This window comes from Tachysurus vachellii, chromosome 24, assembly GCF_030014155.1.
Source record: "Tachysurus vachellii isolate PV-2020 chromosome 24, HZAU_Pvac_v1, whole genome shotgun sequence".
In the NCBI taxonomy this organism is placed as follows: Eukaryota; Metazoa; Chordata; class Actinopteri; order Siluriformes; family Bagridae; genus Tachysurus; species Tachysurus vachellii.
This window is the reverse complement of record NC_083483.1, coordinates 2,110,456-2,220,455: the sequence shown is the minus strand read 5'-3', so window position 1 is coordinate 2,220,455 and position 110,000 is coordinate 2,110,456. Positions and strand designations below refer to the sequence as shown.

General features: G+C 38.1%; 2 protein-coding genes across 4 annotated transcripts in view; both read right to left on the bottom strand.

Annotated features, from left to right (window-relative positions):
• Nucleotides 1-8,962: 8,962 nt before the first annotated feature.
• On the bottom strand, nt 8,963-97,910 carry LOC132839188 (receptor tyrosine-protein kinase erbB-4-like). Its single transcript, XM_060860022.1, has 27 exons — nt 97,778-97,910; nt 41,142-41,293; nt 37,393-37,579; nt 34,326-34,460; nt 31,041-31,106; nt 29,202-29,320; nt 28,051-28,192; nt 27,119-27,232; nt 26,361-26,472; nt 24,987-25,060; nt 22,487-22,577; nt 21,434-21,633; nt 19,753-19,885; nt 19,276-19,369; nt 18,537-18,691; nt 18,377-18,421; nt 18,074-18,206; nt 17,802-17,924; nt 17,609-17,707; nt 16,682-16,867; nt 13,764-13,919; nt 13,576-13,639; nt 13,340-13,486; nt 12,115-12,212; nt 11,876-12,010; nt 10,640-10,916; nt 8,963-10,157 (listed from the first exon to the last, which is right to left on the bottom strand). The coding sequence occupies exons 1-27, from the start codon at nt 97,863-97,865 to the stop codon at nt 9,322-9,324; spliced, it is 4,161 nt and encodes a 1,386-aa protein (XP_060716005.1). The 5' UTR covers nt 97,866-97,910; the 3' UTR covers nt 8,963-9,321.
• Nucleotides 97,911-103,449: 5,539 nt separating this feature from the next.
• ube2f (ubiquitin-conjugating enzyme E2F (putative)) overlaps nt 103,450-110,000 on the bottom strand; it is a 7,567-nt gene continuing 1,016 nt past the window's right edge. Inside the window, exons 2-10 of one of the 3 annotated variants that reach the window (XM_060860651.1) lie at nt 109,845-109,991; nt 108,815-108,844; nt 106,581-106,646; nt 106,100-106,167; nt 105,945-106,015; nt 105,781-105,838; nt 104,587-104,619; nt 104,259-104,321; nt 103,450-104,080 (exon numbers count right to left, since the gene is read on the bottom strand). In XM_060860651.1, the coding sequence (XP_060716634.1) occupies nt 104,030-104,080; nt 104,259-104,321; nt 104,587-104,619; nt 105,781-105,838; nt 105,945-106,015; nt 106,100-106,167; nt 106,581-106,646; nt 108,815-108,844; nt 109,845-109,962 (558 nt within the window). In that variant the 5' untranslated portion in view covers nt 109,963-109,991 and the 3' untranslated portion in view covers nt 103,450-104,029. Of the gene's footprint in view, nt 104,081-104,258; nt 104,322-104,586; nt 104,620-105,780; nt 105,839-105,944; nt 106,016-106,099; nt 106,168-106,580; nt 106,647-108,814; nt 108,845-109,844; nt 110,000 lie in introns of all 3 variants that reach the window. The other 2 variants (XM_060860652.1, XM_060860649.1) reach the window with 2 other exon arrangements.

Here is a 110,000-nt window from a genome sequence, read left to right as displayed (position 1 = left end):
AATGTGCTTTGCTCCTATAATTGTTGTACCAATGATCACTATTAATAGATCAGACATAAAAAATAGTCAGATGTTCATCAAGAAATGTCATATTTTTCCTGTTGAACATGAACATTCTTGAAAATTCCAAATATTTTCATTTCATTTAGGACTAAATTTGTCAATCAGGTGGACATTTATGAGCTGTAATGGTTATTAATGGTTATTACTGTAAAGTAACGAATGCATGACGTACAGTATGTAATATCAGTAAAACACAAAGGTTGCTGCTCCGCATTCCCGAGACGAGGCTCTTTCAGACAATTCAGCGATATTCGAGGAGGTCTGCATAAAAGTCGCAATAACAAATCAATTTTTTACAGCGTCCCTCGTGCAGAATACTGAATCAGTGAACTCTGGATCTTTTTTGTTCCAATTGCAGCAAGAAATGTCCACGCTTTCACCACGGACAGACAGAAGGTGATTTTTTTTTCTCTCATCAAAAACAATGTCTGGAAACGTGAATAATTCATGTGGCGGAGAACGACGTGGCGTAGAAATGTGCACGGAAATCGTCCTCCAGCCAAACTGAAGAACTTTGAAAAGTGAAAGCTGCACTTTTTCCTAAATCTCAAATTTCATTGCTCATCACTATTGAACACAAATCTCACATGTTTGTGTTTACGTTTACGTTCCTAACAGCGGTACAGCTTTGACCTTCCGAATCCTTCCTGTACTATCGTGCTGATATTTTGCCCTCGACGCTCCGACGAACCAGAATTCAGGGATCTACTGGATATTAGATGAATCTGATTTCCTCTCAGAATCTTGCTGGATGTTTCTAAATGCTGTTTTCACTACGAGTCACACAGGGATTATATCCCAATACATGATTCCTAGCCTTAAAAATCAAACATGATTGAAAATATTGGCACCCCAGTGATATGATTTGTGAGCATATGGGAAATCAGGGATAAAACCGTGTGGCTGAAAACAATGGTACGGTGGTCGAGAAGTGCAAAACAAATTAACAAATCCAAAAATACATTAACAAATCCGAAAACAAATTAGCAAATCCAAAAATACATTAACAAATCCGAAAACAAATTAGCAAATCCAAAAACACCTTAACAAATCCGAAAACAAATTAACAAATCCAAAAATACATTAACAAATCCGAAAACAAATTAGCAAATCCAAAAACACCTTAACAAATCCGAAAACAAATTAACAAATCCAAAAACACATTAACAAATCCGAAAACAAATTAACAAATCCGAAAACAAATGAACAAATCCAAAAACAAATTAACAAATCCGAAAACACATTAACAAATCCGAAAACAAATTAGCAAATCCAAAAACACATTAACAAATCCGAAAACAAATTAACAAATCCAAAAACACATTAACAAATCCGAAAACAAATTAACAAATCCGAAAACAAATTAACAAATCCAAAAACAAATTAACAAATCCGAAAACGCATTAACAAATCCGAAAACGCATTAAAAAATCCGAAAACACATTAACAAATCCGAAAACAAATTAACAAATCCGAAAACAAATTAACAAATCCAAAAACAAATTAACAAATCCGAAAACACATTAAAAAATCCGAAAACAAATTAACAAATCCGAAAACACATTAACAAATCGAGAAAACATTAACAAATCCGAAAACAAATTAACAAATCCAAAAACACATTAACAAATCCGAAAACAAATTAACAAATCTGAAAACACATTAACAAATCCGAAAACACATTAACAAATCCGAAAACAAATTAACAAATCCGAAAACAAATTAACAAATCTGAAAACACATTAACAAATCCGAAAACACATTAACAAATCCGAAAACAAATTAACAAATCCAAAAACACATTAACAAATCCGAAAACAAATTAACAAATCTGAAAACAAATTAACAAATCCGAAAACACATTAACAAATCCGAAAACAAATTAACAAATCCGAAAACACAAGGACAAGTCAGACAACTCAGAAACGGTAGTGTATCGTTTGTGAATTGAAACTTACCGATCATTGGACAAGACACCTGTCACTCAAGATATACAGGTATGGAATCTTATGTGTAATGTGTAAAGTTCTCCGTTTAAATATAAGAAAATAACAGAATTAATCCACAGTAATCCATTCCATCCATCCATTCCAACTTTTCCCTGCGGCAGACTGTTGAACTTCATGTATACCTTGAGTGACAGGTGTCTTGTCCAATAATCGGTACGTGTTCCAATCACAAACTATACCAACCTCTTCCGGATTGTCTGACTTGTCGTTGTGTTTTCGGATTTGTTAATTTGTTTTGAACTTCTCGGCCACCGTACAACGGTATGTTAGCTTACACAGAACCATTAGACCATAGAGTTTGTTTAGTGAAGTTATTCTCAAGCCCAAGTCTAGTCCAGAGCAGTGATCCCTGGTCCTCTGGGAAATGGAACCTATTTGCGGTTCACTTCAGGTGTACATGGAAGCTACATGCTGAGCAGTGTCTCTGGATTCAACTTCCTGTTTCATGCTTGGTGATTGTTCAGGAAGGTTTGTTATGGTGAAAGCAATCCTCCTAAAATGAAGTCTAAAATCGGTCCTGGGAAGAGTTTTAAATATGCAGGACAACCTTCACACCACATACTGTACTAACACCACTGAAGTGGAACGCAGATCCTTGTATTTTAGCTGGTGTCTAAGTTTAAAATCTAATAAAGTTTAAGACGCCACTGCTCAGAAAATGCTTCATAAAAAAGCCGTGAAGGCACAAGGTCACAAATCGTCTCCTCCATTTTATCCCTTGGAGCTTTATGTTCCTTTCAATGTATTCCTTTAAATTCAAGGATAAAGCGATGATATTTCTACAACCTTTCCAAGGCACCACACACACACACAAACACACACACACACGCACACAATTTTTATTCGCTACAGAACAATAAAAAAAGTAAAGCACAAAAAAGGAAAATACACTAAAAAACGAAACAAAAATCAGAAATTATTTTCATCCTTTGAAATAAGGATACTGTAGGTTCCTAAATGTAAAGGGAAGTTATCAGCGAGTGGTGTAATGAAGTCTTTGTTTTTGTGAGCTGCATATTGAATTGTGTTTAAAAAAAAATCAGGCCTTTGCATAGCTCCTGAGGACAGCAGTGCTGAGGCGGCATTTTGCAAGAATGTGACATTAAAGCTATTGATACAGTTAGACGAGAGAGAGAAGAGTGTCAGAACTCATTACTGCTCCGAATGAGTTTTCCTTGCTTTGGGATTTCTGCCAGCATGACCTCCATTTCCACCGGTTTGACCCCAAGAATAACACAAAGTCACATATCTATAGTGCTCTAAACACGCATCGGTCCGTAAACAGACGCTAAAATAAACACACGCTCAGCATCTTCGAAATTGCCTGAGATCCCTGAGATGTGCGACATGACTTCACTTCCCTGAGTTAGCATTTCAACAATGTGTGGGCTGATTTAATTTAAAGAAAAAAAAAATGGAATAAAAAAAACTCAAAAAAAAATATACATATAAATATTATTTTAAAAGAATAATTTAATTTGACAGGGGGGGCACGGTGGCTTAGTGGTTAGTACGTTCGCCTCACACCTCCAGGGTTGAGGGTTCGATTCCCGCCTCCGCCTTGTGTGTGTGGAGTTTGCATGTTCTCCCCGTGCCTCGGTTTCCTCCGGGTACTCCGGTTTCCTCCCCCGGTCCAAAGACATGCATGGTAGGTTGATTGGCATCTCTGGAAAAACTGTCCGTAGTGTGTGATTGCGTGAGTGAATGAGAGTGTGTGTGTGCCCTGCGATGGGTTGGCACTCTGTTCATGGTGTATCCTGCCTTGATGCCCGATGACGCCTGAGATAGGCACAGGCTCCCCGTGACCCGAGGTAGTTCGGATAAGCGATAGAAGATGAGTGAGTGAATGAGGAATTTAATTTGATTTAATTTAATTGCATGCACAGGATTCATTCATTCATTCATTTTCTGCTGCTTAACCACTAAGCCACCACTATTGCCCCCCTGCACAGGATTCCAGAAAAAGATATTTAATGAAGAAAAAAAAACATTTTTTAACCTGTTTATTGGGCTTACATTAATGTATATAATGAAAAATGCTATAGTTTTGTTAACTTTATGCAATTCAGTACTATGTCTTATTGACCATACGGTGAAGTGTATAAACAAAGTCAAACTAAGTTCATAGCAAAGGTCAAAGAGCAGGCAGGTAGCAAATATCAAGAAGTATTCATAAACTGGAAACATGGTGCAGGGTCCAAACCAGGAAACAGGAAATTATTACATGGTACATGGACAAAGACAAAAGGAAATAAATAGACAAGTCACTGGCAACAACATGGAACAGGAGGCCACAATCAGGTAACGTCACTGCACTCATGTCACTAGCCCTAAAAAAATACATTACTGAAAGAATTTTAGTAGAGAGAATCTATCCTTCTTTACGAACAAGCTCTAAATGTATGTGTTTATGTATTAAATCTGTAACAATTGCTTACGTTATTTAAACGTTACTCAGCTACCTCAATTTTACCAATGACAGTGTAGTAAAAGTAAATAAAAAGACAAACGGTCCACTTTTGAAAGGATTTGACGATTGAAGCATCGGATCCAATTTTTTTGTGCTGTTTACTTAACATTTTCAGATAGACAGCCTGCCTTTCACCTTCAGAATCGAACAATTTCCTCTCAGGATTTTTTGGGGTCTCTATAAACAATAATTGTCCAAACTCATTCAGGCCTGAAAAGAAAAGAATGTCTTTTTATATTTTTTTAAGAAGCTTGTCTCCAAATCTTTGTGCACGCCTGCTTGAATCCATAGAAATCTTTTTTGGACAATTTCTTTTTTATTTGATTTTCAGACCTGCTATATCTATCGAAACCTTTGACAAAGCCTATAAAATGTGGGGCAGGTTGTGAAGGGTCCGGTTTACTTCCGAATTTATAAGAGTTTGTTTTTTTTGCTCTCAAATGAACACCAAAACATTGCCAGGATTTTCACCAGACAAATATTTTTCATCCACATTAAGAAATGGCAATAAAATACCAATAACCTGTTTAAACAATGGCCGTATAAACATAGTCACGTAGTATTTATAGACGGTTTTCTGGGCTCCTCGTTAAAATTCATAAAATTGCCTGTGTGCAGTTCTCACCTCTGGGGTTTCCAAATTTCCCTAAAGTATGTGTCCAAGAGTTTTGTGTATCTTCTACACCAGGGGTCGGCAACCTTAAACACTCACAGAGCCATTTGGACCCGTTTCCCACAGAAAAAAAAACACAAGGAGCCACAAAACCCTTTTGACATCTAAAATGAAGGTAACACTGCGTTTATCGTTTTTTTACCTTTATGGAAAGTGTAGAAAAAACTGTAGTGTGTTCATTTATGAAATCAATGACCTGCTAACGAGTAAACGAAATTTTATTTCTGCAAGCAAACAAAAATATTTTGAACAGTTTGAACTAACCTTAACAAAAAAGACGTTGGGTTGAAGGTTACTTTCAAATAAAATGTTCGATGTCTAATCGAGTCCTCTTCGTATTCACGACATCAAAATTTTAACTTGCCGGATGCAGAAAACCAAAAATGCGTCTGATTTTCCTGTGTGTCGGATTTTGCAAGTCGGCGGTTATGACGCGTATTTTGAGCGACAAAAAAATGAAACACTGTTTATTTTAATGTTACAAAAGCATCAAAATCTTAGAATTTAGAATTACTTTTTTTTAAAAAACTCTCTAACTAAAATAAAATAAATTTAAATTAAATATTTATTTTCCAAATCTACATGGAGCCGCAGCAGAGGGATGAAAGAGCCACTTGCGGCCCCGGAGTCGACCCCTGGTCTACACCATCACTGTTAAGCACTAGTAGTCACCTTTAAGCATCAAAACAGAATCAGGGGATAGAAAATGCGGACTGACATTTACATATGATATGCAATAAAGAAATAAAAAATAAAAATAAAGACAAATCGAATGCTGTACAAATGAGAAGAGTTTAGTTTATTGCCAATTTATTGCTGTATGAATAGTAAAATAGGACTTGATCCAGTTCATCCCAATATCTTGCATTTTATTGTTATGTATATATATATATATGTATATATATATATATATATACATATATATACAGGTACACCTGTCCAACTGCTCATTAACGCAAATTTCTAATCAGCCAATCACATGGCAACAACTCAATGCATTTAGGCATGTAGACATGGTCAAGACGATCTGCTGCAGTTCAAACCAAGCGTCAGAATGGGGAAGAAAGGTGATTTAAGTGGCTTTGAACATGGCATGGTTGTTGGTGCCAGACGGGCTGGTCTGAGTATTTCAGAAACTGCTGATCTACTGGGATTTTCACGCAAAACCATCTCTAGGGTTTACAGAGAATTGTCCGAAAAAGAGAAAATATCCAGTGAGGGCAGTTCTGTGGGCGCAAATGCCTTGTTGATGCCAGAGGTCAGAGGAGATTGGCCAGACTGGTTCGAGCTGATAGAAAGGCAACAGGAACTCAAATAACCACTCGTTACAACCGAGGTATGCAGAAGAGCATCTCTGAACACACAACACATCGAACCTTGAGGTGGATGGGCTACAGCAGCAGAAGACCACACCGGTACTAGTAAGGTGTACATAATAAAGTGGCCGGTGAGTGTTTATATATATATATATATATATATATATATATATATATATATATATATATATATATATATATATATATATATATATATAATGCTTTGATAGTTGTGGATACAAGTTATAATAAATCTATTAAAAACATGTAAACATACCTTACCGTTAGTAAGCACTATTCGGTCTGTCACTGAGTTATACTGTAACTCCAATTAAAATTTCTTTGTTCTTTAAAGTGAAGATATGAATCTGGCCGTGTATTTGGCAAAAAACAAATAAACCGCTAAATATCTAACCAACAGTAGTTTGGTTTGGTGGTGGTAACAGTAAAATGTTATTTTTATCCTAACACTATGATCCATTTGATGTTTGCTTTATTATTTTGTTTAGTTTTTTTAATCTTAGGTATTAGCTACTGTATTTTCGAATGCTAGTATGTTTTTAGATCTTCATTGTAAGCCCAAATACCGGTAAGCTATCTCTTCTATCTAATCTAATCGATTCTAAATGCATCACAGAGTTATTTCCCTATTCACATGATGGCATTTCGCTGTATGATATAGAGTCGTGGACCTGCAGGTCTTATTCTTTGGATTTCATTATGGCATCCTCAGTGTGCAAATAGCAGGAGTTCCACTAAGACAATAACAGTGATTGCTCAGAGACAATGATGCATGCTGCTTATTTTCTCGAAAATTTGTTTGCCTTTTGCTTTTAAATGTCACACTCTACAGCAGTCAATTTTTAAGTGTCATGAATCTTGGTAGAATTGTGAATATCTAAAAACCCCTAGTGGCCAATTTTTGACAAATACTAAGCTAATTAACGTGTTTAATATTAATGATTCGAACAACCCATACTAGTAAGGAAACAGATCAAATTCGATTGTTCAGAAGGTGTTAATTAATGTTTTAATACATGATCATTTCTCTATTTATAACTTGTATGATAAAACACTTTTAAAAAAAGTGTTTTAATTTGAAGATTTTAACGTTTTCTGCCACAGGAGAGTTGTGTAGAGTTTATGTTTATGTTCTCTGTAACACAACTTACTGTACTTATTTTTGTGTGTAATTTCAATTGAGAGAATAAACAAGAGCACGGTGGCTTAGTGATTAGCACGTTCGCCTCACACACCTCCAGGGTTGGGGGTTCGATTCCCGCCTCCGCCTTGTGTGTGCGGAGTTAGCATGTTCTCCCCGTGCATCGGGGGTTTCCTCCGGGTACTCCGGTTTCCTCCCCCGGTCCAAAGACATGTATGGTAGGTTGATTGGCATCTCTGGAAAATTGTCCGTAGTGTGTGATTGCGTGAGTGAATGAGTGTGTGTGTGTGTGTGTGTGTGTGTGCCCTGCGATGGGTTGGCACTCCGTCCAGGGTGTATCCTGCCTTGATGCCCGATGACGCCTGAGATAGGCACAGGTAGAAAGTGAGTGAGTGAATAAACAAGAAGTTTGTGAGGGAATCTATAGACATTTATATACTAACAGAAATTAATTGGTAGTCATTTTGCTTTGCTAGCAAAATACTTTGGACTTTATTGGTTTGGTTTGTAAGAAGGTCCAAAGTCTTGCAAATAGTCAACACACAGCCCTAATGCTACAAATGCACAGTGAGCATTAACACAAAACACGTGAACACGTTAAGACAACAAATGATTGTACGGTAGTTTGGACGGCACCAAAACAAAGCCATGTGGCAAAAACAGAATTTGCACAAAATAATTACCCTTCTAACATCTCCTCATATATTTTTTCCTCAAAGATTGACTTGATTGTATTGATCATGGTGTAAATGTCATGCAAATCTCAAACAGCATGGCAGGGTTTTACATTAAATAAGACATTTATTTATTATTTTTATCAAAAAGAAGATACAACTGTACATGAGCAGAAGAAAAACAGACAGAAGAAAACACCAAGGCTAGTTAAATAACGTGTGTATGTACTGTATTTATAGAGGTGTAAAAGAAGACGTAAAAATGTTAATATACTGTATTATCAAACACGACCATGTTTATTATGCCTTTTTCTCCCCTCGTAGCCAACATGGCATCCACTCCACGTTTGAAAGATGTCTTGGCAGAATAAAATCCAGCAACATACAAATCATTTGATAAGGGTAATAGCAAATGTAGTAGAACATGCAAGAAGAGCATTATATATGGAGAGAAAAAAAAAACATACTATCCATAAATCAGTCAGTATGGCACTTCGGACACACTCTCACAGAGAGTAAATGAAAAATTATCACATTGGGCTAATATTTAGGTTTGTTCATAAACATGCTAATTTTGCCAATGATGTGTGCAACTTTAAAAAAACAAACAAAAAAAAAACAGTATGTTTCTTGGCAAAAGAGGTCCCGGTTCAATGGTCTATTTTTGCCTTTTTATTAGCAGTACTATGTCATAACCAACATCACAAATGAAGAGTCATTAACCTAGACAAGACTACTAACTTATAAAGGATGCCTGGGGGGGAAGGCAGTATTCTTGGAATAATACCTGACTGAAATTGTGTTCACACTGACAGTATGGATATTTGTGTTTGGATATATTATATAGGAATAAATCAGTTTGTAAATCAGGAACAGTATCATTCAGAAAATAGTGGAAAAGAATGGCCTGCTGGTCATGGAATCAGGCTCTGGAGAACATGGATGATTATCACGTTACACTACCGTGTTTCTCTGGCGGTATGGCGGAGGAGGCAAACTTGTTCCTGGCCTCATGGCTTCAGACTCTGAAGTGAACTCTGGGTTCTTGGTAACAGTAGACCGGACACAACCATTCTGCTTGTTTAGACTTTGTCTGTAGAGGCTTGAATGGCAGCTCTGGGAGGAGCTATGAAGGTTCCCTTGGGATACTTTAAGCGGAAGACTATGTTGCCAGTAATCTGGGTTGTCAAAGGTCTTCCAGTACTTCTTGTCCACCAGGATCATTCCAGGATGAACTTGTTGGGTAATGCTGCCTGAGTGGATTGGATGGCCTGAGAGCCCACTTTTACTAGCAGCTACGGACTTTGCCATATGGACAAGTGGCTCTACAGGACCAGGCTGGACTTGGTGGTTTACAAGGCAAGTCTGATTTGAGGATACAGCTTTGCTGGGATTTACATGAAAACCATGTGCAGAATGAGTATGATGAACATTGTGGTTTATTGGTTCACTTTGAGGATGATGAACTGGTGGAATTGAAAAATGAACATGTGCTCCTTGGCTGCTGTAATGAGATCTTCCTTCTTTTGCCTGTGCGGTTAGCGGTACATGACTGATAGATGTGCTGGCTGCTGTTGTGAACTGAGAAACTTCATTTTTCTTCAGAATCGCTTTGTTTATAATTCCTTTGTTATGGAAAGTATTGAGATAAACAGGTTCATTACTATATTTTTCATCAACCTTTGGTGGTCCGTCAAATGTGCAGTGGTATGCTGGGTTGTCCAGTGCCTGAATTTCCACACTTTTCCTTAGTGTCACAAATGGGTTCTCTTCAACAACATTCTGTTTGTCTAAAAAGATGTAAAAGGCAAAGCATCACAATAGTGCCCTAAATCACAAAACGCTATGCTGGTTATTCTTGGTACAAAAAATATATTCAATGTATGAAATGTTCATAACCTATTGATGCCCTTAAACAACTTTTCAGAACTCCAATATGTATATAAATGAATATTGGTTAATTGAGCCATCCATTGTCGTAGTCACTGACACCTGACCGTTATACTCATATGTGGTTCTTCCCCAAACAACGCTGGAAGCACAATATTGCCTAGAAATTTCTAGATGCTGAAGTATTACAGTATCCCTTTACTGGAACTAAAAGGTTCCACTCTGACAGTGCCACGGGTTCAGATATTGTTTGTAGTCTCGTCAATTAGGTTTCCAAGCAACCAAAACTTGGACCTAGACATCTCAGTGGAGCTTCCACATGCCTGGTGGGCTAGATAATAAATTTCACTACTCTGAGACCACAAAAAAAAATTCTCTCTACCTGATGAGCTGTTGTCCTTTCTGAGGGCCACATATCCGTCCTCATCAGTTTTCCCCCGCTGTGTCTTCTCTGGCAGGAAGTTTGTAGAATCTGCAGTGTAGCACTGGCTACTGATCCCCTCCACAAATCCAGCACTGGGCTGCTTTTTCACATTTTTGTCACCATCCTGTGAGCTGGGAGCCACCTGTTGGTTTCCACTTGGGCTGAGAGATACCTGGAAACATTCCCCTGCTTCTTCCTTTGGACTGCAAGGTACATCATGATTCCGAAAATGGTTCTGTTCAATGGAAAAAAGACAAAGGAATTAAACTCTTATTGTAGTTTTGTGTTGCTTTGAGACACATTTGCTTTATAACGGCAATCTCACAAAATTTACGATTTCTAATAATAAATTCATCGCACCTATACAGTATGAAAAAAAATGTATGATTGGTCTGAATTCTTTTGCCGATGGATGACACAATAAACATTTATTCAGTGCCAAAGCACCAGATATTTTTTCAATAAAACATCTTCTTAACGATAATTTATTCACTAGCTTCTTTTTTTAAATCAGTTTATGTCGAATGCCACACAACGAGATTCCATACAATGAATGAGCCGTCGCTATGGAAATGACGTATTGGAATGAGCATATCAATAATGTATAACCCTGTACTCTCCCAACCAGAACCACTGATCCTGCCGTTACGACATTTGGCTAATCGGAATTAAGTGTTCAGCATGTCGTCGCTGTCGGGCGGAAACCTCGTATGTCCAAATTTGGTCAATTTCATATTTTTTCACATATCGATGCTATTAGTCAGTCCCCACGTGGGTCTGTTATTTTTACAAGTTATTAACCAATCTAAAGTCTTGAAAATAGCTTGAGCGCAAATCTCATAACTCCATTGGACACTTCAACTGTCCACCTCTTCCTCACTCCGTGGGAGAGCTTCGCGCCATATTTCTCCTCAAGAAGAGTCGCAATGAATCAACACGTCTTCTGAGGTAAATGTCTTCAAAACACTGGGCTCAAAGAAAAAAAAATCTTGACCCCCGCTAGTTCTGGTGCTCGTCTGAGGACAGGAATTGAGCGCAAGACAATCCACTGCAACGTGGACTAAACCCTGTGCACTGCAGATAAGGTACAGCGTTTTTTTAATTTCCTGAAAAATAACGGTTTTGGAGATACGAGGATTCCGCCTGACAGCGACAATGTATTAGTGGGATAGTACTCGTCATCAGAGTGCGCACTTTCGTTCTCGATGAACAGGCTTGTGGTCCCAAAAATTCCTCAGCATCTAAGAATTCTCCCCATTCATCTTCTTCTAGAAGACTTTGAAAGAATTTACTGTGGTTGGGACTGGGCAGCTTCATGCAGTCATCCCCCTGAGACAAAAAAAAAATAAAGATCGACAATTACTTTATGTCCCAGAAAGCGTCTTCAGGTAGTGAAGAGGACAAAACTGTTCATGTTCCAGCAGCTTGCTCACCTGGATGACTAGGTATCTCTGAGGGTCTCTCGCCATCCGGCAGAATTCTGCAGCGAGCTCTTTAAACCTGGGCCGACTGTCAGCATCGATCATCCAGCCTTGAGGTGGTGACACAACGTGACAACATAAGCCGAGAAGTGAAGCGACTCAGTGACAGCTTTGACACATGCAGCTGCATTGGTTTATTTGAATGCCATAACAACACTGCGGACAAAAGGTCCCGTCGGCCTCGAGATTAGATGTCACTGTTTTGCTGACATCCTGACTCGGGAATCAAGTCAAATTACAGGGCTGTTGAGAATAAGAACGATTTGCTCCTTAAAACTCATTTGCATGCACCACTGATCTCTATTTCCCCACAATAATTTTCCATGTCTAAATAACCAGCAATTACACAAGCCATCTTAGTAACAGAAATGCACTGTTAATTAAAAAGCTCATTAAAAATCTTTGATTAGAACTAAAGACGTGTCAATTCATTCATCTTCAATGTCCTTATGGTGAAGCAATTACAACTAGATCTAGTTTACCATTTTTTTTTTTACCAAAGGATTGTTCCACATTCTGTAGAGTTACAACCTGGAACTAAAATGGACTTAATTAGGATTATATGCCACAAATTAGCTGAGGCATTACTTAGAAATACAACCATAGAACTGCTGACCCACAGCTCAGACATTGTTCACAAAAGCTTGTGAGAAATAAACAATTTGTTAGAAAAATGGCTTATTCGGAAAAAAAAGGTTTTATGTTTTGGTGCGAACGAAATTGAACTAGGATCAGCAGCCCCGCTGTGGCGGTAGCATCGTTTTGTGGGTACGGTTTTCATCAGCAGGGACTCAAAAAGTGGTCAGAGTTGGGAACAAAATAGATAAATCCAAATACTGAGTAATCCTAGAACAAAACCTGTTCAAGTCTGCAAGAGACTTAAGGGAGGATGTTCAGCAAGAGGTTGAACCTAAGCATAATATTCATAGCTATGCTGTAGTGCTTCAAAACCAAGAAACTGAATGTGTCAGAATGGTCCAGTCAAAAGCCACACACCAATCTTATTGAGAATCTGTCGCAAGATTGAAAATTACTGTTCACACTGACATAGTTTGAGTCATTTTGGCATGAAGTATGGACAAAAATATCAAGACGCCAATGGGCAAGAAGGTGTATTCAGTCTGATTTCAATTACAGGCTATAACGTTACAAACATTTCAAGGAGGTTCTGACTCACATTTAACCATGACAATATAGACATCTATGGTGCATATAGGGGGTTGAGGCAGACGTTCTCCTTTCTCCAGGATATCTGGGATCTCATGAGAGAGAATCCCATCATATGGCTTTCCTCCAAATGTCATCAGCTCCCAGATCGTCACTCCTGGAAAAAGGAAATCGGTTACATGTCTTTTAAATAACGGACAGAGAGTCCAGTGACATTATTTGCATGTCTGAATGTTATTTTCTTACCATAGCTCCAGACATCACTCTGATGTGTAAATTTTCTATACTGTATGCACTCAAGGGCCATCCACTTGATGAGCATTTGACATTGACAGGGAAGGAAAAGATTACCATACAAGTATAGTAACATGTTATATCAATGTATCTACAGTATGCAAGTGTGATCTAGAACGTCCATTTTTTTTGTGTCTGACCTTCTTGTCTTCTGCATTATATTGCTTCTCATCACCATCCAGCAGGTTAGCAAGCCCGAAGTCAGCAATCGTGATGTGGTTTGGAGATTTCACCAAAATATTACGAGCAGCCAGGTTTCTGTGGACCAGCTTTCTCTCCTCGAGGTACATCATACCCTGTTAATATTTTAAGCAATTTTGCAAATATTAACCGGTCCCCCATAACAACTTTTCAAACTTTCTCTTTAGTGAGAAGTGGCTACATTTACAGCATCTGGCAGACGCTCTTATCCAGAGCGACGTACAGTTGTGCTTAAGTCTCTATCATTGGATATACGTTAACTCTGGGTCACTAGGTTACATACTAAAGATACCATGAGTCTAAAACATTGGTCTTCACTATTTTTTTCATGTGAGCCACACTGATAGGACAAAGTCAATAGGAGAGCCACTTTCACCGCAAAGTATGCCAAGTTATTCAGTCTTCGAGTTGCGGATGATGCATGCTCCCCATCAGTTACCTCTTTTGTCACTGTCACATTGCTTTGTTGCTGTTCATTTTGTGCGCGGGATTGTTTGATAAGAAATCGATCCATTTAGTCCGTGTGTGTACAGTAAACACAAGTTGTTAACTAGCATGAAACACAAACTAGCTTCAGGCAGGCCGCCAAAAACTGCCTATTGCGCAGAACGCAGTGAGTCAGTGACGAGTCAAATAATATATATAAATATATATTATTATTTGTAATTCTATGCTTCCCTGATTGTTTTTAATGTTATTTAAACACAAAAAATAAATTTTAACCATATGATCATATCATCGTATTATTTACTTCCATGCGAGCCGCATATTAAAGCTTGGCGAGACGCAGGATGCTCGCGAGCCGCGCAATGAGTAACACTGGTTTAAAACATTGTTCAAGTTTTTTTTTTGTAGAAACATATATACAACAAACAAGGAAGGAAGTGCTAGTTGAAGTGATAGTGTTTCATGAATAAGTAGGACTTCAACCGTCATTTGAAAATATTCAGTGATTCATCTGTCCAGACCCGTAAGGGAAGTTCATTCCACCACCTTGGTGCCAAAGCGTCTTGTTGAATACTTGCCTATACTGTAGTATAGTACACGAGTACCCGAGCGTTCCTGCTTTTGAACCAATATAAAACAGCAGTAAATATATTCCTGTCAAAAACTAATCACCAGCCCATCAAATAATGAGGCTTGGGCATCAATGAAAGAGGTTCACTTAAAGCTGGCATTCAGAGTCAGTGGTCCCAAATCCAGAATTTGTTCAACAGAGAGCTTTGGAGTGGGAATACCTACTGTAGCAATCAAGTAGGAAGCCATGACGCTCTGTTATTCACCAACACCATACAGCAGTTCACAATAATCTGTGATCAACCAACTATCTATAACAAAGTATGTCACTGATTATCCTAATGCTTATAGGCATCGTAAACATTTGCAGACCGAAAGGCAATTTGGTCAATTTAGTGAAGTACGGAGGAAAAAAATGATTGGTGAGGAAGGTGATTTCAGGCAAACATGTGTGGCTTGGCTTAGGCTTAACAGGTGAACCCAGCATATCGTCGCTGTCGGGCGGAATCCTCGTATCTCCAAAACCGTTATTTTTCAGGAAATAAAAAAAAAAGCCGTACCTTATCTGCAGTGCACAGGGTTTAGTCCGCGTTGCAGTGGATTGTCTTGCGCTAAATTCCTGTCCTCAGACGAGCACCAGAACTAGCGGGGGTCAAGATTTTTTTTTCTTTGAGCCCAGTGTTTTGAAGACATTTACCTCAGAAGACGTGTTGATTCATTGCGACTCTTCTTGAGGAGAAATATGCCGTGAAGCTCTCCCGCGGAGTGAGGAAGAGGTGGACAGTTGAAGTGTCCAATGGAGTTATGAGATTTGTGCTCAAGCTATTTTCAAGACTTTAGATTGGTTAATAACTTGTAAAAATAACAGACCCATGTGGGGACTGACCAATAGCATCGATATGTGAAAAAATATGAAACTGACCAAATTTGGACATACGAGGTTTCTGCCCGACAGCGACGATATATAATTCTGTGTTTTTGGTTCAATCAATCTGCTACCAGGACTGGGCCATGGGGTACGGAACATGGGAGGGAAACTGAAGCCATGACAATAAAAGCTGGCCTACCAGCTGCCTGTGTTTTGACAGCTGGTGGCTATTCATTCCCAGCTGGATGTTTCAGTAAGGACAGGATCAGCATCAAGGCCAATAACGACAAAGACAGTAATCAAAAAGATCTGCAGCCAAGGAAAAGGATGAAGACAGCAAATACACTGGTCACAATTGCTCACAGCCTTATCCAAGCCTTCCGTCCAGCTGAGGATGCACACCATCTGGACCTAAGCACATTTCCCTTTGGACTACCATATTACAAGTTACACCATCCTACCATCCCGTCCTTTTTTCTTATCTATCAATTTTCTTTCTGCTTTTCCCCATAGGGAATGCAGTGGCACCAAGCTGCAAAGATCAATCCAGATTTTTCTCCTCTGAAACAGATTCCAGCTTCTCCTGGGGAATCCCATCTCCTGATACAGAGGTTCTGATACTACTGATTCTACTCCGAGGTTCTTCTGGATTGGCAAAGTTATCACTCTATCACATGACAGTAACCTAAGCTACCCTGTGGATGAAGCTCATTTCCACATCCTTATTCTTATCCGGCTTGCACTCCAAGATAGAACGAGTAACTCAGCACCTGTAAAAGTGCTGAGCTCCTCATCATTAAAAGGAGAGTAAGCACCGCAAACCTACGAAACCTGATTTCTGCCACCTGGAGGTCTAAACATTATTCTTTTGGAAAACTCCCATTCCATTTACTTTGTTAACTGATCAGCCACATAATGTTAACAAATCAAATGTAAATGATGGAGGCAATAATGGGGACACTCTTACTGTACCTTGGCAATCTGCACACACCAGTTGAGAAGTAGCTGAGATCCAAGGTTGTCTTTGTGCTCGTAAACATAATCCAATAGGCAGCCATGGGGCATGAGCTGGGTCACTAGTTGCACGCTGGGGCTCATACACACCCCAAGTAATCTCACTACATGGGGATGATCCATACTGGACATCAGTAGCACTGTCTGTTGAAACAGAGATCAATGAACAGTTCATTCATCTTTAGTACCCACCTGATCTCGGTCATGGTTGTGATTGAACCCGAACTAATCCCTGTAACAATTCTCATAACATTCTAAATAATGGTGGATTAAATAGGATCCTAATTTTCAGTACACCAGAAACAGGCAGAAACAGTATGAAGCCGTGAAGGTAGATGACGCACGTGTGTGTGTGTGTGTGTGTGTGTGTGTGTGTCTGTGTGTGAATCCCCTGAACTGTTCACACTTATATCAGCTGACAGTGTGTGGTTAATCGTGATGGTGATGACTTTATTCTTACATTTTCACATACACATGCACAGACTGCCATGCACTAGATTATCCATATGTATTAAATGAGCATTTTGTAATTTTTAGCACCCTCTGCTGTCTGCAAATTAGAACTGCAATGAAAAACAATGACGAACCCCTAGTGAAATGCACGAGTTGCCTAATTTTCCCTCCAGATGATTACATATATAATATATAAAGAATATGTTTACATTATATTTTATATATTAATATATATTTAGATTATTTCACACATATATGTTGTATTTAACATATTTTCAAATCCCAGCTAAGTTCATTAATGAAGGCTGAGATATATAAAAGCTTTTTTATTACAGATCTTGTTACAGTATATAGTCTCCTCAAATTTCCAGCTCCAAATCAAATAAAAATCACTAAAGGATTAAGAAGTGGGATTAAATGTGATGCACTTACATCCATAAACTTTGCATTGGCTTTCGGTCCTGTAGTTTCACTGAGCACTTTTACAGCCACTGGGATTTTCACACTCTCACCTTCTGGTATCCAGATGCCCTGTTAGAGAAAAACATAGAGGTGACATCATGGGCCATAAAAATATACCCTAAACGTGTATAATGTGTACACGCACATACAGAAGCATATTTACCTTGTAGACCTTGCCGAAGGTTCCAGATCCCAGAATTTTAACCCTCTTGAGCTCAGTTTCCTTCAGTAAGCGCAGCTGAGCCTGATTTGGTGCAATTCCACTGGCTGTAAGAGGCTCAAGGAGCTGATCGACACACAGATCCCAGATCAGTTATTACATTTACACATGCACAGGAGCTATACAGCTTTATACACACACACACACACACACACACACACACACGCACACACAGCAGATCCGGTCTCAGTTATTACAATAAGAAAATGTCTCACCTCAGTGTCCAGGAAGCGACGCAGAGCTCTTTTCTTCTTGATTCTACTGCGTCTGACAAAAATGGCCAAACCGAGAGCAATGATGATGACCACAAACAGTCCACCGATCGTTCCAGCTACAATCAGTGGAGTACTGAAAAATACATTTGAAAAAGAAATAAATAAAAAGGTGTTGCTGTGCTAAAACTCATGCAAGGAAACGAGCAAACAGGAAGTCTCGACTGGACGTCCAGATTGACCGTTATCACGAAGCAGCGAACAGAACGGTTTGAACGGTACAATAATGTCTGAGACGCATCGCACCTGTCCAGGAATCCAGTGCAGTCCTGGATGTGGGAACCAGTGCACCTGGAAGTCAATCAATCAATCAATCAATCAATCATAAATACTCTCTCAAAGTGTTTTATGTATTAGATTTTTAATATGTTCACAAGAAAGCCTAAATGATGGACATAGCATTTACCCCTGGGTGCAGTTGGGGTGGCAGGGTCGGCACTCGTTGTTGGCTTCGGCGTATTTGAAGATGAATCTGTCGGCTCCCTGCAGGCCATTAGGACATTTCTCCACGCAGTTAGGTCCGTCTTTAAGATGAACACACTTTGTACAGTGATCCGGCCCCTAAAGAGAAAACAACAGAGAAGACATAACTATAAACGGATAAACAGCGTCTTTGTCTTTGTTTAAAAAATATTTAACTGCATAATTCTATCACACAACAGCGCCACCTAGAACAACGTACGCTGAGTGTTTTACTGCTTCACTGCTCAAATACTCAAACAGATCAAAATCTGAGTCATAAAGCCACATCGTTGGTTAGTTTGCTGCAGTTGACATGCGCCTTGATGTTAATGATACATTTTACACAAATAAATGGACAAGCGTTAAGTCAAATCCTGAGCTAAAACGATGGTTGTTGCTTCAGCGACCCGGGAAAAAAAACACTACCATTACTTTACGGTAATTATTCATAAGCCTGTCTGAAACAGTGTAAAAAAAAAAAATTGCATCAGTGTTTCTTTTACCAAAGTTTATTTACTGGAGCAGAAGTGTTTTGGAGATAAATTCGAACATTTTTCAGAATTAAAACAAATAAAACAAACAAATAATGCTTTGATCCCAGATTCATTACGCAGCCTCGTAAATAAGTAATGCTAACTTCTATCTTTTGCAGCTGTGACTTAGCACAACTTGTTGTTTCTTACTGGTCCATGGCAAGTTAGCGTTTTATCTCCGGTTTTCTCGCACTGGCTGTCACACTCCATGCACGTCGACCCGTTGATGAACTCGCGAACGTCTCTGTAACACAAATAAATCAGGTGTGATCATAAAATGTTTGATTTAAGCTCTGTTCAGGAGCGCTCCTGGTTTAAAAAGCACTTCATAACGTTAGGTTATTAGATGCATCAGAATCAGTCATCCCTCAGAATTCACTCATGTCCAGGTTCGTTGTAATGGAGCGTTTTTATAGGAATGAACTGACGTTAGCGTTAACGTGTTCAGTGCTCGGTGCTCAGTGCTGAACTAAAGTTCTCACTTAGCTTGTGTTTGTTGTTGAGTAGGTAACTATAATGTTGTTCTAAAAATACACCTGGATCCAGGATTTGAACCCTGAAACGATTAACTAGAAACAGTTTACCTCTGCCAGGGTGGTTACACAGGTTCAAGAAACACACACTGACCCGTGGTAGAGGTTACAGGACTTCACACATGTCCTCCCACGACTGTAGAACCTACAGGAAACACACTGGTCAGGACCGGGACCCCAGCAGCCTGCTTCGGAACACAGCGTGTCACACACACGCTGCTCTTTAACTGTAAAGCACACACACACACACACACACACACACACACACACACACACACAAAATGGTTAGGACCAGGAACCCCAACATATCTTGCACATGCTGCTCTGCATACAAAAAAATAAAAATATAAATAAATAAATATATATATATTGTGGGGAATTTGTTTAACATCTAAATGCACTTCTGTTATCTATTTTAAATGAGTTATTTTTTTTTTCTTTTGAAGTTAATATATTAAAAATTCATCTGAATGAAAAATTAATGTCCATTTTGTTCAGTCAGCTTCCCCGAGCTGAGAGACATAATAATTACACTACAACTGGTTTAAATAGACCAACTACACATTAGACTGTCATCTGTGTATGAGTGCACAAGCATGCAAAGCAAGTGACGTGCTAATACACACTAATACACACTAATACACTAATAAGACGGTGCCGAGCTTAACGCTGTCGCTGAAGTCAATAACATCTATCTCACACTCGTCACACTGACAGCCAACTGTGAGCTGCACGTCTTCAGTCTCAGGGGGTTTAGTGCTCTGTGTGTGTGTGTGTGTGTGTGTGTGTGTGCATGCGTTAAGTGCAAATTCACCTTTTCTACAATAAAAGATTAAACAGAAACAAATATTGATTTTATTTTTAATGAATTATTGATGTTAATGCAAATTTACATGAAACACTTAAGCGTCTCTGTAGCAGAGAGACTCCGAGTTTGGTGTCAAAAACTGTGATTGATAACGTAATTAATAAAAAAAAAAAGAGAATTTACGTAATTTGATCATGTAAATTACTACTTAAATACAAAATGCATAGCAGCTGCTTAATGAATCTAAAATAAATATCTAATATAAATAAAAGTGAATCAAATAATAATAAATCAAAAGAAAATAAGCCGGACACGTGCGAAAAGATCAAAACCAAATTATATGAGGAATGAATGTAAAAACAAATTATAATAAATGCTAAAAAATCTGTCCCAGGATCACTGTGGGAAAGGAGCAGTGAGAAAACCCCCTGGATGCATCACAATCCATTACAGTGACCATTTCTCACTTCAGTCTTATGGATCCTTATTACTTCTGACTAGTAAGTTTCAACAGAGCCCCCTAGTGGAGAAGTGTGTTGTTGCACTTAAACCATTCTATTCTAAAAGATTTTACTTTTTTTTTTTTTTTAATTGTTGTTTTTTCCTCTCGTCTTTAACTTTCTGTTATTATTCCTTGAAATCACTTTCATGTAAGTCTGTATATTATAACAATATATAATAATGTCATATTTGCTTATTAATAATAATATATTTGCCAGGTAGCCAAATAAAAAATTACTTTTTTTATTCACTTCTTTAATTTTTTTTTTAGCTTTTTATTTCAGCATAAAAAGCTGTACTTGCCACCCTATTACAGTATATTATATTTATTATATTATATCTTATGTATAGTAATGCTCTTTAAAAAAAAAAAAAAAAAAAATTCATCATGAAATGAATACTAAAAGGATGCCGTTGACGTTCCTGCTTCTGCTGAAAGTACAAAGTGAAACTGGGCTCGACTCACCGCACTGTTGCGTCTCCTTGTTGTTGTTCAGCAGCGCTCTCTGACCGCTCGAGCGAAAAAACCTGGTCCAGTTCAGCGTGTGGTAGAAACACAGCTGGCTGTTGTTGCTGATGTACACGTTCCCGGCGCTGATCTCCTGCAGAGACTGGAAGCTGAGGGACGTGATCCAGCGCTGCTTCAGGATCAGCAAAGAGATACCACTGTGGGGAAGAAAGGAAAAAAAGACGTATCTCATGTGTGTGTCGTGTGTGTGTGTGTGTGTGTGTGTGTGTGTGTTCAGCAGCTGTAAATAAAACTACCTTAATGTAATTACCTTAACACAGATCAAACATATATATACATTGTAGTTAGAGGAGGACTAAAATAACACTTTTATTGAAATGTAAAATGAAATGGATAAAAAGTACAGTGCAATGTTGTTTAAGGGATAAAACATGGAGAGAAAAAAGTGAGAAACTTTGGGGGGGGGGGGATCAAATTGAATTGTTAACAAGAGTTGCAGTGTAATGATGAGCATGGATTCAGTCTATAAGATAATATAAAGATCTTTACAATAAGGGCTGTATGAGGGTATGAACAAGGGTTCAGAATGCGTTCTAGGGGTCCAAGCACCAAGAGCCTTCTATTACCCAACAACGGACCCTAGCACATACATCATAGTGCTCACACAATAAGACTCATCAATTGTCCTTTTTAACGATCCCTAAGTGTGGAAACTCAAAATGTTCTCGTCTTTTACGTAAACATGTTAGTTCCTTAACCACTTATGTTACAGCATAATTGACCTTTAAACGTAACAAGAAACGCTGACGTGTAAATTGGTGACACTGGAGACACCCTCCATGTGACGTTAAATTACAACGTTAAAGTTCATGTCGGTTCATCCAGGGTGTATCATCTGAGGTAGGCACAGGCTCCCCATGACCCGAGGTAGTTCGGATAAGCGGTAGATGAATGAAAGTTCATGTCTTTTTCTTTTCTTTTAATTCTGTGTGTGGTAGGTTGGGGGTACAAACTTATGCCCATATGAAGCATGTATTACAAGTGTCTTACCTGTAGAGCGTCCTTCCTCCGACAGTAACAAGGTTAGAAAAGACACCAAAATCCGTCATGTTTTCTGGCCACGACTGGATATTCAAGTAGCCTGGAACAGGAAATCATCAAAACTCAAAAGTCTTTCCCTAAACACAGTTTAGCGAGTCATACAGTATCATCAAATGCTTAGCACTGTATTCTTTTCATGCTAGCAGAAAAGCAGAATGAAATGAAGAATGTAGGATTGTTAAGATTGTTGGAAACTTAACAAAACCAGTATTTGTGAATGAAATAATATACATTATTATTTACATCAAACTGCACAGGGTTTAAAAGTTAAAAGGGATAAATGAGTCCATTGCTGTGAGGTTGTAGTAAAATAATCCATGATGCAGTCACTGTTATGTTTTCTTCGTTACTGTGTTGGTACCTGGGATGTTGTATTCCAGCCGTATTCTCACGAATATAAATCTAAAAACTTTTAAAAAGTTCTTTTTTTTTATGTTTTGGTTTTTAATGAAAAAAATGGAGCTGACCAATCAGAGATGAGAATTCAACAATGCTAAGGCATGTTAACGTTAGCTACAAAGAAAAAAAAGCACAAATTAGTTTAACTGTTTACAGATTATTCAAACAAATCTCAAATACAGTCATTTGTTTACCGGTTAGAATTACGTATATTTGATTTCCGTCTCATTTCATCAATCTAAAGTTGCATCTTTAAGCTGGTTGAGAAACTAGGGTGTACTTTATTTATAGGAACTTTAATGGAACTTTTAATAGACTGAAAACGACAGTTTTCTACGAAGGGGGGCACGGTGGCTTAGTGGTTAGCACGTTTGCCTCACACCTCCAGGGTTAGGGGTTCGAGTCCCGCCTCCGCCTTGTGTGTGTGGAGTTTGCATGTTCTCCCCGTGCCTCGGGGGTTTCCTCCAGGTACTCCGGTTTCCTCCCCCGGTCCAAAGACATGCATGGTAGGTTGATTGGCATCTCTGGAAAATTGTCCGTAGTGTGTGATTGTGTGAGTGAATGAGATTGTGTGTGTGTGTGTGTGCCCTGTGATGGGTTGGCACTCTGTCCAGGGTGTATCCTGCCTTGATGCCCGATGACGCCTGAGATAGGCACAGGCTCCCCGTGACCCGAGGTAGCTCAGATAAGCGGTAGAAGATGAATGAGAGAGTGAGTGAAAACGACAAAATATGAACGACTACAGTAAAAGTGAGATTGTAAAGAGTTTTAATATAAGCGCCTGAAATGATCAAAAGACAATGAAGGGTTTAAAAAAAAAAAAAGAAAAAAAAAAAAAAAGAAATGAAGTTTCCTATGAAGGAAGCACTTCACTTTATTAGCTGTTTGTTGTGCCTCTGTCTGGGGTTCGAAGTGACAGAAAGCTTTAATATGAGACGCACTTTATTGTTTTGAATGTTGCTACATTTAATCAAACCACGTCGCGCGACACTGTGCTCGATTTTCCGGACGCTTCCATAACCATCGATTATTACGTCGCTCTCTCTCTCTTTTCTGTTTTGTTTTTTTTCTTTCCCTCACTCTCCAGACTGCAATACATCTGAAATTCTGGCTGCTAAAGTTCTCACTGTCTCTCTTTAATGCACTCTGGTCACCCATTTCCTGTCATATTCAAAAGAAATCTCTTCTCTTCACCTATAAAACCCAGCACAGCAGCACCCAGGGTGTTCTACAGATCCAATCTGACTCTCTCTGAACTCACTCTACTCTCACAACACACAATTTGTGCGACTATTAAGTCACACAAAAGAATGTTTTCCGTTTTGGGTTGTGGTTTTCTCAACGGATTTATCTGCTGGTGACGTTTTATTGGTTTATTTTTGTTTTTTTTCCCCTAATATTTACTTTGGCTCATAAGTGCAAAAGATATTACCAAAAAAAGAAAAGAGCGAATTCAGAATCGCAACACAAAAACCAACAACACATTAAAAACGAAACAGAAGTACAACTTCATAACCAGAAAACAAGAAAAACAAACAAGGTTACATTCAGCAAATAAACAGCAAAACTAAGAAGACGACAACTAAAAAAAAACACAACAGTGAAACCAGCAACACTACAGTCAAAACAACAAAGAAAAAGCCAAAGCAACAAAACCTAAAACACAAGAAATTAAACACAACAAAACTAGAAATAAAACAAAAAAAACACAAAAGTGAAACCAACATTGCTACAGTGAATCTAAACACACAACAAAACTCTAAAAAAAAAAAAAAAAACAACCCCAAGGCAGAATAGACAACAGAAACACAAAACTGAAAACACAACGACTACAGCAACAAAACTACAACACAACTGAAAAACACAAGAAACCCCAAAAACACAACAGCAAAACAGCTAAACTAAAATCACCACAGTATATCAGAAACACAACAACAGAGAAATAAATACACAGCTACAATAAAAAAAAAAAAAATCACAATAAACACAAATTCAGAGACACATCAGCAAAACAACAAAACCTCTGAGATGAAATAGTTAACAAACTCACCTGTGATTTCTCGGACAGTGCGGAAGACGTTCAGACGCTCGGGATCCAGAGCTGCGATACCGTGGTACATGTCTCTGGAATGAACAAATGGTCATTTGTGTGAGATTTTCACACGAATTTACTGAAAACTAACGAACACAACGATGCATCGTTATAAAATCTAATTATGTCGCTTTGTAGAAGCCAACATTCTGTTTTCCTATTTAAGCTTAGACAAAAATATATCAAGAGTAACTCCTCCTAGGGCTTTCGAGCCACATGGGCCAAATTCGGATATGTTGTAGATCCTGGTCTGAAGTTTGTTGCTATTACTTTTCTAAGCGATGCGAGTACCGGTACTTCTGGTACTGGGTCTCAAAGTGGCCTTTTTTCCCATAGACTCCCATTATAAAATTTGGAGATTTATAACTCGGCTACAACAAACTCGGCCAGCTCCTTTAGGGTGATACTCTGAAGAAACTTTTAAATTGGTGTACCGACTGGCCTTCCGGTTGTGCCACAGCCCCGCCCCCAAAATATGCAAAGTCAAAAAACTTTTTACAACATGGACATGTGACATATCAAAACACTCACAACAATGAGGTGAACTTCCTCATGTGTATTCTGATGATGTCACGTGACGTCACGTGATGCCATGTGAAAATCAAAAATTTGCACAACATGGACATGTGACATATCAAGACAAGAGTATTCGGATGACGTCGCATGCTTGTCTCCACTTGCCTCCAAATGTTTTGGCACCTTAGCTGTCTGTCAACTTGCCTTCAAACGTAACACTGATCCTTATGTCCACTCGCCTCCAAAAAACACTGGCCTTTGTGAATACTTGCTTTGTCAAAGCCAACATAAAAGTTTGTCATGACGAAATGACAAATCTAGTTACAAATCTAGTTATAAATGGATTTATACAGTAATATAGAAATGTGAATGTAGAAATCTTTGATTTGAGCCATAACAGGTCTGTGTGTTTTTATTGCAAAACCAAAACCACAACAGTTAATCATAAACACAACAAATCACAAACACAACAGCAAACAAAAACACATGACAAATCAAACACAACAACAAATATCAAATACATGAGAAGTTGCCATCATTAAAACTTTGAAGATTTAATTTTAATTAAAAGATTTTATGTAGAAATCTGAACTTATTGCATCCCATAAGATTTTTTTTTCACTTCGTTGTGTCGCTCTGATAAATAAATTAATTAATTAAATTAAGCTAATAATTAAGCAATAGTGTGAATTTCGGGAATTAAACAATTGTTTCTGAAGCTGTGTGTATTAAAAAATAATAAGAAAGAAAGAAAAAGAAAAAAGAAAGACCTTTCAGAAGGTTCAGGGGGGAAAAAAGTAGAGAAAAATTTCTAACCCTTTAATTCCAGTCACGAGGAAAATCAGGTTGCCGTTGATTTTGGTGCAGTTGATGAACTTGTCGATGTTGCTGGAGTCGACGGTCTGCGCCGTGTGTAAACTTCCTGTCCCTATTCCGTCACACACTCAAATACACACACACAACACTTAAAAACACACTTCCAGGCTGATCAGCACGAGAAAATAATTAGTTAAGTAAAGAATTAAAATGGCGTATTGATCACATTGTATTTTTCTGATTTTGTTCTAGATTTTTCTTTTCCATTTTGATCACTCAATATCCAATGATGTTATCGTTTCTATAGTAACAACTTGAAAAAGGGACTTGGTGTATGGTGGATGTACAAGAAAACAGTTTGAAAAAATGAATTTGAAAACTTAATTATTTTTATTTCTAATTGTTTGAAACATTTTTAAATAAATGTATGAATAAACAAACTAACTAACAAAAGTACAAAGAACAAACAAATTAATGAATTAAAAAACTATTAAAAATAATAGCGCAAACAAGCATAGAAAGAAGAAAAAGAAATACAATTTAATTAATTTAATAAAATGAAAAAAAGAAAGAAAAAAGTAACAAATAAAATAGATCAATGAAAAAATGAACAAACAAACAAACAAACTAACTAACAACCTACAGAAGGTCTATAATCACTGGTTGTGTGTTTTATGTACTGTAGTTTTCTGTAAGGCGATTATTTACCTCTAGCGCTGTTTTATTCCTTTAACTAAAGTCGTATAAGTTCTACACACCTTTAGGACAGATGTCCGTACAGGGGACACACATCCTGACGTGGTTCTCCTCCATCTCCATCTTGTTACTTGGACAAGCTCGAACACAGGAGCTGTGATCCACCACAAAGTTATCTGAAGGACAATTAAAGCACAAATCAGGTAAAGTGTGTTCTTATTGACTAAAGCAGAACACAATTTTACAAAACAATTCAAAACAGTTAAACCACAAACACAACAAAACATCAGAATAAAAAACACAACAAATCAAAACACAAAGAATACAGAAAACCGAAAACACAACAAATGAAAACAACTAAATCATAAACACAAAAGTAAATATAAAAAAAAAAAAAAAAAAAAAAAAAAAACAATAAACCCCCACGATCCGACTAAGTAAATGGACGACTGAACAAATATACACACAAATAATACATCAATTATAAGAGTAATAAAGATAAGAACATGCAAATAAATCAATAAAGACAAACAAATTAAAAAAAAAAAAAAAAAATTTCAGTAAAATAAATAATATCAAGAGGTTTAATATAAATAAAAAAGAACATGGGCAATTAATCAACAAACAAATAAACAAACAAAAAGCTTCATTAAATACCAAACATGAACAAACAGACACAATAAAGGAATAAATAATAAAACTAGAAAATACAAAAGAAAACAAAAGAAATCTAGAAACAAAGTAATAAGAATAGCCAAACAAGTGAAAAATAAAGCTAATAAATAATACATGTAACATAATAAAAAAATAAATACATGAATAAACAATGGAGCAATATTTTATATAAAAATTCAGCAAATAAAAAAACAAAGATACAATTAAAAATGTGTGTATGTTTTAAATGAACGAACAAACAAAAGAATAAACAAACGAACGAGTGTGAATCACTCTCAAACACAGTGGGTTTATAAACGTAAAACCCGGTGACACTCACATGGACATTTCTTGACGCAGAACGCTCCGTACGTGTATTTGGCGTTCGGATTGTGTTCGAGCTGGAAAGTGGTGGAGTTGTAGATGAAAGGTTGAGGACACTGAGTCACACAAGCGCCGCTGTCGTTAAAGTTCGTACAGGCCTGCAAAATGATTGGCTCTGATTAATGCTAATTATGTAGTTTGTTGTTGTTTTGTTGAGTTTTAGCAAGACAATCGTCAGCTAACAACTTGCCTGCAGATAGCTAAAGTATTATGGGAGATCTAAAAAAAATATATAAATAGATATGTAAATAAATGCATATTTTTTATCTTAAATGTAAAACTTTGCATTATATAAGCAAGAGATTTTTTAGAAGCAAATTTCATAATTTTTAAAACAGCACAAATTTATCACAATAGTTTTACCACAATAAGAACCGAAAATATTCGTCCCTCGGAAGTGAGCGGATTATAGAATAGCACTTGATCCAGTGCATTTTTTTTTTAAATAAGGTACTTAAAAATAATGTGGAAGCCACAAGATTTCTAAAGCTTGCGTATTTGTTTTTGTTTGTTTGTTATTTGTTTTTATATTTGTTTTTAATACATATTTTATTTTTATTATACATTCTAAAAATTTTTAAAAAACAAAATCAATATTTACTCTGTAAATGCTGTTAATTAACAAACTAAATATGTTCATTAAAAATAAATGTTTGTTTGTTTTAATATGAACAAACAAAATTATTATTATTTTTTTTTTACTATTGTCTATAGAGTGCTAAAAGCAAGCACCGGTTATTTATTTGTTTGTTTCTTTGTTTGTTCCATTATTGTTAAGTATTTGTTTAATAAAAAAACAATAATATTTTTATAAGATTTGTTTTTTTTACGTATTTATTCTATATCATTCATTTATTTATTTAATTTACCATTTATAAAGAATGTAGGAAAAATGTAATATAAAATGAATGTATTTGTTTGTTAGTTTGTTTGTACAATCTGTACTGTCAAATAACATGATTACAGAAACAAAACAACCAAACTAAGAAATAAATAAATATTGTTTGCTTGCGCTTGTTTGTTTAGTTTAGTCAGCATCGTAGCTCTGGTGCAGTAACGCTGTACAGCGATGTGTTATATTATTAGTGTAAAAGAAAGAGGACTTACGAAGCAGTCGGTGTGTTTGGGTCCTAAACAGCCTCCAGCACACTCGCGGTGGCAGCAGTCACTGAGGTACGGACTGAAACAGCGACTGTCACACTGATCAGCACACACCGTCTTTGTTACTGACAAACACACACAAACACACACACAGTCTTTGTTACTAATACACACCTCTCACTGAAGATTCTGTTTATTTCTGAGACAAACGTTCCATAGCTACTCGTTTCTAGTAACATTTTGCTTTAGCTACATCACGGCTACGTAACCCGTTTGTGACAAACGTTATAAACATTAGGTGTAGTGTTTTGGTTGTTTTTAATTCCTGACTTAAGCCTTGGCCGTAGCGAAAAAGCTGTCAATCCAGAATGGCTTGTTTGTGATTGGATACGGCTCCTGTCATTCATTTTATGAAGTCCCGTACATATCCTGGGTTGAAGCTTAGTGAACATGACCAAGAATCATTCAAATATAACGAAAAAGAAAAAGACTAATTCTAGCTAAGGCACCTTTACCTCGAGATATATTTTATCTTTAGATTTACTCCACCATGTGATGTATAAAACTCCCTGCAATTACTGTAACTGTTTAAATACAGTCTGTCAGCCACATCAATATGTTTGTGGATCTGGAACCTTCTCTCGACCTGAACTTGGCAAGTCCCTCTGTAATTATCGCCCATGATGTGATCCACACCTCCAATAGAGTTATCGGTAGAACAGAGACACTGATTAGAAAAGCTGCAGGAGTCAGGAGGAGGCAACGTGTAGGAGGAGAAGGCAACGAGGGATGCGAGGAACTTGTCGTGAATTTTTTCAAAAGAGCTGCCAAGCGATCAGGCATTTTGCTCTGTGCTCTCCATTCGATGGTTATTATACAGCCCTGGGGTTCATGATGAATGTGTCTGACATAACCGGTTTATGTTTTTCCCCTTTAATGTAGATCTTTCTCACAGCTCAGAGAAAGAGTTTTACCAAATAAAATCTCTGACAAGATTTTAATAAGTCCTTTAATAGAGCATAACATGGCTGTCAAAGGCGTCCTTAGCTTTCAAAAACGTCCAAATGTTGATTACTTGAGCGAGGAAAGTTTCACACTTCTGAAGTGGCCAAAATTTTCTGCCTTTAACCTGAGTTTAAACTGCAAAAAAAATTCGCTCTTAAATATTACACAATATTACAAAATAGGCTTCCACACTCATGAGCCGCTTATAGAATAACACTTGATCCAACATAATATCATATTACAGTATACTACATTTGGCATATTTTTTTATTCTTATAGCAAATTCTCATGTAATAATTATAAATAAAATGACAAATTTAATTTATTAAAAATTATACGCACAGTTGTAGGGACATGTCGCATGTCGTATCCCATTCCTTAACCTATAACAAACACTAAATTTGAACCATAATGACTGTATATAATAAATAAATAAAAATTGATGAGTACTCAGGGGGGCACGGTGGCTTAGTGGTTAGCACGTTCGCCTCACACCTCCAGGGTTGGGGGTTCGATTCCCGCCTCCGCCTTGTGTGTGTGGAGTTTGCATGTTCTCCCCGTGCCTTGGGGGTTTCCTCCGGGTACTCCGGTTTCCTCCCCGGTCCAAAGACATGCATGGTAGGTTGATTGGCATCTCTGGAAAATTGTCCGTAGTGTGTGAGTGTGTGATTGTGTGAGTGAATGAGTGTGTGTGCCCTGCGATGGGTTGGCACTCCGTCCAGGGTGTATCCTGCCTCGATGCCCGATGATGCCTGAGATAGGCACAGGCTCCCCGTGACTTGACGTAGTTCGGATAAGCGGTAGAAAATGAGTGAGTGAGTGAGAGTGATGAGTACTCACAGATTTGGCACTGATCCTCATGAGGACCCCAGCATCGTCCGTTACAATGTCGATGGCAGCGTCTGCCTGTGGAGAAAAGTCATGGACAACAACATCATGAAAGAAATACATCACAAAAAAATGGGAGGTTAACATTTGTAGAAGGAGTCTCCAGTGTCAGAATGCTAAGGTTGCTTTATTGAGAGACCGCAAAGCATATACGGTAAAAATAACATGCTGATTGTTTTAATAGGTATTTCAAGCTCTTAGTCAGTGCTGTGTATGTGTGTGTGTGCGCGCACAACCCTTGACAAAACAGAGTCTGTTAAAAATAATTACACTTCACTAAAGACCTACTTTAAATGTGCTTCGTAATTACTAGGCAGTCGATTACATACAAATGGCAGCGTAATTAGGGGAGAAAAACCGTCGAAATTAATTTAGTGTGAAAACAGTGTCAAGTACCATTTAACACCTATACACGGGGCTTATTAAAAACTGTAACTGTAAATATTACACAGGAAGTGCTGAATATCATTTTATGTCTTAGCCTCATTAACTAATGAGAGGAGCCTTTAATACAGTTTCAGACCAACGCTAATCTCTGCTACTGCTTATGTTTCCTTCCACTTTGTTGTAAAGGGGAATTTCTGTCAAAGGGAATTTTGGTTCCAAATGGTTCTGCCAAATGGTTCCTTGGGATTCTACATAGAATGTTTCAGGTTATGGATGTTAACCGGTTACATGAGAAACCGGCGTCTAGGGATCATGTGGAAACATGCAAATTCTACAGGAAACGGGAGTTCAGGTGATGTAGAGGAGTGCATCAGCAAGACCATAAAACAGACATCTACATCACAGACTCCCCAGATTCTATTTGCCTGCAAGTTGACTTTTTGGGCATGCCCGAGGTGTGGCTAAGTGAATCAGGGTCTTACTGTACATTATTTCTCAGGGAACCGGGACATATGTTACCTGAGATGTTTCCTTTCATGGAAACTCAATGCTGCATCTTGGCATTGATGGTACGAGAACATCAATAGCAATACCACCATGCTCAAAAAGAATGCACTGGCACAGACAAATGTTGTGCGCAGACAGGACCAGTAAATCCGGAAAGACCTGGGATCTTGGGTTTGGGTCCATGTCCTAACTGTAAAAACCCGATGAATGTGTGTGGAGAGAACCAGGCTGCAACAGCAAAAACATCATGCAAGGGTTCAAGTTGACTAGAGCCATGAAGCATGCTACAATCAGAATGGAGTGGGCCTTGACTCCTAGAAGTGAAGTCATTATGCATGCCTTTTGGGACAGCATGAGAACAACCCAATGATTGACAACATTAACTTAGTTGTGACCACCAAAGCAGACCCAAAGATGAGAGGATTTAGACCACTGGCCAGAAAAGTGGAAGCAGATCTTGAACAGTGTAGTTGAAGCCTTTCTAGCTCTGGAGATTCATGAGGTGGAGGAAAGAAGGCTTGCCAGATGATAGCCTGGCCAGTCATAGAAGGCACCATCCGGTCTGGGGTACAGAATAACCTCAACCATTGCAGAAGCAAATTTTAAGCAGTAAGAGTCCTGAAGGCCTGAAGTTAAAGCTAGTCAAACAGCCGATGGTAGAGTCAGTAAGATTAAGGGCTCAAAAGAAGCCTCAGATAATTTTCCCAGGACCACTAAAAGGGGCTCCACAAGCAGCCACACTGGTCTTCTGCTTCTCTATTTGGGTGCTAGTTCCTGGCTGGAAATGGCTGGTAGAAAGCAGTGGCTCCTGGATGTGGTGAGGGATCAGCAGTTTGAACGCTGCTGAATGCCACTTAGCTATCTGATCCTGTGTTAACACCGTCAAATGAACACTAAAAAACAATCCACACTGAACAGACAAATCGCGTACAGTAGACGCCCTTTTATGGTCTTGTTGACGTGACCTGACCGCACAGTCACGTGTTTATGTATGACAAAACTGAAATGATAGAAACACTCCAGTATTTTGGGTTCCATAAGTGAACCAAGTATTAGGTTTTGTATACTGAACCATTCCTTTTAAGAGTGCAGGTAGGAACTAAAGGTTGCAAGTGGAGGGACTGAAGAAACGTTGGACATCATGCACCAGGCAGCATAAGATAATTCCTAAAGAATTTTTTTAAGAATTTGTCGCTCCCATACCTAATTTGCATATTTGGAATTTGGACATAGTTCAGTTGCTTAATCACTCACAATCACGATGGAAGACTGTATAAAGATATGATATACAAAAAATATATATCGTCGCTGTCGGGCGGAAACCTCGTATGTCCAAATTTGGTCAATTTCATATTTTTTCACATATCGATGCTATTGGTCAGTCCCCACGTGGGTCTGTTATTTTTACAAGTTATTAACCAATCTAAAGTCTTGAAAATAGCTTGAACGCAAATCTCATAACTCCATTGGACACTTCAACTGTCCACCTCTTCCTCACTCCGCAGGAGAGCTTCACGGCATATTTCTCCTCAAGAAGAGTCGCAACGAATCAACACGTCTTCTGAGGTAAATGTCTTCAAAACACTGGGCTCAAAGAAAAAAAAATCTTGACCCCCGCTAGTTCTGGTGCTCGTCTGAGGACAGGAATTTAGCGCAAGACAATCCACTGCAACGCGGACTAAACCCTGTGCACTGCAGATAAGGTACGGCGTTTTTTTAATTTCCTGAAAAATAACGGTTTTGGAGATACGAGGATTCCGCCTGACAGCGACGATTATATATATATATATATATATATATATATATATATATATATATATATATATATATATATATATGATCTGTTCCAGAGCTGCTCTGTGAAATGAAGTAACAATAAACCACCTCAATTACAGAATATGTTTTGTACTTCCAGGTATCTTGAATTTAACGAAAAGATCTAACATTGTCATGGGCCCCCAGAGGCCGTAACTAATCCTCACAGATCACCAAAAAATCTCAGCTCCATTATTACATCAATTCCAGATATACCAGATTGCCAATATTCTTTTCACACCTTACTTCTCAGAAGTTCACCATATCTTACCACCCTGGTTCAAACCTAATGCTTTTCTTCTAGTTCCTGAGATCTACACAATAGTTCCTTTTACACAAAGAACCCATGAGGTCATTGTAGTGAAGAGACTCATCACATTAATCATAGCTCCAAAAGGATTCATCTCCATTTTCATGAATAATCATTCACTGATTCACATTTCACATAATTTCTAATATTTCTCATTAATAAGAACGAATCAGTGTCTTCATACAGATACAGTATGAGGTGTGCGATATTTTACTCACATAAATAGCCACTGTTGTTGGATGGCACCACCAGAAGCTCAGCGTGAGGGTTCCTCATGATGTCCTGCCAGTGGATGGTGTCTGTGTGGCACAGGAACTTATTCTGATCCACATAAACGCCACCATTCAGGATCTCTGACGGGACATACGTGTTAAAAACAATATCGATGGATGAGAATTTGTGATTCAGTTAAATCTCCTAAATGGATAAAAAACAAGATTTGACAGTAAAGATGTTTTGTATAATGTATTGCAAACCAGTGATGAAAACTGTCCATTTTTCCGAAATCTGGCTTCAAAACTGTCCAAACATACAACTTAATGGTCAGTAGGACCCACTAGCATAGTATGTGCTAGTGCTAGCATAGTATGTGCTAGTGCTAGCATAGTATGTGCTAGTGCTAGCATAGTATGTGCTAGTGCTAGCATAGTATGTGCTAGTGCTAGCATAGTATGTGCTAGTGCTAGCATAGTATGTGCTAGTGCTAGCATAGTATGTGATAGTGCTAGCATCGTATGCAGATATAACCATAGCATTTACTACCACATTTGTTAATGTTAAGATGGCAATAAATGTACAGTAACTGAATGGATCATAATTATGGCAAATATAGCACTTTAGTTTCTAATCAGCAGTAAAGGAGTTCAAGACCCACCGATATACACATGATGAATGTGCAACCACTTCGTAAGGCCAGCGAGCTAAACTAATATTTATGCACGAAAGATTTGTTGTATCATATCAACAACTTATTAGGAGATTCAGGAAGAGTGCATCGGCTTGGCTGTTGGAGACTCATTAACATTTAAGTAGAAGTCAAGGCTGAATTATTTAAAAATGAATTAATGAACTCAACACCATGCATATGAATGAGTTTTCGCTAAATCACAGAGTCAAAAATGAGAAAAAGAGGACACTTATTTAAAAAAAAAGTGATTCTACTTAAAGGCAAGACTCTTTCTGCCATATACATGTATTTATGAGTGTAATATTACACTGTGCTGAAACTGATAAATGGATGGATGGCTCAATGGGTGGATTGATTGGAGGATAGATCAATAGGATGATTGATGGATCCATGGGAGAACGGACAATTGATTGGATCGAGCATTCAGTCAATGTAAGGATATCTGATGTGTGGCTAGATGGATAGAAGCATTGAGGGCTTGGTGAAAGGATGGACAGTTGGATCAATGGTATCTATGAAGAGATGGATGGATGATGGATGGATGGATGTACTGTATGCATCAGTGTTGGTATGTTAGTATGTATGTATGTATGTACTGTAGGAATGGAGAGATGGATGGATGGATAATTAGATGAAACTATAGATTTGTGTATGCATTATCTGGAAGAATAGATAATGAAAGTACTGTATGTTTGTGTGCATGTATGTAGAAATGAACAGGATTATGTATGGATAGACCTACAGTACATGTGGATGGATGGATGAATGGATGGATCGATGGATGGATGGATGGAAGGATGGATGGCTTGATGAATGAATGAATGGATAGTTGTATGGAACTATATATTTGTGTATGCATTGATGAATAGATGGAAGTACTGTATGTATGTGTGAATGTATGTAGGAATGGACAAGATTATTAATGGATGGATGAGTGGAAGAATGGACAGACAGATTGACATACAGATTGTAGTATGGATGGATGGATGGATGGATGGATGGATGGGTGGGTGGTTGTATGGTTGGACATGCTGCATAACAGAACTCATTTATATATTCAGATATACTGAAATGTACATTCTAAGGTGTATTGTTGAAATACTGTATTTAAAAAGAGACTTCTTACCTCATATTCCAGTATTATTTAGTAGAAGGTCATTTATTTTCAGGATAAATTAAAGTGCATATTGTAGGTGGCATAGAGGTAATGTACCAATTCATTTTCCCCTAGCTTACCTTCAAGAAAGCAGTGAAGAAGAACCGGCACACGTTTAGCCCCATATGCTTTTTGGGCCTAATGTCCCATGTGTCGGTGTGCTTTGAGGAAATAAATGGTTGTCTTTCAGTCATTCATTTGACAGCTCGTTTATGGGGATATTGCACACTTTATGGAATTTGCCCGAGCTCATCGATCACGCTGACAGCAAAAGCTGCTCTTTGGGCTTTTTTTTCTTTTTGTTGAAAAGACAACAAGTAACACGGACACCAGAAATAAGCAGGTTTAGGGTATAAGTCTCAGCTACTTGTCTAAAAAATGTGCAGGTTGAGTAAAGAGATTCTTGTGTACTTTATATAACACTGGTGTCTTCGTTGCTGGATGGATGGAAAGATGGATGGATAGGTAGGTGGATGGATAGACGGATAGGAGCATTGATGGGAGGATGGCTTTGACCGATGAATAGATACACAGGATCATGAATGGATAGGAGACTGGATAGATGGATGGATGGATGGATAAATGGATGGATTAAAATGTGTGGGTTAATGTAGGAGACTCCTGTATACTTCACTTCTCACATTCATTATATTTAATTGCCTTTCATTTTATTTTGTCTTCTTAGTGCAGTGTTGTTTGGAAATCATAGACTCAGTAGATACATCCTGGTGGGCTCCTTAAGAGTTCTTTGGAGAGTGACAGGTTCTTAACTCGGACTGTGTTGGAAACAGTGTTCTACCATGTTGAAAAATTGTGAAATTCTACCATATAATTTCCAGTAACTGAAAGACTTTGGATTGTAAATTGCAAAAGTTAGAAACAACGGCTGATTTAGATGAAAGACAAAATTCGTAACTGCATCGCTATGTTCGGGATTCTCAAGGTACTGCAGCTCACGAAACGTTCCATTAGAGCTAACAATTTATGTGGTAACAGTCTACTGCTTACTGCTCTACTGCGAAGTGTGTTCACCAAATCATTTGTTAACTGATGAATAATTGTAAGTGATTGAGAAATATATGACTTCTTGTCAGATCTTTCATGTGAAAAGTAAAATCACTGATTTAAATGATTAAATGCTAAAATACATTCTGTATTAGCCAAAGATAAACATTCCCAATTGGAATATTTTCAATATGGAATATCAAAAACTAAAGAGTACCGGTGAGGTTGTTGAAGCCGAGTTGGCGTAGACCAAAGTGTTCATCTCTTCTGTAGTTGAGGAAGATGGCCAGGGCGTAACGACCTTCGTACAGTTTGGCCCCACGGATGATGCGCAGGTTCTCCAGAGGCAGATAGTCAAACTGGTTCAGAGCCACCAGGACGTAACCCGTCACCTCGCGGATCGACTGCGTAAACACACACAGGAACAGTTAGGACTGGAAATGCCAGATGGAGTCAGTAAGTATTCACTCTCACTAACTCACTCACTCATTTTCTACCGCTTATCCAAACTACCTCGGGTCACGGGGAGCCTGTGCCTATCTCAGGTGTCATCGGGCATCAAGGCAGGATACACCCTGGACGGAGTGCCAACCCATCACAGGGCACACACACACTCTCATTCACTCACACAATCACACACTACGGACAGTTTTCCAGAGATGCCAGTCAACCTACCATGCATGTCTTTGGACCGGGGAGGAAACCGGAGTACCCGGAGGAAACCCCCGAGGCACGAGGAGAACATGCAAACTCCACACACACAAGGCGGAGGCAGGAATCGAACCCCCAACCCTGGAGGTGTGAGGCAAATGTGCTAACCACTAAGCCACCGTGCCCCCCCCAGTAAGTATTCAGTGTCAGGGATTTATACTTATACATTGTTCTATAATTAATATAAAATCCTTTAGTGTTAACCCCGCTGCATCACGGATTATTTTCAGAGAACAGGTACTAATTATATGCATTAGCTACAACTGTGTACATTTACACCTCATTTCAAATTAGAGGTCATAAAAACCAGAAGGAAAAACGTAGCTATTGTACTGTAAGTTCATGAATGTGCCCACTTTTTTTTTTTTTTGCAAAGAAAAGTTACACACACAAAAAGTTCCACGGCATAACTAGTGACGTGAAACTTCTGTCAGCGAGAATAAGCAAGGACTACAATTCCATGACACGGCGCACAATGCGTAAGAAAATTCGAACGCCGCAGGCTGTAATTAGTCAGATTATACCTTATAGCTCCTGTAATTATCAAGTAAGAGGTTGGGTCGTGTCAAATTCGAGTGGGTTCTGTATGAAAATAACCTCGTCGGATGTAGCTCGTCTGCATAACAATAAAAATAAAAATATATAATTAAATTTAAAAAGAAATGGGTCACACTCTTCACTCTTCATGTTCATAACAATCCTGAACAAAGGGGATTTGCATAAACCTCGACAGTTCTGAGATGTATTATAAAAACGGTGAGTGACGGTGAGTTTGTGCCCAGGGTTTATTCTACAAAATAATAAGAAGACTATTCTGCTGTCTAAGTCCATCCAAGTCAAAGTTATATAAATATTTTTTTTTTAGCTGAAAAATAATTGTTTTTTAAATTTTTTTTTTTTTGATAATCCATACTTTTTCCATGAAATAATTTGAAAAAAAACATTTTTTTTTTATTGCTTAGAATTGCACAAATAAAAAAAATGATAAATAATAAAACATTCATTCATTCATTCATTCATCTTCTACCGCTTATCCGAACTACCTCAGGTCACAGGGAGCCTGTGCCTATCTCAGGCGTCATCGGGCATCAAGGCAGGATACACCCTGGACGGAGTGCCAACCCATCACAGGGCACACACACACACTCTCATTCTAAATAATAAAACAGATTTATTTATTGTTTTTAAAGCAAAAACTTTTTTAGAACATCACTTGCATGACTTGAAACACAAATGACTGCAATGTACTTGAAAATATAAATTCCACTCGCGTTTATGTAAATAGTTATGACCTTTGGATAAGGGGAGGAGTTTATTCCTAAACAGTAATACAAAGTTTACCTTAAAACTGTTTTTCTTTATCATTTAATACAAAATTCAAAACAATACAATCTCATTAGCCAACCATTTTACCAGCCCAAAGAAAGCAACAGAACCTGCAACGTTAAACGTGTCTCTAATTTGAACCATGTCACTTCAGAGGATTCTCAGGCCAGCGTCAATCTCTGCATGCTCTTAAGCTAATCAACATTTTCGCTACGTATCCGAGGAAATCAGCTTGGCATTCGGATTACGTAGCTGACCGTGAGCTTGTATAAAGATGCGCTAATTACAGCTGCTTGGAGAAGCGCCTCTTACAAAATTCATCGTGTTGCGACTGGATTCAAAACGAATCTCAAATGACTCTTTAAGGAAAGCAAGATGAGAGCGTCTATTTTTTTTGCTGCGAGAGGGGAAAAAACTAGCAAAGGGACATTAGAGGGTATTTTATGATGAAAGCTACTTTGATTTTGAAACAGCCAGCGTTATCAAAAGTGTGGATATTAAAAACAGGCTCGAGGAAGTTTGTGTAAAGTCTTAGAGGGGTGAAAAGTCAGTGAGCTACTTGGAAAAAAGTGAAAACATACATGTGTTTAGTTTTTTAGCAGCATGTACTGTATCATCAAATGTTTTAGATATTCACAGCAGGGATTTCAAGTTATGAAGGTTAAAAGATGTCCTATTGAAGTTCACCGTCGTTGTTACACTAGTCATGTGGCTTATATGAAGATATACATATCCATCTATCATTACAGGGCAATTAGGAATAAAATCAAGCTTCATGAAAAATCGAGTTAAAGTATAAATCCAACTGCAGACTTCAGGTTGCCGTAAACGATCATAATCACTCCGGTTAATTTGGTTCAACAGACTCATGCTCCTGCTTTGTCATCAGTGCTTCTGTGAAGCTGTGACCATCTCTTGGGCTCATGACAGGAATATAAACATCGCTTCTCAAATAGCAGTCTGTGTTTCAGTCTCAGCGAAATCCTCAAGGGCAGCCAAAGTGGGTCATGCTCCGTTAAAGATGGCCGACCGTTTCTACAGTGCTTTGATTCAAATCCCCTTTGTACTGTTGTAAGTACTCTGCTTCAGAGACTAACATTAATTAACTGGACAACAGACTGGGTAAGATTAGGTCACTCTGATTTAATCATGTTCATCAAATATTTTGTACAATATAGACAATAAAAATCTTTATCTCTGGTTGCACAATAGCTCCAGGGTTGTGGGGTATATTCTCACCTCCACCCTGTGCCCCCTCTGGGTACTCCGGTCTCCTCTAGTCCAAAGACATGTATTGTAGGGTGACTGACATCTTTAAATTGCCTGTGGTGTACAGTATGAGATTGCCCTGAGATGGGTTGTCACCCTGTCCAAGGTGTCCCCCTCCTCGTACCCTGAGTCTCTATGATGGGGGATAGGCTCCACGATCCCCATGACCCTGTTTAGGATACGCAGTATAGAAAATGGATGGATGGATGGATGGATGGATGGATGGATGGATAGATTTGCCTATTGTCGTATTAGAGATTTCCTCATTTAGAATTTGTCTTTAGAGCTTTAGGCTTAGAAATTTCAGTGTTTACCGGTTACATTTTTCCATGAAAGGGACTGAAGTTAGAGGACAGTTAGAGTTGTTTAAAGGTTGGGATGAACCTTTAGGAGGTTTAGTGGGTTTAGATTGTAGGGTTGACGGTGCTACTGCTTATATTTAGGATGAACTATACGTAGGTTTTTCTTAAAGGGTTAAAAATCCAATTGCTTATTTGTCTTTCAGTGGCAGGGCAAAGATGGAGTGATTCACCTTTAAGTTAGTTTAAGTTTGTTTGATGAGCATTAACCCTCATGAGAATAAATTCATCTTGAGAAATTCAAGATTGTGCTTGGTTATGTTTAGTGCTCAGCATTTGGGGAAACGCTGGTCTGACTCACCTTGAGAAAGTTCAGGTTGCGGTTCCTCTCGATGCTGGTGATTTCCAGGTTTCCCATCACCACTTCACAGTTCTCATAGAACTTGCGCAAGGTGTGGTAGTGCTGGTCCAGATCTGACAGGGTGCTGAGCTTGTTATCGGTGCCCTCACATACTGCAAAAACACAGAATGATTTTGGTCAGTATGTAGAATTATTACTATACAGTACAGGCCAAGTAGACAGTGACTCTGAGCATTATTTTGCCTTTACCATGGTTTAGACCACGGGTGTTGAATCTTAACCACAAAAGGCTGAACGTTGGTCCAGAGTTTCATTGCAATCGAGCTGAAGCCACACCTGATTCCACCTGATTAATCAGCTGATCTTCATAGACTCAGATGTGATTTCTTCTTGGTTGAAATGAAAACCTGCAAATACACTGGTCCTTTCTTTCTAAGATTGGATTTTGACTACAACAGAGAGACTGGTGATGCAACTGCTTACAGATGGATGTTCTATTCCACTAAATGTAACTATAAAGGAATAAAAGTACCTGTTGTTCTCCAACAAATAGAAAAGCAACAGCTAAATTGTTATACAATAACAAGAAAAAAGGGGAATAAAACATTTCAGAACACGCTGTTTTAGGCAAATAATGTTTCACTCTTTATTTATAACACATTCCTCAGAAAAAAAGAAATTGGCCTGAGGCCTTCACTTTCTCCAAAATCAACTCTGCTTGACATGATGCTTAATTAAACACACTTCTTTCCACACACCACACATCTTTCTCCGGCTGGCCAGAACCATCTGCTTGATCAGTTGGCCTACATCAGAACACCAGAGAGTGTGTGAATATGTACGCATGTGTCAAGATCAATTCCATCCCAGCACCAATGCACTCATGTATGCTGTTACAGTATGTAGGGAGTGAGAGACAAAGCTTATCTGAACACCACATGCTTACATACAGTACAGCATTGTTTCCTACGTGCCAGTTGGCAGCCGTCCTTGCTGCATCCCATCGATGTGTCTATCTGCTACTACACCAAAGCTTTGTCTTCCCAAGAACTTCAATTCACAAGAATGGAGTGAAAAACTCAATGAGTAGGTGCCAATACTTGTATATATAGCCAAAACAACTTGTATATATAGCCAAACCAACTTGTATATATAGCCAAAACAACTTGTATATATAGCCAAAACAACTTGTATATATGGCCAAAACAACTTGTATATATGGCCAAAACAACTTGTACATATAGCCAAAACAACTTATATATAGCCAAAACAACTTATATATAGCCAAAACAACTTGTATATATAGCCAAAACAACTTGTATATATAGCCAAAACAACTTGTATATATAGCCAAAACAACTTGTATATATAGCCAAAACAACTTATATATAGCCAAAACAACTTGTATATATGGCCAAACAACTTGTATATACTGTATAGCCAAAACAACTTGTATATATAGCCAAAACAACTTATATATAGCCAAAACAACTTGTATATATAGCCAAAACAACTTATATATAGCCAAAGCAACTTGTATATATAGCCAAAACAACTTATATATAGCCAAAGCAACTTGTATATATAGCCAAAACAACTTATATATAGCCAAAACAACTTGTATATATAGCCAAAACAACTTATATATAGCCAAAGCAACTTGTATATATAGCCAAAACAACTTGTATATATAGCCAAAACAACTTGTATATATAGCCAAAACAACTTGTATATATAGCCAAAACAACTTGTATATATAGCCAAAACAACTTGTATATATAGCCAAAACAACTTGTATATATAGCCAAAACAACTTGTATATATAGCCAAAACAAGCCAATGTATAGCCAAACAAGCAGCAGCATGATAATGGGAATGAAGGGAATAAAGGAGGAAATAGAGAGTATGGTACAGCACTGGGACTTAAACCCCTGACCTTCTGGACCAAGAGCTATAACTTGAGCAATGATCATCAGTTGGATTCATGAAGCTTCTCAAAGTTCAAGGAATAAACCAGTTATTGTTATGCTGTTCTAGGAATATCTGAGGAAAATTAAAGTTGCCAAAAAATTACTTTTTAACTACAATTTAATTTGGACCTATTTCCTTCAGAAACAAGAATTTAGGAAGTACTTGGATTATATACAAACTAGTCAAAGTTTGACGATAGTTTCACACCACTGCTGAAACTAAATAAACTTTAGACTAGCTAGTTATCTATGGTAAACAGTGACAACATAAACAATCATCTTTTACTTACTTTTGGTGAGGATGTCCTAATGGTGTTTAAAGATGGAATTGTGTTAGAGAAAGCAACATATTCCAGCAATGAAGAGATTCATGTGCCAAAATATTCTGGCCACATAACCACAACCTCATGCCTGGAAACGGGAATAGTGTACAGAAAGTTTTTCACCCAAAAACACACAGAGAAGCAACGCTAACTAGCTGCTACTGCATAGAAAGGCTTGCCAGGACATTTATTTTCTACAGTCCATTTGATTGGATAATCATGCAGAGGTAAGCTTAGATCACCTAGTGGTCAACAATGGGAACTGCAAGAAAAGTTAATAGAGGCCTATTGGGGCTTAAATCCTGCTTAGTACAAAGAGACCCTCAGTACAAGACTGTCAATGACAGGTTGCCAGGTTGGTGATTTTACACCAGATTGGGGTTGTTGAAATTGTTTTGTTTGTGTAACACCCAGTGGATTCATCTCACAATACCTGTACTTTTGCTTGGAAATACAAAAGTCCAATTATTTTGTTAAAAGCAAATAACGTCATTTGGGATTTTAAAGAAAATAAAATCATACCACTTTTTATCTTCCAAAACACTTCTAGCTTACTTACACCAGCTGTAAATGTTCAACATGATACACTAAGTTTCCAGGATATTTTTGATGAAAGTTTACGTTCAAGTGTGTGTGTGTGTGTGTGTGTGTGTGTGTGTGTGTGTGCCTTGGTTCTTGAGCCTCGTGAAAGAAACCATCTTCAGAAATCAATGGCTTCCACAACCTTGATGCAAACAAATGGGCCACAGGATGGCTTTAATCATACAAATGCACCTCGGCTTATTATTGCATGAATCAATAATAATTATCTTCAATGGGCAGAAGACAGACGTAAATAAGAAGACACAGTGACATTTATGGAACATCATACAACAACCAAACCATATTCTTATTAACAGCAGAGGTCACAGGAGTAGTACGGGGATTTAAAAAAAAAAAAAATCGAAATTATTCTAGTGTTCACTTTTAATCATGCAGTCAAAGGAGCATGTGGAGGATTAAATCGAGCAAATAATCCACCACTAAGCTCTCTCGTTGCAATTATCTCAAGGTATGGAGAGATTACTTCCTTAAGAAGTAGCAGACCATCATTAATAGTATTAATTAATACAAATGCACATGTTTGAGCTGAAATAGTTCCCTGGATGGTTCTAATAACAAATATAGACGTCATTGAGAGGGAGTGTGTGTGTGCGTGTGTGTGTGTGTGTGTGTGTGTGTGTGTGTGTGTCAGTTGGCACAGATCGACTACACCATCCGATGTGACGGCCTCGGAAATGAACCCCGCCGACTGCAATGAAGTGTAGAATTCAGAGTGGAAATAAAATTTCTTTATTGACTACAATAAAACAAGAAGAAATCATGCTAAGCCATGCACGGTAAAAGCTGAAACGTTACAATTTCTTCATAAATTAATAACAACACTACCATGACATCATTCACCTTCATAACAAATGATACATACTGTATGCATAAGTATTCACCCCCTGTAAACTTTATTATATAGTGGTATGATGAGGACTTGAAATCAGCATAATCGGGATTAGTTATTCTGTGTCTACACAAAATGGAAAGAAAATCCTATATAGTCTGCAAAATAATCAGAAATAAATTTTAAATAAAACATTTATGATTGCATAAAAGTATTCACCCCTTCTGGTGAAACATCGAAATTTGCTCTGGCAATATCAGAAAACACATGTACAGCATTTACCAGACATTCTTATTCAGAGCAACTTACATTATCTCATTTTTATACAGCTGAGCAAATGTGGGTTAAGGGCCTTGCTCAAGGGCCCAACAGTGGCAGATTGATGGACCTGGGATTGAACTCACAACCTTCCGATTGGTAATCCAACACCTTAACCACTAGGCTACCATATGCCCACACATAATTTGAGGAATCAAGTCAACCTGTGGGGGCACGGTGGCTTAGTGGTTAGCACGTTCGCCTCACACCTCCAGGGTTGGGGGTTCGATTCCCACATCCACCTTGTGTGTGTGTGGAGTTTGCATGTTCTCCCCGTGCCTCGGGGTTTCCTCCGGGTACTCTGGTTTCCTCCCCCAGTCCAACGACATGCATGGTAGGTTGATTGGTATCTCTGGAAAATTGTCCGTAGTGTGTGAATGCATGAGTGAATGAGAGTGTGTGTGTGTGTGCCCTGTGATGGGTTGGCACTCCGTCCAGGGTGTATCCTGCCTTGTTGCCCGATGACGCCTGAGATAGGCACAGGTTCCCCGTGACCCGAGGTAGTTCAGATAAGCGGTAGAAGATGAATGAATGAATGAAGTCAACCTGTGTGTATTTAGTGTCATGTGATCACATTGTAAACTCACTTCTTATTAGAATTCAATGGAATTTGATTTCATTATGAAGATCAGTGAGTTATCAGCAAGTCCAGAACAAAGTACTGGAGAAAGTATTAATATCAATCGGCATTACATCCGCCATAAAAAGTGGAAAGAGCACAGCATTCTGCCTAGAGGACGCTTTCTACCATAAATCAGTGACCGTGTAAATAAGGGATAGGTCAGCAATGAAGAGGCAAAGGAGAACCGTTTACATGATGCAACAACCACCGTGCTTCATAGAGGAAATGGTATTCTCAGCGTTCTCTGTTTTTTTCTTATACATACAGTAGCACTTTGTGTAAACATGCAGTTCTGTACGTTTGCTGAGCGTCTTTCAGCTGATCGTGATGGTGTTTTGTGGGTTGGGTCTATGGTTGCCAAACTTTAGATGTTTAACAGAATATATTTTCAGGTACATGCAAAAAAAAATATGAAACATAATTCAGTTGAGGAAAACCTTTCAGAAAACAATAAAACATGTCAAAGTCTTTATGTAAACGTTTTCCGCAGGCCACGACACACAACAATATATAAATATCGAACCCCTTTGAGAAGATCTGGATCACATTCAGAGAAAAAAATTATCACCCACTGTGTGTATAAGAATGTTTTTGAACATTTTCATCTCTTTCCCAAAATGATTCCCTGCTGATAATTTATAGCACGAAATAATGTGCTCAGAATTGCTTCTTGTCTCAATTCTGGGCATTAAACAGCTCCTGAGCTATAAAACCAAGCAAACAAAAAGTCATGGCTAAGTGCTCCCGGAATATTCATCAGCCAACAGCATTAAGAAATCAAATAAGTCATGGTGACGAAGCACGCGACACGAAACGTGAACAGCGAGGTAGGTTCTGACAAGGTCATTATAAGCGCTACAATCAGGAACCTGCTTAGCATAAATCCGCAGACATAATGCTAAATTCAATTTGTTTGAGGCATGCTGTCAAATCCCAATGGTTCATTCGCTGGAAACGTTTAGCAGACGCAGAGCACAACCGAGAGCAAAGGTCAGGTTAAAGAGGGATTTTTTTTACTCTCATGGATACAGCAGCTCCTTGCCGTTTTTTGCATTGAAACGAGTTAGCATGCTGATTGAAAACGTACAAAAAATTTTACTGTATCAACAAATACAAGTTTCTTTGTTGAATAAATAGTGCTACGACATACGAAACGTGGGTAAAACATTTAAACAAAACCTGTAAGTTGTTTACAAGGCAACAAAGTAAACAAGTTGTGGCTCAAGAGGTTAAGGCTGGGGGTTGTTAATCAGAAGGTTGGGGTCCTAGCACTGCCAAGCCACCACGGTTGTGCCCCTGAGTAATTCTCTTAACCCTCTCATCTCCAGGAGCCGACCCTCTGCTTGGACCCTAACTTTTTCAAATCAACACTTTCTGACCAATCAGAATGCAGAATTTGAGATCAGTATGCTAGCATAGTTAGGCTTCATATATTATTGTCAATGTACTATGCATATTTTATGTTGACAATTCCACAATTTACAAATATTATTTACTTGCATTTCCCTTAATATACTGTAACTGCTAAATTTGTACGAAGGTTTTATCGGCGGCTTTATTGCGTGTATGTGTATTCACGTAACACACGATTTTATAGATTAGGCACTGATTCCAAAAATGTTAAACTATAAACCAAAAACAAGTCAATGTGGACAAATTCATAAGGTTTTAAACAAAAGAAGGTTAATTCCAAAAAAAAAAAAAAGTAGCTACTAAGTTAACTGACCTTCAAGCTCGTGCTATTAAATATCACAGTGTGTTCAAGGCCTGCTGCACTTCTGAGTATAAATTTGGCCCTGACTCTGAATGTATAATCACGAAATTAAATCCACGCGGACCAGTCCATGGTTTTTACAACATGTACTCCGCCATTTTATATAAATGAGCAATTTCGGCTAATAGCAGCTCATCAAAGCGGTGTGATTAGCCTGAGTTCATTCATCCCTTCAACCTTTCAAAACCGATCTAACATGAAAGTCTGAATAACCTCCGGCTAATCACGACTCTTTATTACCATTTGAATGAAATATATCGGTGTCAGAACCAACTGTGGGGGAGGGGGGAGGGGGGGGGAGAAAAGAAAAGAAAAGAAAGAAAGAATTTATAGGAGAGTGAAACATTCAGCTGTACAATCCCACCGCTCAAACATCGCTAAACACGCTGTGAATGTTTCGGGTAAACTTCAAGAAACCATCAAATATTTGTGGCTAAGGTAATCACATTCTAAGAGAAGATGTTGAGCACAGAAATATATGTAAATGTATTTTATATTTAAAAACATATTGAAGTAAACATATTGAACATATTTTAAGTAAACGTTTTTTAATCCAATTAAAATTCCATATAAAATGTTCAATTTTTTTTTTTTTTTTTTGACGAAATCAAATACACGTACCAAAAAGATAAAAATTTACAACTGAAACATTGACAGTTGGCATTTAGAAATATCAATTGTTCTTAAATTATACTAAAATTAAAAATATGATATATAATATAATCACAAGTAATGCTTTACTTAAAAATTTTAAAACAGACTGGCACTTTATCAATTTCATCCAAAATATTTAAGGATTTGCTAGAAAAACTGTTTAATTTTTATAGTATTTATTTACTCTCCGATGAAAATAAAACTTTAATAGAACTAAAAATAATAATAAAATATTATTCAAAATATACTCAAATAAAACCCTTCACATCTTAAAACTTTTATTGGTGGTGTATATCAATTTTATCTAATTTTGCTAATATTTAGGGATTGAAACATGCTAGCACAGAGTCCCTCATCTGCAATCAGGCCAGTTTAGAAAAAGAAAAAAAAAACGTTCAAAGAGACATACAATTTTTGATGTGTTGGGTTTGAAAGTTCCTAAAATCATAAAGCAATTCTAAAAAAAAAAAAAAAAAGTGCTTACAAAGCAGAATTGTTGTCACATTTTCAACAGAAAGAGAAATGTATGTTCTCTCTTTATCTTTTATTCTCCTTTTTTCTTTATTTTCATTTAATATTGATATGGACTGACGAGGCTACTTTGAGAGAATAACCCTTTTGCCTACAATTATTTAATTATATATAAATAGCTAATTATTTATTTAAAACAATAAGTAAACTATTAGAAAGTCTTTAATGTGATTAACCTGTTAGAATCGATGCTAGTTTGCTAATACTGTGTGAAATGCAGTACAGCAGAAGAAGAAGAAAAAAAAGAGATGACCTGGAGATGTGTTAAGACGTTTTGTAAATGTAGATTCAAAATTTTACAAATTATAAAAAAAGTTTCAAAACTGAAAAAAAACAGCACAGCTTATGTTCATAGTTCTACAATTATAATTAACGATGCTTATTTATTTGCAATTAAGACCATTTAATAATTTATCATTCAAATTGTCAAACACGTAGTTATGTGCAAAAGTTAGCGCCCCCTTTGCTCCTACCTCCAAAAACATTTTCCATTTTCATTTGTGCATCTTCTTACAATGAGGACTAAATATCGCAGCAGTTGGAGTGAAATTTGCCATAATTTTTAGCCCACTTTAAAGCATCCCTGCTGACCTGATCTAGTTAATTTACGTAAATTTTCCTCATTAAGGTGTCTGATTACTGAAACCACTTAACACATTTTTAAAGCGGTCAAGGAATTAGGAAAAGGCTTTCGCAAAACTATTCACCTTTCACAGAGCTAAAGAAGGGGTTAGAAGTTTTAAATAAGTTTGAGAGACCAAAATGTGGTAACGTGGACAAAATATATTTGGAAAATTTATTTGTCGGAAACAACCACACGGCTCTTGAGTCCAGCTCATTTCATGCCAAAATATCGTTCGGCTAATTTCTGTAAATTTTCTGAAATGACATAACTGCAAAGAGAACAGACAATTTAATTCGTAAACGATCACGCTACACCTCCAAGCATGTGATTGGTCACTCTGAGCTGATTCATTCTAGGAATTCATTCACCATTCAAGTCTCTATCTCTTTTTTCTCTGTAGTTGATGCCATCCATTTTTTTTTCAGCAGGATCTTCTTTCTGTTTTCATGATAAGGGTTATGAAATTTTAATAGCGCCATCTGCAGTACTGGAGCACTGAGAAGCTGGTTTTCTTTCCACAACCCTCACATGCCATGTTCTCATTAAATAAAATATGATGCAAATGGAAGCCAAGTGTGACTTCGTTTCATTTGCGTTCCCAACCCAGAAACCGTTCTCATCGTTGTGATGAACATTTTCACATTTCAAACCCTTCATTTATATTTTCTTGGTGAAGTCAGCAGGAGATGAGTGCTAAGTGTGTTGAAACTCCCTGAGCTCAAACCTAAGCAAAGCTGTCAGTCATATTGCATGAAAAAGTGGAGTGGAATTTGTGTGTGTGTGTGTGTGTGTGTGTGTGTGTGTGTGTGTGTGGATGAGCTTCCTGTCAATGGGGTTGCCAAATCTTTCTATACTAAATGAGATTTTTCAATGGTGACTTTTACAGTAAAATTGAGATATAACGGGATAGAAAATATGGACTGAAAATCAATTAATTTTTTTCCTTTGCTTAAATGCAACAAATGTCTTCTACATATTAAACAGATTATAGAATAGCACTTGATCCAGCACCTCTTATAATTTCATGCTTTATTTGATTTTTTTAATGCCACTCGTCTGCTATGTCTTCACTAGTCCTCCATTTAGCAATGTCTCTGGAATGATGCCTCTGTCTCCTTTGATGTCATCCATACAGAATAATTTATTGATTTATGTAATAAAAATTGCATTGTTTTTGGTGTATTTACAACCAAAACATAAAAGTCAGAATGACATATTTCACTATAAATATACCACGGTCTGATTATGATGTGTTGTGTGTTGAACAAATTGCGATTCGGTAAAGATTGAAATACTTCCCAAGTTCACACATAGGAGAAAAGAACTATTTATATTCCTCCTGAACTCCAAATGCTCCGTTCCTTTGAGCTTATCGCTCTTGGAGTGCCGTCACGACGCACAATGCAAGCATCATGAACCATGAAGAAACGAACCAATCCATAGCTCAATCTGTCCATTAACCGGCCAGGAAAAAAAAAAGACCTAATGGAGGATTTGTCCGAGCGTGCCTCGACGTGACATGTTTTGTGTGCCTGGACAGTTCAATGAGCCTTCGCATCTGGAGAATGGTTTCAGATACAACAAAGTCAGTCCTCTTTAAAAATGAATCAAATAACTATGCTGTCTTGGGGCCTTCCAGTTCTTTGTGGTACTTTCCTTTGTTCCTCTCCAGAATGTTCCTGCTTTGAATCGGCTCCGTGAGCTTCACTCATGACTTCTTTGTGGTGTCATGTAATATATGTGTTTATATATAAGAGAGAGAGAGAGAGAGTGTGTGAGAGAGAGAGAGAGAGAGAGAGAGAGAGAGAGTTCCTGTCACATTAATATTCATTTATGTTTACATGTCATAAATCCATATTCCTATGTCACTTATTTCCTTTTTTTAATTTTGTTTTTATATTGCATCATCAAGGAGTCAATTATGTAGTTGGAAGAATCGTTTGGGCAAGAATCAATTAGAATGTTTTTAAAGCTTGACAGAGGAATCAGCTAGATAAATGGAGAAAATGGAAGAGTTACAGATTTGAAGATAAAAGAATCAATTTGAAGAATCAATTAAATACATGAAGGAGTCAACTGCATAGCTGGAGGAATCAGTTAGGTAGATGGAGGAGATGGGGGAGACGACTAGGTAAATGGAAGAAAAAAATAGACTGACAGAAGAATAAATAGAGGAGATTTTTAAATCAGTTAGGTAGTTGGAGGAATCATTTGGTTAGATGGTGGAATCAATTAGTTGGATGAAAGAATCAATTCAGCAGAACAAAGAGTCAAATAGGATAACTAAGGAATCAATTTGGGGGATGAAGTTAGGCTAGGTAGATCAGTTAGGTAAATGAGGAAATCAGTTTGGTAGATGAAAGAATCTATGCGGTCTCTCAAAGAATCAATTAGGTAAAGTAAGGAGTCAAATATAAAGATGGTAATATCAGAGCAGTAGGTGGAGGAATCAATTAGCTAGATAAAGAAATAAGTTAGGTAGTTAGATGAATCAAGTAGCTGATAAATGAATACATGGAGGAGTTAATTTTCATGCAGTAGCTTGTTGTACAAAAACACTGGCATGTCACATTTTTGACATTATTTCATCCTACAAATTTTCATCTTCACCTACATGTATTAGGGTTTCCATCCACCTTAATGCAGGCAACAGTAATGATTTAGTAAAGCCATTATCTCCTTCTGTCACTGTCTAATGCGTGTGTCATCGGTGTGAATCCAATCCTGATGTCTGCTGACAAGTGGATGGTGAACGTCTCGCTCTCTGCCAGTGCTTCATGTGTAGCTGTCTCAATATGCATATGGTGCCTCAATTAGGCCAAATCCTCTAATATCATGTGCAAAAATACTAAGCCAAAGATCTGGAGCGTTTTGAAATCCACATGCAAGTTATAAAAGAGTGTCTCATCAGACAATGTATAGCTTCATTCAGTGACATCTGAGAGAACTTCAGGAACTGTGTTCAGAAATGGATTTATAAATAAATAAATAAATAAATAAATATGACACAAAGTTTTTAACAATTTTATGCTTGTCTTGAATATGTACGGTACCTAATTCATTTCTCCATCAATATATCTTTCACTTCTTCTATAATTGATTCCTCCACATACCTATTTTGATTCTTCCATTGACCAAATCGATTCATTCATCTACCCAACTGATTCCTCCATCTACATAGCCAACTTCTTCCATTTATCTTATCAACTCCTCCATCTAGTTAACTGTTTTATTCATGCACATCACTAAGTCTTCTATCTAAGCAATCGGTTTCATTATTTGATTCTATAATTTATCAAATCAACTCCTCCATCAACCGATTTGATTCATTCATTTAACTCTTTCGTTCTTCTATCTACACAACTGATTTCTTTTAATCGATTAGCTCCCATTATTACTTCTATAGGCATGAGTGGGTTAGTGAGTTGCCTTTGTGTGTGTGTGTGTGTGTGTGTGTGTGTGTGTGTGTGTGTGTGTGTGTGTGTGCACCAAGGGTTAGTGTTTTTATCTTAATGTTAGTAGTAATGAGGACAGTTTATTCCCAAAGCACTATTGAAACCAGTATAAAATACCTGAAACACACACACACACACTCACACACACTTAAAGAGTCCTTGACTTCCTCTTTAAAAGAAAAGTGCTATATAGTTACTACTTTGAACAGTTTCCAGATGTGTGTGTGTGTGTGTGTTAAGGGAGGGGGGGGTGCTCTATAGAGAACTGAAGTACATCTAATGTTCAATGATGAGCCTGCGAGCCAAACCGCCCTCATTCTGTCCCTACAAACACACTCAAAAAACAAGATCAAGGTCGGGAATCCCTTCCTCGCCTCCTGAAAGAACAAACATGTCCATAAAGAACAATAAACTGTTAAACTGAAAAAGAAAAAACAAAAGAGAGAGAGAAAACATGCTCCTTCATAACAAACCGTTCTGTCGACCATCGTGATATTTTAATTAAGTGCATTTTTCTCGCACGATATTGGCTCAAGCAAGGCGCGTTGTTAAGCTTTAAGCAGTTTCATGACTGTATTAAAGAACTGAAACTTTTTTTAAGAGTAGCAAGTAGATAAAATAGCGAATGAAAACAAGTTCATGACTTCGATTAAGTATCACACGGCTTCTTTAAATTGTGCGCACAATTAAGAAAACATAAGGTCGTGCTGGATCAAGTGCTATTCTATAAGCTGCTGATTAACGAGTGTGAAAGCTATGTTTATTTTCACGCCTGCCATCTTGCAATTCAGATATCATCATGAAATGAGACAGAGAACTGGCCAATGCTTTGTTACGTGTTTCATTTAATAGAAAACTGGAGAAAAAAAAACATTTCTTTAGTAATCTGTATTTTCTATTTCCTGATTTTTTTGGCTGCTACTGCTTGTGTTTAAACCCCATCCAATCAACTCCTTTAAGTGATTAATTGATTCCTTCTGCACATAATCAAGTCTTCTGTCTAGCTAATTGATTCCTTTACCTAAATAATTGATTCATCCGTTTATTTATTCAACATCTCCATGTAATTAATTGACTCCTATATCTTCCAATTTGATTCTTTCTTTGATCTACTTCTTTGGTTCTTCTACCTACCTAATCGATTCTTCTATCGACCAAATGATTCTTTTACCTATCTAATTGATTCCTAGACTTACCTTGTTTGACTCTTTTACTTATTTAATTGATTCTTCCATCCACTCTACAGAATAACAAGTCTGCTATTATTTAAACTGGCCCATGCTTTTGTTGTATCATGTTATATTCTTTTCAGCCTTTAGTATCCCAAGATTGTGTTTAAAGGCAGTTCAGCTGACGTGAAAATCAAGCTCACTTCCTGACTCGGAATACTAGAATCTTTTCCCAAGTAAATATTGAGTTCAGCTTGAATTTCTTGCTGCTGAAAGCCGTCCTTCCGTTCAGCCAAATGGAGTTTTTGAAGGCAGAGCTCCTTTAATCAATTATTCATAAATGATCCCACATGGACATGACTCCCACATAACACCCACATGGACAGGAACCTTTTCCAAATCGTCTTGGTATTGCTTCAGATATCAGTGGTGAACTTGGCTTGGTTCGGTCTCCAAGAACAAAACCACGACCAGCTCCACAGGAGAGACTGGCGCATGCAGACAAGCACCAGTCCATCTGCCCATGTGTCAGCAAAAATCAGGATTAACACGGAGATCATTCCTGGATTCGCACATACAAAGGCTTCAAGCAGAGCAGGTCACATGCTGAGACAATGGAAAAAAACAACCAGTTTAAATCCCATCCAAGACTACGATGGGTTTTGGGCTACGATTTTCTTCAGCTAGTTACGATTCCTTACGTACAATGTAAAGGATAAGAGACAGCAATGACTAAGTAGTTAGTAGGAATTAGTAGTTATTTAGTAATTAATAAGAAGTTCATTAGTTATTACAGAATAACCAGCTTCTGATAGGTGTAGAGACACCAAATACCAAAATATGTCTTACAACCCACCAGTTCATGACCCGTATGGATTCTCTGCTGAGACAACAGGAAACTACACAAAAACTCTATGTTTGGTGTTTTGATCCACTATGGAACTGATAATTTAGCCGCTTGTGTCAGGGGCTGTGGGCGGGGCTACTGTTAGTGCATTTGATAATGTACCTTAAGTATACTAATGTTTAATACACTTTTACTTTACCGCAATATGATCACTTATCAGCACACATGATAGTACGTAGCTACATGCTAAGGCTAATTTTTTTCTGCGTTAATGATAAAATAACGTTATGTACTTTCTCGATAACAACCTCCGTTTATACATATTACATGGAGCTGCACGTACATGTTGGATTCGCCGCGTTTGGGTGTTAATGTAGGTTCACAAAGCCATGAGCATTAACAGTAAAGCAACATCCACCATTGTTGATGTTGTGTTTGTGTTTGTCGCTGCTGCGCTAACGTTGCTGTGTAACGTGACACGTGTACAGTGACGTCAGACTCGGCTCTGTGACGCTCGCTAACCGAGGGAAAGGCAAACCGGTTCTTAGAAGGTTCGCCAGTGGAACCAACTTAGAACCAGCACCAGCACTAGCTCTGAACCAGCACCTGGTTCTTTTTGGTGGAAAAGGGGTATCTGATGACTAGCGTGCTAGCATCAGTCTGGAGTGTATCTGTTTTTATTGTTTTGGGGTTTATTTGTTTGTTTTGTTTTAAATAAAATATATTATAATCAATATTATAGATATTAGAATAAAAAAAATGTGAATATTTAAAATTCCAAGTTAGTGAGAAGCAAAGGACTGAAACTCTATGACTAGCAGTTTTATTATCACAGCCTTGTAGTCGTTGTCACTATTAGAGGTCTAAGAAGAATTCAGAAATGATAATGCTATTTCTTATTTCCTTAAACTTTCTACAATAGAGTTATAAAAATGTAAATGTGCTCCAGAAAGAAGAGCTTTTGTATAGTAGCTAAATTCTGAAAGAAATGCTCACATTATTAGTGTCGCCTTCTCTCTCTCTCTCTCTCTCTCTCTCTCTCTCTCTCTCTCTCTCTCTCTCTGTTTCTGTCTCTGTAGTCCTGATCATGACTCTCAAGGTGAAATGAAGGCTAAGACCCATGTGCTCTGCAAAGTGACTGCACATAAGAACTCAGCCCTAAGGGAACCGAAACCCTCAAAACAAATTATTCCAAACTGCAACAGGAAATAACCCCAAAGCATCAAGCGAGGACTGGCAGCGAAACACAAACGGACATTTCCTTTACAGAACGCCAACTGACCAACCCAACGCTAATAATGACCTTTCCCATCTGTACAGGAAAAAAAAACAGATATATCAGCTGCGAGGCTGATCATAATAAGACTATCCTTCAAAATCTTCGCCTTGTAATCCTTAAATACAGCTTTCACTGAGCCAATCTGTGGCATCTGGTGCTTCAAGGTTCGCTGTATGAGCTTGGAAGGAAAGCGATGGCTTTGTTACAGGAATGAGAAATCCCTGGCTGAAATGTCAGGAAAGAATAACAAGAGGATAAGCGTAAAAAGCTCACACTGCCAGATAGGACAGCTTTAACACTGACTAAAGCCAACTTCATTGAAACCTGCAGCACAATCGAGTCATCTATTGAGCGAACAATCATCAATACTTAATCCTTCTTTCCTCAGAAATAGATTTTTTTTAGATATCAGTATCAGAGAACGCATGCTGTACAGGACACAGGACACGTCAAATGTAGAACAAAACCAAGTCCATGATACATGCTCTTTTGAGGTCCAAGATGGGACACGGCCAGCTAAACGGCACTTGGCACTGTTATCTTCCTCATGCCTTACAGGCTCAGAGCGTTGCCAACTGGCAGTAACAAACGCCTCTTTAATTTTCCACTTTAGATTTCTCACTTGGACACTAAAACCAGACTTATTCACGGGGAGTTTATTTAGACCTGTGTTTGTAGCACGCGTCGGTACAAAAAGGTTGTTAGCACCCCATCTAGCACTGTCAGTATGAAAACTGACACGCTTTTTATTCAACAGGTGATTTTTTTACTCAACAATCAGCTTTCGGCACTTTTGAACGCAAACGTACACAAAAGCTAACAAACGATTTGTATTTGTATTCAGAACAACAATTTATGAAGGAAAGGATTATGCTAACATCTTGAGCAACATGCTAAGATTACTCAAATTACCTTTGTGGTTGCCAGGTTCAAAAATTCCCTCAATTTTCTTTACAGAAATGAAAATTAATTTAACAATCAAGCTTTATACAATTTATGATAACAGTTATCATATTAATCAATGGTTTAAATTAACAACAATTACAGCTGTATTGTGTCAGTAGTTTTGTGGAATAGCACTTGATGCAGCACAGCCTATTATTCTGTGTTTTACTGTTTTACCATGTGTGCGGTATTTAAGTGATCACATTAATTTAATTAATTTACCATGTGCACATGTTCAATCTTAATACATGTAACGAGATGTAAGATGTTTATTTAGTAATATAAAAAGCCAGGGATACACGGTACCCTGTATATTCTTTTCAGATTGTTAGCAATTTCAAAAATCCCTCAAGATAAAGACATTAGGAATGACTTAAAAGTCGTATTAATGTTGTTTTTACGTTATCCTCAAAACGCAAATTTCAGCATGCTAAACTGACTGAGACACAATTCTGTTTTCCGTGAATTCTGTGCAAACATTAAAAAGTCAAATAAAAAAAAAACATCTTCATCCAAACCTCGGTTTCCAAAGATAGAGCTGTCATTGGAACGGACAGGCGTTTCTGGATTTTGTAGCCCGTTGCCACAATTGAACTCCGTCCAACATGGCCGTCAATCTTCGTCAACACGTCAAGAATAGGAAGCTCTAACTGTCTTCCACTACCCACGAGCAGCTTGGATGCCAGCGGGGAGCGTTGTATCTGCCCTATTCCAATCACGGTCCCCGCTGGCATCTGAGCACACCCACCTGCTGGTCATTTCTCTTCGCTCACTGCGAAATTGATACACAGTCCTACGGCTCCAAATTGTCTGTTTGGATAAACAAGAGTTGGAGCGCGTGAAAGTCAGCCAGAAAAAAAATGTATTTAAATTCTGCACTCACTATTCCATGTGTAGTGTCAGGATCTTAGTGAAATGTACAGAAGTTTATGTTTATTAGATATTTATACATTTTTCCATTTGCTGTTAAAAAAAAAAAAGCTACAGTTTAAAGTATCCTTGATTCCCAGAAGAAAAGCAGAAACTTTTAGCATCGAGCTGATCACAGTGAAGATGAAGTACACGTGGAGTTGCAGCAGATAAACCAGCAGATAAACATAACTTTGCTAGAGGCAAAGGCTACATTGCTAATGCTAGCATAGCCAAACTAGCGAGAACTTTACCCGCGTTTATAGAAAGCATCGAGTGTTTAACGCTACTGTAGAATTCAGTAAAATGATATTTATTTAACAAAAAAACGTCTACTTCTCATTGGGACTAATTTATATACTGTAAGCAGAATCGAAAGACACCTAGCATAAGGCTAATGCTAATACTCTTTTCATACACAATGTTCTATTATAGACTGTTAACAAGTAAATGTCTACAGGGTTCTGAACTAAAACTCTTCATTCAAACAAAACCGTCATGTGCTTAATTTGCTAACTGGCTAATTTAGCAATGGAAAAGTTAGCAGCACAAGCATTTATTTATTATAAGATCTCACAGATTAGATTGTCTTTGGCAGTTCTCAGGTCAGTGTCTGGTCACTTAATGTTTCAGTGTTGTACAGTAAGTGTTAAATGTACAGATACAGTATTTTTTTTGCTAGATTTTTTTTTTCAAGTTTTGTTTTAACAGCATTTTCTTTTTTAAGACTTCGGTATGTAGTTTGCATCAAAAATAATATAATTTTTTTAATTTTTTTTTTTTTATATTAGTTTTATGCCTCAAGGTTGATATAATTTTGTCATTTGTTTGTTTGATACTGTAAATATGCTGTTTTTTTGTTTCTTTGTTTTTGTTTATTTTCTAATAATGTGTTTACGTGTAATGCCTTTATTTATTTATTTATTTTTCATCTTTTGTTTGCTTCACATTTTGTTTTGTACATTTTACATTTTGTACATTGTTCCTCCGATTATATTTGGGTTTTGTGTATTTGTCGTCCGCCTCAGTGTCCTTTCGTCTTTTGTTTGTTTTAATAATACATCGTTTTTATTTCTTTTTTGTCTTGTATCCAATAACACTGTTTGAATGTAATGTATTTCTTTTCCACCTCAATGTCGTCATTTGTTTGTTTGTTTCATAAATATATGTTAAGTTTACAGTGAACATTTTGGTTTCTTTCATCTTTTCTTTGTTTCATGAATACAGCAATCTTCCATTTTTTTCCTTACTTCTGATAAATTGTGATTTCCTTTTCGTGTATTTTTGTTCCACCTGAATGTTGTTGTGCTCTCGTCTTTTGTCTGCTCTGTGAATGCTCTTGTATCGCAGCCCTCTGGGACGCCGTGTCCATCTGTGCGACGGGTGACCGGAATTCCTAATAGGCCTTTTCTAATCATTTCAAACACCCTGGACAAATACCACACAGCACCTGAGAGACATTTGCAAAGGTCTTTCCATTGCACCCTGGTTTATTTCTCTCTTTTCTTCTGACTATTGTGCTCATTTTTGTGACTACAGATTTTGTTGTTATTTTTTTTATTTTTGTATTTTTTTGGACTTGTTCAAGTGAGGTTAATTCAGTCAACTTTCATCTAAAACAAAAAAAAATTGGTTCCATTTCTGTGTTAATATTAATCCTCTGTAATGTGTTGACCTTTATAATTCAATAAAATTGTTTTTATTATAAGCTATAACAAAATCTCTGAGTTAAATCAACTTAAAGCTCCATCCAATGTAATATTGAATACATTGTTTAATAGTATAGCGTCTTATTGTTAAACTTCATTCATCTGTACTAATAGAATTTCCCTAAATTGGTGCATTTTTGTCAAAAATACATAAAAATACATAAACTAATCCATATTCAAATCAAGTGCTGCCTTATTTGCATATTCTCTTAAAATAATACCTTTATATCTTCTTTAAACAGTGTAACATAAAAATTACATCGTTGTTAAATTTCAAACAGACTTTGTTGATCTTTAATACTACAATTTAAAAAAAAAAAAGAAATGAATCTATTTTCACTGATGCGTTGTCACGTTTGCGAGTTGTTTTTTTACCGTAATGCAGTTAAGACTGTATTGATGTCTGTTTTCATGAACTTAGGAATGAAACTAATATTTGTTGTAAGTGTTTTCACCAATTTAACATGGTTTATTAGTGCATGTTCAAAACACGTCGAACTCATTTGCATATTTAAATGTCATTTTTACGAAATGATATTAACTATATTCTTGTGTTGTGTTTACAACCATTTTAATAGTGGGGGCAATATTCAGGGGCAGTTCGTTATTCCGTCAGTCTGTCTAGCTAAAGATCGTGATGCAGCGGTGCTTTAATCAAGCTGTCTAGCTCTCTCAATCAGCTTTAACGGCTTAAACTTTCATCATTTGACAGATGGCCGGGACAAGATGTATAGCTAGCTACCTGCATAGCATTCTGGGACCCCGGGTTCTGTGGAATGTCCGTCAAACATCTACATTTGATGAATGTCCAATTGCGTGGTCACCTACGTCTCCTCCAGCCACTTTCTCTTAATTGGAACAAAGGTCCTGGACCGAAGCCTGTGACAACAACGCAGCGCTCTCATCCATAATTAGCTCATTCCTCTGAGACAAAGCACCAGTCCCGCTCAATCCCTCTTTAATTAGCACACAGACAGCCCTGGCAGGAGACACAGGACAACAAAAAAGCTCAGCTCTGCTAACTGCAGTCCAAAATGTATAGTCACCTCGTGTGATCTACGAAAAAAAAAAGCAGCTCAAGCCTTTTCCATCTGTTTCTAGACCGTTCCAAATGGTGTGTGTGTGTGTGTGTGTGTGTGTGTGTGTGTGTGTGTGTGTGTGTGTGTGTGTTTGCCATGCGGTGTGTCTGACCACAACAGGACATTCATTCATATATTTCATTTGAAACCAGGATTCCTCATACAGATAACATTTGACTCATCTGAGAGACTGAAATATTTTGTAGTGTAATGAACCAGACAAAAAAAAAAACAAGTTACAGCTTTAACTCTGACTACATCAAAGCACAAGTATTGGAAACTCCTTCAATAAATGTTAACTAAGCATCACACCACATCCCTGTTTTCATTGTTACCATAGAAACAATATCGTATTAGTATAAACCTGAGATTTCTCTTGCTGTTATAACAAAAATAAATCAGCAACATTGTTTGATTTGAATTCAACGTGGGTGGCAATTCCACTTGTTCGGGGCGTGAACCGCTCAGTCATCTGACCCAGCACTAAATATAGCAATACGGCCTCTCTTCAGTTTGTTTATTTGTTTGTTTCATGTGACATCAACCATCTGTCCAGAGCGTCTGGATCGTGCTTGACTTCACTCAGAGGAAAGCAGCTCTCTCTCTTTTCCCAAGATTTTGGCTAATTGTCACGTTCTAAAAAGTAACGTCAGGACTTGTACAGACATGATCAGATTACTTTTGTAGTTTGAAAGTTTTCTGATTCTTCAAAATGTCACTCGGGTGTTGCTCGATCACGCCATCGCAGGAACCATGTCCGTGACACTGTCTATTATGAAGTGCGTTGGATGTTCATTCATCAAGACAAGCAACACAACTGGTCAACTAGTCATTGTTCTATAACCAGTTCTAAACTATGTACTTGTTCCACTGTCTGACATGATCCCTTTAAAATCTTTTTAAAACTTGAATTTGTGTACTGTGTGATAAATAAACAGTGTTGTGCTAGTTACTAAGAAATAGTAACTAGTTACAGTTACTAGCTACTTCATTAAAAAAAGTAACTCAATGAATTTGTTGATTACTTACACCAATGCGTTACTGTTAAAAGTAACTTTTTAGTTACTTTTTTAAAGAACGTTCTTTAATGTTCCCATTAATGCCCTTTTCTGCATTATGGTCTATACAAACACAACACTGTTTGTTGATCTGTCCCTGTCTAACAGTCCAGGTAAAATCTAGTCGCTGTTGTTTGGCTGGAGGGGCTTGACTCACTCCGAGTGTGTCCACAGACACCGGGTTAGCTTCTAGCTTCGTCGAGGCATGTAGTTTCTACCTCCAGATTGGAGTTGCTGTTTATCGCAGTAGATACCTTCGGACCTTCGAACCAGAAAGACACAGCTTACATTCGACTGAAAGGTTTTTTGTCTTTATGCTCAACTAAAGTGAAATAATGAGCATGTTTCCACTTTGAGAAACCCGTCTTGCTCTCGCCTCGACTCGCCGTTACTGCCGCACATACCTGAATAAACGGAAACACGCCCACAGTGCGGCGTCTTCGTGTTTACAGGTTGGCATCCACCGATCCTACAATGTGTCGCTGCTGTAAACAGGTTAGTCTGTAGGCTACACTTCAGTCTAAATTAACTAATTTATAAAAGTAACGGACAAACGCACCATATGGTAACGGTAACGGAGTTACTTTATTTAAAAGGTAATGCGTTAGAGTATTAGTTACTGTCAAAAGTAACTGCCCAAAACTGTAAATAACGTGTGTTTTCCGTGTCAGATTATACAATGCAATTAAAGAAAGGTCCTGTGTAGTTTACGTCTACAACCAGCGCCGATCCAGACAACAGCTTTTGCAGAAAATGGAGGGATTTGGTTCAGCAAGTGTTCAGTGAATAGAGAATTGTGTAAAGCTATATACATAGAGCGACTCAGCAACAAAGGGACTGGAGATCGTTCGTTTTCAACAACCGTTGGTGGGCGGGTGTGGGCGTGTCCAGCAAAGCGACAAAGCTTAACGTTCTGCAACTGATAACCGTAGAAAAGACAGTACCATCTTTATCTTCATTTTAACAGTAAGAAAACTGATTTGTTGTCAAGCAGAATGCTAGTTGCGCATCCCATGGAAACATGTTATTACTATGGCAACCAGTACAAGGAACTTAGTAGTGCAGAAACTTGTGTTTCCGTTATTTAATTTGCACACAATTAAAGAAAATGACAACATCCTGTGTAGTTTACTCCTTCAACCAGCGCTGATGCAGAAAGTAAACTCATTTTAACCCAAATGTATTTAAAAGTGAGCTGGAGAAAAATCTTTGTATGTATGTTTTGTTTACTTCAGATAAATTAACACTAATCCCATTCCTTAACCCTAAACTTCCTAACTTTTCATTCATATTGTTCTGAATTGCAAAGTCTCTTTCTTTCACTCTTCTCTTCCTGTGATCTATATTTCATTGAATCAGTTGATTCAGGGTCAGAATCTTTCTCTTCCCTCCTAATGATCTTGATCAGGAGGAAAACTTCCCCTGGCCGTGATCAAACGTTTCTTTCATTAAACCTTAAACGTTTTCCGTAAAGACGGACCTGCTGCCAGATCAGATCTCTAATTAGACCATTAGGCCAGAAAGAAAGAGAGAAAAAAAAGAAAGAGAGAGTACAATATGATTAAAGGTGCTCATTTCTTTTAGAGATGAATGTATGGGTGGAGAAAGTGGGATTTCTTTTGTTGGTTCTTTTTTGTGCAAAGCTTCAAGTGAAATAGAAACCGCAAAATCGAAATATCAATATTTAATCCTATTGCCTCAAAATATAGTCTTGTTGCCTCAACTATCTTATGTCATAGCCTCAATATATTATCTCGTAGCATTAAAATATTGTTCCCTGCTCTTAATATATAATCCTGTAGCCTCAAAATATATTGTCGCTGTCGGGCGGAAACCTCGTGTGTCCAAATTTGGTCAATTTCATATTTTTTCACATATGGATGCTATTGGTCAGTCTCCACGTGGGTCTGTTATTTTTACAAGTTATTAACCAATCTAAAGTCTTGAAAATAGCTTGAGTGCAAATCTCATAACTCCATTGGACACTTCAACTGTCCACCTCTTCCTCACTCCACGGGAGAGCTTCACGGCATATTTCTCCTCAAGAAGAGTTGCAACGATTCAACACGTCTTCTGAGGTAAACGTCATCAAAACACTGGGCTCAAAGAAAAAAAATCTTGACCCCCGCTAGTTCTGGTGCTCGTCTGAGGACAGGAATTTAGCGCAAGACAATCCACTGCAACGCGGACTAAACCCTGTGCACTGCAGATAAGGTACGGCGTTTTTTTCATTTCCTGAAAAATAACGGTTTTGGAGATACGAGGATTCCGCCTGACAGCGACGATATACTGTATCATGTATTAGACTTATGAGATATATAGCCTAATAGATTATCTCATATTATCTCATGACTATTTTTGAAAAACCTTTTTTCTCCTTCTATTAGAAACTTCTAATCTTTGTAAGACTCGAATCACTACATTGTCAGACCATCATGAACAATACGTCTTCTGTTTACATCAATAATTCTATTTGATATTCGACACAACACAACCATAACATGGCAACAAATTTGCTTGCAAAAACAGGAAGTAAGGCCTCAGCAATGCTTTCACATCCTGACACCAAACTAAAGTTTGCCAACATGATTTGATGATAACAAACAAGATTTGAGTTCATTAGCACCTTGAATAAATTACTGAAAACGGGTAGAACTGCTTGATGTATTGAGGTTAAATTTAATCTCTTCTGTTGCTAAGGAATGAGGACAGAAAGTGCTTGGACCCCTTAATCGCTGCTAATAGTTACAGTGTATTAGAAGGACATCTACTTGTCCAAAAATCTTCTTTGGTTTATTTAATGTTTCATATGATTACTTTTTCTGAAGTCTAGTTGAAGTCAAAGATCATGTCCTTGTATTGTTTCCACACACGGAGACGCTGTATTCTGCACACCATTGTGCGTGCGGTGTCCTGATCGTCACCTTTAATGAGGTCTGGCGCTGTCACGTCGTCCGCAAACTTTCTGACATAATATGAGTCACGTATGTGAAGTAAGTAGCAGGTGTACAGGGAGTCGAGCGGTGGCGGGAGTTCACATCCCTGAGGAGCCCTCGTGTTTAAAGCGAGTCTGGAGCAGAGTGGAGTCTCCTGGCCTGACAGTCAGACAGACAGCGGAGATGTGTTGTTTACACGGCGTCTTTAGCTCAGACACTAGCCTCCGATACTGGACCGAATAATGGACTTACATCATACTTACATAAGTGTTTGTTTGTTTTTTTCTTATTCCCAGGTGAGTTAACAGTGTGTGGATGGCTAGAGCTTCTGCATCTTTGGTTTTACTGTCTGTTGTAACAAAAACACATTCAGTTCCAGTCTGTTTTGATAGAAGATTGTGAAATGAAAACATTTCGGTGGTCAGTTATTACACCCAGTTTTTACCAAGTTTTTTGTGGTGCATTCGTCCTTCACATCCCTGTGCAAGCTGTTACTATAGAAACAGTAACCCATGAGAATGTGTGCATTTATCCATCAATATCTTCTGACCAATAAAAATGCAGAATTCAGCAGTAAAGTATGGGGATTTGATTCAGTAATAGATGTTTTGTTGTAAGTTGATCTCCAAAGCTTTTATGTGCCAGAAAATAAAACGTACACACTTATCTTGTCTTTAGACAAAAGAAAAGTCTAAACGGATACAAACAAAGACTTAAATCAGTAAATCAAGCTCAAGATACACAAAATGCTGCAAAATTGCACCTGATGTCGTTATCCAAGATGTTGCTCTTGCTTAGGAAGATTTAGCAACTGGTTTAGAAAGTTCGTGGACTTCATGCAAGATTTCACATGATAAAAAAACGGTAAGAGAGAAAGCTAGCAGTCACGTGTAAAGCGTTGCAGGACGACCTGAAAGCAGCAGTGGTGTAACCATATGTGGTTGGTGGATGGAGTGATGTACCTGTAAGACTTTCTTTAGTGTATAGAGAACTGTGTAAAGCTACATACATAAAGTGACTCAGCAACAAAGCTACTGAATATCGTCAGTACAACCAGTGGTGGGCGGATGGGGGCGTGTCCAGTGAAGCGACAAGTCTTTATCGTCATTTTAGCAGCAAGAAAACGGATGTATTGTCAAGCAGAATACTAGTTACACATCCCACCGAAACACGTTATTACTATGGCAACCACTACGTCGTATTGCAGCAACTGGCATCAAGGTGTTAACTTTTTTAGCTTAAATCTGAAGTGGATGTATTCATGACAAACGTGCTAAACTCCAAAAACAAACATGTCTGAGAATTTAGTTAATTCCCTTTACTCAATTTATCCATTTACAAATAGTCCTTGAGTGTAAAATGTTCAGGATAACAAATCAAACACATTTTAATTATCCCCAAAGGGAAATTAGTTGCTAGGAATGTTGACCAGCGCAGTAGGAGGTGTTCAGTAATCAGCGGGTTTCGCTTTTTATTACGCTACTTAAATCTTGTAATTGAACTAATAGCACTCAGGTTCTGGTGCCTGCTAATAGAGCCTTTTGCCAGGATCTACTGTAAAGGCTTTTACACTCCAGCTGGCAACCTGAGATGATAAAAAAAAAAGATTTTTAAAAGGTGCCAGTGGGTATGAAACACCCTCCCCCCCCCCTTATTTATATATTAAATAATAATATATTTTATTATTATCATGTGCTATACATGCAGTATACGGTCTGTTCTTATGTTTAATGTCTCAGAGCATAAATTTATTCATACATGATTGTACATGATTGCTCTATTCAGGTAAAGGACTCTCTCACACACACACACACACACACACACACTACATGCGCCACTAATTAACACCCTTCCCAGTAATAACTTCATCTGTGATCTGGCACCAAACTCTGTCAAGAGCGCAGTTCCACATTGCCAAGAAATTACGAAGAGAAAATTTCAGCCAAAAGCGAAATAAATAAATAAATAAATAAATAAATAAGGGAACTGGAATAACACACTAGAGACAAGTCCAGAAGTATTATACGCAAGTTATATCATGGAACTCATGTACAGTAAAGTGAGTCAGGGGCTTGCTTATAAATAGGATGCAAATATATCAGCAGCCACTTTATTAGGAACAGCTGCATATTCAGCACAAAGATGATGCAGGTTCAAATTCAGGTAATGTTCATATCAGACATCAGAATAAAGGGGAACATAATTTGATAAAAATTATTTGGATGGATTGAGTATTTCAGAAACGGAATGGAGTGGAAAATAAACATCCAGAGGAGATTATAGATCGATCCTAAAGCCAAACCTATTCTATTGCTTTCTTTATAACAGCCTTGAACAATTTATACAGAACATTCTGGTGGACACGATAAATAAGCCATAGCAGAAGTAGGCGGGGTTAACAGAGTTAAAGTCAATAATTTATTCTGTCTTTATTGAGGTCATTGTGCATGAAATGTGTAGTAAATTTGTGAGGAAAGAAACAAACAATAATCTGCCGACGTGAACGGGATCGGTTGTTTTGGCAATGGACAGGGGGTGGGGTTTTACAGCAAACAACGTGATGAGTAAACGACTGATTTGCTTTTGTTGTAGTAAACAAACATGTCTGTATTTGCATGTTTACTCAGTGAGAAATTGAGTAATATAAGGAAAAATAAACACCTTATCATAAAAATGTACCAGAAACACAAAGTTGACTCAAGACTAAATGCCTCAGTGTGATTTTTCTTTAACGCGACAAAATTGCGGACGAAATGAAAAACAATCAAAAATAATAAACCGAAAATAAGGCGAGAAATAAAATGAACCAAAAAAAGCTTGCTTAAGCGACTTCATCTTATGTGTGAGCCATAGATACAATATGTCATTCATTCATTCATTCATTTTCTACCACTTATCCGAACTACCTCGGGTCACGGGGAGCCTGTGCCTATTTCAGGCGTCATCGGGCATCAAGGCAGGATACACCCTGGACGGAGTGCCAACCCATCGCAGGGCACACACACACACACACTGATTCACTAGGGACAATTTTCCAGAGATGCCAATCAACCTACCATGCATGTCTTTGGACCGGGGGAGGAAACCGGAGTACCCGGAGGAAACCCCCGAGGCACGGGGAGAACATGCAAACTCCACACACACACAAGGCGGAGGCGGGAATCGAACCCCCAACCCTGGAGGTGTGAGGCGAACGTGCTAACCACTAAGCCACCGTGACCCCCGACACAATATTTGATGATTTAATAATCCACACACTATGTTAGAAAATTCATTTTATGGAATATTATCGTTTCCCAACTCCACCATTTCACTTAAACGCACACTGCTCTTTCTGCTGCTTACCGTAAATTGCACCAAACCGTCATTAATAAAGCTGTACATATAATTACACGGATATATCAAGTGTAGAATGAAGCAAGGTAAAGATATAAGCATGTGTTAGAAATAAATATCCTTCTATTTGCTCTTAATAAGACTGATAACTGGAGTTTGTTTTTATCTTCATTTTTAATGTTTTTTGTCCTCCTCTATCTGGTTTTCATCCCCCTTCTTGCATCCCTGAACCCTAAATTATTCATTCGATCCTCCACTCGCTCACAGGCCTTTTAGTCTTTTTGCGCCAAGAGAAAAATAATTAAATCTTTTACTTGAAGCGATATTTCATCCTAAAACAACACACGAGTCAATAAGCTCGAGTCGAAGCTTGAGGCGAAATATAAACGAAGGTGTTTTTTGTTGTTGTTACAATAATTGTTGCTGTGTTACAAATCAGGAGGTTATTGATGTATTACTATCTGCTAGGAATTCTAGCCCTAGTACGATTACTACTGAACACTTTATTTTTTATTTACCAGTTTGTGTACACTGTACACACTGCTGTGTACTGTAGGTGGGTGGGTGTGAAAACCCAAGGTGATCAGCAGCTTTTAAAACACTAAGTTTCCAACAACGACATGATTATTTATTTACTTATTTGTCTTTCTTTCTTTTTTATTATTACCATAGCGAGGTGTGCCTAATAAAGTGGCCAGGGTGTGTATAAGTTCCAGAAAGTGTGTGAGAATTCACATGCAGACTAATACACCAGTGAAAACTTTGTACCATACGTCTCTTTTATGTTTTAATCAAAATTCAGGATCACAGCTGTATGCGTATCCGTCCGCATTGCGAAACCCTCCGGGTCTTCTCTCTCTCTCTCTCTCTCTCTCTCTCTCTTCTCTCTCTCTCTCTCTCTCTGGTTTATTTTTATTTCAGAAATATTGAATCAGAGGGATAAAAAGCTTTAAAACTCTGGGACCATAAGCTGATGTGACTCACCCCGGTGATACTGTAATAGAAATGTACGGTCGTAGGTAAGCTCACAGGTAGGATTTGGTGGAAATGTTTTGAAGATTGACTCCACACCCTTTGTGGATTTACTGAAGAACCGGAGAACCCTTTTAGATCCTACAGGACGAACCAGGTAACGTTCGAGAGCTTGTTTACCCAAAATCTTTGAAGATACCATCCAGTATCTTCAAAATTGTAAAACAATAAAATCCCTTGCTGAGTCTACATATCTCTGTAGTTCTCTGCTAACGCCACACTCATCAGCCACTTTATTAGGAACACCTGTTTGTCTACATGTGGTCCATTATCCAACCCTTCTGACATGTGACATTCACAGTTGAAGAAATCCGGTGTCCTTTTCTTCATTTTTGAAGGTTGTACATTATTACACAGGATCACATAAAAGACAAGGTGATTGATTCACCTGAGTTAAAGTGCGCATACTGCAAAAATATAGCTTCAGTCTTTCAACCTAACGCATAACGGCTCCAAGGTTCCTGGTTCGATCCGGGAAGGTTTAGCTGTATGTGGTTCTGGCTTAAATTCTTTTAACCTCCTAAAAACTGGTGGATTGGTGACTCGAAGAGTGAATGAATGAACGAACATGATGTACATTGTAGGATGATTTAATTCAGTAGAAATAAGTGCTACAAGGTTTGAAACCTAACCACAAACTTTAGCTTCGTTGTAAATGTGTTTAATAACCTGAGATTTCATATCCTGGGATGTTTGGGTGCGTATATTAAAATGCTTTGAGGGTTAAAACTTGTTGACGCAAACACGTCTGGCAAATGTTTTATGATGTCTAATCTTAGGAGCATGTATAAGGGGTTGATTAAGATCTTGTCGTTTGGTAAATAAACTTTGAAAAAGCTCACTCAAAAGGTGATGCACGGTACAGCTACAACTGTATACTGTATATCTGGAGATCTGCTATATGAAAATATCCTATTTCAATGTTAAATAAATGAATAAATTAAGTTTTATTAGTTTTAGTTCTCCATATTAGACCTTTAGGTTCAAGGTTATGCCAAGAGACATTGTACCAATAAATATAGAAATCAAACTTTAAACAAACTCCAAGCTTATGGAGCACATTCGCACCTATGAATTGCTAACATGACCCAAGTGCTCCTTAAAATTAATTTTTACCGAATCAACAATCCGGCTTCATCTGCTGTACAGACACTTGATAGGACAAGAGAGGATAGTTCAAGAGATTTTCCACCTTAATCTCGAGACACTCTGATGCGAAGGTGAGCAGTAAAATTAATTAGCACCACTAACTGCCATTCTAAATCACTTTTCTATGCATTGGATGGCCTGTGCTTCAGTTACGACAGGCTTTTGCCCAACAGCTAATCGTTAAAGAATTTACTGCTCTACCCGGCAGCTTCTCCAAGTGTAAATCTCCAGAATATGTGCAGGACAGCCGTATTTCCTCCGTCTACATCCATCCGGCAGGATTTCAGACCTCTTCAACGGTGCTTAAGGAGCTCATTTTTATGATTACCAGTGTCTTGTCGCTCAATAGCCATCAATAAGGTCCGAGCACAACCAGCTCCAAACGGTCTCTCGAACAGACATGATTATTGTGACAAACGCTTGGATTTATAGTCACGTCAAAGGAAATGTATTATCAGAAATCGATAACAATAAGGCTCCAAAATCCCTCAGGTTCAGCACACAGAGGAAGAAATACAGCGTCCAGGTTCAAAACTGTCCTGTTAGCAATCTTGTCTGTAAGCGAGGTGTTGCTGAAATTTATTCTTGGAAGAAGAATAGGGTTGAGGGGAAATTGGCAGAGTTGCCTTGTCTTGTATGCCAAGTGTGTGAGGAAGAAATAAAACACTTAGTCGCATGCTGTTATAGGAAACTGATCAATGAATTGTGTGATCCAGAAGTCGAGTATTTTCCTATATTACCACAGACATTTTTTTACACCAATCAGGAGTAACATTAAAACCACGTTGCATAATATTGTGTACTGTCTGTCCCAAATTTGTAGGAAAACCGCTCTGATCCATCGAGACATGGACTCCATACGATGCTGTGGTATCTGGCAACAAGACGTTAATGGGAGATCCTTAAAGTCTTGCAAGCTTCAGAAAGTTCAGACAACTTTCTATGGAATTGATGAGCAATTTGTAGTTCTACAGTAGCTGATGGACTAGTTTTCATTCCCTACACAAATCAGCGATCCGTGGGATCACATGATCCTGTCAGTGGATCACTGGTTGTCCCACATTGGACCACTTTTGGTACAGTAGGTACTGACCACTGCATAACGGAAACACCACGCTGGTGTTATGGAGATGTTCTGACCCAGAGGTCTAGCCATTGCAACCCACTCAGATCCTCACACTTGCCCGTTGTTCCTGTATACAATATTTTATGCATCAAAGAATCGCCTTCTGTCATTTTTATTCATTTAAAGTTACCACTAATGTTGCGAAACATCCACAAGTTATTCAACGATCCCTCACCAGCCTCGTTTTACTTTGGTGTGACATTAATAACAGAGTAAAACAGAAACTCCTCTGTCCTGAAGACTTGGTGAAACTCTGGTCATTGTTTTTGCTGGATATTTTTCCTAGGGTGTGTTTGATGTATTCTTTGGTTCTCAACACGATTATTAAAAAAAAAGTAAATTAATAAAAAGATGAATCACCTTGTGGAGTGGAAGAAATGCATGTATGGATTGTATAAAAAATGAGCGTGCACCGTTTAATTGCCAGTAAAGCAGCAAAGTCAAAATCTTACTCATTAAAAACAGATTAAAAAAATATCGTCTCGTTCCCCAGCGAGAGACAAAGCCAGAGGAAACAAAGACAAACAATGATGTTACGGTTGTGTCTTTTGCGGCGATAAAGGATTCTTTCTTTTTTTGACGTTTGGCTTTAATATCGCTAGCACATCACGCTGATTCGTCTTCATCCCAGATGACAAATCACCCACTCTTCCAATTTGTCCCTAAACCTCTCTCTCTCTCGCTCTCTTTCTCTCTCATATACAATATTGTTTGTTTTATCTCTTCTTTCTCAGGGCCTTTCCTTTACATCACTCTAGCAAAATGATAAAAACACCATATTTCAAATTTTACTTAACTTCACTTTTATTTATGTTTTTGTTGCTTATGAATTGTTTTGCGAGACCTGCTTCGTCTGCTGTTGTTTGTTTCGTCTTCTTCGCCCTACATCCTCTCTAGTGAACGACAGACACACACCTACACAGTGAGGTTCCTCCGGTTCACAGCGATACGTCAGTACGCATAAAATTAACCCTTACAGAAAAGTCACATGACCTTCAAATATATACAAGTTACATTTTCACATTTGGGTTCATACGATTCGTTTATTTTCAGATGCGATTCTCTTTTAAATGATTCATTTCTTATCAAATGTAATTTTTACTCATCAGTTATTTATTTGTGGATGAGATTATTTTATGTGATTTATTTCTTTTTTCTTGCCATTAATCCTTAACTCTCCTTTTTACATATGAATTATTCATTATCACAAATGATTCTTATATGATTCATTTGATTCATTTCATGATCATTTATGTTTCCCTTGATTAAATTTCTTCTTTCCCGAATCTTTTGACATAAGAGTCAATCATTTTCAAATGATTCATTTAATTTTAAATGAGTAGTTTATTCCACATGCATTTTAGTTTACATATGATTCATTTGTTTGCAGATGTGATTCATTAATTTATTATTTTTTTACACATTTGATTCTTTTTTACTTGATTTTTTTGAGAAGTTCCTTTAACAATTCCTATTTACAAATGTGATCTTATATTTGATTCATTTATTTTCAAAATAATTTCACATAATTCACTTATCTACCCACATGATTTTCATCCACGTGACTCTTTTTTTAAATGATTCTTTTTTACACATTTATCATCATATTTTTAAGTACTGTTCGCAGAAACACTTGTGACTCGTGTAAACGAAGAAAGACATCAGACGTACTGTACGCAGAAGATCAGACAGGTCAAGTCTCAGAATGTCCAGACACAAAGCCAACCGGTATAAAGAGTTCTGAAACGTTAAGGTTGTGGCACGAGACGTAGCGCGGTTAGCCGCTGTAGCGTTTTCGTTTGTATGAAACCCGGTGGAATCTTTTTTTTTTTTCTTTTGCAATTCCTCAGAATTATTATTAATATTTTTTTTTTTGCTTTAACAAGTTACACAGTATCTCTTCTAAAAGTTCACAAGTGTAAGGCTCGAGGGCTGAAAATAGACGTACTCGGCCTTTCATAGTCACCTTGACCATCTCAGTCTCTGAGAACCGGTAACCGGAATCAAAGCGAGCTGCAGGGAGAATTCTGGGAGAGAGAGATCAAATATTCTCCCACTGTTGGACCTTCATGAAAAGTGTTAGTCACTCGCTTGGAGACATAAACACAACTCGCATACACACATATACACACACACACTCGCATCTCAGAAAGGATCTGAAGTAAGTGTCTGGGCTTCTCTATAGTCCTTGAACTCATACAGAGGGATTTTGGAAAAGTTCTTTCAAGCTTTACTCTGAGTTGTTGTTGTTGTATTTTTTTTACACAAGTTTATTACACATACTGTTTCTTTCCACCTACACTCCTAAAAAAAAAGTTCCTCGAGGGTTCTCTGGATAGTTAAGAGGTCCTGCTTGGAACTTTTAAGGCTCACAGGGACAAACTGTTTACGGTGATAGAACATTGCAAATGCAAATACAACAACAAATAAATCAAAGTAAACCCTACAGATCCCCAGAGTTATGTCACTGAATGTTAACCTTTTGATATTTCACAAATTCATCCCTTTGGATTTTGGATGAATAAGATGATCTTTTTATCCTAGTGAATTTTTAACCCTGGAAACTGGTTTGGTTGGTTAGAAACCTGATTAATGGGGGCAATTAATGTCAAGCATGTAAGCAAAGTTTATTAATACGGTGTAATAAAAAGAACCTATTCGATGATGCAGGGAAAAGCTAGCGCTGTCATGGTATTTGACTTTGACAACACGGCTGAGGCTTCCTAAGGCCGAGGCTTTCCTTAGTTAAAAACCATCTAAATGTACCAAAGGTTCCATCTAAATGTAAACCGTCTAACGTTCAGACACTAGGGGTTAGACTACATCGTGCATAGTGGACTCTTCTGGGCCCGTATTCATAAAGAATCTTATCTGTAGAGTGATTCAGGACCGATCCCACAGCAACTAAAGGAAAATAAAACTTTTATCTTAGAGAGGAGGCGGGGCTTAACCCGTTACTAGGTGACACATTCTGTTGAAGACAACAAAATTTTTAAAATAGGAGCACTTTTAAAATCCTGTCTATTATAAACCTTCGCTTTGTCTCTATGTTAAGATATTTGAGACTAGATTTCGTGACCGATCATATTAGAGATGCTCTAAAATCTGTATGTTATAAATGTAATAAATGTAAATGTAAACATTTCCGTTTTGTCTGAGATGAGATGTTATCTCTAATCTGATTGGTCACAAAAATAATCCCTACACGATCTAATCTGTCTCATCTTATTAACTCACTATCATTATTAAATATTGTATACGACACATTTCTTCTCCCTCTTCACCTTTCAGATATTTTCTCCTCTGATAAAGAAACTATTAAAAGTCCTTTTTAAGCTTATGAGCTCTTTTAAGGGTTAAGATGCTTTATGAATAACTTTTATCTTTACTACAATCTTCTCTTTAAGTCACTAGATGCAAATCTTTGCACTTAGAAGTTTTATGAATACAGACCCTGATTTTCTCGGAACAAGAAGTCGATGGTAAACGTCTGTAGTAAAAGATGTAAATAAATAAAATAGAATTATTTACTAAAGTGCTTTAACACACAAGCCATGTGTGTGTGTGTGCGTGTGTCGATGTGTGTGTGTGTTTGTGTGTCGATGTGTGTGTGGGTGTGCCGATTTGTGTGTGTGGATGTGTGTGTGTGTGTGTGTGTGCGTCTCGATGTGTGTGCGTGTGTGTGTTGATGTGTGTGTTTGTGTGTTTGTGTCTATGTGTGTGTGGATGTGTGTTTGTGTGTGTGTGTGTGTGTGTGTGTGTGTGTGTGTATGTGTTTGTCGATGTGTGTGTTTGTCGATGTGTGTGTGTGTGTTTGGATGTGTGTGTATGTGTTTGTCGATGTGTGTGTATGTGTTTGTCGATGTGTGTGTGTGTGTGTGTGTTTGTCGATGTGTGTGTGTGTGTGTGTGTGTGTGTATGTGTTTGTCGATGTGTGTGTGTGTGTGTATGTGTTTGTCGATGTGTGTGTGTGTATGTGTGTGTGTGTATGTTTGTGTGTGTATGTGTGTGTGTGTGTGTGTATGTGTGTGTGTGTATGTTTGTGTGTGTATGTGTGTGTGTGTGTGTATGTGTGTGTGTGTGTGTGTGTGTGTGTGTGTGTGTGTGTGTGTGTGTGTGTGTGTATGTGTGTGTGTATGTGTGTGTGCCCTCCTTTTTTAAACCCCGGTCAATAAAAACTCATTTTCATATTGTACTTCCCACTATTGATAACTCGCACTCGATTTTGTGCTTCATTAAAACTTGCAAAGGGTTGAAATCAGTCAATAAATGTCTACTTCAGCAATTTCCTCTCATTTCTCTCTATTTATTATCCTAAAGGAGGCGGGAAGAGTTCACAGGAATCTTCACAGCAATGAGATCGTGTGAGATTGGTGTTTATAGTTAGCAAAATGCTTAGCAAAATAAAATCAGACACATTTCTATGAAAATAAAGAAAACTATATGAATATAAAGTCTATAAAAGTTAATATATTTCTAACATATGTTTCAAGCAAAGGTTCTTCCTTCTTACTTTCTTGTTTAAGCAGCTATAAAATACTCTTAATGCTAGAAAATGTTATTACTGCTGTTGGTGTTGTAATGCACAAACTCCAAAGACGGTTATAAACACACGAGACTTTTTTCATACATAAATATTTTTAACCTGTTTTTAATCTGTTTAATCTGTTTAATCTGTTTAATCTGGACCACCATACAAGTCCCTGTAAACCTGTGATTTGTCACACAGCCAGAGCTTCTGTTATAGTCAATGACTCAGTCTCTCACTGGAGAAAATCATGAGTGCTGAAGTGTAACGATAAAGAAAATAGAAAGGTGCGTGGACTGATTTGATTTGTGTATAATCAACATGACGAGGTTTTTAATAAGATTCACTGGAAAACCTTAAAAAAAAACTTTATATTGCTGCTGTTTAATTTTTCTCTCTTCATTCATCACCTCACTGAAGTTCACCTCTTTTCTGTCTCTCGGCTCAGAGCCGAAGGGAACGATGATTCATCAGCGGAGAGACGGTGAGGATTTGTAGGCTTTAGGACTGTTGACGACTTCAGGAAAGCGGCTGAGCTGCGCAAAAAATAGGGACTTGACTTATGTGAGTAAAAGTTCCTTAACAGTCTTCTGCTCATGAGCTGTTTTTTTTTTTTTTTTTTTTTTTTTGACAAATCCAACCAGGAAATATAGCTTGGTCATTGAGAAGATGGATAGTCCTTACAGTAGGTTTGTGAATTGGTTCTCCATGGATATTGTTTTATATTCGCTAAATGTTGTACTAATGACATTCTTATGCAAGTTATTTTCATCTAAATGAAGCTGTCGACATTTACAGGCTTTGTTCAGATTGTATTCATTCATTCATTTTCTACCACTTATCCGAACTACCTCGGGTCACGGGGAGCCTGTGCCTATCTCAGGTGTCATAGGGCATCAAGGCAGGATACACTCTGGACGGAGTGCCAACCCATCACAGGGCACACACACACACTCTCATTCACACACTACGGACAATTTTCCAGAGATGCCAATCTCACTACAGGCCAAATCCTTTAGCTGTAAGAGACGTTTCCTGGTATATGGGTGTGGGTCAGTGACCTTCCACTGCCAAGCAGAGAAAAAATCTTCACCTGGGTTGTATAGTGGAAGGCAAACATGTACAAATTGCTGCCTGATGTTGATCCACTGATGTATCCGGACACCACGGTGAAGCCGAACATAGACAGAATACTGATGATCCTGCTGCTCGGGCTCAAGCAAAAACAGCACAACAAAGACCAACCGAAGATGGGTAAGAAAATGTCCTGTGTTTTATTGCCCCAGGGTTGTACATATAAACTCCCACCATCCTGGCCATGGACTTCCTTAATGGCACTTTGGCCAATTATGTTCCTATCGCTCCTTTTCCTGAACCCTGCTACATTGAAAAACAAAATGCATTCATCCATTTCCATTTCGAATCCATTTCAATCACAAAGACAGACTTCTACAGTACAGTAGGGCATTTGTATGTACTTCTGATTCATGTGTAGTGTACACTTGTACAAATTGATATGATATCGTTGACCTTTGAATCTTTGAGTTGCTCTCAAAACGTACTCTAGGTTACGTACACTCGCTTCTGTTTCGTTGGAGGACGCAATCAACGGTAGAAAGGTTGACGCTGGCGAGTCCTTCGGCGATGTCGTTAATGACTGTCTGCTGAAACTCGCGCAGTCGGGTGGCATTGTTTTCAATAGTCAGATCAGCGATGAGAGCGTCTTGAGCGTGTTGAGAGAACATAGCAATCCTTTCACACTCATGAGGTAGGCATGAAGGACATTTCTTTGTTTCCTCAGTCTGCTGCCTATTACCAAAGTGATGTACAGAATCTAGAATGTGGTGTAAACTTTCAATGACCAAAATACCGTCAGAAGAAACAATTAAACTCTTCGTTTCTCAGGAGGGGTCACGGAGAATCTGTTTAAATCCGACTGTACTCTTCATCATGCTTTTCTCAATGTCAATCCACGTCACTGCTCTTGGTGTCCCTTTTCCTCATCCTCTTCTTCCTCTTCCTCATCTGCTTCTCGGATCATTTCCTTCCACTTTTGAAGTCAATACGCACAACACAGACCTGTGCATTCCGAGTCTCATATTTTGTGGTCTGAATACATTAGAAATAAGTGTGAACGGTTTCGAGTTGAGTGAAAAAAAGTAAACAAACGGTACGTGATCTTGTTCATGTGATCGATTCGACGACTGGGTTTAGCCTGCTGTGCGTTTGTTAAATGTTTAGTTTTAGCAATTGAGACAAAAAAAAAAAAAAGGATAAATATTATTAATCTTTGTAGGGTGCCAACAAATTTCCAATGTGCTAGGAGGACGTAGAGATAAAGAAAAGCCACAGATGGCCACGGGTCTTAGGTGAAATACCCTTCGTTGGACATTCTGATAGACCAAAAAAAGAAAAACAACATGGCATACGCCAGTGTGATTATCATATAAAATGGAACGGAGGTAAAAGAAAAGAAAGAAAGAAAGAAAGAGAGAGAGAGAGAGAGAGAGAGAGAGAGAGAGAGAGACTTGTACACATGAACAGATGAAAGCAAAGAGCAGAGTGGGACTATGTGGGAGCACACGCACACACACACACACACACACACACACACAACCGAGTATCCATTATTGGCCCCATTAATCGTGAAGAAGACACCCACACACCCCTACACATACATTAAGGAAACATTATTAGGGTACACTTTGTCTGTCAAGCTCAGGTGTGCAATATATTCTAAATGCATTAATAAAACTTAGGCTAAAAAATTACAGTCCTGATTTGTAAGAAGAAAAAGAAAATGACTTGAGGCATGCAATGCAAAGTGTCACAAAAATCCCAGAGGAACCCTGACATGTCGATGTGACTACAAAGTCTGGATCATTAAATATATATATAAGTGTGTGTGTGTGTATGTGTGTGTGTGTGTGTGTGTGTATTTCACTGCTCAATCTGTGGAATGATGGTTAATATGGATCAAATAAACATGGTTTTGAATGTGTTTGATGTAAGCATGAGGTCCAGGATGCCATGACATTGCCTGAGCAAGTTTATCACTTTAAACCAAGATAAACAGTCTGAAAAGACAGAAGAGATGAAATTTCTCACCGCTCCCAAGTCCAGGAGGGCTACAAAAAACAAATGGACTTGTCACTGGAAGTAGAAATTGTTTTGTCGCGAAGGAGGCTGTGAGGTCAGCGTTCACCCCAGACGTATAATACCGGAGGCTGACGAGGTGTTCGCAATCAAACTACAATCACTTTAATGTTTCCGTGGAAGTTGAAGCACGGTAATCTTAGTGAACAGGTACTCTGACAGTTAGCGCTAACACCGGAGACTCCTTTCCGAAATGTTCACTAAACATCTCCTCGTCAAAAACTCCACTACATTTAAAGGTGCCCTGCCACACGTACATATTTCATTACTTTTGTGGTAATGTCTGAAGTTTACCATGGACTTCTGTAACATTTTTTTGTGGAAATAATGCCTTGGTTACCTTGTTTCAAGCCATTCTAGTGTGGTATAGAAAGCCTGCAGGAAGACTCAGCTCGATTTGCGCCAGTTCTCATGAATATTCAAATGAGCTATGCTGCTTGGCTCCGATTGGCTAACCGCTAGGATATGAGAGCATGACTATTCATTCACCCAGCAATAAGTAGCCTAGGCTAGAGGAAATTTGTTTACAATCACCTTGAATTGCGGCAGAACGGCTTCTTCACAAGCCCGTTGACGTTCAGCCATCCTTGCTGTATAGGAAACTCACTGAGCTACACGAATTCTGGGGGTGCGGTCTCAAGTGGGAGAGCTCATGAATAGTAATGAGCTCAGACACTCTGACGTCAGAGTGACCAGCTTTTCCAACTGACCTGATTTCTCCCCTTATTTCTTTTAAGTGGCGAGAACTGACCGGGGAGGTAACAGATCGTTTTCACATTCACGACACAACACAAACACATATCAAAAAATACAATAAAAACGGTTTAGTGTGGAAGGGCACCTTTAAGGCCCGGTATTGTGGGGGGTGGGGCGGGAAAGTTTGCTGTTTTTTAATCACCCAGAAAAAACCATCTGTGCTAAAAAGGTAGATGTGATTAAAAAAAATAATAATAATTTCCTGCAATGTTCAAGCACTGGATACGGACTCGTTAGGCATTGAGGAATCCGGTCGAGCTGTTGATTTGCACTCTTGATTTATTAGGATTCCCAGATAACGAGTAGTAAATTGCGCAGATAAATGGCAAAACAACATGCAAATTAGGTTTTCGCATGTGCTAGCTGTCCTCTGTGGCAAGTTCGGGTTGGAAGATTAAAATCTAACTGAAGCTCAAGTATGATGCAAGTAAAGGGCAGTGAGACGCAAGAGAAACCCAAAGAAAAACTTGGCATAAATTGTGGAAAAACTCGCCGACGTTTTAAATGAAATAAGAAATACAACATAAAAGCAGACTTCCTACAGTATGTTAACGGTAAGTCTTTACTTTATATGATTATTTTTCTGAAAGCATCATTTTGGTAAACGTTCTTATTTGCTCAGATTCCTTCAGGCTCATACAAATTTAATACCTGCCCTTCAGTCGTATTTATTTTGTGCATGCGGCAGCTGTTCCTGAAGCGACATTCAGGTTTCGGGATATAAAAAGAGGCAAAAATGCTCTGAAATGAACAGTTCATTCATTCATTCATCTTCTACCGCTTATCCGACCTACCTCGGGTCACGGGGAGCCTGTGCCTATCTCTGGCGTCATCGGGCATCAAGGCAGGATACACCCTGGACGGAGTGCCAACCCATCACAGGGCACACACACACACACACACTCTCATTCCCTCACACACTCACACACTACGGACAATTTTCCAGAGATGCCAATCAACCTACTATGCATGTCTTTGGACCGGGGGAGGAAACCGGAGTACCCGGAGGAAACTCCCGAGGCACGGGGAGAACATGCAAACTCCACACACACAAGGTGGAGGCGGGAACCCTGGAGGGGTGAGGCGAACGTACTAACCACTAAGCCACCGTGACCCCCGAAAGTTATTTAAGTTAAAGTTACGTTTTTAACCATTTAAAAGCCACAATCATCTGTAGAATCTGTAGTTTTACAGGAGAACAAAAAAAAAAGACCCACATTATAAATAAACTCATATTAATATGATTATAATTATAGAAAAAAAAGATTGAGCAATTTTAAAGTTTGGCCAAAACAAATAACTCCTAAAAAAAACCTAATTATACTGTATTACAACTCTCTCTGTAACCAATCAATCCTGGGTTAAATTCACATAAAGTACTCAAAGAGTGGATTACATCCTAATGCTAGCCTTAGTTAGCGAGCCCAGAACAATGCGACTGTGAATAACAATAATTAACACAATCTGCCAACGTGTCGTCTTTAAAACAAAGCACAATCAAGGTATTGTGTTTGCTAAGTGGTGTTGATTTATTCAATAAGGAGAACAATTAGATGCTGTGGAGCAGCGAGCGGAAATACAGAGAGATAGAGTTAGCGATAAGTGTGCGTGGTAGTTTAAGTTCATCTTTATACGGTAGCGTTTGTGTGTAGTAGATTGGTTTAGTGGTACACACTGGCACGGAGCTGCCTATAATCAAAAGATCTAAATTAACAAAGTTCAAGTTACCTTTACTGAAATTAGTGCCTGAGAATATTGACCAATATCCACCGTCATTATCAACATGTAGCGCTACGTTAGCATAGCAGCAACTGTGAATATTTATCTTTTGTTTAAACTTTAAACTGTCTAACAAAGTAGAAATTTCTTCTTGTTGACATGAATCTAAAGACATCACAATGTTAGCGGTCATCCTGACAACTTCATTTACATGAAGACTTTCTATGATGATTGTGGTTTGTTTTTGGACAGCTTTTTAGAACCAAATCAGAAAGGACTGTTAAAAAAAACTCTACCACCAGTCTTCCCAAGCCGATTGTGAAATATAATCTCCGCAGCAGGTCCTGGGTCTATCCCAGTGTTTCCCAGGGAAAAGTAATGAAAGGTGCCCAAACCATAGGTTTATTATTTAGAACAAACACATTATAACGTTTCATATTCAATGGACAGGTTCTGACTGAGCCAACACTGAGACTTTAGACTTGACTGGGATGTGCATTTCAAGGATTTGAAAAGGAGTCGCATCTCAGGGACTAGAGAGTCGAACTAGACTTGAATCTGTGAGACTTAAGACTTGCCCTATACTGGAGACTTGAGATGTGACTCGTGCTTGGAGTGCAGTGTATTAAGTCATCTGTTCATTGAATTAACTGACTTAGACTTCACATCAAATACTTGAGATTTGAATCTGAATTGCGTCTCAGAGATTAGGGACTTGCCCCATAGATTTCAGTTTGGGAATTTGAGTCTGGACACCAAATTCAGTTCAGATACTTGAGGTTTGCTCCAGATTTCTGCTCAGAGACTTGACCCAGATTTGCAGCTCAGGAATTTGAGACTTGACCGAGATTTCAGCCCAGAGACCTGAGACCTAAGCCATAGTTTAGCTGAGGGATTTGAGACTGACCTGCAGGTCAGTTATTTGAGAATTGACACTGATTTCAGCTCATAGATTCAAGCCATACTTTTTTAGCTGAGGGACTCTGCTCAGACACTTGAGACTTGACTCAGACTTCAGCTCAGACACTTGAGACTTGACTCAGACTTCAGCTCAGACACTTGAGACTTGACTCAGACTTCAGCTCAGACACTTGAGACTTGACTCAGACTTCAGCTCAGACACTTGAGACTTGAGTCAGACTTCAGCTCAGACACTTGCGACTTGATTCAGACTTCAGCTCAGACACTTGAGACTTGACTCAGACATCAGCTCAGACACTTGAGACTTGAGTCAGACTTCAGCTCAGACACTTGAGACTTGACTCAAACTTCAGCTCAGACACTTGAGACTTGACTCAGACTTCAGCTCAGACACTTGAGACTTGACTCAGACTTCAGCTCAGACACTTGAGACTTGACTCAGACATCAGCTCAGACACTTGAGACTTGAGTCAGACTTCAGCTCAGACACTTGAGACTTGAGTCAGACTTCAGCTCAGACACTTGTGAATTGACTCAGACTTGCATAAAGTTGCCTGTGATAAACTATATACAATGTTTGACTTATTAAATGAACTTTTTTAAATTACTTATACAGCTAAATTAATAGATGTGCTGGCTCAATACTTAATAAGATCATCATTGTTTTTCCTCCAGAGATTGTCTGCATTCAGGAACAGACACAGAGGACTGGAGCTATTTAACTGCCATCCAGATTCTCAATCGAATCTCAAGTTTTATGAGATGGTCTCCAATTCTGTGTTCTGAGATAACACTGAAAGCATTCAATCCAACCCTGGCATGTATCTGTGGTCATTTTATTAGCTAAGAAATGTCTCGTTTGTATTCAATAAACTAAGAAGAATCTCATGAAATACTGTATATGGCACGGCTACTGAAATGGTCATGAACGTCTCCAAACCTTCATTCTTCCTTGCTGGGAAAAAATAATTCAACTCAGTATGTAGCAAATATAACAAATTATTTAAGCGTAGCTCTGTTTTGCTCAGTTTTATGTTATTTATCAGCTCCACTGCTTCCATTTTGTGAAAAATACACTTTTTTTTTCAACTCCGAGATATAGATGTGTGTAATGGTTTCTTTATTTCTGTCCTTCAGACACAGGGTCAGAAAGAGATGATGGGAAAACATCTCTGAGCCATTTCCTCGGGAGGTCACGAACGCCTCTGAAGGCTAATGTGTCCATTCACACAGACAAAGCACCCACTGCCTGCGATTCAATCGAGGTTAACACAGTTATGGGTGAAGCCAAAACACACAGGCTTCAGGGTCACCGAGGATCACCGCACATCTCGCATGTCTTTGATGAACAATTCTGGATGAACAATGATTCTCTTTACCTCACTACTGTAAATAGAATTTGCTCACAGGGAGCGATTTCTGGGCAAGTGATATAGCAGTGAATACAAACTTGAAACAAAGGGGCATACACTATTATTTATTCATCAAAAACGGATGTCAAGCAAACACAGAAGGCCTAGGATTTGTAAAAGTGGCAACAGTATGAGAGGCAAAGAAAAGAACTGAGAGTCTCTTCATTTTGAAGTGAGATAGTAGGTGGTGATGTTGAAAGTGGACGCTCCTGTATTTTCCATCTTTTATTTGGGAAAAATCAATTTTAGCAGGAATGGGGTGTTTTTTTTATATACTTTTAAAAGGTTCTTTTTTAGGGGGTCACGGTGGCTTAGTAGTTAGCACGTTCGCCTCACACCTTCAGGGTTGCGGGTTCGATTACCGCCTCCACCTTGTGTGTGTGGAGTTTGCATGTTCTCCCCGTGCCTCGGGGGTTTCCTCCGGGTACTCTGGTTTCCTCCCCCGGTCCAAAGACATGCATGGTAGGTTGATTGGCATCTCTGGAAAAACTGTCCGTAGTGTGTGATTGCGTGAGTGAATGAGAGTGTGTGTGTGTGCCCTGCGATGGGTTGGCACTCCGTCCAGGGTGTATCCTGCCTTGATGCCCGATGACGCCTGAGATAGGCACAGGCTCCCCGTGACCCGAGGTAGTTCGGATAAGCGGTAGAAGATGAATGAGTGAGAGAGTAAAAGGTTCTTTCTGTGGTGTTGAAGTTTATTTATTGCTGGAGCATGAACAAGAATGAAAAAAATAAATACTGCGATCTTGTTATACAGCGGCCCGGTCCAGCAGGGTAAATAATGAGAAAGTTTTGGCACCCCCTAGTATAAAGTGCTTCATAACATATCTTTCTTTGTATGGTTTCAAATGTTTTGTTTATAATATCTCTTTGAACAAAGGACATTGTTACTAAGAAGCTTTGCAGAAATTCAAGACACATTAAGCGACACCTATGAAAAGGTTAGAAGTAGGAAGTGACACAAGCTATAATTTAGAACCTGTAATTTAAATTAAAAAAAAATAATTAAATGTGACACTTATGACAAGTCAGAAAGTGACACCAGTGACGGCTTGCAAGTGACAGTGAGGACACGTTAGGAAATGACATCTAAGACAAGTGAATCAGTGAATCAACTCTTTTGGGGATCGACTCTCAGCACCTTTAATGCGAACCGAATCACGACGGCGACACGATGACATTTTAGATGAAACTTATATGTTGTGAACATTAAGAAATTGAAACAATACAGCACTTAAACAGGAGCAAAATTTTAAAAAATAATAATAAAATGATTAAGGTTAGGATTAACAGTCGGTCATTTATACACAATCTGTCTGACTCGTTAGGATTCCTACAAATCTGACATGAAATGGTGACAAGACGGTAGGAATCAGAGGATCTCGGACACCCGGCGCTATCAAAAGAGGTTTTTATGAACGAGCAAACAGTGTCTCATTCATCAAACTGAATGTGTGTGTGTGTGTGTGTGTGTGTGTGTGTGTGTGTGTGTGTGTGTGTGACAGGGAAGAAGGGCAGCACAGCTTCCAGGCCCTCCATCAAACCCCACTGCATTTTAAATGAGAAATGAAACTTCACCACCAGCTGTACACTTACATTCAGTACACACACAGTAGTGCGCTGGAACATTCGACACGGAGAAAAGGGAAAAGATCAAACATAAGGGAAAAGATCAAACCTACCAAAGAATCAGAAGCTGTTTTGTTATTGATTTCCCAGAACAAGTGCACTAGGAAAAGTTTTTTAAATAAAATGTTGTTGCGGTACAATTCTGTAAAAAATGTATGTATGGTGATATACTGTATGTATCGTGACCATGTTTGATGATACTTAATTTAACGGTTACAAATATGTTTCAGAGAGTTTGTTTGTTTTTACATTTTCAAATTTAACCTAATCTGACATTGACAAAATATTTATCCGAGCACTAAATTTAAGCTATTAAATTTAAGCTATAGTCGTTATTCAATCAAATAACTGTTATTCATTATCTTAACTTAGTTAAGATATCTTATTTGTTGATTAGTTGCGTAAACAAAACTTAGCTATCGTCGCTGTCGGGCGGAAACATCGTATGTCCATTCATTCATTCATTCATTCATTCATTCATTTTCTACCGCTTATCCGAACTACCTCGGGTCACGGGGAGCCTGTGCCTATCTCAGGCGTCATCGGGCATCAAGGCAGGATACACCCTGGACGGAGTGCCAACCCTTCACAGGGCACACACACTCTCATGCACTCTCATTCCTTCCTTCGGGGGAGGAAACCCCGAGGCACAGGGAGAACATGCAAACTCCACACACACAAGGCGGAGGCACGAATCGAACCCTCACCCTGGAGGTGTGAGGCGAACGTGCTAACCACTAAGCCACCGTGCCCCCCATCGTATGTCCAAATTTGGTCAATTTCATATTTTTTCACATATCGATGCTATTGGTCAGTCCCCACGTGGGTCTGTTATTTTTACAAGTTATTAACCAATCTAAAGTCTTGAAAATAGCTTGAGCGCAAATCTCATAACTCCATTGGACACTTCAACTGTCCACCTCTTCCTCACTCTGCGGGAGAGCTTCGCGGCATATTTCTCCTCAAGAAGAGTCGCAACGAATCAACACGTCTTCTGAGGTAAATGTCTTCAAAACACTGGGCTCAAAGAAAAAAAAAATCTTGACCCCCGCTAGTTCTGGTGCTCGTCTGAGGACAGGAATTTAGCGCAAGACAATCCACTGCAACGTGGACTAAACCCTGTGTACTGCAGATAAGGTACGCCGTTTTTTTAATTTCCTGAAAAATAACGGTTTTGGAGATACGAGGATTCCGCCTGACAGCGACGATATGTTTGAGTGTGTGAAAAATTATTATTTCAGAAAAAATAAAAGTGTAAAATGATTTTTTTTTAAAAATCTCATTTCATATGACAAGCTAACAGAGCAAATGGATTTAAGAATACTTAACAAAGCTTCATCACACACAGAAGAACTTGCTTAATTTTGCCTAATTGTTGTGATTCCTTGGTAATTATCCTAATTACAGACATTAGAGTGAGTTTCCTTTCATTAGCTCCAGAGGCTTTTCTCTCACTATGTCTTTTGCTTAGCAAATTTACACCAAAGTTTATTGAATAATTTAACAACCACATGTTCCATTCACATAGCATTCTTTTTTTCTGGTGTATTTTTTAAGAAGATCTGGCAACCCATATTTACATTAAAAACACAGCATAACCTGGAAATTGGTCTTCGGTTCACTTCAATTAAATTTATTTGTATAGAGCTTTTAATAATTTCCCATTGTCTCAAAGCAGCTTTACAGAAGTATGGAAACAGAAATAAAAAAAGAAATAAATATATAATAATAAGAAGAAGAAGAAAAAATAAGGATAAAAATAAATAAATGAATATATAGATGTACAAGTTTACAATTAATTTTAAAAATATTAATTTAAGGGGGGGCACGGTGGCTTAGCACGTTTGCCTCACACCTCCAGGGTTGGGGGTTCGATTCCCACCTCCACCTTGTGTGTGTGGAGTTTGCATGTTCTCCCCGTGCCTCGGGGGTTTACTCCGGGTACTCCGGTTTCCTCCCCCGGTCCAAAGACATGCATGGTAGGTTGATTGGCATCTCTGGAAAATTGTCCGTAGTGTGTGATTGTGTGAGTGAATGAGTGTGTGTGTGTGCCCTGCGATGGGTTGGCACTCCATCCAGGGTGTATCCTGCCTTGATGCCCGATGACGCCTGAGATAGGCACAGGCTCCCCGTGACCCGAGGTAGTTCGGATAAGCGGTAGAAGATGAGTGAATGAATAGTACTGTATATATTTATCCCTATCCCTAATGAGCAAGCCGAAGGCGACGGAAGAAACGCTTAGAGGAACCAGGCTCAGAAGGGAACCCATCGTCATTTGGGTGACACTTTACAGTAAATAGTGTAAATGTAAATAATGTCCTTGTAATAAGGTCTTGCTTGGTTATGGACAGAGCACAAACTCATAGCGAAGACTTTCCCATGGAGGAAAAACTAGATTTGAAACTTAATCAAATCACCGACACTGGGGACGCCATACTTCTATAAATGAAAAACATTGCCATAGCAACCATTACAAGATTATACACCATTTTTTATTACAACATTACAACATTACACGATGGTGCAATGTGAATATAAATGTGCAAATACCTTCTGACCAATCGAAAATCAGAAACAAGCGGCGTAGTAATTAACATTAAACTGTATCGGGTACAAACATGGAATATTAAGTACTTTAAATGTAACGAACCGATTTTTAAGAAGGTTTTCCAAAATTCGCAGCAGAAACACAATGTTCTCACGATGTTCCCAAAATGTTACGCAACGATGATTTGCTCACACTGTGTTCTCGTTAACTTAACAACTTAAAAGCAAAAAAAAAAATAAATTAAAAAAAATAAAAAAATACAGCAACTATAGGGAAGTAAAAATAAATAAATAAATCAATAAATAAATCAGATATTCAGACCTTGAACAGCTTGAACGTTCGAAGCAGGAGAAGTTCTCTGAGGACGGAACCATTTGCACACGGTCCGGGTTGTCGTACGCTGGGAACTCCGCATGAAATCGGTATTTATACTTCTTTTTTTTTAAGTGTTGACATTGGGGTGAAATTTCTAGAATAATAAAAAAAATTCCTGATGATATTGCAGTATTGTACTTATATATATATATATATATATATATATATATATATATATATATATATACATTGGCACCTGTAAATATGAATGTTTTACTGACAACTCCTCTCATACAGCAGTAAATAATACATTAACTCCTGTGTTTTCTTTATATTCTTTTACATGGCTGATCTTTTCAACCTACCACAAGTGAAGTCTTCCTCAGAGGAACATAAGGGTAAATGTCCAATCTAACCCATAACCTATTGATTTATGGTCAAAGCTGTGAAGGATGGGATCAACTGGTGTGTGTGTGTGTGTGTTTGTGTGTGTGTGTGTGTGTGTGTGTGTGGGTGTATGTGTGTTGGAGAGGTTTCAATCTGCTACTCCACATCCTCTCATAAAGAATTCTTTCCTTGTTTTTTTGTACTTGCTCAGTGTAAGTGTATGTATGCTGTGCAGGCAAAAAAAAATAATAAAACGCCCACAAATCAGTGATATTTATAATTTAGACATGAAGATGGAATATGTTTTGACCTGAAGAATGAGAAGAGCAGATAATCCCTGAGATTTCTGATCTCTTAGATCTGGATAAAATTTCTAGATACTACCACAGTCAAAGGGCTAATTGGCTAGCATGTTTGCCAAAAGCAGTGAACAGCTGGCATTGCTAGCTAACCTTAATTAAAGGTTTAACGACTTTTTTTTATTTTTTTTTTATCAGCCATCTGTCGAAAGAAAATACACAGTAATGCTATTTCACAGTATAAACAGAGCCGAAGTCGGTGTCCCGGTCAGCCGTGTTGAGAGTCGCTAAACCCAGCTAGCCCAAGCCCTAGGACCAAGTACCATATGGGCTCAAACAACAGACGACCTGGCGCAGATAGACGAAAAATCCCTGCCATATAAAAATAAGTGCAGAGTGAAGCAGCCAGTTGGCATCCAATAAACCGGGCCAGATACGCCAAATAACACCATCTGAGCGTTTGGTACCATTTTAAAACCATTGAAGGGAGATTTTATTTATTACACACGACTCAAAGATCCAGTGTTGGACACCTGGAGTCCCGAAGATATTGACTACAGACTTGTAAAATCATCAGCGTGCACATTCATACCCCCTACAGCAAGAAGCACTTTCAATCTGTATTAAAACAAAGTGTGTGTGTGTGTGTGTGTGTGTGTGTGTGTGTGTGTGTGTGTCCATATAATACTTAGTGTGTGATAGCCTACGTGTGATCAAAAAACTCCATGTTGATTTCCAGCATACTGGCACATTCATAAATTTCCGACCAAGTGCATTCACAGGACAGCTGATTTACATTTAGCCACACCCACAAAAATCAGAAAAGCCAGAACACAGCATATCGTCGCTGTCGGGCGGAAACCTCGTATGTCCAAATTTGGTCAATTTCATATTTTTTCACATATCGATGCTATTGGTCAGTCCCCACGTGGGTCTGTTATTTTTACAAGTTATTAACCAATCTAAAGTCTTGAAAATAGCTTGAGCGCAAATCTCATAACTCCATTGGACACTTCAACTGTCCACCTCTTCCTCACTCCGTGTGAGAGCTTCACGTCATATTTCTCCTCAAGAATAGTCGCAACGAATCAACACGTCTTCTGAGGTAAATGTCTTCAAAACACTGGGCTCAAAGAAAAAAAAATCTTGACCCCCGCTAGTTCTGGTGCTCGTCTGAGGACAGGAATTTAGCGCAAGACAATCCACTGCAACGCGGACTAAACCCTGTGCACTGCAGATAAGGTACGGCGTTTTTTTAATTTCCTGAAAAATAACGGTTTTGGAGATATGAGGATTCCGCCCGACAGCGACGATATGCTAAATCTTCCAGTAGCGCAGCTTAGCCACTACAGCGAGTCGGCTACTTGGCTATTCAAAGGATGCCTTTACTTTTGTCCTGTTTGAAAATTTAAGCATGATTTGATATAAAATTTCACTCTCCTGATCATTTCAGAATTCGAAGCTGGTCAATTCGGCTTCAAAAAAATTCGTAAAAGCAAAACAAATGTTTTATTTTTCCAAGCTAAATAGATTTCCATGAATAGAGCAATTTTTGTGACATTTCTTTATATCCTGTTAGCGGTTCTGTTCCGGTACAATATATCATCACTGTATTGCCTTTAAACCAATATTAAACTGCAAAGGAAAAAACACACACATATTTTGGTCTTGAGAACACATTTAACCATCAGTGCTTTCATTTCCAATAAAACTTCATCCCCCAATGAGGGTTTATTGGAAATGAAAGCACAAAAAGAAAATGAGGTCTGACAGGAGAGTGTTAGTGCTTAGATGTGGGTGATGGTATAAGTGAATAAAGCCCATGATGCACTTCATTTCTTTTCACAGAAACTTCCAGAGAAATGGAAAAGACATTACCGCATTATTCTGTGGCAGAGATGGAACCTTATACTTTGTTACTTATACTTAGTCTGGTTAAATTTGTACTCAGTCAGAATCACACACACATACGTGCACATTAGGTTGTAACGATGAAAATTCTGACCTTTGTCTCATCTAGCTTGGAAACAACCCAGCATCAGTACCCTTGCCAGGACCAATGATGAGTCCTCATCAAGGAAGATGCTGTTTAATTTCTGTTTAATCTGTATCTGCTTTTCTATGGTAGAGAACACCTGGTTTTCCTGTAATTGATTCCTTTATATGTGATTTTCTGATACCTGAGACCTGATTTCCTGATATCTGGAGGTAAACAACCAAAGTGTATTACACTATATGTGCAAATTCACTTTTGTTTATCAGTGTGCATTCATATCTCATTTAGAATGGTCAGAAAGTGTTGACATAATTATCTGATACTTCATATCTGACACCTGATTCCTAGACACCTGATTCCCTGATGCCCGATCCCGGATTCCCTCATACATGATTTCCTGATTCCCAGACACTTGACTCACTGACACCTGATTCTCTGACACTTGACACACCTGATTCCCTTATACCTCACCAGGATTCCCAGATACCTGATTCCCAAACACCTGGCACTTGACTCCCTGAAGCCTGATTCCCTGGTACCTGATTCCCTTATATGTGATTTCCTGATACCTGCCATATGACTCACTGACTCCCAATTCCTTGAAACCTGACACCTGATTATCTAATACCTGATTCCCTTCCCTTATACTCTGAAATCTGACACCTGATTCCATGATAGCTGACACCTGACTCCCTGACACCTGATTCCCTGATACAGTTCACTTGATTCCCTGACACCTGTTTTCCAGGTAACTGATTCCCTTATACGGATTTCCTTATTCCTGACACCTGATTCCCTGATATCTGACTCCCTGACACCTTTACACCTGATTCCCTGATTTCTGCTTTGACCCATTTTACTTATACCTGATTCTCTTGTATCTGACTCCCTGATACCTGATTCCCTTACAGCTGATTGCCTGACATCTGACTCCCTGACATCTGATTCAGTGATAGTTGATGCTCTATTCTCTGACACCTTATTCATACTTCATGTAGCTTGTTTAGAAGCTCACAGTAGTTATTTGTTTATATTAAAAAGCAAGGATTTGTACTGTAGGCACGTATATACGGACTAACAAAGTGATGTGTTGACATTTCTGTGAGGAGACATCTGTTTAACGTTTATGGAAGGAGTCTCTGGTGTCCGTCCATAACCATTTGTTAGTGATAGTTGCTTGCAAGTGGTCAAATGCAAGACCTTGTTGGATATCTGTAGAGTTTTGCCTTTAATGCATTATTGACTTTCAGCCATTTTAATTCACATGGAGACGACCAGGAATCTTTTTAAATCAATCGATAAGGTCCATAAATAATCACAATGCTAAATCATGTCCACATAATGCTAGAGAGGACAAAGCTAGAGTCAATAGGAAGGCAGGAGTACGGATTCCTTTGGGGAACCTTTAGGGAGAAATGTTGTCATCTCGCTCGGTCAGAAAAGCAAATCGCAGGAGATTTGTGTACTGAGAGGAATTGCAAGTAGAGGAGAAGACAAACCCTCCCTCCAGCCAAAAAACAATAGTGCATTATATTTCTGCCGGGAAGGCTTTGGGATTCAGCTCCCTGCTCGCTACAGAAACAGAAAGCTTCCAGCCAGCCTGTTAGTTAGTAGACTGGTGCACGTATACAAGCCCTGACTAGCACCATCTCTCAATTTATTAGCAGATGTCCATCCACAATCAAGACTATTAATAATGTGCTTGTAGGTAAGTAGTTATAGAATTTTACCAACCAAACCAAATAGCAATAATGAAACCCAATTAAAAAAATTATAAACTTTTTCACACAGGGCCATTTTTCATACAGGGTTTGGATTTTGTTTTCCCTTAATAATAAAAACCTTCATTTACTTGTGTTATCTTTGACTAATATTTAAATTTGTTGATGATCTGAACAGTAAAGTGTTAAAAAAAATATATATAAAAAAAATATATATATATATATATATATATATATATATATATATATATATATATATATATATATATATATATGAGGAGCTCTTTTCCAAAACGCTATAAATCCATTTTAATAGTTTTTATGAAAATGACTTTTTTTACCTAGACCCACACGTTATTTTGTTTATATTCAATTTATCCTGTTAAAATGGTCTGTTGGCTCAATCTGAACATCTTAAACAGTGATTGTTAAATGAAACAACAATTTTGTTGAATATAAATTCAAAGTTTCTTTTTATTTTTTCCCAAAACGCTATAAATCCATCCTTTATTTTAAATAAACCATAAACCAACAAGAGAAGATGCAACATATGACATCAGGGAAATAAATAACCTCCAAATAAAATAAATAGTAACATAAAATAAATAGTAAAAAATAAATATTTTCAATTTCAGGTTTCAATATTGTCCACCACATAAAACAAATAATTTAAAAATAACACACATACAAACAACACTAATTAAATATATATACAACAATGTTAACAATACATTCCAATCACTCATTTTGAAGACTGGGCACAAACAAACATTTCTCGCCTCAGACCGCCGCCATGTTGGATTGCGTCAAACACTCACCGAATTCTGATTGGTCGAGAGGACATATAGCGTTTAGGCAAAAAACAGGTTTGCTCTTATCGCGGTTTGGAAAGGAACTGCATCTTGCAGTACATTTTAAACAAGGAAATATAGTGTTTTGGCATGAAACATTGATGGAGCAGTGTATAGGTTCACAACACAGCAAAATTACATGACAAACTCTTTTTTTTTTTATTTTGGCGTTTATCGCATTTTGGAAAAGAGCTCTTCATATATAAATATATAATCCCTGAATATTTGATTCCTGACCTGACTCCATGATACTTGAATACCTGATTGACACTTGACTCCCTGACACCAGAATCCCTGATACTCGACATCTCATTACCTGACACCAGAATCCCTGACACCCAACACTTGACTCCCTGACACCAGAATCCCTGACACCCGACACTTGACTCCCTGACACCAGAATCCCTGACACCCGACACTTGACTCCCTGACACCAGGATCCCTGACACCCAACACTTGACTCCCTGACACCCAACACTTGACTCCCTGACACCAGGATCCCTGACACCCAACACTTGACTCCCTGACACCAGAATCCCTGACACCCAACACTTGACTCCCTGACACCAGAATCCCTGACACCCAACACTTGACTCCCTGACACCAGAATCCCTGACACCCAACACTTGACTCCCTGACACCAAAATCCCTGACACCCAACACTTGACTCCCTGACACCAGAATCCCTGATTCTAGCATTGACAACTAAAATTCAAACCCCAAATCTCTGGAGTCAATTGGCCACAAGGAAAATGAACTTCATTACAAAATGTACTGAATTTAGCATCCTAGTGTTTAAGTTAGTGTTTTGAGTCAGAACTAAACAAATAAGCATCTGAAATGTGTGTGTATGTGGAAACTGTAATGAAATGTATAATTAAATACACTTCTTTAAAGTAACTTTTTTTTTTTCATTTAGCAAGGCAACCACATAGAAAAGCTAAATATTCCATTTTATACTAGAGTTACTGAGAAAATGTCTTGTAGGGAAGGTAAGAAACACTCTTAGTGAAGAGAAAAAAAACATCCCTGTTTCACAGAGTTTATTCCTGATACTCTTGAGGAACTGCAGCACAAAGGTCACACTCTCAGAAGGTCAGGTCAGCTCCACTACAGCGTCTGGTCTTCAGGTGTAATGAAAAAGAGTGAATTTCACAGCAGTTTACACAATACAAGTTAGAGGGATCTGAAGTTCAGAGTAACAAAAAAGCAGAAAACCAACATTTTGGTGAATATGTTCAGGAAGAGAGTGCAGAGGAAAAAGCTCCTTTTAATAGAATGAGATTGAGAAATGTTAGTGCGGTCGAGTTCTGTAATCCGATTGGTCGGAATGTGTTTATGTAACAGCAGCACTGATACAAATCTCTCATCTTGTCTAAAAAATGTGTACGTTTTCTATGAAGAGATTATTTAACATTTATGGAAGTTGTTTACAGAAATTTAGTTTGATTTGGGTTTTTTGATTTGGGCCAATCAGGTGTTTTGGGAGAAAAACGACTGGCAAGAGAACAAACGTTTCTAGCTACTTTAACCTTATACTGATAACAGGAACGTTTTTTTTAATGGACAATTCCACAGTTTTTACATGAACATTAATAAAGAAGTCTTCAGTTTCATTAAAGCTAAACTGTTAAATTTTTCTTCAGGAAACGACAAGCTACATCGTTCTGCTAGGAAAAAAAACCTACAGTAGCTTTGTTTTGTTAAACTAACGTTTATCTTTATGAAAGGAGCCTCCGGTGTCGGTAAAGCTGAAACATTTTCGAATTTAAATTTCAAGAACACGACAAGCTGCATTTTTTAAAAACGTATAGCTGCTATAACGTACATGATAGAGGGACGTTTTACGATAAAGGTAACTATAAACAGATAAAAATAACATCACTGTTAGTGATATGTAGTGTTATACAGAGAATTCATCTTCATGATGTAGGATAATACAGAGCCAACAGGAAGTGGACTTACTATTAGCAGTGTTAAAGGATAAAGCTGCGTGTCCTCAGTGATTAAACCCTTATTCTAATTTTTAGACCAAAAGAATAACTGAGCAACGCTCACAACTTACCGAATGTCCTCCAGGCTTTAATCCACGTTTAAAGCGATTATTATAATTTCATTTTGACCGAAGTTTTTCCGTTAAGGAGGATGTGAATGTCACGTTGCTCTTGGTGAGGGGTCAGACAGTCCTGTAGTGATTAAGGCTCGATAACGCAAGTGTTTGCCAAGAGAATGAAGCAAGGTGTGCTTTGAATGTAAAGTAAAAGTTGAGATAATGACAAGAGAGTAATACGGGGTGCCATTACATTGGGAAATGCCATGCATCTATCCATCCATCTACAGTATCTGTCTATCTTTGCGTGACACCATTTTGTCAACAACTGCACACGTGAGATTTATGACGTCACTGCTACACACGTGAGATTTATGACGTCACTCCTTTACAGTCGGCGAGGAATTCACACTAACGCCATAAAACGTCGTGCCTGACACGTACAACTGACACGTTTTAGTTGTTTGAGAGAGTGAGGGAAAGTGGGAAAAAATAGACTACAGTGACACCATGTGGTCAGTCACTCTTAAATTCAGTAAATATTTTATTGTCTATAAATTAGATTAGTACATTTTAGTGTCGCTTTAGCAGATTTTGTCCTAAAACCTCATCACACTCATTATCATCCGATACAGAAGGTTCATTTTAATCAGTTTTTACTCGGGACCTCAGCGCACACACACACAGACAAACACCCACACACACACACACAGACAAACACCCACACACACACACACAGACAAACACCTACACACACACACAGACAAACACGCCCCCCCACACACACAGACAAACACCCACACACACACACACACATACACACACACACACAGACTCATTATCACACCTACGGAGATGAAGCACTGAAACACTCTGACCTAAACCACTAGATCAGACAGGAAAAATGTGGCAAATGACATTTTATGGGTTTTTTTTAATCAAAAAAGTGTGATAACACACATCATCAGTGTGAACACGTGGCAGAAACCATCTTAAAATCTGCTGCTACTGCACTATAAATATAGCAAATAAGAAAGAAAGAAAGAAAGAAAGGAAGAAAGAAAGAAAGAAAGAAAGAAAGAAAGAATAAAGCTGGTGTTGCGTGAGCCAAACAGGCAAACAAACAAACAAACAAACAAACAAACAAACAAAAGCCATGCTACCATCACCACCCCACAGCCATATGTAAAAGTTATTTAAAGCTTTCAAAAAATAAGTAAAAAAAAAGTGGCATGGAACAAGTGTGAGGTATTTGACAACACAGAGCTCTGGAAAGAAAGAAAGAAAGAAAGAAAGAAAGAAAGAAAGAAAGAAAGAAAGAAAGAAAGAAAGAAAACATTGGCAGAAAGTCTACTGAGTGTCGGATATTAGGAACAATCCAAACACAGAATCAATCAAACAATCAATCAATCAATCAATAAATAAATCTTAAAGGAACCTAGCTATGTTAATTCCTAAAAACAATTATGTTAATGTATTCATAATAACAACAACAACAACAACAATAATAATAATAATAATAATAATAATAATAATAACAATAATAATATTAATAATAATAATAATTATTATTATTATTATTGTTATTATTATTATTGTTATTATTATTATTATTATTATTATTGTTATTATTATTATTATAATCTCTAAAAATCGAATCCCATCCAACAGAAATAAAACTAGAAATAAAACTGAAAGGCAAATAAACAAACTAACAGGTGATGGGTGTTTTTTCACTGCACACTGAGTTCATGCGACATGTTTAAAACTTCTGCATTAAATTAAACACCGCTCTTGTGTGCACGAGGTGCGCTGAAGTGAACCGGTTACCGGGGACCGAACACGCCACCGTGCTGAGACACTGACGTATTGTGTTGTCTGATAAAACCGCACGAGTCTCGTGTCTTAACCAAAACCAACGCATTACACCATCAACTCATTCAAAGGAGTCGTTTGATACCATTTGGATTCTCTGATGATACCTGAGCCGGAAGTCCGTGTAAACTTCATCAAGGTGCACAAAAGATACAGAAATCAGAGGTTAAATGCGCGCGCGCTTGTCTGGGTTACCTGTGTGCGCGGCGCTCGCGCTGAGGGAAAAGAGCGCGAGGAGCAGAAAGCAGCGCGGTAAGAGCGCGAGCTCCATGTGGACATCCATCCTCTCCGTCCACTCACATGGTCCTTCTAATCCCGGGTTCGGTCTGATCACACTCCTCCTCTCCCTCCTTTCTTTTCTGCTTGTTTTTCTTCTTCACTTCTGTCTAAAGTCGGTGCTTAGAGAAACACACACACAGACAAACACTGCACCGGAGTGCGGAGCTGCGCGCGCGGATCATCATCATCATCATCATCATCATCGCTCTCCACTGAACTCAGCACCGCTTTAACCCCGCCCACAAAGCGCTGAGATTGGACACAAGGGGCGGAGTGAACACTACCACGCCCACTACAATCCTAAACCACGCCCCGAAATGCATATATTAATTAATTACTTTTGTTTTTATACTCTTTGGTTGGTTTTGGTGTATTTTGATGTTTTTGAGTATATAACAGTGCTTGTTTTGCATTATGTAAACAATATAAATTAATATAGACCATAACATTATATATTTGCTTGTTTACATGTGATACAAAACCCCCAACAGTCAGATGATTCAAGTTAGGAATTGCTGTGAAAATTACTCATATTAATTTATAACTTTATATATATTATCTGATTGATTGATTGATTGATTGATTGATTGATTGATTGGTTGATTTGATGTAACTTTTAGGGTTCTAAGTGTTATCAGATACTGTACAGTACACTACTAGCACTCAGCTCGCTCTAACTTTGGCCTTGTTTGTTTGTTCTAATTAGATACTATTCTGATTTTAGAGCTTTGGATATTGTCCTATACAAGTGCTCAGCTTTTGTAGGATTAGTGGTGCCACAACTTTATTTATTTGCTTGTTTGTTTACATTTCATACAAATTAGAACCTGAAGCTTGGAATTTCATTCAAATATTCAAACACTGACTCTGTGTCAGCTTGTTTGTTTATTTGTTTGTTTTTTTGTTTGTGTTGGCTTTTTAAGGAAATGTGATGAATATTTATGTATGTATTTTTTATTTACCTTTAATACATACATAAATGAAATCTGTGAATATTATCATTTTTTTAAGAAATACAATGAGATTGTTTGTAACTTGTGTTTTTGTTTTAGTTTTTTTTTCAAAATTATTTTCATGATCGATTTAGTAAACAATCAGTTACTAAACAGTTACTAGACCAGTTACTAAACAGTTACTAGACAAGTTACTAAACAGGTACTAGAACAGGTACTAAACAGTTACTAGATCAGTTACTAAACAGTTACTAGATCAGTTACTAAACAGTTACTAGACCAGTTACTTGACCAGTTACTTGACCAGTTACTAAACAGTTACTAGATAAGTTACTAGAACAGGTACAGTACTAAACAGTTACTAGAGCAGTTACTAAACAGTTACTAGAGCAGTTACTAAACAGTTACTAGAGCAGTTACTAAACAGTTACTAGATCAGTTACTAAACAGTTACTAGACCAGTTACTAAACAGTTACTAGATCAGTTACTAAACAGTTACTAGACCAGTTACTAAACAGTTACTAGACCAGTTACTAAACAGTTACTAGACCAGTTACTAAACAGTTACTAGACCAGTTACTAAACAGTTACTAGACCAGTAACTAAACAGTTACTAGACCAGTTACTAAACAGTTACTAGACCAATTACTAAACAGTTACTAGACCAGTTACTAAACAGTTACTAGACAAGTTACTAAACAGTTACTAGATCAGTTACTAAACAGTTACTAGATCAGTTACTAAACAGTTACTAGACCAGTTACTTGACCAGTTACTAAACAGTTACTAGATAAGTTACTAGAACAGGTACAGTACTAAACAGTTACTAGAGCAGTTACTAAACAGTTACTAGAGCAGTTACTAAACAGTTACTAGATCAGTTACTAAACAGTTACTAGACCAGTTACTAAACAGTTACTAGACCAGTCACTAAACAGTTACTAGAGCAGGTACTAAACAGTTACTAGATCAGTTACTAAACAGTTACTAGATCAGTTACTAAACAGTTACTAGATCAGTTACTAAACAGTTACTAGACCAGTTACTAAACAGTTACTAGACCAGTTACTAAACAGTTACTAGACCAGTTACTAAACAGTTACTAGACAAGTTACTAAACAGTTACTAGAACAGGTACAGTACTAAACAGTTACTAGACCAGTTACTAAACAGTTACTAGACAAGTTACTAAACAGTTACTAGAACAGGTACAGTACTAAACAGTTACTAGACCAGTTACTAAACAGTTACTAGATCAGTTACTAAACAGTTACTAGATTAGTCACTAAACAGTTACTAGACCAGTTACTAAACAGTTACTAGACCAGTTACTAAACAGTTACTAGACCAGTTACTAGACCAGTTACTAAACAGTTACTAGACAAGTTACTAAACAGTTACTAGAACAGGTACAGTACTAGACCAGTTACTAGACCAGTTACTAAACAGTTACTAGACAAGTTACTAAACAGTTACTAGACCAGTTACTAGACCAGTTACTAAACAGTTATTAGACCAGTTACTAAACAGTTACTAGACCAGTTACTAAACAGTTACTAGACCAGTTCCTATACAGTTCCTATACAGTACTAAACAGTTATTAGACCAGTAACTAAACAGTTACTAAACAGTTACTAGAACAGGTACTAAACAGTTAATAGACCAGTTACTAAACAGTTACTAGACCAGTTACTAAACAGTTACTAGACCAGTTACTAAACAGTTACTAGACCAGTTACTAAACAGTTACTAGACCAGTTACTAAACAGTTATTAGACCAGTTACTAAACGAAAGTTTCAACACTGAACAGACTTTCCACACTGTCCACAGATCTTTTGTCCCCAAATGACATCCCTATGTGGCTGTTAACCAGTTTATTACTTAAATGATTATTAAAAAATAATCCTGAAGTAAAAAAAAAAACAAAATAAATAACTGCACATTCCTGACAGACTCATTGAGGATTGCTGGATTAGTGTTGAAGGAGACTGCAGTAAAATTATGCTGCAGTGACGGCTTTCTGGAGAATAGAAACTTATTTCCAATTGAACAGCGCCATCTAGCGCCATCTAGCGTGTGTGTGTGTGTGTGTGTGTGTGTGTGTGTGTGTGTGTGTGTGTGTGTGTGTGTGTGTGTGTGTGTGTGTGTGTGTGTGTAGAAAAAAGTTTTTCTTTTTAAAACAATAAATACAAATATATTTAGTAGAAAATAAATACCCATGTAGCTAAAAGGTGCGTATTTAACAATGTAAAATCATTCGATGAACTAAATTCATTTAATGATTAAAAAACTATTATTATATTCTATATTTAAACTTTTTTATAATAAAATAAAATTCTAGATTATAAAAATGTGTATATATATATTTCTATGCAGAATTGGTGTGTTAGTGAAACTGTTTTTGTTTGTTGTTGTTTTTTTTTTGTTTTGTTTTTTGTTTTTGCTATTTAGAATACAAATTAGTTAATTATTTAAAATAATTCTAACCTAATAAAATACATTAGTGTTTCGAGTATTAATCTTTTTTTGTTTGTTTCCTGCCTGGTTCCTGATTGAAGAAAACAGTTTTAAACTGAAAAGGGATGTTCACCAACAGGGGGCAGTCGTGTCATCATTCCACTCACACACCTGATCGCTGATGGGAGAAATGACGTCTTGATGAAGGTTGTTGTTCCAGCCCTTGTCAGAAAATGAGCTTCCTGTGGTGACCAGCAGTGTGGTCATGGTACAAGGCCCAGTGCCTGCTTTTATTCTGATGTCTTTCAAATTGAGAGTTTTCTGATTAACTAGAGTCTAGAGCACTGTTGTATGTCTCTCTGGATAAGGGAGTCTGTCAAATGCCTTAAATGTGAATGTAAACTATAGAAATATTTAACAGACTAACATAACGTACAGTGGGACCTCAGCATACGAACAACATCCCTTGTAAATGTTTGCCGCGGCATTTCATCGGTATACGTTCAAAACTTGCGTTCAAAAACGCATTCACATATTTTCTGAATGATTTTTCAGTCAGCGAAAGCTGTTTCGAAAGTCAACCCATGATACCAAAGTCACCTTCGGCATGCATTCAAAAGCTACTTGGTTTTTCATGTGTTTTTTGTTGACAGACAGTCTGTTCTATTGTGAGCCGAAGCTTAGCGGGACGACTTCGTTAGTGTTTGTGGTTTTCTTTTGCGTTTTGTGCAAGATTTAGTGAAGACATAGCCACATGGGTAACAAGAAAGTTAGCAAATACAGTAGCACAATGAAAAGGGAGCCACTTAGAGTGGAAATTAGGGGGGGGGGAATCAAAAGACGGTGCAATAATGAGCGATCTCGCTAGAGAGAAGACAGCCAGCATCCACAATAAACTTAAGGAAAAGGACAAGATTGTTTTATATGCAAAAATATGATTATAGTGTTGGAAATTGGTAATACTGGTAATATTAATACCAGTGATTTGTATGCCAAGGTTCCACTGTAATAAAAATTAGTAGGCGTGGCCTAAACCATACAGTACCAAATTACTTTAATTTTTTCCATCAAACTTTGCCTGTTCTTTTATCCCCAAACGAAACTAGAACATATTTTTTGTCCTTTGTCTTGCACCAATACCAAGGCGGTGTCTTTGCTAATCTTGTATCATGTATGAATAAACACAAGCTAGCTAGCTGAAGAACCTAACAAGCTACCTAATAACTTACGATCCTTATCCAGAGAAAACAACTGAAAAGATTTTCCTTAGACAGTTTGTTTAGCATGAGAGTGATTGTTGATCAGTGTTGATAAATGGTGCTGAACAAGCGCTGAGGTGTCAGGACAGTCTGTTTTAACATCATACAGGACCAAAGAAAAAGATAAAGATGTAAAAATGTCATGATATATTGTTTGTCTTCAGTGAAAAGCGTGTAGCGTGTACACAGCGCCTCCTAAAGGTCAGTCAGAGTTACTGCTGCATATAAATGGTTTATGAAATGTTTGGGTTATTACGGGATCCAGATTAAGCTCCAGATGTTTGATGGGTTCTGAGGATCACTGCAGACAAGTGCTCTCTCTCTCTCTCTCTCTCTCTCTCTCTCTTTTCCTTCATAATATCCATCTCTTCATCTCTATACACTACTTCTCTCAGTCTCTCTCTATCTCTTTAATCTACTTCTCTGTGTCACCTTTCTGTCTCTCTCTGTATCTCTCTCCCTCTGTTCATGTCTCTCCCAACCCCAGTTCATTCTACATCTGCCTCTCTCTCCATCCCACTCCTCTTTTGTCTGTTTCTTTCTTTCTCTTTATTTCTTTCTCTACCCTAATTTTCTCTCTTTATCACGCTTTCTCCATCCTCACCCTGATCCTCTCTGAATGTTTGCCTTAACCTCTTCACCCCATATCTCTCTCACTCCCACTCCTCTCTCTTGATCCATCTTTCAACCCCTCCCTCTCTCTCTCTCTCTGTTCTGTCTGCCTGTCTTCTCACTCCATCTCTCTCCCTCTCCGCTTCCTGCCTGCCATCTCTTAATTTCTGTGTGTGTGTGTGTATGTGTGTGTATAAAGTCTCTATCTTGTAATGAAATGAATTCTAAATTGAGAAGAAAAAAAATATGAAAAAAAAAAGGAAATCCACAGCTCTTGAATCATACAGGAATAAAATACACATTGCGGAGTTTAAACAGTCTCTTTACTCAGAGAATCGGAAAATTAGGGAGTGTGGCTTTATATATCGTGCACAGATCAAGCAAACGTGAGACTCCGGACATGTAGCATATTTTTTCTTTGTAAAATGAGGAGCGATTGTGGCAATTACTAAAATAACACAAAATTATGGAGGAAGAGAGAAAAAAAAAAAGAATACATTAGTCGGCACGTGCAGGTGGTGATTATTGAGTGAGATCACGTGAGGGAACAGAGAGTCCTCGTCTTTTTATGATTGCCTTGAATAATTTTTATTATTATTAAATATTGTTATCATTAGCTGTAGCTGATGCAGGACCAGCTGTGGCAGCAATTCTGGGCTTCCGCAAATCAGCCCTGAGCGATAATTAAAAAGGAAATATTAATCCCAAATACCCTCCCACATCAACCTCCCCCACCCCACCCCCACCCCCACCCATTTTTGAGTTCATGCTGAAGATTCGAGATCCACAGAATCCTTCTCTCGCCATCCCGTCGTGTAAATGCTGCGGGAGTTTCAGCTCGTGGGTCTCGGGGTCGGAAGTGTGCGGTGCGAAACGGCGTGCGCATCATCTTGCATAGTTTTTGATGAAGTCCTGCACTTTGCACCTGAAATCGTCCTAGAGGAGAAACATCAGGATGCATGAACGTCGTTTTGCTTCAAAAAAAAAATTTCGATCACACTTTGATCACGTCCTCAGATAACACTATAATGTCGTGTTAACACTATAATGTCGTGTTAACACTATGGTCCTCATCATCTTTGACACGTTAAAGTGTGTATAACGGTGTCTTTACCTTGTCCCGTAAATGATGCTCCGCTGCATGTATGTTCAGTGGATCGTCAAAATTAAGTAGATCCTGTGTGAAAGAACACAAAATAAAGGGTTTTGTTTTCAACCCTCTTCCACATACATGGTTGCTGTGATTGACAGAACAGCCAACTTTGCACCATACCATGGATCGTCAGGTTTCAAATTTCACCTTTAATTGGTATGCAAGTTGATGCAACGTTCACAAAACAAAGCTGGTTGCCATACGCAGTTCTTCGATTACAACATGGTGCTACTTGAGAAGAAACTAAACCAAACACATACACAAAGAAAATGTGGCAAATATTACTTACGGTAAACAGTGAATTCAATCCCCATACTACATCCTGTGGAAGGAGAAGGTTACAGATTAGCACAAACACATAATTGTCACGCTAAACTCCTCTGTCCTGATCGTGCTGGAAAAGTTACAAACCTACTTTTATTTTGCGCTTTTTCTTGTGTTTTGGTTTAAATGTATGTTGTAATGATCTACACTGAATTATGCAAGTGCAAGTAGGGCTGGGCGATACGGCTGAAAACTGTATCACGATATCAGTGTTTCATATCGGTCGATATCGATAATTATTGATATTTTTTATGACCCATTTAAAATAAGGACCAGGAGAAAAATATATTACATTTAAACATTTTTATTTGAAACTTAACCTTCCTCTGATCAGAATCCCCTCAGTTATTAAGACAGAAATGTCAACAAGCAGGAAAACTCTAATAATTATAATGTAAACATGAGTCTAAAGTCACAATGAACACTTAACTGTTATCTCTTAACATTTAAGGTGCGAAATGAAAGAAAATGTAAGAAATGCTTAATAAAGTGTAATAAAATAGTGCAAAGTGTTAAATATAAACAGAGAAACCTGAGAATTTTGTGCAAGTTTAGTGCTAGAAAAGTTCACTAGCTGTTCACCTTCTGGTGAATAAAGTGTTTTGTAAACATAAATAAAACTGAGGTAGACTGAGATACATCTGTAATATAAAAAACAAACCTGATACACTACAGTAACATTGTTTGAAATATAAAACCTGCAGAAATATGAAAAAGTAGCTGACTTTTCCTCTTTTATTTACAATTTCCTCGCTCGCTGCGGCTCATTTTCTGCTCATCAGTCGCCGGTTACTGAAGAGGAATCCAGCAGACCAGCACGAGACGACGATATGGCGCGACCAAACATGATACTGTTACATGATTGGCTGTTAGCGTGTCTCTCCCTACGTTGCTAGGTTACCAGAGAGCGAGTGCCTCTGTTAATGCAACCAAACTTGCTTCGCAACCTCTGTTTTCTTCCGACGAAGAATAAAAAATATCGAGCGTTTTATCGAACACATTTTTTATTGATATCGATCACGTGTCTATCGCGATACATATCGTTATCGTTTTATCGCCCAGCCCTAGGTGCAAGAATAGAATTTATAATAAATCTATTAAAAAGAATGTACAGGACTTATCCCTAGACTAATGACAGATAGAGTGATGGTGTCGTTACCTTTAAGGTGCGTGTGGGCGCCCACCCCGTGCCGTCGATCGAATGTTCGCGCAATAAGCTACAACAGAGATCACGTCATTTTAATCGCACGACCTTCTGCGTTTAGGTTATAAGGAACAAAACAGGACGTTTAGAAGTATACACAGTAATTAATAATTAATTACCTCAGACAGATTTCCCCCGTCTCAGCAATGTTTGGGTGCCATATTCTTGTCAAGCACTTAACTTTAGGAGGCTGTGATGTTTAAAAACAAAGAAATAAATACTGCATCCATACGTACTTCTGAAAGCCAAAATATGGACGTCCGCAGGTACTTACCACCATGTTATAGGCTTCGGGAACATCTATTTCAAATTGAAACTTTCCTCCCTGATAATATCCTTCATCTGTGGAAAATTCATCAGTATTTACTTCAGTAAAAAAAAAAACATTCACTGTCTAAATTCAGTCTTACATTTTACATTTACAGCATTTGGCAGACGCCATTATATCCAGAGCGACTTACATTATCTCATTTTTTTAATACAGCTGAGCAATTGAGGGTTAAGGGCCTTGCTCAGGGGCCCAACAGTGGCAGCTTGGTGGACCCGAGATCGAACTCACAACCTTCCGATTGGTAGCCCAACACCTTAACCACTAGGCTACCACATGCAAGTCTTTCTGTGGCTGGTTATTTTTGTCCTACAGCACAAATGCTAACAACGCTAAAGAAATCCAAAAACTTTCAGTCAGCATCAACCACAAAAAAAAAAAAATAAAAAAAATAAAAAAATTAAAAAAAAACACAGGTCACATTTACCTGGAGAAATGGTGAGCTGAAAGTGGTGGAGCTTGTTTTCATCAGGAAACAGGACCTTACAAGTGCCTACAGCAAGAATAAGACTATTTTAGAATGGTGTGGAAAAGGGCTGCGTGATGTAGAGCGTAAGAAACGAAGAAAGAAAAAAACAGCACTTATACAATGCAAATTACACTATAAAAAACATTAAAGAACGAGACCTGGTTTTTAAAAGGGTGAAATGTGGTAAAATTGCATTTCTACAGAAACCCCGAAAGCCAAGAACTGTTTTCAAACCAAGCAATTAGACCTTTGCACCCGTGCGGTGGTACACATGTAACGTCAAGTCAACGACGGCGAAAATAAACAGTTTGTGATGATTCTAGGTTTCCAGAAGGTGCTTGCAAAGAGCTGAAAGTGACAGAGGAATGAAAGACGAGGGGGAAAAAAAAAAAAAAACAACAAATAAAAAAAGAGAAAAGAAAGAAAAATGACATTTTGGGAAGGTCTGAAATTAAAACTAGATAGGACATAAATAATGTAAAAGAAAGGGAGGAAGGTAAGAGAAAACAGAACAGGAGGCTTAGATGTGAGCAGCTGGAACTGCAGGACATTTAGAGACCTTACAGGTACAGTTACAGGTACAGTTACAGGTACAGTTACAGGTACAGTCAATCTAGCATCTCACTTGTTCTGAGACAGCAATGTACTGGTCCATTTGGACAACAGACCGGTGAGCAGATGCATTAAATATTCAAGGCAGCGCAAAATCAAATGATGGGACCACCTCAGGTGGGACCACCCAGCCACGGGTCAAATTCCCCTCATGAGTTCTGAGACAGTGCCACATACTCAGGGTTACCCGCAGAAAATTTGTTAGTTAAGGAGGTAGGGTTGGGCGGGGGGGGGCAGGGCTTCTTTGTGAGATAGACCACAGACTGTGCTACGTTTAACAATTATTAAAAACAGGCACGTGCAACCTAGCTAGCAGGTGAAGTACTCTCACCCTCACTCTCGCTTATCAGAACTACCTCGGGTCACGGGGAGCCTGTGCCTATCTCAGGCGTCATCGGGCATCAAGGCAGGATACACCCTGGACGGAGTGCCAACTCATCGCAGGGCACACACACACACTCTCATTCACTCACACACTCACACACTACGGACAATTTTCCAGAGATGCCAATCAACCTACCATGCATGTTTTTGGACCGGGGGAGGAAACCGGAGTACCCGGAGGAAACCCCCGAGGCACGGGGAGAACATGCAAACTCCACACACACAAGGTGGAGGCGGGAATCGAACCCCCAACCCTGGAGGTGTGAGGTGAATGTGCTAACCACTAAGCCACCGTGACCCCCAGGTGAAGAACTCAAACAACAAAATCACCAGCTAACTTACTTTAAATTTGCAAGAACTATAGACTAATACAATAACAGGCTTAAATAAACCCAAAACATAAGTCCACTTACAGTTCTCACAGACACGCGTTTTATCAACTGGCTAGTTATCTTCCAGACATGTGACAAACCACGTCTGTCTCTCATTTTGGCCGTGTGGCACGCATGCCCGCTCGCGGTGTGAAGCGCATCCGCGCTATTCTCCGAGATGCACTTGACGGCCTTTTGTGCAGCGGGGCGGGCCGCCCGAACTGCAAAGTGCTGCGGGAAGCCCTGATACTGCTCACATTATTCACTAATCACTAGGAAAGCTCAGATGTTACTTCCTACGGTTATCCATTTCCTACAACAGTTTGGAGTTAGTGATGTTGAAGTGATGTAGTGTAGAGAAAGAGTGAAGTCTGCAGTGTTGTCCTAAACCAGGGAGAACCTGCCAATGCTAAAAAGACTCGCGAGGGCATGTATTTAAAAAATATATATATATATATATATATATATATATATATATATATATATATATATATATATATATAAATATTTGGCACTTGTCATTTTAAGACTTTGTGGAAAGGTGATAATTATAGTTAGCTACCTGTAATTTACCTGCTTAGTGACAGACTAATGGGTGTGTAAAGCGCTGCTGGCTAAAGCGCTACCCCAGCATTGTGTTTGTTGAGCTTTTAGTCGTGTCTTTCTTTTCTGCATAAGTTTTCGTTTAGCCTTTGAAAAAAACATCGCCGCTGGCTATATGTATAAAGCCTATTCTGTCTTGTTCTGTCTTGTTTAGTAAATCGCTCTGGAGAAAAGCATCAGGCGAATGAATGAATAAAAATGTAAATGAATGGATTTACTCACTAGGAAGATTTGGCTCGAGGTCTGCGACTTCTGCACACAGGAATCAAAAGCAGAAATGATTAATTTCAGTCATGTGCGACAAACAGATTCCTGTTAAAATCTAGAGCTTCTGGGTAAATCTACACCACTTAGCAGAACTGCATTATACAGGATGCGTATGAAGATTTTTGGCATCGCTGATTGTCTAGAGAGTTAGTAGGAAGTAACTGATAATGCTATTAATGACACTGCTCGTCTTTAGACCTCCTTTTCCTAGCCAACACATGTGCTATAACTCAGACTGACAGAGCTTTACAGTTACAGCTACTACACACATGATGTTGACTTGTCTACCTTTTAGCTTTAACACCAGCAGCGATCGTATCTCGCAGCCAAAACCTGGCCTCAGTACTGAAATGTATCGCACTTAAATTTCATTTGAAATGAAAACAGTGTTGAAGTTAACACAGATTGGAAGAAAATCTCTTTTAAAGACGCTTAATTTGTCTATCAGTGTAGTTGTAATTCTTGAATGTTTTATCCGTGTTGTTTTCTTTTTCTTTATTTTCTTTGTGATCAGAGAAAAAGGCCATCAGGCACGTTCACCAAATCGGGCCTTACTTTCTCCTGTGTTTCTCTCATTCCTTATTTTTATTTATTTATTTATTTATTTATTTGGTTCACTTTCTTTCCTTTTATTTATTTTTTTTTCTTTTTACCAATCTCACTTTCCCCCCATGTTTCTTTCTTCGTCCTATTTATCTTTCCTTCTTTCTTTCTTGAACATTTCTTCAATCCTTTTCATTGCTTTCAGCCTCTCCTGTTTTTCCACTACTTTCTAGCTTTTATGTTCTTCCTTCCCTGGATCTTTCTTTATTCGTTTCTTTCTCTCTTTCATCCTTTTTCTCTCTCACTGATTCACTGACTCCAGGTATTGAATCCTAAAAGCCCAAACCTTGATTCACCTCAAAGTGAATTAAACATGTGTGTGTTTCTGTTTGTGAGACAGTGGATTTTGTCGAGAATTTGGGGAGAAGTGAGAAGGCGGTACCTTTAATAAGAAGCCGGTCTCGTATAGATACTCTGTGTGGGGCTTCGGTGGAGCCTGACATGGCTCTGGACGCACGCACACCCTCCTCCTTCTTCAGCTTACTCGCCAGCGTCAGCATCGCTGACCCTCACACACACACACACACACACACACACC

What these genes read in the sequence shown, in the direction of transcription:
- LOC132839188 (XM_060860022.1), bottom strand. Translation starts at nt 97,865, where the DNA reads ATGGATGTCCACATGGAGCTCGCGCTCTTACCGCGCTGCTTTCTGCTC. An exon ending in CCAAACACACCGACTGCTTC is followed by an intron (nt 28,193 to 29,201) that starts GTAAGTCCTCTT and finishes ATCATTTTGCAG; the next exon opens with GCCTGTACGAACTTTAACGA. An exon ending in CCTGTTCATCGAGAACGAAA is followed by an intron (nt 10,917 to 11,875) that starts GTGCGCACTCTG and finishes TCCATTGAACAG; the next exon opens with AACCATTTTCGGAATCATGA.